Here is a 144,179-nt window from a genome sequence, read left to right on the forward strand (position 1 = left end):
ACTGAACAGATTTTGGTTTTAAAGAGAGCCTGTTTATCTCCATGAGTACAACAATGACTAAAATGGTATGAAACATGACATGGTAAGAGAAAGACACAGCAATAAAGCATTTGACGTGTTGGTACTTAATAGATTACCCACATACAGTGGCCTTGTGAACCATTTTATTAGTACTGTGAAAGAAAACTTTCATACAAAGTTATTCAAAGGTTCCCTTAGCCAACTGGTTGTAAAGGTTTTAACAGAAGCAAGAGCACTTCCACACACTTGTCTGGGCGACTGGTTTTGTGAACTATGGTGGCATTGTGTACTGCAGAACTGTGAACCTACCCTGGCTACAGGTAGCTGTGGGTGAATGTTCAGGGTTACGATTCCTATACACATGGGATGGGTAAAGGGGGAATTTTTTTTTTTTTTTTTTTTTAAATCCCGGGTGCCTCCTGTGGTGTTGGAGTTAACAGTTTATGTGGTGTGTCTTACTGCTCCTCAACAAGTCTGTGAACCTGCTGATGCTTTCTGGAAACTTGCTGTGCCTCTAAAAGCCAGTGATGGGTAGGCATTGCAGTTGAACTGGGGCAACGTTGCTTTGCTTTGGAAAGGGCCACCTGTGTCAGCATCACCACGCTGACATTGCACAAATTTAGAACCCCTGGTTTGTGCATGTCAGAGGAAAAATGTCTCAACGGAGAGTCGGTGCTGTGAAGAAAATCTTCAGAACAAATCCTGGTTTCCAGAGTCAAGTTCAACCTGACTTACCTGACTCAGCGGCTGCTCCATCCAGTTTTTCTTGTATCAGTAACAACTTGCATCTTCCTGCATGTTCATGTGCAGTTTAAAAGATTTTTCCCATTAACTTCCTATGTGAAGTATACTTGATTTCTTTGTTCATTGCGTTATAGAGACGTAGTCCTAATGATGTGACAGGTAACAAAAGCTTCATAGATTTTAACATATAAAATACGCCTGTGAAAATTAGGCTCTCTGCCAGAAGTTTGAAAATTTGCTACATTAAATCTAGGCACACCCTTCTAAATTAGTACTGGTCACAGAACTTACACTTGGATTGCAGAAAATAATCCCCCCCCCCTTTTTTTTTCCTACTTAAAACACAGGTCTTTTTACCATATGAATCTGAAATTCCATTGAGTGTTAAATGAGTGTACCAGAGATTACCGTTTTTCTGTCTGGTAATTCTGAGGTTATTTTGTGTACTCCACTAAAGGTCATTGAAAGATGAGACCTTGATTGAACACTTAAGTCTCATAAAGATTAATCAAAAATCTTTAGTGTCAACGAAAATAGAGGTCTGTATTGTAGGTTTAAAAACTCACTTTAAAAAGTAATTCTTTGGTAATAATTCATTATACTAAACTTCTCAGTTTCTTTTTATTACTTCAGGCTCCTTCCTCAGAGAAGCTTCCCGTTATGTACCTAATGGATTCTATCGTGAAAAACGTTGGAAGAGAGTATCTCACTGCCTTTACTAAAAATCTAGTTGCAACATTTATTTGTGTGTTTGAAAAGGTATATATGCATTTAGAAATATTTTGAATTTTTAAAAAAATGTGTTCCTGACTAAATAAATATTTGTCTTTGTGTTGGGTTTTCTTGGGTGGTGAAAATCAAGTGCCATGTTTAAGTTAGTGGTTTATGTTAAGATTTTTGAAACAGATTCTAAGGGTTTAAACGATATCCAGAAAGAGGTGTTTGCTTTTAGGTTAATTCAGTTAGTTTGTATATTAGAAGAGCTGTTCCATTACTAGAACGAGGTGTGACAAGATTTGAAACTTACCAAGAATGCTTCAAATTTCAGTGTTTAGGTTTCTGATGTTAGGATGTTGACTCTTGGGTGGTTGGGGGGGGGGTAGCTCTATCCTCTGTTGTTTCTCAACCCAATGATTGATACCTGAGGCTTTTGTGCGTTTGTTTTCCCCTGGAAATGTCTCGTTACTTTGTTCATTTGTGTATTTTATGTGAACATTCTAGGCTTGTGTGAATGGTGAACTAGTTAATTGCTTAAGGTTACTTTGAATATACTTCCTTACTCTAGGTATTTGGGAGAAAGCCTTGTTTGTTTCTATACCTGGAGATTGTAATTCCTTGCATACATTGTATCTGGTAGTTTGGCTAATACAGTGTGATGTTGAGGAAGATAAGGGATTTGCTGAAGTCATTTTTTTCCTGTTAGACTTTTCCATAACCAAACAAAAAGGCATTTGTAAGATATTTAGGTTTAAAGATTTTTTCCCTAACATGAAAATTTGCTGGTAGCTTTATATTTTAGTGGGTGCACCTGTTGTATCTGGAGATACCACAGTGGTCAGACTTGGAGAATTGGGAATATTTTGAAAGAACATACAGTATCAGATTTTACTTGTTTATTAGAACAGAAAATGTATAGTTACCGTTTTATTTTTTCCCCATTTAGTTCTTAAGAAATACTGCTAAGTAAGTATATCCAGAAGAAATTTGGAAAGTTGTTTTTTAAAATTGTATTAAGGAGTTTGTTAATAGTGTATATTGTAGATCTTTGCTAAATACTTCTTAAGGCTATAGTCGGGGGGGAAAGTCTTCATTCTACAAGTTGAGGAGTTAAACCAACTTCTTAGTTTCAGTATGTTCAAATTCAGTTGGTTGGGTGTTTGGTTGATTAACTTTCTGAATCTGACTGAGTCTAAACATAGTTGATGAAAATGACTTTGTATTAAATTATTGCACAAAGACCTGAACATAATCAAGGCTTTACTATTCTGAAGTTAAAATCTAATTCAGTTTCCCAAGTACTTGGTTTCTCTGGTGGCTAATTAAAAAAAACAGCCTGTCCTTAGTGGATAAGTTACATAAAACTAATGCTCACCAGTGGGGTAAGAGCTTGTGAATTTCAGTTATTAAGGTGACTTCCATGCCACAGAAAACAGCAGGTTGATTAGTGAGATAAGTTTGTACTACCATGTAAGTAAATTAGAACATTCTAGCCACCAGGTTAACTAATTTCTAGTAGTTTTACATTTTTGTCCCGAGTAAGTAACATTTGAAGCCCTAAAATTGGGAAACATTTTATGCCTTTAAAAATACAGACTTGTTTGTTTTGATGGCTAGGTTATGGTTTTTCTAATTTTTTGATGGTGAAATTAATTTTTATATTTGTAAACCAAATATACTTTCAAATTATTACTGTTGTATGCATGTAAACTGAGTGATGTACTGCTGTATGTGAAGAACAGATTTATACGGCTATGTATTTGATATATAAAACATTTTATAGTAACATAACAAGCCATAGAATTGTTCTGTTGTTCTAGGTGGATGAAAATACTAGAAAAAGTTTATTTAAATTACGTTCCACATGGGATGAAATATTCCCTTTGAAGAAACTTTATGCCCTGGATGTCAGAGTCAATTCGTTAGATCCTGCTTGGCCTATTAAACCTCTGCCCCCCAATGTGAATACTTCTAGTATCCATGTGAATCCTAAGTTTTTAAATAAATCGGTAAGTTTTAATCTGAATGGTATTTAATTATTTAAGTGTCAAATTTTGACTTCTCTAAAATTTCTGCCTGAAAGAAATACTGGGTAACTTATGTTGAATCGTTGTAGCTAAAACATTTTTTTCCCCCCCACATCTCAGATTGCTAGTATGTTTAAAAATGTGCTCTTATTTTTGCATTACACAATGCATTGATTTTGGTTTTATAAATTTCTGAACATTTTTCTCTGTGCCTTTAATCTGACTGACCATTTAAGATCATGGATAGTGTGTTTCGAAAGATAAGCTGATGATTTTAGTTCCTCCTCAGTTTCCTTTGTAGCTATATTATCTTTAACAAAGTACTTTTTCTTATAGCCTGAAGAGCCTTCAACACCTGGCACAGTGGTCAGTTCCCCTAGCATCTCTACTCCTCCAATTGTTCCTGATATACAAAAAAATCTTACCCAAGAACAACTAATAAGGCAGCAGTTGCTGGCCAAACAAAAGCAGTTGTTAGAACTTCAGCAGAAAAAGCTGGAGCTGGAGCTAGAGCAAGCGAAGGCACAACTGGTAAGTAGAGTTACCAGCTAAATGTATTTGAAACATTTTAATTTTGTGTTCTGATACAGAAGTAATTGTTTAGTATTTGAAATTTATTAATATTTTAATGTTATCCCTTTTTTTTTGCAAATTATGGCATATTAGACCAATTTTTCTATCTGTTGTAAAGCTCCGTTTATTATTAATTGTACGGCATTTCCTTTCAAATCGTTTTCTAAATTGCGGTAAGATAGCACCTTAGCTTTGTTAATGATTTTATCCTGTGCACTTAATACTCAGGATGGCAGGTATGTTGTGAATGAGTTTGCATTTTCTCGATTGTTTTGCAAACTTACACTTCATAAACAGAAATCGGTTCCTAGAAGTCTACAAAAAAAGTTACCACAAAATTTTAGGAGGCCAGGAAGATTACATATTTCTTCTATGCATGGATGACCTTGGGTACTGAGTTATTTAACTTAGCATAGAGCTTATCTGTTAACCAATGCTGCTTAGGGAGGTGCTAAATTTTATGACAGTTTAGTTGGAATGACTCTGACTCTTGTGTAGATAGTGTATTAGCAGTTTCTTAGTAGCAATCTGGCTTACAATTTTGAATAATTAGTATGAAGGAGGATTTTTTTTCCCCCGTTCTACCTAGAGGTTATGTTATAAAACCCCAAATTAAAGGATAAGTATGAAGTAACAGGCCACATAAGTACAGACTTTTTCATTTTAATCACCACTTAAACATTAGAAGCATATAATGTAAAGTACTGAATAAATGAATTTATTGACAAATTATTCGGTTTATTTATTTTATTTATTTTTTTTTTACAAATAGTCTGTGTTTTTCAATATTAACTTGAACATTTACTTTGTATTTCAGGCGGTTTCACTTAGTGTTCAGCAAGAGACAGCCAGCTTAGGTCCTGGATCTGCACCATCTAAATTACATGTTCCACAAATTCCCCCTATGGCAGTTAAAACTCCCCATCAGGTTCCTGTGCAACCTGAGAAAAGCCGTCCAGGCCCATCCTTACAAATTCAGGATCTGAAAGGAACTAACCGGGATCCCCGTCTTAATAGAATGAGTCAACATTCTTCTCATGGAAAAGATCAAAGTCACAGGAAAGATTTCCTAATGAACACAGTGAACCAGTCTGATATTAAGACAAGTAAAACTGTACCGTCTGAAAAATTAAATTCATCCAAGCAAGAAAAAAGTAAATCAGGTGAAAAAATAACCAAGAAAGAACTTGACCAGTTAGATTCTAAATCTAAGTCTAAATCTAAATCACCATCACCCTTGAAAAACAAATTATCCCACACAAAAGACTTGAAAAATCAAGAATCTGAAAGTGCAAGGGTATCTGATATGAGCAAAAGAGATCCAAGATTAAAAAAACATCTGCAGGATAAGACTGATAACAAAGACGATGATGTAAAAGAGAAGAGAAAAACTGCAGAAAAAAAGGATAAAGATGAACACATGAAATCATCTGAACACAGACTAATTGGAAGTAGAAATAAAATCATCAATGGCATTGTACAAAAACAGGACACGGTAACAGAAGAATCTGAAAAACAGGGCACGAAACCAGGGAGATCGAGTACGAGAAAGCGATCAAGATCGAGATCACCCAAGTCTCGATCACCAATTATACATTCTCCAAAGAGGAGAGACAGGCGGTCACCTAAACGAAGGCAAAGGAGTATGTCTCCAACTTTAACACCCAAAGCTGGAAAGATTCGCCAGTCAGGAGTTAAGCAGTCACACATGGAAGAGTTTCCATTACCTTCTAGGGAGGAAAGAAATACTAAGAGAAGCACGAAGCAGGATGTTCGCGATCCAAGGCGAATAAAGAAGGCGGAAGAGGAACGGCCACAGGAAACTGCAAATCAGCATTCGACAAAGTCAGGCCCTGAACCAAAGGAAAATGTAGAAAACTGGCAAAGTTCCAAGTCGGCCAAAAGATGGAAATCTGGTTGGGAAGAAAATAAAAGGTAGGCTGTTAATTTTATTCATAATCAAGTAAGAGAATAAGTACACTTAGGAATACAATGTTCATTATAAAATGTTTGAAAGTGTTTATGAGGTGCTATAATTAGTGCTTTATGTTCCCATTTGAGTCTTATGGCCCTGTGGGTTTAAGTACAATTATTATTCCTATTTTACAGATAAGGAAACTGAAGTTTAGAAAGGTTAACTAAGCTACCTAAGGCTGTACATCCAGGACATGCAAGAATCAGAATTCATATTTGATTTTCCTGACTTCAGATCTTAGGCTCTTAACGATTTAATTACTTTTATGGTTATATATTCATTTAAACTATCCTTTTAAAGGGATTTTTAAATACAGTCCTGAGTATGTAAAACATTTTAGGGAGTAACATACTGCTTTTATGGTTTCAGCTTACAACAAGGTGATGAACATAGTAAATCTCCTCATCTAAGGCACAGGGAAAGCTGGTCAAGTGCAAAAGGAATCTTGTCACCTCGAGCCCCAAAGCAGCAGCATCGATTAAGTGTAGATGCCAATCTTCAGATTCCTAAAGAATTAACTCTTGCAAGCAAGAGAGAATTACTTCAAAAGGTAGTTACAATGATCCCATTTAATCATTACTTTCCTTTGTCAAAGTTTTTTTGTTAAGTACTTTTTATATTTAAAATACTTGATTTCCTTTTATCACCCCTATGCAGACGAGTGAACGTTTAGCATCTGGTGAAATTACACAGGATGAGTTCCTTGTTGTTGTGCATCAAATTCGACAGCTATTTCAGTATCAAGAAGGTAAACATAGATGCAATGTACGGGATAGTCCTACAGAAGAAAATAAAGGTGGATTAAAAAAGAAACCTCTCTTATCTGATGCTGAATTAACCTACTATGAACATAAAGCAAAACTGAAAAGGACACAGGTTCAGCATTCATTTCCAAGACTTGATCTCTTAGATCCTGATATTTTTGACTACCCTTTGACTGATGCCTTGTTGTCTGGAATAGAATGTGAGCCATCCAAAAGTAAACATGCAAGTAGGAATAGTGGAGCACAGTTTGACAGAAAAGAACAATTTAGTGAAAGAGCAAGACGTCTTTCTCCTATTTCTGGGAGTCGTACTTATGCTGAGAATCTTTCACCCCATGAGGGCCGGAGAAGACATGACGAGCAAGTCTCTGCTAAAGGTAGAAAAAGTTAAATCAGATTGTACCTATTGAATCACAGCAGTGAAGGGAAAATGAACCAGCTAAGTGGGGATGGATTTTTGTTCACACTTCCGGTTTTTTTTTTTTTGTTGTTGTTTGGTTTCATTGTTTTTCCCTCACAGGGAAGGGAAGGGAGCTAATATTTCTAAGGCTAACTCTATGTTAGGTACTTGACTAGGTTCTTTAAGTATGTAATCAGATTTAATCATCACAAAATATACATTATATCCCCACTTTGTAGATAGGAATCGAGACCAGGGAGGTTAAATAACTTGCTCTCAAAATAGTAAGTTGACAGAATGGGTTTTTTTTTTTGCCCAGGTGTTTTTGACTATTGTGGGCATCCTCTTTGCTGCTGCTGTCTGTCTCTTCCCTCCCCTCTAATAAAATGAAATAGTTACGTATATTTTTCGATAAATATTTACATGAATATAGAAAGACGTTTTAAAGTAATTGTTACAAATTTAGATTTAGGAAAAATAACTTTTTTTTTTCTTTTTAAAAGGTGTACGAGAAGAGCAGAGATCACCATTCAATGATCGTTTTCCACTTAAGCGTCCTAGATACGAAGATTCAGATAAACCATTTGTAGACAGTCCAGCACCAAGATTTGCCGGCCGTGATACAAATCAGCGACTTACGGCTTTAGCTGAAGACAGACCGTTATTTGATGGACCCGGTAGGCCATCAGTCACAAGAGATGGCCCAGCCAAGATGATTTTTGAAGGACCTAATAAATTAAGCCCTAGAATTGATGGACCTCCTGCACCAGGTTCTCTTCGGTTTGATGGGTCACCAGGACAAATGGGGGGAGGTGGCCCTTTGAGATTTGAAGGACCACAAGGTCAGTTAGGAGGTGGGTGTCCTTTGAGATTTGAAGGTCCTCCAGGACCAGTAGGGGCACCTCTGCGGTTTGAGGGACCAATTGGTCAAGGAGGAGGAGGAGGTTTTCGGTTTGAAGGTTCACCTGGTCTGAGGTTTGAGGGATCTGCAGGTGGTTTGCGATTCGAAGGACCAGGGGGCCAGCCTGTGGGTGGGCTCAGATTTGAGGGACACCGGGGTCAACCTGTGGGTAGTCTAAGGTTTGAGGGACCGCATGGTCAACCTGTGAGTGGACTTAGATTTGATAATCCCCGAGGTCAACCTGTAGGTGGACTTAGATTTGAGGGGGGTCATGGTCCATCAGGGGCTGCAATTAGGTTTGATGGACCTCATGGTCAGCCAGCAGGTGGAATCAGATTTGAGGGTCCTTTGCTCCAGCAGGGTGTCGGAATGAGGTTTGAGGGTCCTCATGGTCAGTCAGTCGCTGGCATGAGGTTTGAAGGACAACATAATCAACTTAGGTTTGAGGGGCCACATGGTCAACCAGGGGTTGGTATCAGGTTTGAAGGACCTTTAGTCCAACAAGGAGGTGGAATGAGGTTTGAGGGCCCATCTGTACCAGGAGGCCTGAGAATTGAAGGACCTCTGGGTCAAGGTGGTCCAAGATTTGAAGGTTGTCATGCTTTAAGGTTTGATGGGCAGCCAGGTCAGCCATCACTTTTGCCAAGATTTGATGGATTACACGGTCAGCCAGGTCCTAGATTTGAAAGAACTGGTCAGCCAGGCCCTCAGAGATTTGATGGACCTCCTGGACAGCAGGTTCAACCAAGATTTGATGGTGTGCCTCAAAGATTTGATGGTCCACAACACCAGCAAGCATCAAGATTTGATATTCCTCTTGGTCTCCAAGGCTCACGATTTGACAATCATCCTTCACAAAGGCTTGAGTCGGTGTCTTTCAATCAGACTGGGCCGTATAACGATCCGCCTGGTAATGCTTTTAATGCCCCATCCCAAGGAATACAGTTCCAAAGACCTGAACAATTATTTGATTCACCTCAAGGACCAAATTTTAATGGGCCACATGGTCCTGGAAACCAGAGTTTCTCAAATCCCCTTAACAGAGCTTCTGGACATTATTTTGATGAAAAGAATCTTCAGAGTTCTCAGTTTGGAAACTTTGGCAATTTACCTGCTCCAATAACAGTAGGAAATCTTCAGACATCACAACAGGTATGTCTGTTGTAGTTATTCTAATAATAATGTACATAGATAGGAACTATTTTTTTAATGTTTCTAGGGTTTGAGAAAGGTTTCCGGGGAATAGCTTACTTACTGTCTAGATTGGGAAGTTTTTAATATACTCCAAAACCCGTGTGCTAGCCATGTGGGATGAAAATTGCAATTTAAATCCAAAATCAGTTTCAGCTCTTCCAGGATCCAGAGAGATCTCTCACTCTCAGTCTCGTTTCTTTCTATCATGGGCATTCACGCTTTTTAAATGTTTTTGGCTTTTAAATAGACTATTTTTTAGAGTATTTCGGTTCACAACAAAATTGAGTTGTAAGACAGATTTCCTCTATACTCGCTTTCCCCGTTCTGTTTTGCTTTTGTTTTTGGCGTCAAAGCCAGTAATGTTTATATAACAGTTGCGTTTCATAGACTTCTGCAACATTATGGAAGTATTGCGCCCCAATAAGCTGTAATAAACCCAGAGAATTTTTTAGATTGTTTTTTAAGAGCTTCCTTCGCCTCAGTTAAATAAGAATGTCAGCCTTTCCATACTACACAGTCTCTTCCTCTTTTCCTACTCTTCACTTTTCTAGTCATTCCAGTCACATTCAGTTTTTTGACATTAACGTCAACACAGCAACCTTGCACCTTGCTCCCCAAATATTTATTACATCATCTCAACATGTACAGTCAATTTGTTGATAAATTTTTTTGTACTTGTTCTGCATACATTTTAAAATGCATGTTGAAATAATTTTAAAGTAATGTGCTTACAATTTGGGATTAATTCAGTTGACATTTACTGATGACCTTTGCTTGCCTGTTGAAATTCTAGGTTGTGTTTACTTTTTAAATTTAGATGCTGACACTTTCTTACTAAGACGCACTCATTTCATACTAGTAACATTGCATGTAAAAAAAAAATAAGAACAAGATGAAAGAATTTTAAAGCGTGTAGTAAGCATTGTTGAAAGAATTTTAAAGCCTGTAGTAAGCATTGTTGTTAGAAAGCAGTCTTCTGTTCCTATCCAGTGGCTTGAAAAACTAATTGACCTGTCTAGATTTACTTTATTGTTTGTTCTTAAGTGATAATATTGATTGACAGATATACTAGAATAGGACTTACTTGGTCTTGTTCCTACATTATAAAGAATTGGTCTCATTTTTTATTACGTAAACATACTACTGAAAGTTCCTGTGGATAGTGACTTAAGGCTAATGGTATTTACTCACATGACAGCAACATGTAGAAGTCCTACCTCTCTCTGGACTACAAATACAGTATTTATATTTGGTAATTCCTCTGTTGTACTTGTTTCATGATTGTTTTGCTTTTTTAACATTCCCTTTGATGTCTTGTCTAATCTTTATAACCCAAAGTATGATGGTCAAGCAGGATAATCACAGAGGAGTTCAGATTGCTAGTTAAACCAGATTTTTGACATCTGTGGATAGGAGTTTGGTCAGGTGATCTGGTCTCAGCTTTGCTTTTCATACATTCTTGTGTCTTGTACAGGATGTCATTTCTTCTGCTTGTAAAATTAGGGAAAGCTCCAGCAAGGTGAAGTGATTTGTGTAAGGTCATGTAGCTAATTGGCTACCAAGAAGCTTCACACCCATTTATCAGTTCCTTATAACTCTGTGAAACAGATAAGGGAAGATATTGTTCCTGTTTGTAGAAAGCCTAGTCGTGAACTACCCAGTCAAGTTACATTAGAAAATGCTATCATAGGAACTGGCCTTGTGATATCTATGAATATTTTCATGGATATGAAAATGTTTAATTTTCTCTTAAATTATTGGAAGGATAGTCTTAAAACCATGCTTTTTCTTATTAAAGGTTTTGACTGGTGTTGCTCAGCCAGTAGCATTTGGCCAAGGACAACAGTTTTTACCAGTTCATCCACAAAATCCTGGGGCATTTGTTCAGAATCCTTCAGGTATGTACTTTCTCAACTTTGTGTTTTTCAGAAGACAATTACTCTTTTGTTGAATCTTGTCAATTTTATAGAATGAGGACTTTGAGAGGGCCTGTACAATTTGAGAAATTTAATCTGGCTGCAGTGTTTTTGTTCCCTTTCTGAGTTACTTACATTGTTGATGTGAATTCATATTGGTCCTCTTTACAACTAGAGATCGGTAGCTAGGATTTGTGGACTATAAAAAAGAGGGAAGGAAGCCTTCCTCTGTGACAATTGTGTGAAAATAGAATGAAACGAGAAACATCACAAATATTAGGGTTTTTGTTTCGTGTGTATGTATATGTGGTGATTCAGTAAACATTAGTTAAATCCAGAAAGAGTGCTTTATAAAGTTGATTTCTTTATATGTCTTTATGAACAAATAACAATTGTACAGAATGTGTTAAAAGAGAAGTGGAAAAAAAAAAAAACTGTTGACCCCCAAGCCAGGTCTCTGGAGAAGAGCCTTGTTACTGTGGGGCGAGGCATACCTGTGTCGTTACAGATAGCAATATTAGATACGAGGGCTTTAAAAATGAATTTTAGCTTTATGAAATACAGGAAAAATGGGAACAGAATAAATTATGGTCATTTATAAAATAACTTAATGAGTTCCTAATTCATCCTCTTGATTGTTGAACTTGACTGCCGCAAAGTTATAGCCCAATCAACCAAAATCATACTGGACTTTATTTTTTTCTTAAAACATCCATTTTCAGACATATGGTCTAGTGTGATGTTACTCAGTTTACACATTTGGGGGGTTTTCCAAAGCTTATAAACTAGGAAAGTCCTCGCTGAGCTCTAGTTTATGCTTTATCTGCCCATTAGCACAAGAAATTTATTCAGTTAATTTGAAAACTTCTTGAGATCTAAAGTCAGAAGGCCAGGGTTGGAATCTACACTCAGCTACTTTATTGGTTAGTTTTAGTTGGGTGGGCAGGGCAAATACTGTCTTTGGGATTTAGTTTATTGACAGAAGAAGAGGGAAGGGAACCTTCCCTTATGACAAGATAGTATGTGTAGAAGCACTGTGCATCTCGTAAATGCTGTATTTGTGTATGTTCCTTTAGAAATCAGTTTTCTTATTTAGTAGAGGAGTTGTTATATTGAGCTTGGTGGCATGATAAGGTGTAAAAATTGCAGATTTCCCTTTTTGTGTTAGATAATATTAAAAAATCTGCATATTTTGTTTTACAACCTTAAGTTGCTTGTCGTTGCTTGTATTTACAGGACATAGTATTGTCCCAGAGGAAATCACATCTTACTCCCCTGGGGTGGATATTTATTAATGGATTTGGTGGGGAGGAGTATTGAATGTATGTTAGGTATGCATACCTTCTTCAAGTTATACTTGTTTTTAAGTGATTTGCAAAGTATTCAGTGTCTGTATTCGGCTGATCTCAAGGTTTCTTCTCTGAAAGTAAAAGCACCCATTTACTAATAGTAAAAATGCTTTTTAGTCAGGCGTATGTTGATCATTTGCTGTATGGTAGGTGTTGTGTTTGGGTGAATTTAATAAAGTTCATCCTTCCTAAGAGCAGGATCTATTGACTTTTTTTCCACAAACAAATGCTTCAGTGCCTTAAAAATATAACAACCTTAACTAGGAACAATTATTATTATCCTTCTCCATATAAAGGAAACTGAGGCACAGATACTAACTTGATCATTTTGGACACCTTGAAAGTGGAATTTCTAGTTATAGCCCAGGACTCTGATCCCACAGTTCATGCTCTTGATTGCTAAACTTGATTGCCTGAAACAATGGGAATAGCTAGTTATGACTCTTAGACATACAGTTAATTCTAATGAAATATAAACGTTAAACTAGCGTGAATATTACTATAATTAGCGATTGAGGGTGATTTATTCAGACATCTTTTCTAGACACATTAATTGTATACAAGGCGCTGTTTAGATTGTGTGGAGTATATAGTGTTTAAGGGCAGGGATTGTGTGTATTGTAGATGCAAATTGAATTTATGTCATGAAGAGGAATTTTTATTGATTCAGAACTTTTCTAGAGGTATACTGAGATGCATAGTAGGGACATGAACATGTATTAAAATATTGTTTTTATAGCTGAATTAGGAAATTGTACTCATTAGAATAGTGCTTAGCAAAATATGTAATTGAGTCTTCACCGATGAAATTGTTATCTCATGTATTCAAATCTTTGAAGCTTTAGTCAGTCTTGACATTTGCTCAACAAAATCTGAGCTGCTTACCAAGGGAGTAATGCAGCAAAGGTCAGAGAGGTGATCATACTTGAGTCACATGACTCATCTCCCTGCATTAGTTCACTTGTGGTAGGTGATTATCAGGGGACAGGAGGACTTTTACATAGGCTTTCAGGATTTTTTTTTTTTCCCTAGAAATCTCTGCTAAGAAATATTTCCCTTCCCCAATACGGTTAGAAGGTGAGGCATAGAAAATTAGAAGTTAGTGCTAGAGGTGGTGACGCATTGTAGAGGGGAGAGGATGTGAGGCTTTCTGCTTCTCTTTAGCAAGGATTTAATTAGGCAGAAGCGGGTAATACTGACTTATTTTAGATAATGCCTGTATCTTTGTAAAATACTAGTGCTTTTTAGCATTTGTTTTCAGTATTTGTCCTAGAATATATTTTTATCAGTTGGTAACTTGCTGACTTAAATGAAAACTTACAGGAACTATCAAGATAGTTACACTCATTCTTAATATTTTGTCAAATTCATTGTTTGATGAGTCTTGCAGAAAACTTTGGAAAATGCTTAGTCTATTTTGCATTGTTAAGTTTTACTTTCAATTTAAGAGTGATATTTTTTCCCAAGGAGCCCTTCCCAAGGCATATCCTGATAATCATCTCAGTCAGGTGGATGTAAATGAATTATTTTCAAAACTGCTGAAAACAGGAATTCTCAAATTGTCCCAGCCTGATTCAGCTACAACACGTAAGTAGGGTTCTATACTTCATCTAACAGTACTTAGTTATGAAGATGTATGATGATATAATGATATGATAAAAGTTCATATAATTGAATTCTTAGGTATACTTTTTGTTTATTGAAAATAAAATAACAGGTTTATAATGAAATTATTTTAAATTTTCTCAGATGAAACTATTACTTTTATAGAGAACATTGTTCCAATTAATCATATTCCTGCAAGTATCATATCATGGCAGATCTTTGCTAGTTGTTCTATGAATGTTGATGAAGTAAAATTTCATTAAGATCAACTTTTGAGAGATCAGGTCTATCATTTATCAAGGTAAAAACTGTATTAGATTCCTTTGCCATTAAATGTAAGATCAGAAGCACTGAATAGAGAAGGTACTCTATATGCTTATAACACTCTAGTGTTCTGATATAAAGAATACATGGTATTGAGAAATTTGTATTTCTTTTCATTTGAAGAAGTAAATGAAGTTGCTGCTCAGCCTCCCCCTGAAGAGGAGGAGGATCAAAATGAAGATCAAGATGTTCCAGATCTTACCAATTTTACAATAGAAGAATTGAAACAGTATGTAATTTAATTTTCTTCATAATTTTTCTAAGGTTAACGGGGCAATAACTAATACTGGACATTATTGTCAATACTATTCATCTTATCTTCACTGTTTCAATATTTAGTGTATCTGCTTTTAAATCCCTTTTTAAATTATGCCGGCTACACAAGAATTTAGGCCAGAAGGCCACCCTGAATTTGTATTTTTTAAAATAAATATTTGGCTTTTCAAGTAAAGGGACTTTAAATATTAGGTGTTGATAATCACCCATCTTCCTTTTTAATTTTCATTTCCTCTTCATTTTTTTCTCTATGGATAGTCTTAGGCTTTTGAAGAAATGAGATTTTTGTTGTAGTCCTGGGTTAAAAAATTTTTTAAATCTATTTTGTTTTATAAATAATGCATAATCATTGGAAAATACAAATAAAATCAAGAAAATTAACTATAATTCTCACTTTACTGATAACTACTATTGACGTGGTACATATCACTTCATAATTTTCTATTGCTTATGTAAAAACCACTTAAAGCTACTTGATGGATTTGTTATATTCTTATGGGTACTTTTACTTTTAAAGTCACAATTTTTTCAGAGAATTAAATCATTAAGCATTAATATGACTAAATATTTTTTTTCAAGTATTGATTATGAAATGGACTTTTTTAAAAAAACTATAACAAGAGCTGGGGTACAGGCCAGAGGTATTGGGGAGGGGGTGAGAGGATTCACCAGAGACAGAGTAGGGAACAGAACAGGCAGAAGGACCGAAATATACTGCTGAGGGGAGCAGTGGGCGAGACAGGCAAGGTCTGCTGCGCCATGTGGGTCACCTCCCTGGCCGGGGATCAAACTTGTGTTGCAGTGGCTGCTGCCGAAAGCTTTATAGTACTGCACCTTAACCCCTTGCGCCACCAGGGAAGGCCCTAAGTATTTATTTTGTTTGTTGGTGTTCAGAGTACTAGTACAGTGTGCTTTATTTTACAGTTCTTAATTTATCTTGGAATTAGTAACTGCTCTGTTCGTTAACTTGGTCTGTATATGTATTTCTTTTTAAATAGGGAGAGCAGTGTTTCTCATTAACCTTCTAGTTTTTATCTTCTCAGTTATCCATAGTACCGGTATTTCTTCTATACTTCTTTCTCTGTTCTTTAGGACCAGAGTTGGGCAGTTGAGTTATTCAGAACTCCACAAATCTGGAAAGGTTAAAATCTAATTTTTCTGCCATATCTTCAGAGTCCATCTTGATAGTGATTCTAAGAATAGGCCAACTATTGTTAACTAGTAGATCATTCCATTTTTAGCTAGTCCTATCAGTGCAAGGATAAAGCTCTATGTTCCAACATTCACCAAAGTTAAGAAAAACTGGTCAGTGATGTACTATTAGAGAATAATGTTGATCTTTGGCTTGTTAGCCACTGTAACCAATTTTTGACTGAAACATTATTTTGTCACATAATTGTGAAAAGCTGGAATATTTGTAATTGCCTTTTTTGAAAAGACCATAAAACCTCTTTATTTCAAAACTAAAGATTATTTCTTTGTTTTTCAAAATAGACGTTATGATAGTGTTATAAATCGACTCTACACTGGTATTCAGTGTTATTCTTGTGGAATGAGGTTTACCACATCACAGACAGATGTATACGCAGATCACTTGGATTGGCATTATCGGCAAAATAGAACCGAAAAAGATGTTAGCAGAAAAGTCACTCACAGACGTTGGTATTACAGTCTAACAGTAAGTAATCAATTGAACTATCTTTTAGTCTGTAAGTTATCTCATTCTAAATGTATATTACTTTAAATAATTGCTGAGCTAACTTGTGACCATTCTGAATGAAATTTGACTTTATACAATTTAAAAAGATTTTAAAATAAATTTGAATGTTATGTATTTGCTTTCTATTGAGATTAGAATAGGACACAAGTTTCTTCTAGCTCTGAATTTCCAAGGTTCTATGACTTTTTTAGTAAAAAATTGTGTATGTGAAATTTAAATTTGTAGTCGTAACTCTAGTGTAATAGCAAATTAACAATAGGATAGGATCTTAATTATTCATTATGTTGAACAGTTGCTTTATGCTTGTTAATAATGGCACTTGAAGAGTGAAAGTATGATTTTTACATGATAAAACATTGTGGAAGAATGCACTCATAACCTTTAAATGTGGATGTGCAGTAAAAGTTGAGAAACAGATGAAAAATAACATGTTTAAATAAACTCCTTTTAAGGACTGGATAGAATTTGAGGAAATAGCTGATCTGGAAGAACGTGCAAAGAGCCAGTTTTTTGAAAAGGTGCATGAGGAAGTTGTGCTTAAAACTCAGGAGGCTGCTAAAGAAAAGGAGTTCCAAAGTGTACCTGCTGGGCCGGCTGGGTCAGTTGAGGTAAGAAAGAATGTAAATTTTGTGCCTCTACTCTACCCCTACCTGTAAGTGAATAATCATGAACATACGAGTTCATTTACATCCCTTTTTAAGTGATTTTAAGTTTCACTCTTCAATTTTGTAGTTACATAATATAAATGACTAAAAACAGGAGCCCTTAATTATTTTTGCATGGAAGATTGCAAAATCCTTAGCATTTATTTTGTATCTGTATTATATATTAAACATTGTTTAAACTTTCAGAAAACCTTAAATTCCTTTCTCCACTTAAAATGTTTGTCTATTTTTAATGGGATACACTGTGTTCTGTTATGTGAATTTCATGTTATGCGGTTCTATTTTAGAGTTGTGAAATCTGTCAAGAACAATTTGAACAATACTGGGACGAAGAGGAGGAGGAGTGGCATTTGAAAAACGCTATTAGAGTAGATGGAAAGGTAACTGGCAATTCTTTACAAGCGTTAAGGTTTTTTAAAAATATTTTTTGGTAGGGATAGCTTACCCACCGAAAGGAAATGTTATTTTTGTTTTTTGGTGTTAGGAAGAAAGGCATTGGACTTTAGAGTCACACAGTATGTGAGTCGGCAAGGACCTTAGCAATCGTGTGTCCATGCTCATACACGAGCTTGTGTAAGTGGTTCATGATAACCCATGATTAGGTCTCATGAATCTAGTTGTCTCTCTGCCTAACCGTGGGATTTTTATTATGAATTCTGATTCTGAATTTATATTTTATCATCAAGAACTGTCTTGAAAACATATTAAACTAACAGTATAAAAGTTCAGAGAGAAATCAGGATGAATATTTTTTATTTATTTTTGTAACCAAGTAATTTTTGTTACCTTTCCAAAGATAGCGGTATTTTCTAGTTTATATTTAAAAACTGTATCAGAATAGCCCTTTAGAAATGAAAATGCATGTGAAACCCTATTTTTTTTCCTTCAGATTTATCATCCATCATGTTATGAAGATTATCAAAATGTAAGTTTTTTGTTCTCATTTACATTAATCTTGTTTTCTTTTCAGCACTATTGTCATTTTAATGATACACTTTTGTTTTGACAGACTAGTTCACCATTGCTAATACTGTATTGATAGGATCTGATACTATGGCCTCTGTGTTATGGAAAGATGTAAAAAATACGAATTTGAAATTTCTGTGTCATTCCTGCTTCTGTCTACTTGAGGGTTGTGTCTTTTACTAGAGGACTGGACATAAGAGAATGTGAGGGAAACTGAATTTAGGGTCACAACGGGAATAGGTTTCTAGCACTGACTGCTTATTTTTCCTTTATACACTCAACTCAGCCATTTAATATGGGAATAAGCTGTAAATGAGTGCATGTGGGATCTGAAAAAGGCATCAGTCATTCTGCAGAGCAATCACTTTTCAAAGAATGGGACACATTCACTTTCAGAGATTCGTTTCCTGGGCTCAAGGGGCAATTTGGAGGAGCTGAGTAAGATTAGACTTGGATGTTTGGATGGTTTGTGGGAGTTTAAAAAATTCTCATAGGGTTAGGTTAGCTACCAAAACCCCAGTTTTATGTAGGGTCACCATCTATGTGGAGTTTAATATAGAAGCATGTCTAACCACCTTCTTTTGGCTTTATATTGGTTACTGCTTTTCTTGGCTCAGCCCATTGCTGAGAATCTATTAAATGAGCAATATACATTTTATTTGGCTGTTTTTTTTTTATGGCATGTTTCGTTAGGAAGTATAGGCTGTTTTAATTGCTTTTGTTCTGTTTCTTTGCCCAGATAGTTCTTACAAAACTGAATGTCATTTAATGTGGTATTTTTGTACTTTAACGAGTACTTACTATAGGGCTTTTAATTTTGTAGACATCTTCATTTGATTGTACGCCATCTCCCAGCAAGACACCAGTTGAAAACCCCTTGAACATTATGTTGAACATTGTCAAAAACGAATTGCAGGAACCCTGTGAAAGTCTCCAAGTTAAGGAAGAACAGATTGATACCCCACCAGCTTGTATAGAGGAAAGCATAGCAACACCCACTGAAATTAAAACAGAAAATGATACAGTCGAGTCAGTTTAAATAAAATGACAAAGGTATGTTTTTCTTTTTTAAAAAAGCTGCTGTTGGATCTAGAAGGTGAAGAATTTTTTTTATGTATATATAGACATATCTCTATATAAATTGTCTAGCTGAGGCAGGGCCTTCAGCTATCATTTGGTTAATAAATACATTTTAGTATTTGCATTTCCTACTGCCTGCAGAGTTTCAGGTGCTTGTTGTGTGAAAGTTCTGTAGATGTGTGCAAATTTAACGAAATGAAATTGTATGTGTAAAAATGTACGATTTTCACTTGTGAAACTGTAAATTATAAATAAAAAATATTTTTGCTATCCATGGAGTGTAATATTTATGCACACCATCAAATAAAGACAGTGTTTCTGTACTTTTTATTGGGTGAAAATGGAATTAAACAACCAAGAATTTTTTTTTTTTCCTAGTAGATTCCCATGATTAAAGAAACAAAGTCTGAAGTTAGTTTTATCCTTCAAAAGGGAGTTGTGAGAGCACTGCAGGACTTTTCTCAATAGAAAAGCCAAATTTGACGTTTTTAAAAACGAAATAGGACATATTTGCATTTATATATACATAATATATATATATATATCTATCTATCTCCAGCTATAGAAAACCATCCAGATGTTCATTTTTGAAAAGTATCTAATGAAGCAACTTTTATTCTTGGACACTGATGCCATCAAACGATTAACAAATATATTTAAGTACTAAAGGTGATTTTTTTTTTTTTAATGACATTTTTCAAATTGTCAAATGATTTAATGCAGTTACAGGGGAATCTGTAAGAATGTTCATTTGAAACATGGTTTAATCTTTTTTCTTTGGTTTTGATTGAATTAGATGGATACCATGAGATGTTAATATTCATACATGTAATAAACAGAATGAAGAAACTGTGCTTGTTTCTCTTTATTTCTTGAGTGGCTTTAGAGTGCAAATGTTTTCCATGTCCTTTTATAACTTTGTTCTTTAAAACATGTACTTGGCACCTTCTATGAGCCAGGTACATGGGATGCAATCTTTGCTACTGGAAGAGGGGGGTAGGCATATAAAATAGTAAAAGTCATACTTTGTTGAGTGTTTAGTATGTAGTAGGCATTGGGTAGCTTTTCACACATTTTCTTCTGGTACTTAACAAAAGTAATGCTTGTATGTCTAGTTTAGATGAAAATTTGAACTTAAATCCACTTAAAAAGTTGTCAAACGAGAATTAAACTTGGCTTTGCTTCATATTCATACTTTTTCTACAATTAAAGGCTTGAAAACTTGTTTTCAAAAATTAATTTTGGCCAGTTTGGTCATGCTAAGGAGCTTTGTATTACACTGATGACCAGAGTGCCACTAGAAATTGTAAACAGAAGTGACATCCCATCTGCATCTAAGAGGTTTTTTTTTTAATATCACATGAATAAAATTTAGAGATTATCAAATGCTACTGAGGTTCAGGAAAAGTGGTTATCTTCCGCATTTAAATCATTCAACACCATTATGTAATAGCTAAAATTAACATGTGGACACTGTCATGGAAGAAATGCTAGGGTTGGCGTCCAAAAATGTAGGCGAAATTTTCCTCTTGTGCCTTTTTCTGGGGAGGCCATCCATAGCTTTTATAAAATGCTTAAAGGTGACAAATGAAAAGGCAGCATACAAAACTACAAGTGTACCAAATACAGAGCGAGAAGGGAGGGTCAAAGGGAAAGAGTTGTAGGTGGGCAGGCGAGAAAGTAGCACTATTGAAATAAGAAAACCTGCCATGGGAAATATCCCCGAACTACTTACTGACTGAAGAACAGTTGAATCTGAGTGCTGGTGTCAGTTGTAACAGGTTGTACAGGTGAGAGAACAACAGTAAGAGCTATTCGTTACACTTAAACGTAGAGATTAAATTGTAGTTAGAACAGGACAAATAGGAAAGACACTACCACGTAAGTGAAAAGCTCACCAGAGACAGGTTGAAGTCTTAAGAGCTGGAAAGATTATCCGTAACACAATTCACTTGGGAATGGGGGAAGAGCATTTTGGTCTGTCTCCCGCCTGAGGCGAACAGTTGGAATGAAGGGGGGGAAGGGGAAGACAGGAAAAGGATAGGTAGTGATCTAGGCCACCGCCCTCATTTTCCTTTGGTTGGAATCACAGCAAATGTTAAGAGCAGACTATCTCTAGTCTCATCCAGCATTTGTTACTCATGGACACCTCCAATGGTTAAGGAGCCCCACAGCAGGTTCTAGTGAACAGCCAGATTGATCTGTTCAACAATGACATTGAAGTTCAGCCCCCAAAAGATGAACAGGTTAACAGTCACCCATAGAACACTGGGAATGAGAACTAGTTATGTACATAGGGTAGTGCAGCAAAGAAAGCCAAAGTTGTTTCAGAAAAGATGGAACCCTGACTTCAACAGTTGAAATTTGTGAAAATGAAATGAACACTGTAGATTTCCTAAGTTCAGAAACTTCGCTGCTCATACTTTACTATGTCCTGATTTCAACATCAATTCACTTACTTAAAACTTCCAACTTTCATGTTCTGGAAAATATCAATATTAAAGCAATCTGTTACTCAGCTAAAAGTAAGTTTTGAGGAAAATAACCTAATTATATATATAAAAAATTAAAATTCTCATGTAATAGCTTAACCTATGCCAGAATTCCAGATTCTAGTCTTCTCCTTTTTTTTTCTCCCCCAGCACCCCATCACTTCATTAAAATAGAGCAAACTAAGAAGAAAACTTCCGTATTAGTAAAGAATACTCAGGGCCTCCCCAGTGGCGCAGCGGTTTCGCGGTGGGTTGCAAAGCTGCCCGCAGCCTCTGCAGCGCCAGTTCGATCCCCAGCTGCTCCCTGGCCACTGGAGGAGGGTCCCACATGGCGCGCAGACCTCTCCTGCTGCCCGCTGCTCCCCTCAGCAGTGTACTTCGTCAGTCTGCCTGCTCTGCTCTGCTCTCTGCTCTGGTGAATTCTCTCGCCATCCCGTGCTTCTGACTGTACCCAGTGCTTGTATAAATAAATAAATAAATCTTTAAAAAAAAAGAAAAAAAAAAGAATACTCAGCAAGATTCTATAACAAACACTGAATACCGAAACCGCAAAAGTCCTCAGAACTTTCAGCCCTAGGAATAAAGGAGTGTTTCTCCACTCAAACTTTGCACAACACAAACTGGGCCCACTACGTTTTCCTTGACTGCTGCTTTCTCCATTAATAATTTCACTTAAGCTGAGGGGACCAATCATTTCAGAGATAATAACCACAAAACAAAATGTGGACTCTGGTTAACATCCAGATGGGGCTTACTCATCTAACATACAAGTAAGAGTTCCAGAAGGCTGTATTATGGGGTTAATTAGCTTTCCTGTGGAAAGCAGAAGACAGAGGTGGTTAGGAGTATCTTTTTCTCTTAATGGATTGCTGCAAGATGTGGTTGTCCTGGGGAAATTTTCTAGACAGTTCCAAATTAGGAATGAGCAGCCCTCAGAATAACTGGTTGGTTTTCTTTATGGACTAGTTAGTGCTTAAAATGCTCTGAGAGGCTTATAATTTCAGGAAAATATAAGCAGACCTCGAATCATGTCTACAAGTGGAAAGATTTAGCTGACTATATTCTAGTAGAAATGGAAAATAAGGATGCTGTTAACAAAGGCTAACCATTGTAGGAACAGGAAGTTTTCTAATCTCATAGAGTCAACTCCCTGAAAACAAAGGGCAGATAGGAAAGAGCAAGTTTTGAGTCAAAAACACCTTTGGCGATGCCATAGTGAGGATTCGGAAGTGTACCTTGAAGCAGGGGTAGCGGAAGGGGGAGGCAAGAACACCTAGTAAGAAGTTCATAGGCAAAAAATAGTAATGGTTACTGAAATCCACTTAATCCAGTTTTTGGCCTGGTGTTGGCCCTGCTCCCTCCTGAAGAACTAGGTGCAAAATGCTGGTTTATCACTCCTCTTTGGTAGGAATGTAGAAGAGGACTAGTTTAATTAATCGGAACCTTAGGCCTTCTATCTATAGGGGTGCAGATACTCTGAAATGCTGAGATGCCCACTTCAGTCTATGTTCTGAAACTTCTCATTTGAGAAACTTCCTTCATAGTCTCTCACTTACCTTGTAATCCTGTGCAACCTAGTTTTTACACGTTGACAATTTCATTAAAATTGCTCTCCTGAGTATTATCCATGACTCCTTGCCAAAACCAGTGTGCTTTTCTTAGCCTCTGAATCTTTCCTGGCTCATACTCTCTTAAAATTATCTTGCTTTGTCACTGTGTGTTTTCCTGTGCTGCTATATTTTTATTTAGGGTAGAATTTAAAAAAGTTTAAAAATCGAAAGTATAGAAAATAGTCTTTTATCTTCTCTTTCATGTAACCACCGAATTAACACTTTGGTGATCCGTCCCAAATTTTGAAAAAAATTCTTGCAGAAAATAATTGAGAAATTGAGATCACACCTATCACGTTGCCTTTTTTCCTTCACTATACCTTACATTCTCCACATTGACACATGCATGCTGGCATTTCCACTGTGTAACAGTTCATGTCACACCTTTCTTTCACTGATGACTATTCAAGTTTCTAATTATTTACAAAATGTTGCAGTAACTATCCCATTACATACAACTGAGCAAATTACTGATGATTTTGCAACTGGATAGTTGCTTGGTCCAAGGTAACGTACATTAAGATTTCAAAACTACCATATTGTCCTTCAAGGATCATATCAATTTCGTCTCTCACCAGCACGGTCTTCAGAGTGCTTTGTTTACCTAACCTCTTCCAACATGTATTACCTATAAACTTTCAGTTGATTTTATCAATGTGAAGTGCAAATAGCACTCTCTCAACTGTAAGTATCCTTATTTTGCTCTTACTATTTAAAACATTTTTGTTCATTTTCCTATTCAATTACTTTCTAACTGAAAAATTTAAAATAATAAAACATTAAGTCTATCTCTGGTCTCACTTTATGGTAACATATCTTGTTGCCTTTTAAATGTTTATAAAGCTTTTGCACAGCAGCCTCTGGGGTCTGTCTTGCTGAGGAAGGCCTTTCTAAGATTTGTAAAACAATTTTACTCTATTTTCTTCTATTTGAAAGACCTCCTGTACGATAAACGTATTCATGGAGTTACTTCTGGATTCCAGTTTGTTCCACTGGTATGTCTAATACCAACCTGTTTTAAAAACTTAAGAGCTTTACAGTCCCCACGGTACTGTGATAAATCCTCCTTAGTTGTTTTAATGCGTTGGTTAATCTTACATTTTTTTTTTTTAGATAAACTTTAAAATCACCTTGATAAATCTCCACTAAAAATTGAGAATTTTTACTTGAAATGCAACGAATTTATAGCCTGAGGAGAATCATTTCTCTAAAAAACTGATCCTACACACATAAGGACACAATGTGTCTTTCCACTTATTTGAATCTTCATCCATAAATGAAGTTTTATGGCCTTTTCTTACAGTTTTGTCCATTTTTTGAAAGTGTTATCACTACAACAGCTCACTGTTGCAGCTAATAAGTTTCCTTTAAATTATTAAGTTTATAACATCTAAATTTTGTACATTGCTCTGACAGCTATTATCTTAACTCTTTATTCTAGTATTTTAAAATATTTCCCTTAGATTAGTTCTCTTAGATTTTCTAGGCAAATGATAACACTGTCTGTCTTAATCTCACTTCAATCTCACATCTTTCTTGTCTTGCTTATAATTACACCGATACAAAATTATCAGAACAATGCTCATTTTAGGAACAATACCTGGATGACACTAAGTATGTTATTCTTGGTCAGTCGGTATCTTTTATCTAGTTAAGAAAGCTTCCTTTCACTACTAGCTTACCACCAATTTTATTTTATCAGTAACGTTAATTTTTAAGTGCTTTTAAAGTAGCAATTAAGATCATAATTTTTTCCCTTTTAGTAATGTACCAATTTCATTACTATGTTGTCATATACTGACCCAACTTAACTACAACACTATTCTCTTAATGAATTTTGGCTTTATAGTTTATTTCTGACCTTTGCATATATATTCATAAATGAGACCAATCTATAAGTTTTATTTTCACTATCCTTATTTCCATTCTGTAGGGATTATGCTACTTTTACAGTCGGGAAGCCCTAGATCTTTCTGTTTTATTCCTGCTGAATTTTGTGAAGTATAAACAGGGTATCCTTTAATGATTATTAATTTAGTAAAGTTTTCTAACTTTTTAAAATACGTATTTTCCAAGAAAACTATTCAAGTTTTCAAGAGTTTGTTTGCACTAAATAATTCAGAGGATTTTCAAAGTCCCTCATATCTATAATATGTCCTTCCTTGTTTCCAATGTTATTTTTTCTACTTCTGATTTGCAAAGTGTCTTTGTTGTTTCTTCTCAAACACCAACTATTAATAGAATTAATTTTATTTCCTAGCTCACTAATTTCTGCTTTTATTTTGGAGAAATTTTACCTTTTCTACTTCTTCACAGTTTGTTTCCTTTTCTGATCTTTCTTGCCATGTGTATATTCTTTAAGGGCTTATTATATGCTGACTTACTCTCTAAGTTTATCCATTCCATACAAATAGCGAAAAATAAAGCCTTTACCATAATTATGTAACTGATTATAAGCACTCTATTAATTTGGAGTCAGTCATGGTGGGTTCCAAATTCCCACCTCCTAATTATGGGATCTTGGCCAAATCTGAGCCGTTTCTTCATCTGTGAAAATATAACAACAACAGAGATTAGGTTTGACATAATTTGCAAATCATTTAGCATAGAAAAACTGGCTCTTGATAACTCAGTATCTGCTTGGTAAGACAACAGGTTTCAGCTGCTCCATTTCTAAAAATGAGGTTTGAGATGATTAATCCCCAAATCCCTTCCACCTCTGATAAACTACTTTCAGCCTATTCATCCATTAGATATTCAAACTACCAATCTACCTACACAGTAAAGCCCCCACCCACAGAACTAAGCATTTTAGATGTTAGCAAAGCCAAGAATAATGATAGGGTTTCTAGTTCCCACAGGTTCAGCGTCCTGGAGGGTAGGGGTGAGGATAAGCTCTTAAATAGGTACTTATGATGAAGTGTGATAAGTCTTTTAACGAAGTCTGTGGAAAGCTGGAGATTTTGAGGAATGTGGGCATGCAAAATCAAAGATCTAAGTTGAAAACCTAATTGAGGTTCTCACTAATCGCTTCTCACTAACCTCTTATCAGGATGTTCATTTTTATGTCTTATTTATCTGTAAAGAGAAAAAATAATACCCTACCCTGGTTATATTAAAATTTAAATAAGAAAACTAATCTAAAGCACTTGTAGAGTGCCAGACTCATTATACAAATTCAACATATGGCATTTTTAACATTATTAACATTACAAGAGGCTTTGGAAGTTAAAGGCAGGCGATTTACTCTACCTCAAAAGGTAAAGGTAGAGTCAGGCGAGTTTACCAAATGCATTCATAGAAATTGGGGTAGGCAGCTTCGTCCTCAGAGCAATAAGGTACCCAAGGGCACAGAGACTCAGAATTCTAGCACTGCGGTTCATTATTCCTGGAGGGACACCTGTGCCAAGCAATTAGGATGAAAGAAAGGTTGAGTGGGGGAATCAAGGTTGCCGACATTCACTGAGGGCAGAGAATGCACATGTGTTCTCAGTTGCAAGCACCAAACCTGACCCATAAATTTGCAGCACACCGTGACTGTAGGAATCCATGTGAAGTAACTGGGTTGCAGAAAAATTCCGGCTAGCTTGCTGAGAGCAGCCACTGCAGCGCAGGCAGCCGTGCATGTGCGGTCCAGAGAAAGGGAGCAGCTCCTGCCCGTGGCCTGTGTCTTCCTGCGAGCTCCACGACTTACCTGCCGTCTGGCCTTAGCCCCTTCCTAACACCTGGATCCTGGGGTCCCGGGGCTGTGCGTGAACACCTACCTTCCAACATGTTTGTGAGCATTAAGAACCGAGCGGTTACCCGAGCCCGGAGCTAGCCCGCCTCCGGGGGCGCGCTCGGCGGCCGGCTCCCCGCACGCCTGGTCCGCGCCCGTGCAGCCCCGAGCGCGGCCTCCTCCGGCGACCCCGGCCCGGGACCTCCTCGCCGGCCGCCAAGGACGCAGGGCCCGCCGGGCCGCGGGCACGGCCGCCCGCGCAGACCGCAGGCCCGAGGCTCCGGCCGCGCCGCCGGGCCGCGGGGGGCGCGAGGGAGCCGGGGCGCCGGGGGCAGGCACGGGGGCCCGGCGGGGGAAGCGCGACCCCCCGGCACACCGGCCGTAGCTCACCGCCGCGTTCCGCAGGACGAGCCTGGAAAAGGTGAGGGAGCCGGAAGTGACGCGACCGTGCGGAACAGGAAGTGACGGCAGCGCGCCGGAAGCGCGCGTTTCCACGGCGACCGCGCCGCCGCCGCTTTTCCCCGCGGGCCGGACTCGGAACGCGGGACAGCGCCTCGGAGGGGCCCAGCCGCCGACACCCCGCGACCGCGCCCCCGCCGCGGCCGGGCGCCGGGAGCCGTGAGAGGAGCCGCGGGGCGGGCGGACGCCGCCCGGGGCCGTGCGGAGTGAGTGGGGCGCCGGCGCCCGCGGCGGCTCGGGGAGGCTCGAGGGCTTGGGGGGACCCTAGGGGGGCCTTGAGAGGGGGCTCGGGGAAGCCGGCGGCGGGGCGGGCTCGGCCCAGCCCTGGGGCAGCGGGCGCGGGACGCGGCGGCGGCGGGAGCCCCAGGGCCCGGCGTGAGGGCCGGGACGGCGGCGGCCGCGCTCGGGGCGCCTGAGGGGGTCGGGGGGACAGTCGGGGAGAGCGCGACCTCCTCAGGCGTCCCTGGGAGCGCGGAGGGCCCGGGGCTCGGGACGGCGACGGCCCTGACCCCGAGGGGCGGCGCGCGGGGCCGCGCCAGGGCCTGGACGCCACAGCTCTCGGGGCTCCGGGGCGCCGGCGCGCACCCCCCAGCCGGACCGCGACCCCCCGGAGCCTGGGCCCAGCTGGCCCCCGCCTTAGCTCGGACCCGCCTTCTCCCTCCCGGCGCGTCTCCCTTGGCGACCTCTCTGCACCCCGATCGCTCGCTTTGTACCCCGATCGCTCGCTCTGCACCCGGGATCACTCGCTCTGCATCTGGATTGATCGCTCTGCACCCCGATCGGTCGCTCTGCACGCCTGATCCATCGCTGTGCACCCCGATCGCTCGCTCTGCACTCCCCCCCCCCCCCCCCCCCCGCGGTCACTGGTAACCCCCTCTCTCCGCAACTAGCCGCGCGGCTCCTGAGGCTTCCTACTCTTGCTGACATCAAGTCTTGCTACATCTTCGGAATCCTTTTAAATCTTGGCGTGTCTGCAGCTTTGGACACCTTGCAGCTTAGACGTACCTAGTTTTCTTCCTTCCACCTCATTAACTCTCCTTTTCCTTGACTGGCGTATTTTTTCCCCATTTTCTCCTTAAATATTGCCTTTCCCCCGGATGCTGCCTGTGCCGGTGCTCAGATGTGCTCGGCATGTGTATGAGCTCAAACCCACTGATGACCCCAGATTTATGTTATTCATTTAACGTCCCCTGAGTGTCTATTGCTGTGCCTGAGGAGATGTCAGTGACGAAGACAGGCATAGTCTTTGCCTGCTAGCAGGGAAGATAGAACTGGGCAAGTAATGCCTAGTGTGATGTATGTTAAAATGGTGAAGTGCCGTTGGCTCCAGTGTGCGGTGAGATGGGGTTAGGGAAAGCGACCTCAGAGTGAGACGTGGCTAAGGCTGACAGCTGAACTCCACATCTGCCCTCTGAGCTGCAGACGCGTGTTCAGCTCCCTCCTGGAAGATTTCCTTAAGGACTACGAGATCACTTTTACCAAAATGCAGTGCTGTGCCCATAGCCAGACCTTTCCGAGTTAATGCATTACTTTTCCTCTGTGTCACCGGTTATATCCATCCAAGTTCAGCTCATCCGATTTCCCTAATGTTTATAGAATCTGTCTCCTTTTCTGTTTCTACTGCCCCTCTCTCTCTTGAGGGCTAACTCAGCATTCCACTCTGATCCTTGGTACTCTTCTGTTTAGAGCCCTTTAGTGACTGCATTTTCTGTTCAGGTTCAGCAAGTTAAACCACAGGCTGTCCAACTCCAGTCTCTTTTCCTTGGTCTTTATGCTTTAGGTTTCTCCACACATCCTGCTGTTCATGTGATCAAAGATGCTTTTCCCTGCCCTTATTTTAAACTCCTGCTAATCCTTGAAGACGTCTTCATTGTTGCCTTCCACAGGAATCTTCTTACTCCCTATTATTCCTACTTGAGTTAGAAGTCTTCGGTGCTTGTGAATAGTTCTTGTGAAATATTTGTCATTGCTCTCACCTCATTATTTTATAATTTGTGTTTGTATCTTTCTGTGAGTTCCTTGGGACAGAGACCATGTTTTAATTGTTCTTCAGGGTTTTACTCAAATGTTTCATCCTCCTCCTCTTACTCCTTGATTTTCCCTCTCAAGTCATAACTGAAATGTTTTTGGTTTCATCATATTTATCCAAATAGATTTTAAAGTGTTGGTGGAAAGAAAATTAAATCTGTCTGTTTTCCATCTATGTGTGGCACATGTTAGATGCTTAGAAGGGGTTTTGTGTAAAATGTTTAGTATTTTCTAAGGATTGGTGAAAGATATGATGCCAACTCTCAAGATATTAATGTTCTGGGCCTCCCCGGTGGCGCAGAGGTTGAGCGCTGGGTTGAGAAGCTGCCCGCAGCCTCTGCGGCACTGGTTCGATCCCCAGCTGCTCCCCGGCCACCGAAGGAGGGTCCCGCATGGCGTGCAGACCTCTCCTGCCGCCCGCTGCTCCCCTCAGCAGTGTACTTCGGTCCTTCTGCCTGCTCTGCTCCCCGCTCTGGCTCTGGTAAATTCTCTCACCCTCCCGCGCTTCTGACTGTACCCGGTGCTTGTATAACTAACTAAATAAATAAATCTTAAAAAAAAAAGATATTAATGTTCTAATTGTGGAAGAGGGCATACACATAGATAAACAGAGGAAGGTTTATAGATTATCAAAATCTTTGGTGAGTTGTTTTCAAAACAACTGTATATGAGGAATTGTACCGTTTTTGTGTGTGTTTGTTTTGTTTAGGAGACACTTTGACTGAATTTCTTCCTCTTCCAACAAATGTCTCCTTATTCTTAAAAACCATTATTTTCTCTGGCTCACATTTAAAATATTACACAGGACAGTAAGCCTGATAATCACTTTTTTTCCCCCAAGATTTATTTATTTATACAAGAACTGGGGCACACACAGGTCAGCTATGCGGGAGTGAGAGAATTCACCAGAGACAGTGCGGGGAACAGAACAGGCAGATTAACTGAAATACACTGCTGAGGGGAGCAGCGGGCGAGACAGGAGAGGTCTGCTGCACCATGCAGGCATCTCAGTGGCTGGTGGGGATCGAACTGGCACTGCAGAAGGCTGCAGACAGCCTCACAGTACTGTGCTCAACCACCTGTGCCACCAGGAAGGCCCCTGATAATTACTTTTGATGTTTGGGACATTAGGCTTTAAAATATAAAACACTGAAGTGTATGAAGTAAAAATTGTGACTTGCCAAGTTTGTAGGACAAATGAGAAAGGTAAGAAAATATTGATAAAATATATCTGCCTCTCTGAGGTAAGTTTTTTCCACTGGAGAGCAGGCCTTTGAGGATGCAGTAGGCATATTTCAGAATGGTTACTTTCCCCCTCCCCCTGCCAAAGATAGGAGGTTTTTCTTGGCTTTTCACATTGATAACCTGGCAGGTTTCTGAAGGTAAAATCTATGACTCTCCTGTGACCTGGAGGAGTTTCTCATTCTTAGGCCAGTTTAATACCCAAATTCTGGCAATGTATCAAACTTGCCACGTAAGTACTTCTATCAATTTATGATTCCAGTGTTATCTGCTCCAGGTAAACTGAACTTTACGAGATTTCTATTTGCTTATCTTTCCAGATTTCAGGGTTACAGTCTGCCCTGAGATTTCAATTCTCTGAGCCCAAGAAAATTTGTTGATTTTCTGTTTGTTGAACTTTCCTCCTGTACGTACTTGAGTGATAGCTTCCATGTTCTTTATATGTTAAAACTGGCGTGGGAATCTGGTTAAGATGTTAATCATAAACATCTTTGTAGTAAATTATTTCAAAAGCCAAAGTGATTTTTTACTTTCCGTTGCATCATTTCTTAAGTTTTTTTTTTTTTTTTTAGCTTTATAATATATTTTAAGCAATTTGATATTTCAATAGGTGCCAGAAGGAAGGTGCATTTCGGGAGCATGCATGATGCAGTACGAGCTGGCGATGTAAAGCAGCTTTCAGAAATAGTAGAACGTGGAGCCAACATTAATGAAGTGGATATTCTCCATAAATTTACTCCTTTACATTGGGCTGCACATTCTGGAAGTTTGGAGGTAAGGAGCTATATTAATTATTAGATTGAGGCAAGTTTACAGTTATTAGCACTTTTGTAAATTTAGCAAACAGGACTGAAACCTTATGCTAGGCACTATAAATATTTTTTAATTCAGTCTAATATTTAGTTGTTCTGGTCACTATAACTTTATAACAAATGGTTCCAAAATGTCATGGTATAAAATAACCATTTGTTTATACTCAGAAGCCAATCGATTTCAGGGGCAATTTGTGTCTGGACCATGCTATCTGGGGCTTCATGAAGCTAGAAGGTTCAAAAGCTGGACTGGAATCATCTGAAGGCTTGTTCACCAGGATGTCTTGTGCTTGATGCTAACTGCAGGCAGGCACCTTAATTCCTCTCCATGTGCGCCCTTTGTGAATCCTCTCCATGTGGACTAGTTTATGCTTCCTTGCAAAGTGGTAACTAGTTTCCAAGGGAAAGCATAGAGGATAACTTAAAGAGGATAACATAATGAATCCCTAGCCTCTTATCAAATCCTAACATTTTTGCGATATTGCTTCAGATTTTTGGAAAAGATGGACTGTGCAGATATTTGAAGTCCCTGAGCACCCTCCCAGGGGCCTGTCCTCTCCTTCCCGCTTCCGGGATAACTGTTGCCCTGAGTATAGTATTTGATTTTCTCACCTATGTTTTATGTCATTATTAAATGGTCCTATCATTATTTTGAATGACATCGTGGTTTTCATATATGTGGTTCCATATGTGTATCCTAGTTCATTTTTTGCAGCCGTGTTGTAATAATCTTTTCTTATAGTAATGCCAGAATTCATCTATTTGTTGACTTTTTTGTTGTTTTCAATTTTTAGCTAGTCCAAGCAGTGCTTAGTGAATATTTTTATGCATGACTTCTTATCCTTGGCTGTCTACTAAGCAAACTGGAATTTTTCTCATGATTCAAAGTTGTGTGTGGGAGGGCTTATTTTAGCTACTACATTTTGCCTGTGGGTTGGTAGGTTGCAGTAGATCTGTTTACAGTGTGGTCTCTTTTTTCCCTGCCACACATTCAGTGGCTGCTTTCTATGAATAAGTCTTCTTTGTGTGATTTCTTGTTTTCTTTGCACTCTACTGTTTCTTGGCACCAACTCTGGTGTAGAGAATCTCCCTCCACTGGCTTGTGTGTTCCGCTTGACTTGTTATAAACAAGGAGTTGTACTCTGGCCTTTTAGTGGCTTCCTCTTCCCTTGGAAGAAATCTGCCTTGACAGGTCTTTCTGCACTTGCCACCCTGGGTGGGTATATTCTCTGCCGTTTTTCTCCTACGTTTCTTTTTTTTTTTTTAAAGATTTATTTATGCATGCAAGAACTGGGGTACAGGCCAGACATGTGAGGGGTGAGAGGATTCACCAGAGACAGAGTGGAGAGCAGAACAGGCAGACTGACTGAAACACACTGCTGAGGGGAGCAGTGGGTGAGACAGGAGAGGTCTATTGCGCCATGTGGGTAGCTCCCTGGCTGGCCGGGGATCGAACTCGTGCTGCAGTGGCTGCGAATAGCCTCATAGCTTGCGTCTTAAGGCCCCTCTTCTACATTTCTGTTTGATCTACATGCTGGAAGCTTTTTCATTTGTTTTTGTGGTGTGGTTTCAGGTGTCTCCTAGTTTCATCAATAGTGGAGTTTTCTTTCTGCTTTTCTCAGTTTTTGTTTTTATTTTGGGGGGACAGTGATTTGAATGGAGAAAATACAGATTTTACTCTATATTCAAATAGTATAAGACTTCTTAAGGATTCATCACTTCCTGGTATTCTTTCAACCTCTGTGATTAATCCTAGTATTCTTTGTTTAACCTACTCTGTCTTTTCTGTTAATATAGGTACTTTTTATGCTTTTTCCATGACCTCTCTTTCCTTTGTCTTTCTCTCTAGGTAGTCTTTCACACGTCCTCAACTTTATCACTTGTGCATAATAATTCAATTGTTTACTTTCTTCCATGAATTTTGACTTATATATCTGGTGCTTGTTCAGCAGTTCATGCGTGTCTGACTGATATTGCAAACTTTAATATTCTAACACTAAACCTTTGAATTTTTCCCTTCCTTTCTTAGCTTTGCACACTAATGGCTTTTGAATCATTATTGAGTTGTTTTCATCTTTCATAGCAGCAAAACACATTATCAACATTTGTCTAAATAAAGGTGTGCTTCCTGAGGCATATTCATGCAGTGAGAACTGATCTGTTCCATCTTTTCCTCTGTCCTCATAATAACTGCATTAGACCTCATTGATTTCTTTCTTTTCTGTCTTACCCACCTCTAGTCCAGATTCTATATACAAATTTATCACTCCCAAAATTACGTTTGATATTACTTAAAACCCTTAACGTCTCTGCATTGACTCTCTCCCATAGGATAAAGTTCAGTTTATTTAATATGGTATACTTCTATCTCCAACCTTATTTTCCTTAATACTCGTTTTATGGGCAGAACTGGTGACTGTTGTCATTTCCCAAACTTGTCTGCAATTTCATATTATCAGAGACTTTGCTGTTGGATGTCCTGGGTCTTGTTTCTTTCCACTGGTTACCTGGTTGAAATCAAAGTCAGGCAGTATTTGCTGTGTTACTTCTCTCAGTCTCCCCAGCTAGCTACTCTCTCCTTAGTGCTACCCATACAGAGACACACACACACACACACATACCTTGAATTGTTAAATCTTTGTTATTTTGAGCTCTTTGAAGATACCATTTTGTTCTTCTTTATCTGTGTTCCTGCAATTTCTAGCATAGTTGCTGGTGTACTGGAGGAACATCATAGGTTCTCAGTAAGTGTTTGTTGTATTGCTAAATTTGGTGAATTAAATTTTTATTTATTTTTAGAAATATTCGTTGAATTTTAACAAAAATAAATCTAAACCAAAGTGTTTTAATGCCTTTCCCCCTTCTCATTTCAAGGTCATCTCCCATTTCTCTATGTGAATACTGCATTAATGTCTTTATATTATGTTATACTTTCTGAAATTTCTTAAAACTTACTGTACTTATATGTTGGTAGTATGAAGTAATTACTAAATTAATAATTGGTGAAACCATAATTTCTTAGACTTCATTTTTTTCCTGATGAAATCAGCTATCAAGTCCCTAAAGTAAACTTTTATTTTCAGATATATTTTACATGGGTTACACATCTTTGTTTTCTTTGTGTGTATTATAGTTTTTTAGTTTGACTAATATTTTCAAATTGGCGCATTTTATATTCAACCAACTCTAGATTTTGATCCTTCTAGTTCAACCCCTCCTAGCAGTAGTTGTTACTACGTGTTTGTTTGTTTGTTTGCTGATTTACACTGGACTAATTTTATGGAATCTATTTCCCTCACAATGTGTGACCACTGCTTAATTTTTTTTAATCCTTGTTTTTAAGCCTATCTTCCTAGGGGCCACCCCAAGATCATCATAGATTAGTGGCCAGCCAATGATTGAGCAAAGGTTGCACTTAAATACCTTAAACTGGTAAGGGGTCTATCTGTTGTTGATGGTTCTGTGTATGACATGGGGATTATTTTCAGATTCCAAGTAGTTTACAAGTCAGCCTGAGATTTTTTTTTCCTTAATATGTTTGCAATGTCTCATGGTTAGCCAGTGATGTCCAGCAAATGTTGTTCATCTTCTTGAGTATGAGCAACCTTATATATGCACAAAATTTTTTAACATAACAAAGGATAAATGGAATCTTAGCATGACCCACTTTGTTTCAATTTTTGGATTTTTGTGGTGATCTTTAGTTTATCCCAGCCAGTATTATGTCTTTAGGCTAGCTTCAGTGGTCCTTTTCAAGATTTTTGGCAAGTGGCGCATTTTTGATAATGTGTCTGAGAAGAAATATTCCATATTCACTCTAAATAAAGGCAATTCCTCTAGTTGGATAATGGAACTGTCCACTCAGGTAGACATTCAGCACCATCCGTTTGCGGGTAGGGATCATTGTGGTACCAAGCTTACAGACCATACACTCTTCTCATTCTCATCAAGATTCAGTAGATTTTCTTGAATGCATAGTTGGTGTTTTTTTTTTTTAATATCCCTTTGGTCAACTTCCAGAGTCTTTAAATGGTTATTTTTTGGTAACCTTGTCAAGTTTTATCATTGCTTCTTGGGGAGGATTTCCCAAGCCCCTCATTTAGCCATTTCTGAAGTCCTGCTGATTGGTCCATTGATTTTTGACAGAGATACAAATGCAACCCAATAGAGTACAGATAGTATTTTTATTAAATGGTTCTGGCATAATTGGACATATATATGTAAGAAAATGAACCTCAACCCATACATAGAACCATATGCAAAAATGTACTCAAAACAGATCATTAAAAAAATTGAAATTTAAGCTTATGTAAATTTCCAGAAGAAAACATATGAAAAAAATCTTTGCAAATCATCTGTCCAAATAAGAACTTTAACCAGAATGTATAAGAGACTCTCATAACTGAATGGTAAGAAAACAAAAATCTCAATTGAAAAGTGATTTCAGGAGAAATTTTCTCAAAGAGAGCATGTGGATGGTCACTGAATACCTGAAAAGATGTTCAACATCATTAACCATTAGGGAAATACAAATTAAAATACAATGAGATGCTACTACGAACTACTAGAATGGCAACAGGAAACCAAAAAGATGACAATGCCAAGTATTGGCAAGGACATGAAGCAGTTGGAACTCTCAAATATTGCTGGTAGGACTGTAATATAGTATAGCCATTTTAGAAAATAGTTTGGCAGTTTTTTATAAAGTTAAACACATACTTCCCTATGTCTCAAGAATCTTACTTCTACGCATTTACCCAGGAGAAATAAAGAGCCTATACATGAATGTTTATAGTGGTTTTATTCTCCAGCAGTTGAAATCATAATCCTTCTATAAATATTTGTTGAATAAATTAATGACTTACTCTGATTGTAAGGTTGAACCTTCCCCTTCCTCCATGTTGTATATAAGTCATTAATTTCCATGACACCTAAATTTTAATCCTTTTCAAAAATGATATGACTCTGACTGATAATATCAGGGTATTCCAATGATACAACTGATTCTCTTAAAAAGGGAGAAACTTCTTGAAAGTAGAATCTATAAACGTGAACATATAAAGACAGTAACAACACCATATGTGCTAGAGACCTCTTAGTACTGTGTTATACTGAAACTTAGGTTAATTTTTTTAAATCTTAGGATAGATTTTATTCCCATACTCTCATTTTTCTTTTAAAGCTACTACTTTTTAAAAGAGTATCAATACTCTGAAAGAGTGTCAAGTAACAATACTTGATATGAAAGCTTCTGGGCCCATTTAAAGATCTGTTGTAGAAGGTTGTCAACTGTTCCTTGAGTGGTGTTGGCTCACTGGTGTTTTATTCGGGTTGCACAGTATTGGCCAAACTAAGATTTGCATGAGCATTTCACTCGCAGTAACAACTGATGGCATCATGGCATTTCATGATAAGCTAAATTAAAAAGTTATAAAAATGTGAAAAAAACATGTGTTTTATCACTTGTTAACATGGTTATTTTCTTAATTTAGTGTCTTCATTGGCTCCTCTGGCATGGAGCTGATATCACACAAGTAACCACGAGAGGTTGGACAGCAGCTCATATAGCTGCAATCAGGGGTCAGGATGCTTGTATGCAGGTAATAACAACTGGTTACTTTTAAAAAATTGGGCTATGATTTTTATTCTAATAATTTGATCCCATAGAGTTAGTTCTGTCTTCTAAACAAGACCTTAGTAGATTCCATGACTTAGATAACTTGGTGCTAATGATCCACTTTCACAAGTGGTGTAAGAGAAGAGGTCCTTTTATTTCTGAAGTAGCTGGCTATCTGGGTTATTTTGGGATATCACAGTAATGCACAGATTATTTCCTTCATTGTTTGCCATGCCAAAGATTCCTTTTTAAATACTTTTCATGACAAGAGTAACACATTAATATGTTGCAGGGTCTACTTTATTGTAAAGCAACTAAGTTAAATCAATGGTACAGAAATAGACTGGAATTTGGAGACTAGACTGAAATTTGGAGGAATGTAAAAGCAGCTCCTGCCTCTGAAAAGTTTAAGATCTCTTTGGAGTGACAGGAGCTCTACTCAGTGAGTTACAAAAGAATACAAAGCAGTTTCTTATTAAGGCTTTAATGGAAAGTATAGGTAAGAAGAACTGTAGAATTTAAGATGAGATGGAGGAATCATAAATGGAAGAAATAAGATTTTCAGCCAAGTCTAAGAGAATGGGTTGATTTCAAAGAGGCATATGGTGACGTAGCCTAATAGGTAAGAAATATGTTAGGATCAAATACAAATAATGATTATCATTTATTGAACATGTTTTTATATGTCAATCATAATCTTCCTTGTACCACTTCATTTAAACAATAAAGTAATCAATTCCTCTTTTTTATATATTAGGCAACAGATTCAGAGTTAAGTACCATGGTTTAAGTAAGTGAAAGGCAGAATTTGAGCCTAGACTTTGCCCTATTAACTTTTATGGTCTAATTATGTGTGGAGTCTGAAATGGAAAAATGAATTGTGTTCAGGGATGTATCATTGTATTAGTTTGATAGAGTGTAGATGGTTTGTTGTACAGACTGTTATGAACTAAATTTGAATAAGCCAGACTTTCAAAATGTGTTAGAAGTAGGGTAAAGATTTTATATTCATTTGTATAAAAAGAATTTTTATATGATTTATAGATATATATTTATATATGTTTATGTTTGTGTGTATGTATATGTATACACATGCGTACACAGAACATGGATATTAACTGAGGAATGAGATAATGAAAGCGGTATTTCAGGGAATAATCCTAGCAAGATATATCCAAGATGAGAATTGAAGTTAAGACGTGGCAGTTGAAGTTAGAGACTTTTGGTGTAATAACTAGCCATAAAGTGTGAAATTAGGTGGTGGTAGTGGGAAACCAAGAAGATGATTCAAGACATCTTGCAAAGCAGGCAATGTACATTGCAGTTTTTAGAATTTCAAGGTTTAGTCTGAATGACAAATACGTATGACACTATAAATAGGAAAATCTGAAAGGCAGGGGAAATTCAGGAAAAAAATATCTTGAGTTTAAAGTGTCTGTTGGTCATTCAGGTACCTAGGCCCTGGCGTTTGTAAGGGGATTGGACATAAGCATTTCAGGAGTGTTTAAGTGTGCAGAAGAGTATAAAGTATTGAGAACTAAATGTTGAAAATTATTATTAGTAAGTGTGAGAGGAAGCAGAGATGTAAGTAAAGAATTTAGAGAAGAATTCAGAGGGATAGGAAAGCCAGGCTCCACTGGGGCTGTAAAAGTGAAGGTAGAGGTTAGGCAAAGTATCAGTTACAGTATAAAACTAAGGGAAGTATAAATGAATGTAAATATTAATATTTTCTTACACTGTTGTTAATTTTTGGACAGCATTTGATTTCTCCAAAATTATGTATTTTAATCCCCCATTTTATAGATCATAAAATTGAGGCTCAAAAAAAAAAAAACAGCTAAGGAGGATAAAGCTTAAGGAAATGCCATTGACCTTGAGCTCACTATAGGGGGAGAGTGACTGTATAAATGAAATAGAAAACTACTGAGGTATAAAATGGCATCTGTTATTTACTCCAAGGCAGAGGGGAGAAAAGGATAACAAGAGGGAGGGAATGAGAGACAGAGAAACAAGGCGAGGGAAGGATAAAGCAAGTGGTGGGTTCAAATATTAACACTTAGGAAATCTGAATGAAGGATAGAAGGGAATTCTTTGTACTGTTTTTGCAACTCTCCTGTAAGTCTGAAATTATATAAGAATAAAAATTGAAGAGAAAAAAATTGCTTGCACTTATAATTTAACATCTATATGTAAACTGATTCTTACCTCTGTTTTAGGCTCTTATAATTAATGGAGCAAATCTTTCAGCTCAGGATGATCGTGGATGTACCCCTTTACACCTTGCTGCAACACACGGACATTCTTTCACTCTACAAGTGATGCTCCGAAGTGGAGTGGTGAGAGATTCCTGTTAATATGTGAGAATTTATAATCACCAATGAATTGCATTTATTTGTCTTCAATCCTATAGGTGATTTGGGGGAAGTAATTTAATCTCTCTTAGTTTTTCTGTCATTAAGTTTGGAAGCAATAATTTAGATAAATCTTCAGAAACCATTTAATATTTAGTAGTACAAACTATTTCAGAAGCTTTGGGTCCTTCCTACTAGTTCAGAATTTAACTGGGAAAAATATCCAAGTTTCCAGATCACATCTTAACTAGTGGTTGTAAATATTTGTGAATTTTTGTGTTTGCCTGTGTTTCTTTTGTATCTCTTTACTTCATATACTCATTTATAAAATGATTTATATGTCCAGAAATTTATTCATTGCAATGTTTATTTTTAATATTACCTAGTGACTATAAAAAACAGCTCTGATAGCAACAGAAGTACCTATGTTGAAGACTTTATGGTAAGACTTGGTATTTCTATAGGTAGAGAGAAAGTGAAAGCCTATTAAATATTTTATCATTAAGTGTTTATGATCTAAAAATTATGATTTGATCATTTGAGTTCATGCCATCACTTCCATTTTATTCTTTTTCCTATGAACAATAAAGTTACTGGTTACTTTTAAAAAACTATTTTATGTAATAAGTTATGTTCTTTTTAAAAAGGCTATTTTATAAAATTTCATTATATCTTATTTGCTCATGTTCAAATGAGTTGTTGCAGCAAATTTTTCTATTTAATATTTTCTTTGTAATGTTAAGAACCAGCCTCCAACTCTCATTTGCAGAAGCACGTTGCTAGACTTAGTTTTTTCCCTACAAATACTTATAAATGTTACATCTAGGATCCCAGTGTGACTGATAAGAGAGAATGGAAACCTGTACATTATGCAGCTTTTCATGGGCGGCTTGGCTGTTTGCAACTTCTCGTTAAATGGGGATGTGGCGTAGAAGATGTGGACTCTAATGGAAATCTTCCAGGTAACCAACAAATGCAATTTTGTTTTTCATTAATAAAAACTTTATTTATTTATCTATTTATTTATTTATTTATTTATTTATACATACAAGCACTGGGTACAGTCAGAAGCGCGGGAGGGTGAGAGAGTTCACCAGAGCCAGAGGGGAGAGCAGAGCAGGCAGACTGACGAAGTACACTGCTGAGGGGAGCAGCAGGCGGCAGGTGAGGTCTGCGCACCATGTGGGACCCTCACCTGGTGGCCGGGGATTGAACCTGTGCTGTAGAGGCTGCGGCAGCTTTGCAGCCCAGCACTCAACCGCTACGCCACGGGGGAAACCCTGTAATCTAGTTTAATAAGCTCTTCCTTTATGGTTAGTGTTTTCTGTGATGTCAAAAAAGAAAATCTGTATAGTGATGAGGATATTATTTTATATTAACTTCTTTTTTTTTAATTTTTTATTTATTTATTTATTTATTTTAATTTTCTAGAGGCATGTCTTATTTATTTATTTATTTATTATTTGTTTGTTTGTTTGGTTTATACATGCACTGGGTACAGTCAGAAGCGCGGGAGGGTGAGAGAATTCACCAGAGCCAGAGCGGGGAGCAGAGCAGGCAGAAGGACCGAAGTACACTGCTGAGGGGAGCAGCGGGCGGCAGGAGAGGTCTGCTCGCCATGTGGGACCCTCCTCCGGTGGCCGGGGAGCAGCCGGGGATCGAACCGGCTGCAGAGGCCGCAGGCAGCTTCGCAACCCAGCGCTCAACCGCTGCGCCACCGGGGAGGCCCTTCTTTTTTTTTTTTTAAAGGTTTTTATTTATTTATGCATACAAGAACTGGGGAACAGGCCAGAGGTGTGGGGGGTGAGAGGATTCACAGAGATGGAATTGGGAGCAGATCAGGCAGATTAATGGAAAGACACTGCTGAAGGGAGCAGCAGGTGTGACAGGAGAGGTCTGTTGTGCCATGTGGATATCTCCCTGGCTGGGGATTGAACTCATGCCGCAGTAGCTGCGGATTACTTCATAGTGCTGCGTGTTAACCCCTTGAGCCACCAGGGAGGCAATTTTATATTAACTTCTAGAAGTTTTATTATTTTGCTTTCACATTTAGATCCCCAGCCTACCTAGGACTGATATGTGTGTGTGTGTGTGTGTGTGTGTGTGTGTGTGTGTGTGTGTAAAAAAAGTAGGGGGCTGTTTCTTTTTCATTTGCTTCTTTATCAAATATTCCTGATCATTTTTGTTAGTTTCTCCTTGCCTGCTTGGTTAAAAAAAACCTTTTATTTCTTTAAATATATATAATTATCTTAAACGTGTGTAGTTTATTTTATGATAGTAGAATGTAAAGTTTAAGAATGTGGTCTCGGCTGTGATGGGGGATCATTGGAGCTTTGGTGGTGGGAACCTGTGCCCTTAAAACACACACTCTGGATCCTTTCCCAGTTTATAAGCATGATTTTGGGGGTTCACGCCTTTGTGTTTGATCGGCCTCCCTTAAGCCTTGTTTGGATACCCGCACATTACCCTTCTGATGTGAGAAAACAAAGAAACCAACCACCCTATCTGACCTGATCATTTTTTACTTACTCCCTTCTCTTCTGTACTTATGTGACCCTGTACCCCTGAAATAATGTACATTGTTGTAAATCAACATTACCTCAATAGAAATAATTAAAAAACACACAAACCCCCCAAAATGCATAAAATAAATGTACTATTTCAAAATTTAAAATGTAGGCTGCTTGTATTCAGACCTTTCTCTTAATTTTTTTTTTTAATTTGATGTTTATTTTCTGAGCAACTACTGTGTTTCAATCACAGTTCTAGATGCTGGGGATGTCACAAGAAAATAAAGTGGACAAAAGGCCCTATTTTCATGTGGTGGTGAGATGAGAGAGAGATAAGAAAATAAATGAGCAAGACATGTTACATTAAATGGAAAAATATTTTTGGACAAAGTAAAGTAGGAAGGGGTACTAGAGAGGATTAGGGTGTGAAGTTTTAAAAAAGGTGGTTAGGGAAGCCCTCATTGAGGAGGTGACAATTGCAGAAAGACCTGAAGGGCTGGAGAGAGTAATTGCAGGTATTCTGGTGGATATCCTGGGGAGAAACATTTCAGGGAGAGGAAGAGCAGGTGTAAAGCCCTTAGGCAGATGGGTGCCTGGAGTGTTTGAATAACAGCGAGTAATAAACAGCAGTTCAGTGTGGCTGAAACAGAAGTGGGGTGAGTAAAAGACAGTGAGGTCAGAGAGAGAATCTGAGTCATTAGAGAGTTTTGAGCAGAAGGTGACACAATCGCACTGTTTAAGAAGATTGTTTTGGCTATTATGTTTATTGTAGGCTGTAGTAAGGATCAGAAGGTCGCAAGGCAGAAATAGAGCAGTTAGAAGCCTGATGAAATAATAAACTACCTTTTGGGTTGGGCCCCTGTAGAAAAAGCAGAGATAGTAAGAACTAATGTGATCTGTATGTATTTTGAAGATAGAACTTGAGGGCTATGCTAAAGGATCTATGCCAAAGAGAGACAAATGCTGCTTGGTATCACTTAGATGTGGAACAAGAAAACAATTTAAGTCAAATCCATAGAAACAAAAAACATGATTACCAGGAGCCTGAAGAGTAGAGAAAGTCGGGATAGGTTGGTGAAGCATAAAAAAAAGATAAAGCCAGTAAGATTTGCTGACTGATAGATGTAGGTGTGACAGAAAGGGGAGTCAAGGATGGTTTCAAGGTTTTTGTTTTTGTTTTTCCAAAGATTTATTTATTTTATACAAGCACTGGGTATAGTCAGAAGCGTGGGAGGGTGAGAGAATTCACCAGAGCCAGAGCGGGGAGCAGAGCAGGCCGAAGGACCGAAGCACACTGCTGAGGGGAACAGTGGGCGGCAGGAGAGGTCTGCGCGCCATGTGGGACCCTCCTCTGGTGGCCGGGGAGCAGCCGGGGATCCAACCATCTAATGAAATGTATGCAAGGTGAATAAGAAGTTCAGTTTTTCACATGTTCAGGTAGAAATTTCTGTAAGATGTGTGTACAAAGAGTAAGCTGTTAGAGGAGTCTGAAGTTTCAGGGGAGTTTTGTAATAGGAGATTCGGTGTGGAGTATGGAGAGGTATGTGCTAGTGACTTATCTTTTGGACATTGTAACTTGTTTCTCTTGAGTTATGTTGGCCATCTGGGCACGGTTCTGCTTCTACAAAGTTAAAACTTACATATGGTTTGGCTTATTTTCCAAATACTCACTTCTCAAGGGGTGTAAAGTCTCTCTCTCTCTCACTCTCTCTCTCTCTCTCTCTACCTATAGGCTTGAAACACCCCAAACCATTCCTAATTTTTTGCAGATTTTGAGTTGTGGCTCTCCCTCAGTGTGACTCAATATATTTTCTTCCTGGAATTCCTTAACATTTCTTGTCTGTTCTTGTTTTTTTTATCCCTTTATAACTTTAAAAAAATATTCTTTCTATTATTTCCAAGGACTTATGGTAGGAATGATGAGATAGGTGTGCGTGTGCTTAGTGTATAGTTTTGTTCTAGCTTACTGCTTATAATGAAAATAACAAATATTATGTAAAAACAAATATATAAATTTAGATAAACAATTTACATAGTGAGAAAAATAACATCACCATTTTGGAGTATTTCTTCCACTTTTCTAAAAAATATTAAAAATTTCCTGCCTCCCTCCCCTTCTTAATCTATCTTACATGTTAAACATTTTCTCATGTAACTATAAATTGCATAATTGTGATTTCACTTCCCAAGATAATTTTCTGGGGCCTGTTCTTTGGCCTCAGAAACTGGCTTTTGTACACTCATGACAAATGTCACTATTCAAGCATGTAGTTTACTTCTTTGGCACGACTAGAAGGCTGACTGAATAGGGAATTGTTATCCTTGCTCTGAATAAGTCCCTGTTACATAGGACAGGTGTAGTGATCTCCCAGTGAGGATTCAAACCAGCGTATTACTTTTTTCAAGTTATCTTACTGTCGGTTTAAAAATTAATCTTCTTTTCTCTCACCTACAGTTCACTTAGCAGCCATGGAAGGCCACCTTCACTGTTTCAAATTCTTACTCAGTAGAATGAGTTGTGCAACAGAAGCTTTAAAAGCCTTCAATGATAACGGAGAAAATGTGTTGGACTTGGCCCAGAGGTTCTTTAAACAGAACATTTTACAGTTTATCCAGGGGGCTGACTATGAAGAAAGTGATCCAAAGTGTCAGGAAAGTAAGTTATAACCCAAAATATTTTAACATGTAAAAAGTAGATTAAGTGGAAAAGTAAATGAAAGAAGTTAAAGGACAAATGTTTATAGTAAAATATGTCCACATACTGATCCAGATTCTCTTCTGTATTATGAAATATTTTAGGCAGAGATATATAGAGAATAATGCAGTGACACTGTTTATGCCACTGGATATAAGACTAAAGTATTAGAGGTAGCGTTGAGGACCCTTGGAGCTCTCCCCAATACCATTCATTCCCTTTCTTCCCCAAAGGTGGCTGTTATTTTGGATTTATAATGGCTGCACTTAGTAGTATATATTTACCCACAAAAATATGAGGTATTGTTTTGTGTAATTTTTGAGTAAGAAGCTATTATAATTCTGAACTTCAGTGATCTAAATGATGTAGAAATTTCTTTCTTGTATATGGTAGCCTGGGTTCAAGAATGAATCTTTTCCATGCAAGCATCAGGACCTGTTACCTTTCCAGCTTTCTCCAGTTGTTGCTAATCCATTAGGAGGTGTGTGCGGGGCAACAAGAGTCTAAGCATAGCACAGAGATTTTCAAGGTGGAATTTGCGCTCAACAGCTTGCTAGCATTCTCTGGCACGCACGTGTTTAGTCACATTGTCATACTTGGTTTCAAAGAAACCTGGAGGAATCAGTACCCAGCTAAAGCCTTAACTCAGCTGCAGCTGTTACCATTGAAAGAATTTTAGTGGATAGCAGTCTTTGAAACAAGTTGTAAAGCTTCATAAAAATGGCACAAAGGCAGTATATCTCCTTTATGATTGGCTTTGTTCACAGGATGATTTTTTGAGATTTATTCAGTTGATAAATAGATCCTGCTTGGTTCTTTTAAAGTGTTCATACAGTATTGCAGTTTAAAAAGCCATTATTTATACATTCTCCAATTTAATAAATTATTTATAATTTTTCATTATTTATAATCAATGTGATGATGAATATTCTTTTACATGTCTTCTTATATGCATGTATAAGTTTCTTTCAAGAAGTACTTCCTGACTTTTTCTTAGCCCACATAGAAAATATTTGTGTGGCATGGGGGAGTGGGGTCGGTGATTGAATGAGACTTGTTTAGGTATTTGTCTTCTGTGAAGTCTGAATATTAAGAGTTCTGCTTTGGTAAATAGTTGGGAAAGCCTGCTTTAGGTTTTGCTTTATGGAGTATGCCCATCTCCAATATAAATGGGTATTGCTACATTCTTCATCAAAGTGATTGCAGAAGTTTACATTTTCACAACAGTGTTTGTTGAAAATATATATAGGGCCTCCCCGGTGGCGCAGCGGTTGAGCGCTGGGTTGCGAAGCTGCCCGCGGCCTCTGCGCCGCCGGTTCAATCCCCGGCTTCTCCCCGGCCACCGGAGGAGGGTCCCACATGGCGCGCAGACCTCTCCTGCCGCCCGCTGCTCCCCTCAGCAGTGTACTTCGGTCCTTCTGCCTGCTCTGCTCCCCGCTCTGGCTCTGGTGAATTCTCTCACCCTCCCGCGCTTCTGACTGTACCCAGTGCATGTATAAACAAAACAAACAAACAAACCAGCAAACAAATAAATAAAGCATGCCTCTATTAAAAAAAAAAAATTAAAAAAAAAAAAAAGAAAATATATATAAACAATTTTCAGTATTATCAGACTTTTTCCTCTGATAATTTTTTGCTAATTGGTTTGGAATGAAATGTTTAATTTATGTTTTGTTTTTCATTTTCTTGATGGCTAATAAGGTTGAGCATCCCTTTATAAAGTTATTCTAGTTTCCTTTCTAATGAATTGGCTGCCTATATTTTCTCCCCCTTTAAAAACTATTTTTTTTCTAGATGAGTTCTTTATATAGTCTTGGTACCAATCCTTTGTTAATTTTATCTGCTATATCTTCTCTTATACTGGACTTGTTTATACTAGTTCATTCCTTTTCATTGCTGAGTAGTGCTCCATTGTCTGTATGTAGCTTTTTAATCCATTCACCTGCAAAGGAACACTGATAAGGGACTATGATGAATAATGCTGCTCTCTACATTTTTGTAAACATGTTTGCATTTCTCCTGGTTAAACTTAGCAGTAGGGTGTATGGTAGGTACATGATTAACTTGTTACACTGTTTCCAAAGTTAGCTCTCATTTATATCTGAACCAGATATATTTGAGAATTCATGGAATTGACAACACTTGATATAGTCAGTTTCATTTTAGCCATTTTAATGTATACAGTATGTCTTATTGTGGTTTCTAGCTACATTTTCCTGATAGTTAATTATAAAGATCATCTTTTCATATGAGCCTTCATATATTTTCTCTTACCAAGTGTCTGTTCATTTTGCCCATTTTTAAGTTGAGCTGTTTGTCTTCTAATTATTAAATTTTAATAGTTCTTTGTCAGTATGTGTGTTGCATATGTTTTCTTCAATTCTAAATCTTACCTTTTTGTTTTCTTAGTGTCTTTTAAAAGTGAAAGTCTTAAATTTTGATAAAGTATCAACTATTTCACAAGGCAATTTTTGTGACTTATTTTTGAAATACTTGCCCTCAAGGTCAGCAAGATATTCACTCTTCTATGTTTTCTAGAAGTGTTATGGTTTTAGCTTATCAGTTCAAATCTTTGATCTACATCATGTTAACTTTTATGTATGGAGTAAAATAACATGTTGATTTAGATTTATTTTTGTTTCTTTTTCATATATAGCCAGTAGTTTAGCACCATTTTTTGTAATGTTTTCTCTCTTCCCGTTGAAATATCTTGGCACTTTATCAAAAAATCAGTTGCCTGTATATGTATGGATGTATTTTGGCCTCTGCATTCTTATTAATGTGTATGTCTGTTATTACTACATTGTCTTGATTTCCCTAGCCTTTTAATAAGACTTAGAATCAGTCAGTGTAAGTCTCCAACTTTGTTCTTTTTAAAATACCATTTCCCTATTCTAGGTTCTTTCCATATGTAAAGGTAAGAAAGCTGTATCTCAGCACTGCTAACAGATTTAAATGAGGTAATACTTACAAGTGCTAACAATCAAGCTTAGCATTCAGTAAGGCCTCAATATGTGTGGTCATTATCATTTGAAACATTTTATCAAGTCTCTTATGTACTAGATCAGGTACATTCACACATGTATATACACACACACACAATTTCTTATCTGCTTTCAGTTAACTTCCTTGCAAAGAGAGAGGAAGTGGTATCTACAAATGTGGGATTTGAAACCAAGTATATGGTAATACAGAGGGATGGAAGGACCTTCTTGTCATTCCATCCACAAAGGAAAAAGGGAATTCAGCAGAGAGTAGTTCTGGTACAATACTTCTTGGACATTTGATGTCCTCAGAGGTGGAAGGACTGCACAGTTATCGATATTCCCATTTTATGTCTCTTTTTATTAGTCATTATTGTAAAAGTGAACTAATTCTAATATAACAGTTTCATATTTGCGATAATATGAAACCTGAAATGTGTGATTTCTTAACGCAGGGAGTAGGAAAGAATTCATGTGTTTACTAAAATGCTGAATTTTTTATCCATAGCTTTAGCATTTCCAGGTCATGTGGCTGCCTTTAAAGGTGATTTGGAAATGCTTAAAAAATTAATAGAAGATGGAGTCATCAATATTAATGAGCGTGATAATAATGGATCCACTCCAATGCATAAAGGTGAGTTGTAAGTCTTGCTTCCTTTTCTGTTATCATTACACAATTGCTGTTCATTTATTTTCTGTTTAAAATAATTATCAAAAATAATGAAAAATGTTTACATTTTTCCTGTCTGTCTTATATAGCATACAAAGTGCTTGATTTTTAATTAACTGTGATATTCCTTTTCTGATGCCAAATATCCACATATATCTGTATGTGGGATATTGTTTAGACAAATAATAAAAGATAGGCTCTTTAGGCATCAACTCTGAGTTTGACAAATGGTTAAGTCAAGTAGAGAAGTTGAGGCAGAATAAGAGCTCTTACAGACCTTACACAGGCTAGGTGGCAGGGCTATAGTGCTGAAGTTGCTTTATCAATGGATCTGTCTTTGTATCTTCTTAGGTCTGTTGCCAGAATTAGAAGTAGATTCACTTTTTAAGGCTCCAAAGTCATACCAAAAGTTCCTATTCTTTGCTTCATTTTGCAGAGAAACATAAATAGTTAGCCTTAACTGTGTGCCCAGTGCCCACACTGCGGAGACAGCATGAGATCTAGACTTTACTGTTAAGGAGCTACATACTTTTACATACTCCATGAACAAGAAGATAATTTATGAATCAGGATGTAATTAATGGCAATAAGTATTTGATAGTTAAAATATATGCAACAGGAATTCTGTACTAGAAATTGAGGGACAAATCTTTTAAATCTATGAAGTTTTTCCCCCCAAAGTTTTCTAAGTGTTGAGGTGGACTTAGGATGGACTAATTCAAGCTGAATTGACATTCAACATTTGAAGTTAGATGAATGTATTGTTGAATGGTGGGCAGTAGGTGAGAGACACACAGATGTGCAGGTGAAAATTTATATTGAGCATGTATGTTTTGAGGGCTAGATCTGGACAGGGTGGTAAATAGCTTAGGTAATGAAGTGTAGCTTGAATAAATTTTGAGTTGTGAGGGTCAGAGAAAGAAGCTATTTTTGTAAGAGTTCAAGACTTTCTAGGTCAATATAGGTTCCTATGACTGGATTGTGTTCACATTCTGGTCTGATACAAGATTGGTCATAAACTATGGACAGCAGTGGATGAACACCGGCTAAGGATTAGAAAATCCTAGATTCTAGTTTCAAATCCACTATCTGCTATTTGTGTAATGTTAATAACCTTTCTGACCTTTAATTTTTATATTTGTATGTTCCCTGTATAGCACTATGACCAAATGATCACATTTGATTAGATGTTTATATAATGAATGAATAAATGACAGAGAACATATTATCCACCCAGTCATATTTTTGTTGGTTATTGCAAGGATGAGTATTATAAAACTACTCTTTCATGGTATTATTCAGAATTTTAGAAAATTGTTACTACTACTAATTATTTTTTGTATATCTTCTGTTTTGTTGTTTGAATAGCTGCTGGACAAGGCCACATAGAGTGCTTGCAGTGGATAATTAAAATGGGAGCAGATTGTAATATTACCAACAAAGCAGGGGAGAAACCCTGTGATGTGGCTAAGAGGTATCCCTATCTGCTTTGTGCTGTTCTTTTGTTATACATTTTGTATAGACTCTCTTGTATTCAGAAATCGCTGAAGACAATGGAATTATAGAACTCAGGTCAAATGCTGGTGGACATTTGACAGTATATTAACTCTGCTCTCTAAAGCAGTGATTCTCAACCGAGAGGAAGTATTGTCCCCTTTCCTGGGGGAAGGGGCATTTTGGAATGTTTTGAGGTGTATGTCAGGGGGATTGTAATAATGACTGGAGACAATCACTAGTATTTAGCAAGATCAATTCCAGAAATGCTAAACATTTTACAGTGTTCAGAACAGTTGTGTACAATGGAATTTTGTCCTACTCAAATGTTGGTACTTATTGAGAAATACTGTGTGATAAAAGGGAGTAATCAAAAGGAATCCCATGGGTTTTGAAAATTTTGGAATTTACATTTGAATTAAAAGTAATACCTATTACCAAATACTTAGAGCTCATTTAAGTCTTATCCCTAAGGAATATTTAGTTCATCTGTTAACTTGGTAGTTTCTTCATTCAACTTCTTGAATAAATACTATGTTCCAAGTATTATTGTTAGCATTAGAATTACAAAGATAAAAAACACAATCTATGCCCTCAAGGAGCTTGCATTCTTATGGAGAGATAGATGTGTACATATAATTATTACTAACTGGATCATAATATCTGTTATATGTAAGGCCAGTAAAAACATAGGAGAAAAGATGCAATTCTTTCAATTTAAAACTTTGGGGGGAGAAACTTTAATACCATTATGGTAAGAATTTCAAAGGAAAATGTAGAATTTACATAGAGACCAGGGTAAACTTATTTTTGAGGAAGCAACATTTATACTGCACTTGAAGAAGGAAGAGCTGTAAGATAACACCTTGTGTGTTTGAGGACTATGTGTGGTTCAGAACTGCTTGAATCCAAAGTAGGAGCGTGAGCTAAAAGTTGCAAATGAGGCTTAATGGGACAAGAGGGCCTAATTCAATAAATTGTCATCTAATTTTTCTTTGTGAGTTCATGATCTTTAAAGTTTTGCCTGTGGGATATCTTTGAAGCCTTGGGGTGTGGTTTTGGTGTATCATGTGCCCAAGGATCAATTGTAATTCAGACTCACTTTATTTTTCAAAGTTGCCTTATCAAGGTATACTTGTATAAGTAAAATACTAATATTTATATAGTACAGATGTAACTGATGAATTCTGACATGTGTGTAGTGAAACTATCACCATAATCAGGATAGTGAACATGTCCACACACCTAAAAGTCTCCTTGTGCCACTTCGTAATTTATATGCTTCCTACTGCTCCTGTAGTCCCTTCCCTGAGCAAATGCTATTATTATATATTAGTTTTCCATTTTCTAGAGTTTTATATAAATGGAATCATACGGTATGTGACAAAAAGTCACAAAGATTTTCCCCTGTGTTTTCTTTTAGAATTTTTTGCATATGGATATTGAATTGTTCTAGCATCATTTGTTGAAAGGATTGTCCTTTCTCTATTGCATTGTCTTTGTCCAAGTCAGTTATCTATATTCATATGGACTTATTTCATTTGTCTATCTTTATACCACTATCACATGGGTAATTAAACATCATGGATGTATTATTATTAATAAATTCTGACCCACATTTCTTTGTCATTTGAGCACAAAAATGCTAGTTGTGAATGTAATGTTACAGAAATAACCTTCAATGTGACATAAAGCAAGTACTTGATGGCTATTAAATTATGACCTAGTAAGATGGAGAATGAATTCTGTTAGCTTTCTTACAGCTTCCTTAATAATTTATGACTGTATTTTTAATGATTTGCAGTACATGGTGAAAGGTAAGGATATTTATGTGTCTGTGTGTGGTTATGTATGTTAAAAAAATAGTATTTGAGCGTTTTGTGTTTAGAGAGTAATTCTGCATGTTCTAAGAGAAAGAATTAAACACAAGCAAAAGTATGTGTAAAATATGCAGATTAGATGCAAACACAGTAACAATGCTAAAACCAGGTGATTATTACTGAAAACTTCGTAGAAATATGAGAAAGAGCAAAGAGGTTACAAAACATGGATAGAAAAGTAATTATTATGCACAATGGAATATTACTCAGCAATCAAAAAAGATACACTCATGCCATTTACAGCAACTTGGATGGAGCTAGAAGGGATCATGCTCAATGAAATAAGCCAGAAAGAAAGAAAAATACTGGAAGGTTTCACTTTTAGGAGGAATGTGGAGGATCCAAATAAGGGATCAGGAAAAAAAATAATTAAAATAAAGTAAAAAATCAAAATCAACAGGCAACTATAAACCAGAGACACTCTGCAATGGTGGGGAGAGGAGGAGCAGGATCAAAACAGGGGTGGGAAGAGCACAAGCACAAGGGACTATGGTGATGGTACATGGGTGAATTGGTGGTGGGCATTTCACAGGGATTATAACCGAGATGAGAAATCATACATTGTACAAAAATGAAGAATGATATAAAAAATATATTAAATAAATAAATAACAATAATAAAAGAAAAATAATAATTATTTTTCCATTAAATTTCAAAATCCATACCAAAGGTTTTGTTTATTTGTTTTTTACATCATTGTTCATTTTTAAGCAGTATTTGCTCCCCGCTACCCTCAGATGTAGTCCCCATAGAGTTTCCTTCACCAATGCACTCGTGCACCATCACCTCAGTCCCCTGTGTTCCTCCCTCCCTCCCTCTCATCCCTCCCTCCTCCTCCCCTGCAGGATGTCTCTGATTTATAATTGTCTGGGTTTGTTGTATTTTGTATTGTTATTTTTTTACGCTGATTTGGTTCCCCTATATTCCTGCTATAAGTGAAACAATCCAATATTTTTCTTTTTCCTTTTGGCTTATTTCACTGAGCATAATTCCTTCTAGCTCCATCCACATTGCTGCGAATGGCATGAGTTTGTCTTTTTTGATTGCTAAATAATATTCCATTGTGTATATGTACCATATGTTCTTGACCCAGTCATCTATTTTTGGGCATTTGGGTTGTTTCCAGATTTTACCTATTGTAAATAGTACTGCAATAAATATAGGGGACAGGTGTTCTTTTGAATCAAATCAATGTTTTTGTGTCCTTTGGGTAGATCCCTAGGAGTGGAATTGCTGGGTCACGTGGTAGCTCCATTTTTAGTAGACTGAGGAACCTCCAGACAGCTTTCCATAGTGGTTGGACCAGTTTGCACTCCCACCAGCAATGCAGGAGAGTTCCATTTTCACCACATTCTGCCAACATTTCTTGTTGCTTGTTTTTTTGATATGTGCCATTCTCACTGGTGAAAGCTGGTATCTCATTGTGGTTTTGATTTGCATTTCCCTGATTATAAGGGATGTTGAACATTTTTTCATATGCCTGTTGGCCATTTGCATTTCCTCTTTCATGTCAAAGGTTTTGGATTGAAGATCAGAATGAAAATTATAGAATTATAATTAGCCTTAAAAACAAGAACCAGAACTAATTCTATAGTCTAAGTGAGGTCATTAAAACAAGGTAATAAATACTAATCAAGTAAGGTGGTTCTGGACTTTCTACCAGTGAGCAGCTCTGTTTGGAGGTACACCAAATAATTTTTGATATTGGGTCTTCTCTCCCAATTGGAGAGACTTTATCCCAATAAAATTTATGGAATCAGCCTTTAATATGACTGCCTGTCCATAGTGTTCAGTAACTGTTTGAGTGTCCTACACAGCCAGCTATATGCTGAATTGTCACTGACTTTTAGTTATAGTTTTGCTCCTTTTCTGCTGGGTGGGTGGCACAGTATACAGAGTGTAATTCCTAAATTAAGCGCAAACTGCTGTTTCCTTTTGGAAGAGTATTGCAGACCTTGTTAATTATTGATTTTTTCCCCCATAGGTTTGCTCATTTAGCAGCAGTAAAGCTACTAGAAGGACTACAAAAGTATGACATAGATGATGAAAATGATATTGATAAAAATGATGTGAATTTTTTCATAAGACATGGTGTTGAGGGAAGCACTGATGTGAAGGATGACTTATGTCTCAATGAGTCAGATAAAACAGATGCAAGAAGTAAGTGTGCACCTCTGTTGCATTTTGTCCTTTAAGAAATGTCATAACTATCTATTTTTCCACAAATTTGGATATTATTCTAAAGACAATTTCTTTAAAAATTTTTTTTTAAATTTTATATATTTTTTTACATCATTTTTCATTTTTGCACAATGTATGTATTTTCATCTTGGTTATAGTCCCCATATAATTCCCACTCTCCTTCTTTTGAGCCTACTCCCTCCCCTACCCCCATAGTGTGTCTCTTATTTATAGTTGCTTGTTGATTTTGATTTTTACTTTATTGCAATTAGTCTGTTTCCTGGGCCCTTATTTAGGTTTTCTAAATTCCTGCAATGAGTGAGACCACCCGGTATTTTTCTTTTTCTGTCTTATTTCGCTGAGCATGATCCCTTCTAGCTCCATCCATGTTGCTGCAAATGGCATGAGTTTATCTTTTTTGATTGCTGAGTAATATTCCATTGTGTATATTTACCACATCTTCTTGATCTAGTCATCTTTTTTTGAGCATTTGGGTTGTTTCCATAGCTTAGCTATTGTAAACAGTGCTGCTATAAACATAGGGGTGCAGGTGCCCTTTTGAATTAATGGTTCTGTGTCCTTTGGGTAAATACCTAGGAGTGGAATTGCTGGATCATATGGAAGCTCCATCTTTAGCAGGTTGAGGAATCTCCACACAGCTCTCCATAGTGACTGGACCAGTTTGCACTCCCACTAGCAGTGCAGGAGAGTTCCTTTTTCTGTGCATTCTCACCAATTGTTGTTGCTAGTTTTTTTTTTCTTTTTTAAGATTTATTTTATTTATACAAGAACAGGGATACAGGCCAGATGCGCAGAAGGGTGAGAGGATTCACCAGAGACAGAGCAGGGAACAGAACAGGCAGACTGACAAACTACACTGCTGAGGGGAGCAGCGGGTGAGACAGGAGAGGTCTGTCTCGCCATGTGGGTTGCTCCGAGGTTGGCAGGGTTGGAACCAGCACTGCAAAGGCTGCGGGCAGCCTCATAGTACAGCGCTCAACCTCCTGCGCCACCAGGGAGGCCCCCCATTCATACTTTAACTATGGCAAGAATTGTTCATGAGCAAATGTAGGGCTTTGAGAGTCCCTGATGTAAGCCTGCGACTGCCAGTGTTACTGGCAGCTCCATTCTTGTTTTGCTTCAGCTTTTTAATTCTGAAGACTTTGATAACCATTCCATATGGGTTTACATAAATTATCTCTTAATTTCCCTTTCAGGTACTATTTATACCTTCACTCTTGGTTCTTGAACCAAACACCATTAGGAAGATCATGCTTTATCTGGGGGTAGGAGAGGAAGCTGAATCTGATTGAGCTGACCTTGACTGTTTTTACCTCCACAACACCAGTGTTGTGGAAAACCCTTTACAGAGTAAAAACGGAAGCAGGGAGGTTGCTTACGGTACTGGGACTTTGGTTCAAAGAATGTTGATAATGGCTTGGACTGGAAGAGAGATGGTGACAATAGAGATGGTGAGCAATGGTCAGATTTGGATGTACTTAGAAGGTAGAGTTGATAGTATTCGCTGAGAGTCTTGGATGAGCTATCAGAGAGAAATGAAGGCTGACTCTTAGAGTGCAGAGTAGCAGAAAGACTTCTCAGAAGAGGAATTTGGACTTTTCCTTGGCGCAGGGTCACTGTTTACAGCGGCAGAAGTGATGAGGGATAGGTACTGCTTTTGTAGCCTTACGCTAAGGGCATTAGCAGCTCATCAGAAACAGCCCTGCTTCCTGAGATTTAGGAAACATTCTTCTGCGTCTGCTAAGTATAGTATTAAAAGAAATGACTTGAATAGTGCTTTGTCAGTTCTTTCTCTTCCCAGCATTCAGTATATATTTATCGAATACCTGTTACGGGCCAAACACTGTTTCAGGTGCTAGAAGTTACATTGATGAACAGAAAAATAATTTCTCCATATTTGCTTCTTTCCTAAACTGACCTGATTTTTTATTTTTTAAAATTGCGAGAGTCTTGAACAGCTGTTCTTTGATTCCCACAATACCAAGATTAAAACCTACCATATTTGTTAGTGTGATTTCCTGAAATAGTTTTCTAATTTTGCACCTGTTTTCTTTTATACTAATTGCATTTTGGAGACATAAGCCAAAGATTTAATTTTTCATAATTACTGACTGAAGGATGGTCTTATTTCATTAAATGATATCTTAGTATACTTGGGCCGCTACAATAAAATGCCATTGACTGGGTGGCTTAAAAACAACAATTTAATTTCTCACAAATTTGGAGGTTGGAAGTCCCAGATCTAAGTCTAGCAGGGTCTGTTTCTGCTAAGAACTCTCTTTCTGACTTGGGGACAGTCACCTTTTCACTGTATAGAAAGTGAAATGGTGTCTTTTTTTTTTTTTTTTTTTAAAGATTTGTTTATTTATATAAGAGCTGGGGTATAGGTCAGAGGAGCCGGAGGGTGAGAGGATTCCCCAGAGACAGAGCCGGGAAGAGGACAGGCAGACGGACCGAAAGCACTGCTGAGGGGAGCAGCAGGTGAAACAGGAGAGGTCTGCCAAGCCATGTGGGTCTCTCCCTGGCCTGCTGGGAATCGAACCCACGCTGCGGGGGCTGAGGACAGCTTCACAGCACGACACTCAACCACTGCGCCACCAGGGAGACCCAATGGTGTCTCTTTTAAGGGTACTAATCTCACCAGACCAGGGCCTCATTCTCATAACCTCATCATAACCCCAATCACTTCCAAAGATCCCTTCTTCAAATACCATTACAAAACTCAACATATAAGTTTTAGGAGATACATTGAGTCCATAACAAATGTTTAAGTAAAGTACTCCAAATCAGTGAGTAAACAAGGGACTGCTCTGTCTCTCAAGGGGATAGGACACTAGTTTGATGCAAATGTATACCTATTGTAAATAAAACTCAAGTAAACATTGTGGTGCATATAACTCTTGAGTTGATGATTCAACATTTGCATGGTTACCCAGAAGTGGGATTGCTAGATCATGTGCAAGTTTTTAGTTTTTTTTTTTTTTTTTTTAGTTTTTTGAGGAAGCTCCAGATCCTTTTTCAAAATGACTGCACCAATTTACATTCCCACCAACAGTGCACCAGGGTTCCTTTCTCTTCACATACTCATCAGCATTTGTTTGAGGTCTTTTTGATGTAAATCATTCCCATAGGTATGAGGTGATATCTCATTGTGGTATTTATTTGTATCTCCCTAATAAGAAAGGATAAATCATTTTTTCATGAGTGTGTTGGTCACCTGTATATCCTCTTCAGAAAAGTGTCTATTCACATCTATTAATAATTAACTTTTCCTCTTAGTATTATTGTTTCTGCTCCCATATGTTCTAATTACTTGTATCTTCATTTTCATTTGTCACCGAGTATTTTTATTTATTTATTTAATTGATTTAAAGATCTTGTTTTATTTATGCATACAAGAACTGGGGTGTAGACCAGCCATGTGGGGGGTGAGAGGATTCACCAGAGGCAGAGTGGGGAGCAGAACAGGCAGATCTACTGAAATACACTGCTGCGGGGAGCAGCGGGCGAGACAGGAGAGGTCTGCTGTGCCATATGTGGGTTAGCTCCCTGGCCAGGGATCGAACTCAGGCCACAGAGTGCCACCAGGTATTTTTAAATTTCTGCTTTAGTTTGCTCCTAGACTTAGTGGTTATTGAGAAGCATGTATCTTCACATGTTTGAGGTTACCCCAGTTTTCTCTTTGTGGTTGATTTCTAGTTTTACAGTCTTCTGATCAGAAAAAAGTGCTTGTTATGATTTTAATTTTCATAAGTTTATTGATACTTGATTTGTGTCCCAGCAATTACTCTGTCCTTAAGAATGTTCAGTGTGCATTTGAAAAAGTGTAAGATCTGCTCTTTGGGGTGGAATGTTTTCTAAATATCTGTTAGCCCCATCTGATCTAACCTGTCATTTAAGGCTATTGTTTCCCTTTTTTTTCCTGTCTTGCTCTGTTCATAGTTGTAAGTGGGGTGTTAAAATCCCTACTACCATTATGTTGTCAATGTCACTCTTTAGTTCTATTGGTAATTGCTTTATGTATTTTGATACATACATTCATTTATTCTGTATACGTTAATAATTGTCATATGTTTTTGGTGTTTTAAGATCTTAATCATTTTTCTTTTTTTTAAAGATTTATTTATTTATGCATACAAGAACTGGGGTACAGGCCAGAGTTGTGGGGGGTGAGAGGATTCACCAGAGACAGAGTGGGAAACAGATTAGGCAGACTGACTGAAATACACTGCTGAGGGGAGCAGCGGGCAAGTCAGGAGAGGTCTGCTGTGCCGTGTGGGTAGCTCCCTGGCCGAGGATCGAACTCATGCTGCAGTGGCTGCAGATAGCCTCATAGGTTGCGTCTTAACCCCTTGCACCACCAGGGAGGCCGTCTTAATCATTATTTTTCATGTGTCTGTTGGTCATCTTATATCCTCTTTGAAAAGTGTCTATTCATATTTTCTGCCCTTGTCATGCAGTGAGAATCATCTAGGGTGCCTGTAGCTAGTGAAGGTGCTATTTTTTTGAAGTTGTGTGCTATTTTGTTGTCTTAATTTTATGCCAGGGGAAAATCCAAAGAACTTGACAATGGCTTCTTAGGACACTAGGTTTTGCCAGTGCACCTACAGGGAACTGGTTGGATTACTTGTTGTCCCAGAGTTCCTAGAACCTGGTCTCAATTTAACATTCTTTAGTGAATTTTGTTTAGGGCCATGGCATTATAGAACCCTATAACCATTTGAGCTTTGACTGTTGGTTCAATATTCCCGTCATAGGTCATCCAGCATTCACTCAGTTACCTCAGTAACAAGGCACTCACTATTACTCTGGAGTCCATTTCCATCTTTTGCCAGGGTTCTTGTGAGAATTAAAATACATAATGTACTTAGTGAGTGAATGCAGATTGCAAGAACTCTGCAGATTTATGATAGTTTTTGTTGTTGTTGGACAGTTTCTCTTATTACACTAAAATCTCTCTTTCTGGAACTAATCCAGTTAATCCCAGCTCTTACCATTGATGATCTCATAGAAAAGATCTTTTAAAAGATAGCCTTTGTGACACTAAAGAAATTATTTTAAAAGCTGAATGGCCACAGTTCTTTCAATATTTTCTTATGTAATTTTTAAAAACAAAAGTCTCCTCCACCATGTTGCTTGTTAGCTGTTATGGTGCTTCCCAAATCTTTCTCCCCAGTAGAATTGTTTGAGGAGCTTTTATTAAGAACTGATACCTGAATTGGGAGAGAGATGAAATGTGTAGAATTTTAAAAAGTACCCCTGGTTGATTTTGATGTGTGCAATGTGCAACCTGTAGCTCTAACCAACTATAGATAAATTCAACTGTTAAGTATTAGGGAGAAGAGGCTGTGATTTGCCAAACTGATTCCATGCAATAGTTTCTCAATGTTTGCACTGTTGAAATTTTGGGCCAGATAATTACATGTTGAGAGGGGCTCTCCTCTGCATTGTAGTATGTGTAGTAGCATTCTGGGCCTCTACCCCCTAGATGCCAGTAGCTAGCTTTCCTGCCCCACAGTTGTGACAAGCAAAAATGTCTCCAGGTGTTGACAGATATCCTTTGGTGGGAATAAAATCATCCCAGGTTGAGAACCACTGCCACAAAGGATGGAAAAATCATACTTTAGCTGGTTGGAGATTAGCTAAAAACAACTTTTAGCATAATTCCTTCTCTCAGTATCTCTTGCATAGATATTGCAAGTGCCTAATCCCCAAATTTGGGAATTCAATTATTTCTGGTTTATTTATTTAAAGATTTATTTATTTACGTATGCAAGACCAGGGGTACAGGCCAGAGATGTGGGGGGTGAGAGGATTCACCAGAGACAGAGTGGGGAACAGAACAGGCAGACTGACTGAAATACACTGCTGAGGGGAGCAGCGGGCGCGGCAGGAGAGGTCTGCCATGCCATGTGGGTTGTCCCTGGCTGGCCGGGAATCAAACTCTTGCAGCAGACACTGCAGATAGCTTCATAGTGCTGTGTCTTAACCCTTGTGCCACCAGAGAGGCCCCTATTTCTGGTTTATTTTAAATAAACCAAGCACATTTTAACTTTTCTAATTTTCTGATATATAGTAGATGATGCATGGTCCTGTATTATGTTATCAGTTCTAAAACACTCTTAGTCTTCTTTTTAATCTTTTTTTCCCCATAGTATTGATAGTCATAACAATAGATACATACTCCAAAAGCAGGAAAGAATCCTCCAGATAGGTATTTCATTGCTTATTCACCCTAGTATTCTATTACTGATTTTTGTCTTTCTATGTATTTGCCACCCTCCTGTTAGTTCCCTTCCTAAATCTCCAGACCAACCTGCTGAGCTATCTGTCTAAACTATGTACCTATTCAACTGTCTTGCAGTGAGAGCTTATAAGAAAATTGTAGAATTGAGACAACACCTGGAAATTGCTGAGAGCAACTATAAACACTTGGGAGGGATAACAGAAGAAGATCTAAAGCAGAAGAAAGAACAGCTTGAGTCTGAAAAGTAATGTCCTCAAAACTTTAATAATGATTTTGTGGTTTTTTTTACCTCTAAATGGCATATGGGGATTTGTTTATCAGCAACTAGTTCTTTCCTCACCACCAGGGATTTTAAGTTTCCTGACAGAAGTCCTCAGATGGAGAACATTAAGATTTTTGTGTGTGTATGTGTGTGTGGGAATATGCGTAATATAAAACTTATTATCTTAACCATTTTTCAGTGTGCAATACAGTAGTGTTAAGGACATTTACATTTTTGTGCAACCGATCTCTAGAACCTTCCATCTCTTGAAAGCTGAAACTCTGTAAGGATTTAAGATTTTTTTTTTTTGAGGTTCTAGCTGCTTTGAGTTTTTCAGTCAACACAGTCTTTAACGTTGCTCCCACACTAGACTGCTTACTCATGAATCTGAGACCTAGTCTGGTGGGCGCTGACTACAGTGCCCCCATCAGAGATTGTTTGGGTACAGTGATCAGCTGTATAGCTGCCCTTACCTTTCACATCCTATACATTAACTTGATGGCACACACTTGAATCCTCGCTAATTAGTGGCTGCTAGAATGAGGATGCCCAGTGTTTATTTCCTCCCCTCCTCTCTGCTTTCCAGAGAGAAAGGGAGACAGGTTTAACCAAAACAACCTCTGTAAAGAGCAGCACCCCTGGTTTCTCTTACCCCCCCTTTCCCATCCTTCCTTTGTTGGGGTCTCTTTCCCTCGGACTTTCACAACCTCCTGTCTGCTTCTCCCTGTTTGGAATCCACCTCAGTGAGAGATCTGGTAAATGTATTCAGAGTCTCATCTGAATCTTTGGCCGGAGTACATGTGTTATCCCTCTATGGATACTCAGGAATTTGAACAGAAGACAAAGTCTTAAGCTGAAGTACTCTCTGTTGGTGGTATTATTATTTTTTTTTAGATACAAGGAAGGTTTGGCAGACCGGTTATATATATATTAAACTGGAAAGGTCTTCTTGCTTTGTCACAAATCACATCATCTGGATAGCTGCTCACTTCCTCTATACTGATCAGAGTGCTTTGAGAGTGTGAATATTGTTAGTAATTGTATTAGTAATTAGACTTTATATAAGAGCCTCGCTCAAAGTACATATGACCCTTTGTGCTCTAGAAAAGTAAAGCACTTTTCACAGTGAAACACTTACTTGCTAACTGAACTTTAAGACTTGCTTTATTATTTTTTCTTCTCCTCTAGGGCAGATTATTGCACCACTGCTTCTGCTGCTTGTATTACTTCTGAGAACTGCTGTCTATCAAGCACTAACAATAAGCCTTTTACATCCTTACCCATACAATCTTCACAGCTTAAAGGAGGTTAAATAACATGCACAAAGTCACAAAAGGAGTAACAAAGGTTGCAAGCCAGAATTTGAGCCTGAACCTGTATGACTCCAAACTTGTTATCTAAGACCATTATGGTTTTCATAGCTCTTATGGAAACTCTATTGTTCATATTTCATTGTGCAGTGGCTGTACTATTGGTATAAGTGATTTTGAACATTTTTTTTTTAAAGATTTATATATTTATTTATACAAGCACTGGATACAGTCAGAAGCGCAGGAGGGTGAGAGAATTCACTACAGCCAGAGCGGGGAACAGAACAGGCAGACTGACCAAGTACACTGCTGAGGGGAGCAGCGGGTGCGGCAGGAGAGACTGTCGCGCGCCATGTGGGATCCTCACCTGCAGCCAGGGATCGAACTGGCGCTGCAGAGGCTGCGGGCAGCTTCGCGGCCCAGCACTTAACCACTGCGCCACCAGGGGAGGCCCAATTTTGAACATATTTTAAAAAAGATTGCTTTAGTTTTTGTGTCAGAAGCTATTGTCAAATCGGTTAAGACTGTGGTGTTTCTTCTGAGTAAATTTCAGTTCTTTCCTAGCATTTGCTCTTCATGTGTGTAGATTGTATCTCCTAATCTTAGATCTAATTGTAAAGAAAACTTGGGTAAGTATTTGAGGAACATCCTTGTCCATTAGTTAGGTCCAATCCAAGTACAAGACATAGTTGTATTATTCTCTAGGGAGTGGTTTTCCTGTCTTAGTTGCTGAATTCTAAGCTTTCACAGTGGACTTTCCTCTTTCCTGTCTCCAGTCTTAACTCAGATTATGCTCTCTCTCTGCTCGGACACGCCAGTGGCTTCCCATTGGAGTGCAGAGTAAAAACCTAACTCTTTACTGTGACTTAAAAGACCCTTCTTGTTACGCCTTTCTTTTACCTGTCTGGCCCACTACTCTATTTTCAAGCCACCCCAGCCACACTGGCCTTTGGTTTTCTCCCGGTTCACCCCGTATGCTTCTGTGGTAGGGCCTTTGCGCTTGCTTTTCTCTGTCTGGATGGCTGCTAGGTTCTCTCTCTCATTTCCTTTAGGATTTTGCTCAGAAGCACTTCTCATGAAGGCCTACCCTGGCCACTGTGTTTGGAGTATTAAACCTTCCTCAACAACATCTTATATTTACTTATTTTCTGTCCTGTCTGTGTTACTGCACTGCTAAGTGCTAGCAAGGTGAATTTTGTCCTGCTTTGTTCACTATCTTGCCGCACCTAGATCAGTGCTGGCTCAACGTAGATTCTCAGTACGTATTTGTCGAATACATGATTTGTTTTATCTGCCTTATATAGAAGACATGGATTCTCTTCATTATTATTATTATAATTGTTAGTTGATATTGGAGAGTGATTGAAAATTTTTTTTGACAGAACAATCAAAGAGCTGCAGGGCCAGCTGGAGTACGAACGACTACGTAGAGAAAAATTAGAATATCAGCTGGATGAGTATCGAGCAGAAATGGATCAACTCAGGGAGACACTGGAAAAAACTCAGGTCCCCAACTTTGTGGCTGTGGTTGGTATCCTTCTTAGCATATTTATCTTTCTCAAGTAGTACACAAAAGTAGCTAAGAGTACAAGATTTGGACTGGGGTGCTATTTGGGTTTGAATTCTGGTTAACAACCCTTTTTGGTTCAGATAAATCCTTTAATCTCCGTGTCTCAGTTGTAAACTGGTAAGGCCAATTTATACTTTCTGGAGTGTAAGGTTAAAGGAATAGTGTTATAACTACATAATGATATAAAACTACATTTATGCTATATATATGTAACTGTCCATGTACACATATGTGTTAGTATTCTTGTTCATAATGCCCCTTGTTATTATTTTATTATTGTATTACATAAGGAGGATTTTTTTTTATAAACAGAATAAGCAATAAGAATTTTTAAGACAGCTGTGAAGTATTTATATTTTAACATTCTAAATAACCAAAATAAAGTCCTTTGAATTGGACTCCATTTTAGGACTCTTTATAGCTTCTCAAACTGCATGCTTAAGAGTGGAAATGAACCAGCTTGGAAGTTGTTATAACATCTCCTGGTTCAGATTACAGAGTGACTAAAAACTAGCATTTGTGACACTTAACCTTTATAAAGTTCTCTTATGCGTTTTCTAATTGTGTGGCCCTTGACTTGCCCACATTTTCCCTGTGAGGAAACCGAGGCTCAGAGAGAGGTCAGCTACCTTGTCTAAATTCACACACAACTGATTATGCTGGGATCCATGTCTCACTATTCAGTCTCCTGTTTCTGACTCCATTGTCTTGCTCTTCTCGCAATTCCTGGCTGGCATTATGAATTTGGAATTCAGAATATATTGAGCTGTCATAAAAGTCATGACGTATTTTTTCTGTTTTTCACGTAAAAACACGTCATGACTTTTCCGGCAACCCAGCAGCTCTAGCACATAGAACAATGCTTAGAGAGACAAATAGAAAGGAAGAGGCTAACAAGGAAGTCAATATGAAAAACACATATTAATAATAAGCACACAAAAGCAGGTTGGAGTATCGGAAATAGCAAGTGACATTTAGAAACCCCTGGTAGTCCTTTTATTTCAGGCCATCTCGTCTCAGAGTAGAGCAGTCAGGAAGTGCACGGGAAATTTTGACCCCCACTTTGTTTTGCAAGTAAAGACAGAGGATGTGGCCCGTGTGGACAGCTCATGTGACTCGGTGTAGGGACTCAAGTACATTTCGTGCTTTCCTTCCATAGGAAAATGTTTGTTCAGTCACTATGGATGAATTAATTCTGTTTCAGACCTATATCATCTTAAACCTGACCTATAATAAAAACTTCCTTGTTTCTTCAGAATTTTCACAAACTAATCATTAGACTCTTTAATAACTATGTAAAAATATTACAACACTATATGAACTTTTCATAAAATGTTAAAAATATACAGACATTGCTTCCCACATTAAATTCTCTCCAGAGGAAGCTACTACTTTTAATGGTTTGGTATGTATCATATTAGACAACATTCTACTCATTTACGAAAGTGTTTGTGTATTTTTATGCATATGCAAATTCAAACATTCTCTGGGTTTTGGTATCTGCCAGTACTTAATTTTCCAAGAGATGAAATTATAAAAATTAATTTAGTCTCTCATTCTTGCAATGTTGTTCTAGTACCACCTTTAGCCCCTGGAGATACAGAGAGGCCAGCTGCGCTCCCATAGCATTGGCCAGCCGAGTAGAGGGATGCAGAAGCTGCCACTCCAGGTCCCTTCCCTCTCTCTGGTGGCAGGAACTCTTCTGACTGCTCCAGTCTCTTCAAAGGCAGGGACATGTGTTGTTCTTCTCCAGCTGTCTGGAGCTTGTGGACACGGCCCAAGCCTCATACCTTCTTTTGAGTCATTCCAAGTGGACTGTCTGCTTAGAAAACTTGTTTTCTAGCTATTTAAAATTATTCTTTTCTTGTTCAGAAGCATCTGTTCTCAAGGTGGGGCTTTATTTCATTCTTCACAGCATAGCCGTAAAGCCTTGTTCTCTACCAGCACAGGGTTTCAGGAGCACTAGCTCAAGGTCCCTGGCTCTGGGCACACTGACTCTTGAAGTCCTGCTTTTGGTTCTACCAATTGTTGTGTAAATGAGTTAATGTCACTGACCTCACATGGCAGCTGTGACCTGGTGCACAGTTTCTCTCTTCTGCAGAAACTTCTGAGACTCAATTTCCTCATCTTTGAAGTGGGGAGAACACCCCCACGGGATTATATTGATGGTAAAAGAAATGTGTAGAAATCCTGGGGCATCTCTGTTTAATCTTACTGACAGTATTGTATATACTCCTTAAAATCACTGTCTCTTTTTTTCCATCCTTTCTGCTTTTTATATTTGAGTAAACATAGTAGGTAAGTAAATGTGTAGAACATCTGAGAGCTCAAGGAGTAAGTTTATTTTGCAGTCTAAATATATAAAGTGTAAATGAAATTAACTTTACATTCAGTGATCATTTATATGGATTCTTCATGCAGCTCTGACAAAAATCTTTCTCCTGCCACCTTCTGGTCGGGACCTGTGGTTGCATGCTGACGTGTTAATGCACTTAACATTTTTATGACTTTTCTAGTGCTTTCTCACATAGGCTCTCATCTTGGCCTGCATTCTCCTGCTTGACCAGCCCTTTCTCCCCTGTCCTCCTCCTTGTGGCGTGTCTTTTCTGAACTTGCTCCACGCCAACCCTTTGTTTAGTTTGTTCATATGTATTGAAAGTTTGTTCATATATATTGTTTAGTTTGTTCATGTATATCTTTCTCAACTTTCCTTCTCAGAATCCCTTAGGAACCATGTTATTCTTCAACCCTTTCCAAATCCTGCTGACCACACATGAGCTCTCCTTTCACTGAGTCCTTTGACGTGCTCTGAGTGTACCCCATCATTTGCATTACTGTTTAATTGGGCATTTGCTTTACCCACAGTCCTGAAAATTTAAGTTCTATGAGATCATCTAACTTACCTTAATAAGAATATCTTTGTCATCATCATCAACAGTTACTGAGTACCTTTATGTTAGATTCAGTACCAAGTGCTTTATATTCAGCAGGTATTAGCTTCATTTTATAAATAAGATCTAAATTTATATTATTAGTATATTGCAGTATAATTGTATAAATAAGTTATAATTTATAAGTAGATCTCAGAAAATACTTTGTGTAAAGTCCCAGGGCTTGTTACATGGGTGGCCACTTTCTGAACCTAACTGCCTTAGCCCCATGTCCATGATTTTAGCACCACTTTCTACTGCAATTATAACCCCTTGTCTTTCCTGCTCACTCACTGGGCTTATCAGAAGATGTATTTTGAAATATTTTCAAACTTTTGATGATAGTTCTTTAATAGAGCTAATTTAGTTTTGAAATTTTAAATATAAAATTTATAGTACATACATTAAGATGTTACTTATATTGGAATTATGTTTATTAACTCAACCATTTATTTCAAGATGTGTCTTAAAGTTAAAGTTAAGTGGATAAAACAAGTCAAAGGGAACACTGTAGGGTTTCTTTCTGACATGGGATTAAAAAAAGTTGATAGACTGAACTAAAATAAGACTTCAGTTCATTAAAAACAACATTAAATGGGTTGAAAAGGCAAGCCAGAAAGTAGAAAAGTTTCCATTCTTCCGTTTTCTTTTTCCTTCCCCTTCTTCTCCCTTCCCTGTCTTTCCTTGTTCCAGAATGTGTAAAGAACGTACAGAAATCATTATGAAAAATACAATTCAGTAAAAAACAAGTAAAACAAACAAAAATCCACTGAGCAAGCCTTGCACAGACATTTCACAAAATGGGGAAGATTTTTGGTTAATAAACATGAAAATGTATTCAGAATCATTAGTTTTCAGACATGTAAATTAAAACACAAATGGGATGCCCATATAGATTACCAGAGTGACTAAAATGAAAACAAAACAAGACAAAATGGACATTATCAAATGTTGGTGAGGATGTGGAGCTATTGGAATCTCTTATCTGCTACTTGTGGGAATGTAAATTGGCTTAATCACTTTAGAAAATGTCACTGTCTACTAAGGCAGTGTATCCACTTAGCTACAACTCATTAATTCCTAGTGGAATTAGTATATGTCTCTTGATGTACACAAATGGGCATTAAAAGACATGTGCAAGGATGTTTGCTATTAGTATTATTAAATGTAGAAATTTACTCATTTATGAATAACATTCAGCAAATTTTCCCCTCTTTGTTCTTTTTAGTATGCATATTGTACTTAAATAAAAGCATTTACCTTAGAAATTCTATACTAGACAGGAACTATAATCATTCTGGCAGAGATGTCTGCGCATAGACTTCTATAGCACTGAACTTCTCACGGCTTCCATCCCCCAAATCAGCGTCAGTCAGGAAGTTGGTGGGCTAAAGATTTGGTCCTGCTGATCAACATGCTTGCTAATCAACATGCTTGCTAATCCACCTCATCCAAGATTACTTCCCTGTTAAACTTACCCTTGCTTTCTCCTGATAAAGAAGCTGGGTTGGACTTTGTCATGGTCACAGTTCAGTGGGCTTATGTCAGTCCTTGGACATCTTAGCCCATGAGCCTGTATGATCCCTGGAGCAACTTGAAGGCTTAAGTGAGTTTTCCCAAACTGGGCTTTTAATCTAGTACTAGAAATTGCGATTTCTCTTTCTCTTTCTGTTATACTGTATTGACACTGTTAAGAGTCAGTACTAGGAATCAAGAAGGTGAAAGTATCTCCTTTTTAGTTTTATATACTTCTCATAGTGCATGGCATTTTAAAAAATAAGAATTCTATATAACTAAGTAATGATTTGTAGATGTATATACCCTATCAATACTTTCATGTGTGGTACTGTTAATCTTTTCCACAAAAACTTGTAAAGTCAGAGCAAAACAATACTGGTTTATACTCAAAAAATATATGTATGCCTAAGCACCATGATTCATATATTCATTATCTCAATATTATCATTCAATTCCTGAATTTAGGAAAAGACACATATTAGGGGAAAACATTTTTCTGGCTATAATTTATGATGAGAAAATGAGTAACTTAGTGAAGCTGGTAACCAAATGTAGAAACTTTTAGAATTTGAAAATTTGGAACTTTCAACTCTAAACAGAGGCCTGTTGAGGCCAATCACATATTTCATTTTGAGCTAGTTATACAGTAAGATGCAAGTTATATTTTTTGTGTTAGTAGAGGCTTTAATATTTAACCATTATTTCTAGAATATCTGGAATATTTAAAACCTTTAGAAGTCTGTATATGAGAGAGGTAAAGGAAAATAAATATATCTGTTTATGGAGGTCTAGTAACTGTTAAGCACTAGAAAATTGGCTATACTTCTGACAAATAGCTCTACTCTTTTCCAACATCTTTCATGCTCTTTCTCTAATTCCATCTCGTTGTATGACGTTAAAATCTTGCCCTACCTTATTGTCTTTCTTTCATGGACATATTTGCATCCATTCCCAAATACTCTTGGGGACTTTCTGAAACCTGGGCAGTGAATTGAGCACTTTATTTTATATCTGCTGCTTCCACCACAGATTCCTGAGTGGGAACCAGGTCTTACTTATTTATTTGCATACTTACCATATAGTATATATAGTAAACAGTATAATTATAGGAAATGAAAGATTGAGTAAACCCCGTTACATATTTGGTGTTGGTAGAAGCGTTGGTATTTGCTGGAAGATAGGATTGAAGAATGGTTAGGAGAACATGAACTTTTTTGTTATACAAAATCCAAATTTGAATCCTGCCACTCATTTAGGTTTGTAAACATGGGGCAGCTTGTTTAACCTTTTTGACTTCTGTTCCCGCATCTATAAAATGTTGGTAGTACCATCTGCATCACCTTGTATATATGTAAAATATGAAATGTAGTGGCACCAGGTGCTAAGTCTCAATAAAAGTTTGTTGCTATTAGGTGTCAGACCAGCTTTTTAAAGGAGGAGAGTGTATATATTACCTTTTGCAAATTCTCCATCTCTTTAAATTTGCAACTGAGAGAGGGGGAGGGAACAGGTCTGTAGTCTGTCTTTTCCAGGTGGTGTTGAGATCATGGCAATGGACGTCCATGTTCACACACAGCTGTATGACTTAAACTGACTGACCTCACGAGCAAAGATGTGGGCTGGAGAGCATTGGGAATCACCCGCTCAGCCGTGGGTTGGCTGTGGACAAGTGCTCTGGCTGTTCTTGGAGGCCCTGCTTTCAGGCTGTCTTGCCTAATGGCAGCAGAGCATTTTTGACTGGAAGAATTACGTAAAGATGATAAACATCTTGTGAGCACCCAGGGTATTTCTAGCCCTCTCTTGCTCCTTCCCATGAATTCTCTGTGCCAGGTCGTACAAAATGGATGGTGGGCAAACATGAGTACTACGATGGATGAGAAATAGAAACAGTGGATAGCGGACAAAGATGAGACAAGAGCTGGAGAGGGATGTTGTGTGAACACAGGAGGGAATGAAGGAGCCAGGAAGTGTGTTTCCTAATACCAGTGGGGCTTATAAATCCAGAAGCTGACATACTAACCCTTTGTATATTTCATTTAGCAATATATGGTGAATTATTGTAAGATAGACACAGAAATGAGCTGTTCTCTCTGGGGGCTATGTTAGGTAGAGAAAGGACTGGATGATTTCTTGGCCTCATAGTTTATGATTCAACCCAGTATTGTTACTTAAACTTTGAGAGTTTATTTATACAAAATCCCCAGAGAAAATTAATTCAGAGTTGTACATATTAGCATGGTTAATTCCTTTCTTCTGGAATGGACAAAACAAAAGATGAAAATGTTCTTCCAGCATTGAGATCTTATTTGGCTCTTTTCCTTTGTAGGAAGAGGACTCTTCTTGTGAGTCAAGCAAAGAGAAGCGGCGAGTGAAGAAAAAAGTAACTTCTGGGGGAGTTTTTGTAAGAAGATATTAATCAGTGTAATAAACTTTAAATAAACTTGCTTAATTTGTCTCTTCTTTTTAAAATTGATATAAATGTAAATCTACATAAGCTCTTTTCAGAAGTTATGATGTTATTCCAATTCTGAAAACAGACAAGTGTTACCATAACAAAGGAATTGTTAAAGTTATGTGGAGTTAGTTGTATTCCCTCTCCCAATAATTTTTTTACATATTTACATAGGCAAGTCAAAAACTAGATTTATGGATAATTGATTTTGCAAGTATTTCCATAAATTTTAAAATACATGATGTTGCAGTCCAGTCCTACATGCTAAAAATTATTCTAGACATTTAAACTTATTAGAAAAATCTATTATGGCTTTATAATAGAATTATAAAACTTTCTAGATAATACCACTTACTACTACTATAGAGGATATGATTTTTAATAACTTTTCTAATGAATTGAATTTTAAAAAGCATCTGATCTTGGGTCATTGCCAACGACCAGCCTTGGCAAAGTGTCGTGTCAGGAGTCCCTGAAAGGAGGAGACAGCCTAGGCGAAACTTTAAGGGCTAAAGGGAAGGGGATGAGGTAGTGAGGAGACACTGACACTGGATGAGGTGCAAGTATCTTCTACTGAGGGGCTCAGCAGGTCTTTATTTATTCATTTTTTGCAAGCAGTGAGATGACATCATCATGTGCATGGAAGCAAAGCAGAAACAATCAGTGCATTCTTTTCCCATAGACTTTTGGCTGCTACGTGCTCTCAGCAAGAAGGCAACCAACCTTCAAGGTTAATGGATAAAAAACTAAGCCTTACACTAAAACTCATTATTTTAGCTAGCCAATTACCTAAGACAGTTGATAGCCGCCAGTACACCCCTATCAGCGAAAGCCTAAGCATCCAAAGACTCTTCTATTCACATGGCCTTCAGCCGGAGACCAGCTGCTTTTCGGTTTCTACCAAGAAACTTCTTTTTTTTTTTTTTTTTAAATAAGGAGACCTATATATATATATATTTTTTTTTTTTTTTAAAGATTTATTTATTTATTTATACAAGCACTGGGTACAGTCAGAAGCATGAGAGGGTGAGAGAATTCACCAGAGTCAGAGCAGGGAACAGAACAGGCAGACCATCGAAACACACTGCTGGGGGGAGCAGTGGGCGGTCTGCGCGCCATGTGGGACCCTCGCCCGGTGGCCGGGGATCGAACCGGCGCTGCAGAGGCTGCGGGCAGCCTCGCAGCCCAGCGCTCAACCGCTGCGCCACCGGGGAGGCCCCCCAAGAAACTTCTTAATACAGTTAACTTCATTTAAAAATTTTTCTAAGAAACTTCTTTAAAAAAAGCAAAAGAAGGATTACTATAATCGTTGTGCTGGATGGCTTGTCATGCGTGCTCATGTACAACAAACTTTCCCTTTGTCAGGCAGGCCAAATTTACAGTGTTTGATTTTTAAGCAGGTAATTCTCCGTGCCATGTGCTTATAATATTCTTATACATATACTTTATTGCCCAATGTATTTTCCGAGTTTTTCTTATATGACCAAGAACAAAAAACAAAGGGATGTATATAGATTATAGATTAATCTTCAGCTTCATGGTGTGAGGCTCTTTGGAAATCTTTGGCCCCACCGTGTGAGGCCCTTTTTCTTCAGCCCCACGGTGTGAAGCCCTTTTCTTAGCTGCTTGCCAGTGTCTTACCTGGCTGGGGCAGCAAGGCCCCCTGCAACAGGTCATAAATACATTATCAGAAAGTAAGTTTTAGAAAAGGACAACTTTACAACAGCCAAGTATCTTACTCAGGAAAGTTTTACAGAAATGAAAATATACTCTTGTAAGAGGAAGTAAAAATCCCTTAAGATGTCTTTGCTAAGAATATGCATGTAAATGATCTGCTTTAGAATTTTATCATTGGTTTTCCATGCTTTATAAGAAAGGAATACAGAGGTGGCCAGAATGAAAAGACACTGCTTTATTCTTTTCCTTTCCCCTACTTTGCTGATCAGAAACAGCCATGGCTGGACCTCCCTGGTGGCACAAGGGTTACGACGCAACCTATGAAGCTGTCTGCAGCCACTGCAGCATGAGTTCGATCCCTGGCCAGGAAGCTGCCCACATGGTGCAGCAGACCTCTCCTGTCTCACCTGCTGCTCCCCTCAGCAGTGCGTTTCAGTTGAACTGCCTGTTCTGTTACCCCTCTGTCTCTGGTGAATCCTCTCACCCCTTACACCTCTGGCCTGTAGCCAGTTCTTGTATGCATAAATCTTAAAAAAAGAGAAAAGAAAAGAAACCACCGTGGCATTTCTCAGTTCAGTTCTCACTTCAATTCCCTCACATTCCCTACCCACCCACCCTTACCCCACTTAAGCTAGAAATTTTTTCAACTCTCTTGGAGCAGTTGTCTAGATCCTGGGTCACCTGTAGATCTGACTGCTAGCTTTGGGCACTGCTAGCCATAGCCTTGTCACTATATACCAGGCTGCCCACACGCTAGGCCCTGGTGTGCACTTCAAATGATCACAAAGGTCACCTTGACCCAGAATCACCAACAGCAGCTTGTCCTGACAGGAGTGCATTTGGTTAAGACCAGGTCAGGCTAGTCAAAGGTCTGTAAGCGAATGCCAAGGAAATTGGCTTAGCTATCATTATGATAACCTTTATGTTACTAGTTTAAGTTTTCGATCTATGGAAACAATAGTTGTTAACATTTGTTGGGCATTTAAATATGTGAGAGATATGTGCTATAGGATTCTAATCGGGAAGTTCACGGTCTTTTTTTTTTTTTTAAGATTTATTTATGCATACGAGAACTGGGGTACAGGCCAGAGGTGTGGGGAGTGAGAAGATTCACCAGAGACAGAGTGGGGAACAGAACAGGCAGATTGTGAAATACACTGATGAGGGGAACAGTGGGTGAGACAGGAGAGGTCTGCTGCGCCATTTGGGTAGCTCCCTGGCCTGGGATTGAAATCTTGCTGCAGTGGCTGTGGACAGCTTCATAGGTTGCGTCTTAACCCCTTGCTCCACCAGGGAGGCCCCCAGAGTCTGTTTTCTTAAAAGACTCTTGGAATCCCCACATTCGACATTTCCCTTGGCCTTCTAGGACTATTTACCTTCTAGCTTAGTTACCCTAAAGTTAATCTTAGTGCTGGAAATACTTTGTTATACTTATTCCAGTTATTTTTTTAAATATTTATTTTACTTATTTATGCATACAAGAGCTGGGGTGTAGGCCAGAGGTGTGGGGGGGAGGTGTAAGGGGTGGGGCGGTGAGAGGAGTCACCAGAGACAGAGTGGGGAGAACAGGTGGATCTACTGAAATACACTGCTGAGGGGAGCAGCGGGGAGACAGGAGAGGTCTGCTGTGCCATGTGGGTTAGCTCCTTGGCCTGGGATCAGACACATGCTGCAGTGGGTGGCAATAGCGTGATAGTGCAGAGACTTAACCTCTGCACCACCAGGAAGGCCCTGCTTCCCTCTATACTAGTGACACAGGAAAATAAATGACAATATTAATTTTTACACTTTATTTTGAAGAATACACAAGAAGTGCCTTTGTAAAAATGGGCACATGCCACGTGTTAAAAGGATAACTTTAAAAGCATAGTTTAATGAAGATCATTTTTAAACAATTCACAACTTTTTCGATCCAGTGCAAATTTATTGCATTAACAAAGCATTTCAAGTCTAGTGAATTGTCATCCATGCTTTTGTTGTTTTTACATTCTGAAAAGGAGTTAACTTTACCTCTTTAAGAGAGAATGTAATTGTTCTAACGTACCATATATAGTTTCTAGAGTGATTTTACTTAGTTACTAACCTTACATCTGAACATTTATCAAAAACTGAGAGCATCTTAAGAAGATGGCAGGTTAGGCTTTAAAGAATGGTACAAAAGGAGCTGTTTATTTGCTGGAGTATATGTTTTTACCACAAAGGAGTAAAATTTTCAGATAGAAAAAAAGAAATAGTAGCAGAGTATTGTAATAGGAGAACACACTTGGTGGGGAGGCTCTCTGGAGGTCACCAGTTACCTGTTTTTCCCTTTTTCCATAGTGTTAGGATTTACCTGGGCTGTGGCTGCTTAGGGTAAGTAAGGACTAACTTCCAAACAGTTCCTTTGTTGACAAGATGCTCTTACCACTCTGGAGAGTCCAAGGGTCTTAGAAGCTGTATGCCTAGGAAACAAAGGAAACTCCTAACCACCCCCAGCACTCAGAAAAGTATGAGTTTTAGGAGCTCTGTTCCAGAAATTGGGATCAAGCATCAAATATATATTTTGCTACATTATGTTAATGAAACACAAAAAAAGAAGTGAAAAGGTATAAAAGAGAAACCAGTAGAAATTCTGATATTTTGCTTCCAAGCTTCAGTAGCTTTTCCAGCTCTTGGGACAGCGGATCACTAGGGTATTAAGAGCGTGAGATTTTGAATTGAAGTCTGTGTGACTTTCCAAATGCATGGCCTTGGCTAGTTACTTGACTTAGTTTGTTTCTTTGTCTGTGAAGTGATTATCCCACCTCCCTAAGAGGACTGCAGTGAGAAATAGATGAGTTCATACTTGTTATTTAGCTGTTGTTTATAGTCAGTCAATGGGCGCTATTATTCTACAAAATGACCACCACTAATTTCAGCATAACCTGCCAATTTTTTCTTTATATTAAAAAATATTTAAAATGCTATCACAAGTCTAAATTGTTAAAGTATAACAAAATGGGTATTATAAATTTGGATTGTTTTTCGAAATGGTTAAAAATTTTCATTGACTTTTAATTAGTCCTTATATAATCTTGCCTCATTTATTTTATCGCACTAGCAAGTAGCGTGAATGAGTAAATTAGGATCTGAGGCCATAAGCAAGGAGAAAAGGTAGCTAGTCCTCTTGGAGGCTTCTTACTACTTGCAGAAAATGCCCCCCAAAGTTTAGTGTTCTCAGAAACGCAGTAAAAATGAAATGTCCTCAACATAACCATAATAAAATATTTAAAATTTTGGATTAAGGTGAATTGGGTGTATTTATATCATTTATTCTGGACACATTTACCAAGCACCTTCATAAATGCCAGGAGACCTCCTGGGGACTCAGTTTAGCATATGAAACAGATGTAAACAACAAAAGCAAGTCTACAGAGTGGTGCAGGAGCTGGAGCCCAGGTAGTTTTGAGGTATGTGGGAACACACTTTCCCCGCACCCCCCCTCCCCCAGATATTTCCATTCCTTAAACAAAAGTCTAACTATCTAAAATCTAAAACTACCACCAAAATGAAGTCTTTAAGGAAAAAAATACAGGTTCTGGCAGTAATGGGAAGAGGGTATGGTGTGTGTAGATTTCTATTTCATTATTGGAAGCACTTCACTTGCTAAGTCCCTGAAAGAATGAACAAAATCTGTTTCATGATACATGCCCATGACGGGATACATGCATCTTTATTCACTGAGGTTTGAAGAGATCCAGTCAGTGGCGCCCCTGCCTCTGGGTTATGAACCTGAGATAAGAACAAGTGGCCTCAATAGCACCTTTATTTACTAATAAAACTGGTAAAAGTGTGGATGAAGGTGGAAAATATGGTTAATAATTTCAGTTTAGCCAACTTCTTATCACTGACCTCAGAGCTGGAGCGACTGACTCTCTCCCTAAGCATCACTAGACGAGGGGCAGGCTTAGCAGCAGAGGCGAAACTGATCCCCACGGAGCAAAGCATCGTGTTCTCTGCAGACAGTCTGGTGCCACACCAGTGGGGAAAGTGGTGGCTGGGCTGCTTGGGATTTGTCACTCCTTTCACTTCACTTCACGCTGGGGTCAGTGAATGCGAGAAGTGCCAAAAAAAATATGCTATGAAGCTTCCTTCATATAGAGGGAAGTATTTCCCCTCAATATTTTGGCATAACTTATAACAAACCAATCATTTATTTGTTTATTGTCTGTCTTCACTAAAATCATCAGTTTCATGAGCGTGAAACAATGTCCACCTCTGTGACACGGGGACCAGCATGTTGTCTGGCACACAGCAGGCAGTGTTATTCATGCAGCAAGCAGAGACACTGTAGGTTTTGTTACAAAGGGACTGTATGGTCTTTATTGGTAAAACCAATAAAAATTTATCCACAAGGTATGATCTTTGAAGAAAATTCAGTTGGAAAGCCTCTGATTCAACCATAAGGACTAGTCTCTTAACTGCCCTGTACCTCAGTTTCCCTATTTATAAGTCAACAAGCAATGAGATTATGTTGAATACTGAATTATGAAATCTTTAAAGTTATTGTCAAAGTATTATGAAATCTTTTGAAATGTTTAGCACTTACTAACCCTGGTTTCTTTATCTGGGTAAAACTAAGGACCTAAGATAAAAATGGTATTTTGTACTTCTCTTTAAACTGCAAATATATTATTAATAGGTACTATTACTTAAGCAAATAATATAGTAGGCCCAATACAAGGTAAAAACATGAAATTCTCCATAAATTTCAGGAGATTAGAGATTACGTAATACAGATTTTATACCTAGTACCATACACTTGTACTAGTGAATACATTATTTTAAAACATTTCACTACCAAAAAAAAAAAAAATCTAAAACACAGAAGTAACTTTTAAAACAAACTTTGTTATGTTAGCATTTTATTTTATATGAAAAGATAATAGTTTTCAGCAAAGTTCAATACAGTAAAACAAGTATGTTGGCTTGAGAATACTTTTCAAATCTGCAAAGGATACCAAGTAAATTCTTTAAGATTTACATGGTCCAAGTAAACAAGAAGAATCTAGCTGGCTTTTTAGACTTATCAAAATGATAAGTCAAAAGTCCTTTCGATCTCAATCAGGTTTTTTCTGGCAGCTTTCAACATAATAAAGATACAAACACAAAACAAAGACAAAATACATCTTCCCATTTTACAACATTTCTTTGTAGCCCATAGGTACTTTGAATAATCTTGTATAAAGATTCTGCTGCAACTTTTCAGTATTTGAAAAAGTAAACCTTTCTTGGCGTAGTGTTCTAAGAAGTCAATAGCGGCAACAGGCGGAGTTTAATGCACTAGTTTCACTGCTATTTCCAGACTCTGTAAAACCCCAATGCTATTGCCAGGCAGGTAAACACCGAGGCTGTGAAAAGAAAAGATGGACATTTGTGATTATTTTACAAAGACAAACAGAAATGATGTCATCTTTAATTTGAATGAAGAACAAGAAGTAAAGGAAAGTGAATCCATTTCTACCTTAAGTTTTGCATTTCCTAGAAAATTAAGCTTAAGAACAGAGTATCCTTTAGGGCAGGATTAATACCAATTCTTAAAATCTTCCTAAAAGACAGAATAGGGACGGCAGTAATTTTAAAATGTAGATTATATGTTACTTAGAATCCATCATGTTTTAAGTCATTAACATTACCATTACTATTATTATTGTTTTTTTGTGGGACCCTCGCCGGCGGCCAGGGAACGAACCGGTGCTGCAGAGGCAGCGGGGAGCCTTGCAGCCCAGTGCTCAACCATTGCGCCACCAGGGGAGGCCCAACATTACCATTATTAACAAAGATTATGGAAATTTAATTTCAGATCTTGTAATAAGTGAAAAACTTTATTAGTAGGGCCTTTTTTATTGATGTAACATTACATAAGCTTTAGGTACATGATATTATAATTCAGCATCTTTATGTTACAGCATGCTTGCTGTCATAACTCTTTTTTGTCATCATAGAGTTTCCTCTTTACCTGTTTCCTCCTCTTTCCCTCTGGTAATCAACCTGTTCATAAATTTTAGTATTTTTTCTATTTTTGTGAAAAAATGCCACTGGGATTTTGATGTGAATTGCACTGAATTTTAAGTTATTTTGGGTAAAATGGACATTTTTATCAATGTTAATTCTTTCAATCCATGCACACGGGATATTTTTCCGTTTTCTTGAATCTTCAATTTCTTTATCTGGGTAAAACAATGTCTTATAGTTTTCTGTGTATCAGTCTTTCACCTTCTTGGTACTTTTTTTTTTTTTTTTTTTAAGATTTATTTGTTTTTGCATATAGGCCAGCAGTGTGGGAGGGTGAGAGGATTCACCAGAGACAGAGTGCGGAGCACAACAGGCAGACTGACGAAATACACTGCCGAGGGGAGCAGCAGGTGAGACAGGAGAGGTCTGCTGCGCCATGTGGGTAGCTCCCTGGCCGGGTATTGAACTCATTCTGCAATGGCTGTGGACAGCTTCATAGGTTGCATCAAAACCCCACTTTTGTCTTTTTGATGTGATTGTAAGTGGGAGTGTTTTATTAATTTCTCTGATAGCTCATTTAGTGTATGGAAATGCAACTGATTTTTGCGTATTGGCTTTGTACCCTGTAACTTTACTGTATTCACTTATTATTATTTTTTCCTTTCCAATATGGATGCATTTTCTTTTTCTCCCCTAATTGCTCTGGTTGGCGCTTCCTATACTACATTGAATAAAAGTGCTTAGAGTGGGAATACTTACCTTGTTCCTGATTTTAGAGGAAAAGTTTTCAGTTTCTAACCATTATGCTGATAGCTGTTGAACTGTCATTCAAAGCCTGTATTTTTTAAGGTACGTGTCTTCTTTACCCATTTTATTGAGACTTTAAAATCAATCTTGTCAAATGCTTTTCCTTCAATTACTGATCTGTTTTTTTTAATCCTTCATTTTATTAATGCAGTGTATCACACTGATTGATTTGCAGATGTTGACCTTTTTGCATTCCTGGATGGTAAATCCCACTTTACCATGGTGTATAGTCCTTTTGGTGTGATTGGCTGGCTAATATTTTGTTGAGGAGTTTTGTATCTATGCTCATCAGATATTGTCCTATACTTTTCTTTTTTCTTTCCCTGTTGACATTTTCTGGTTTTGGTATCAATCTTATGTTTGCCTCATAAAACAAGTTAGGGAGCATTTATTCCTCTTTAATTTTCTAGAAGATTTTGAGAAGGATAGATTGTTTTATCTCTGGAGTTAAGTGAGTCTATGAAAGGCAGCATTTATAGTTGGGTTTTGTTTTTAATCCATGCAGCAACCACTCTGTGCTTTTTGATTGTGAATTCAATCCATTTACATTTAGGGTGATTTCTGACATAGGAGGACTTACTACTGCCATTTTATTTTTTGCTTCCTGATTGTTCTGTATCTCTATTTTTTCTTTTTCATTGTGTTTCTACCTGCCACTAATTCCAAGTGAAACTCCCACTCTCATGTTCATTACAGCATTATTTACAATAACCAAATTATATAAACAAACCTAAGTGACCCCTAACAGATAAGTGGATCAGGAAGATGGGGTATATAATATATATACAGTGGAGTACTATTCGGCAATCAAAAAAAAGATAAACTCAGGCCATTTGCAACAATGTGGATGGAGCTGGAAGGCATTATGCTCAGTGACATATGTCAGAAGGAAAAAGACAAGAAAATGGATGGTGTCACTTATATGTGGAATACAGAGAAACCAGACAAAAGGTCAGATAAAGCCAAACCCCAAAACTAGATTTTTAAGCAAGACTACAGAACTGAGACGTCCAGAGGGGAAGGGAGGGGACTGAGCAAAAAGTAGGGAAGAAGCACAATGGACGATGGTGGTGGACTTTAGCTACTTTGGAGATGTGGGGATCTTATACTTTCAGAATACAAACAACAATGAAAACTGCTACCTAAACATAAATTAAAAAAAAAAAAATAGAACTATCACTATTTGTAGATGACATAATATGTAGAGAAAACCCTGAAGATGCCACTAAAAAGCTATTAGAAACAATAAATGAATACAATAAAGTAGCAGGATACAAAATCAATCTACAACTATCTGTTTTTATATGCAACAATGAATTAGAGGTAAGAAAAATTAAGAGAACAATTCCATTCATAATTGCATTGAAAAGGATAAAATACTGAGAAAAAACTTAATGAAGTGAAAGGCATTTGCACTGAAAATTATAAGCTATTATGAAAAGAGACAAAGAAATAGACATTTCTTGTTCATAATTGAAAGATATAATATTGCCAAAATTAGTATTTTACTGAAGGCAATACATATATTTAAAGCAATTTCTATCAAAAAGCAAATGGCATTATTCAAGGAAACAGAAAAAAATACTAAAATTTGTAAGGAACTTTAAAAGACCCTAACAGCCAAAACAATCCTGAGAAAAAAGAAAAGTAGAGGTATTTTTTTTTAATTTCTTTTTTCTTTTTTAAATATTTATTTATTTATTTATACAAGCACTGGGTACAGTCAGAAGCACGGGAGGGTGAGTGAATTCACCAGAGCCAGAGCAGGGAACAGATCAGGCAGACGGACAAAGTACACTGCTGAGGGGAGCAGCGGGCAGCAGGAGAGGTCTGCGCACCATGTGGGGCCCTCGCCGGTGGCCGGGGATCGAACCGGCCCTGCAGCAGGCAGCTTCGCAGCCCAGCGCTCAACCACTGTGCCACCAGGGGAGGCCCCAAAAGTAGAAGTATTAACCTGTTTCCCTGACTTCAAACTATACTATAAAGCAATAGTAATGAGAATATTATGGTTGGAGTAAGAAAGGGCAGAGGTTCATGGAACAGAAATAACAGCCCAGACATAAACTGACAGGACAACGATTTTACATCAAAGAAGCCAGTAACAGACAATGGAGAAAGGAAAGTCTCTTTAATAAATAGTGTTGGGAGAATTGGATGACCACATTCAAAGGAGTGAAACTAGATCACTATCTTATACCAATACACCAAATTTAAATCAAAATGGAATAAATGCTTAGATGTAAGACCTGAAAACACAAACTACATAGAAGAAAACACAGGTGACACTTCCTCTGACATCAGTCTTAGTGATGTCTTTGGGATCCTGACCCCAATGTCAAGGGAAACAGGGAAAAATAAACAAGTGGGACTACACTGAACTAAAATGTTTCTGTGCAGTGAAACCACTACAAAAATGAAAAGATGATCTATTGATTGGTAGAAGATATTTCCAGGTAATATATCTGAAAGAGGTTATCATGGAAATCAGAACTCATATAGCTCAACAACAAAACCCCACACAATCAAATAAAAAAAATAGGCAGAAGAATGACTACTTTTCTAAAGACATACAGGTGGTCAACAGGGATATGAAAAATGCTCAGCAACACCTAATAATAAGGAAGATGCACCGCAAAACCACAATAAGATGCCATTTAACATCTATTAGAATGGCTATTATTGAAAAGACTATAAACAAAAAGTGTTGATGGATATGTACAGGAAACAGAAACTTATACATTATTTTTAGGAATATAAACTGATGTAGCCACCATGGAAAACATTAAGGACATTTTTCAAAGAATTAAAAATAGTGACACCACATGACCCAGTTATTGCACTTCTAGGCATTTCATGCAGCAGTCACATATATTTGGAGAGGGTAAGGAAAGAGAGGAAAAAAATGCCTACAGCCCACTTGTTGCAAATCCTCAGTGAAAAAAAGGAGGGAAAATAACTTAGAAAGGTATTTATCCAAACAATATGTTGCTAATTTCCTTTGCCACAGCCACTAACTGGTCTATTAGAATCAACCTGTGTGTGTGCATACACATATATACACACTACTGAATGAAACTTTCTTGAAAGCATCACCATTTTCAAACTGAGAGTGAAAAGGATTTTATTTTTAAGTAAAATATTGACTCTTCAGGTAAATACTTAAACTACGCTGAATGGAATTTGAAGCTATTCTAAGCTGGGTTGAACTGCGATCCAATTTGAAAGCAGGGACAAACATTCCAAACAGTGCTGTTTCAAAATTTCCCCTGAGCACTCGTATTGAACTAAAGATCTCTGATTCCAGAGACTTTGCTAGGAGAGGGGTTTCAAATAGTCTCAGAACCCTTTCTTTTAAGTGAGTCTTTAGTAAAAGTCCAAAATTTAAGAATCATTGCACTGGTATGTGGAGTAAAGATGGAGCCACCAGCGCAACAAAACTAGTGGCTATACAGAACACAACTGATGGTATAAATAAGCAATTTTATTTTTTTAAATATACTTAAAAATGTGTGTCTTTTTGATCCAAAATTTTAGAAGTATATAGCAATATATTATACAGGAAGACCAATATAAAGGCATAGAGATCTGTGTGTTTGTGTTTATTTATTCAAACACACACAAACAAGGCTGTTTGGTTCAATATAATTCTTAATAAAAAGCTGGAAGCAGAATGTTTGTCAGTGTTGGTTGGATAAAGGATGGCATTTTCATATAATGCTACAGTAGGCTACCATAAGCCTTCTTGCCATTTATGACAACATGGATGGACTTGAGAGTATTTTAAGTGAAATAAGAAAGAAAAAGACAAGTATCATATGATTTCATTTCACATGGAATATACAAAGAAATCAAGCAAACAAAACAGAAACAAACATAGTCATGTGTTGCTTAATGACGATTCAGTCAACTATAGACTGCACGTATGATGGTGGTCCCAACAGGTTGTATGTAGCTTGTAGTTGAGGTGTCTAGTAGGTTTCTGTATGTACTTTCTGTGATGATAAAATTGTCTAGTGATGCCTTTCTCTGAATATACCCCCATTGTTAAGTAATATGTGACTGACCATACAGAGAACAGACTGGTGGTTATCTGGGGGAGAAGCATGGGGGGGGGGTAGGTAAAGTGGTGAAGGGAATCAACTGTATGGCAGCAGATGGAAAGCAGACTTTTGTGGTGATCATGATATTACAGACACAGCATGCTGAATTATATACCTGATAATTATATGTTATAAACCAATGTTGCCTCAGTTTAAAAAAAAAAATCTGTAAATTACTGTGAACTAATACACTAGCAGAAAACCACCATAGAATAAACCTTCACTGACTTAAAAAAGTTAGTCTCTATAATATGATCTAGTTATTATTTAAAAAAATCTGTTATGGTTACATACAGAGGAAAAAGCCTAGAAAGATATATACTGCTAACCGTGAACACATATGGGGAGGGTGTAAAAAATGTTCACTTTATTATACTGCTTCCGAATTATATGAACAATTTATATGGAAAGTATTTTACTTATAAAAAGTAAGAAAAAGGAAAAACAGCACTTGACTCTAGCATTCCTCTGAACTCCTTGGGTATCTGAGTCAGCTCAGAGTATGACAACCTAATTTTGGGATGGTATCTGTGTTTAAATCAGTGGGACTCACTGATTTAAGGTAGGAGATAATACCTTCCCTTTTGCTTGCTATGGTTTTTTAATATCATATATCTATTTTAGTGACCTTTCTCCATTAAGTCCATTCAAGTCCTTTGACAGAGTGCCGCAATAAAATTTTCTTTTCATTGCAGATTATATATTTTATCTTTGTATCATTTTAAAATACTGTGTTTATGTATTTTTTTAATATTCATATTTTTTCCTATTAAGAAGCTGCAGGGTTTCTTGTTAAACTTATATCCTAAACATATAGTCTATTAATCTTACGTCTACAAACACTGCAGGGGACCAACCAATAAAAGAAATCTGTTCTATTTTCCCTTCTGTGCTGGTTGTGGTTATGTTAGGAGGCAGGAGCTAACATGTCTAAAAATTCCTTTCTGACAAACACAGCCTTACCTGCAAGATAACGAATTGTCTCAAGTTTGTTAGATTCCATCAATGTTTTTAAAGAAGCAATTTCAGTATCAATTTTATTACAGGTCTCTGAAACAATACTTTTGGTTTTGGTATCCTACAGTAAATAAGAATAAGACAATTAAGTTTTGTCACTATATGCAAAAAGTAGATACAAAAGTTTTTACATTAGAAACCCTACTTATGGGCTAACTGTATATTAGAAAAATCTTGATTAGGGAAACAGCAAAAGCACAGTAATATAAAAAACTAACAATACATGAATATTACAAACTGACAAAAAATACTCCCTTTATTTTGATATTTGGAGACTACTACTTATTTGAGACATAAATATGTTATATGATAAAGACAAAAATTTAGTCCTAGAAGGACTTTCCTAAGTCTGCAGGAAAGCATAGATAACACTTTAAACAGATTTTGCAAAAGAAAAAACCCAACGAGGTTTACAATATGAATTGGCACCTATCTTGTAAGGAAACGACAGAAATTCTTGCCATGTGACACTGAATGCTATTTGGATAGGGAGTAAGGAGCTGGAGGAGACAAGGTGATACTTAGAGATTAGAAATAAGCAGTGAATTGGGCGACTTCCTTGCTTATATCCTTTTAATGGCTAAGAGGAGAATAGGAAGCTTCAAAGTGGGACCACCCTTGACAAATGGGACCACCCTTTCTGTCAAATTACAGCACTCACAGATGGGTTCTTAGAAACGGAAAGCAGGTCCTCAAAGCTGTTTCACTCACTGTTTACAGGGACGGTACTTCTCCTCATCAAAGTTAAAGCTAAATGACACTGTTATCCTAGGACCTGCGGTATAAACAAGATTCACGCCTCCTCTGTTAGAATACAGACCAAATGGTTTTTAACTTTTAAGTAAGGACTAAGCTGAGTCAGAAAGCTGGGTTTTACTGAAATCATAGATATTAAGTCATTTTTTTAGTTTATAATTACTGAGAAAAGTAAAGAGTAGCTATAAGTATGGGGTTTAGAGTCCAGATTCATATCCCAGCTTTCCCAATTCACTAGCTCTGGGACCTTAGCCCCCCTGTGCTTGATGTTCCAAATTGATAAAAGGAGAATAAAAATGCCTCCTTACCTCACAGAAGTTCATATGAAGATAAATAAATTAATAGAAGTAAAACAGTATTTGATACTCGATAAAAAATATTTACTATTATTTTAAAAATGATTCTTCAATTGGACCTATGTCCTCATTTGAATACTGATTGTGCATCTTCATTAAAAAAAAAACCAAACAGTTCCTTTCTATATAATGATGATTCGACTTTTTGGAAAGCTTGAGTGTGACTCAGAAGTCACAGCTCAGGGGCGGCCATCCACAGTATTGGTTAACTATAATATTTAAGTGAATGATGGGTCCTGTAGGGCTACATTTTTAAATTCCAAACTTATAAAATGAAACACATAAAAGCGGTTACATATGCAGGATAGCAGTACACCAGAAATTTTTACATGTTATCTTACTTTATGGGTAAATTCTGTGGTTGCTTCCATAAGTTTCTTTTCTTGATCTGTAAACTAAAGGATATGATATATCAGAAGATTTTTAAAAAAGACTAAAAGGTATTAAAAAGGAACACTGTTTAGAAGCACACTACCATATCGGTTACTCTGCTCCTTTCTAGGTTTATGTCCAGTTTATTATCTGCTCTGATTCGACTGGTTTCATTCTTTAAAGAAAACAAAAACATTAAAAAAGCAAGCTTGTAATATCTATTTGTTCTGAAACTAGTAAAATATTCTGAAGAGGGCAAAAAGTCTCACTTACTATCAGTTGTTGCTTAACTTGTTCTAATTCAATTTTCATTTTCTAGGTGTAAGAAAGATTGTGTGCAATTAGCATTAAAACCAAAAAGCCTGTATTATGATTCATTTAAAAAACCCTGAAACCCCAGATTAGTACAAATTGGAATCTACAGATTTCTAATACAAAATTTGATTAAAAATAAATACAAAAAGAAACAATTTCATATGATGCAAAAATTCTTATGAGCACACCAGAAAATATATGTTTTAAAATCTACTTTGTAAAAATGATACTCTAAATTGAAAAATAATTAAGTTATCTACAACAAAATCTAACTGAATTACTTTTTCTTAAGTCACAAAAATAATCAGTATTGAATCAAATAAAATAGAAAAGGTCATATTACTTTCAGTGGAGAACATTATATAAGTTATACTAAAAATTTTATAAAGTTATGCAATTTTTCTCGTGACTTTTACATGTAGAAGATACAGCTTTTATTCTTTACTATGCAAGAAATTATGATTTATACATAGATCTGGTACGATTAAACAGAGAGTAACTTTTATCAAAAGCCTGTTTGTAACTATTTAATAACCACATAAAGATTTATTTGGTCTTATTAGTCATCAAGTTAAGATCTGTATGAGATCAGTAATTTTACGAGCAATAAAGCAAAATTTGTATCACCTGGTTCTCTGCTCTCAGATTTGCAAATTCACTTTTCTCTAGGATAACCATGTCTTTCCTGATGGAGTCCAAATGAGCCATTAATTGTTGTACTGTTATTTCCTAGAAAGCAACATTAAAATAACCCATGACCGATGGAATGCCATGCCTTGACTTGAAACTGTTTTCATGAAACGTTTTGAATTGAATTTGTTAAGCTACAAGCTATAATGTTGGCTAAGTAAAAACAAAACAAAAACATGAAACTTATTTTTTTTTTTTTTTTTTTTTATCTGTTTCCAGTGTCTTTATTTTTCAACCAGATGTACAACATTAAACAAACATGTCTTTGTCATATTCCAGCACCTTCATATTCCAGCTTCTACGCTTTCAATTTCTTTTCTTTTTTTTTTTTTTTTTTTAATCACATATGCTTATTTTTTATTTTTTTTTTTTTAAATAAATTTTATTGTTATATTCCCCATACAATTGCAGCCCCCCCATTCTGACCCCAATCCCTCCCCTCCCGCCCCCCTAAAAGTGTCTCTGGTTCATAGTTTTTTGTTGATTTTGATTTTCACTATCTTATAGTTATTCATTTTCCTGGTCCCTTATTTAAGTTTTCTAGATTCCTGCTATGAGTGAGACCATCCGGTATTTTTCTTTTTCTTTTTGGCTTATTTCGCTGAGCATGATCCCTTCCAGCGCCATCCATGTTGCTGCAAATTGCATGTGTTTATCTTTTTTGAATGCTGAGTAATATTCCATGGTATATATGTACCACATCTTCTTGATCCAGTCATCTATTTTTGGGCATTTGGGTTGTTTCCAAAGCTTAGCTATTGTAAACAGTGCTGCTATAAACATAGGGGTGCAGGTGCTCTTTGGAATTGATGTTTCTGTGTCCTTTGGGTAAATACCTAGGAGTGGAATTGCTGGATCATATGGAAGCTCTATGTTTAGTAGGTCCAGAAATCTCCACACAGCTTTCCACAGTGGTTGGACCAGTTTGCACTCCCACCAACAGTGCAGAAGAGTTCCTTTTTCTCCACACCCTCGCCAACATTTGTTGTTGCTAAAAAACATGAAACTTATATATCTGAAATATCAAAATAAAAAGAGTAGGCGATTCAAGGAAGAAAAAATATTTGAGAAATAAATGTGGAGATCTTTTTATTGAAAGAATCCTAATAAAACAGTAGTTAACCTCTAAAGAGTTCCTCAATAAATAATGTTTTAAAAAATATCTAATAGAAAGAGTTTTTTTTTATTGCTTTGATTTTGATTTCTGTAACCAGAAAATTACAGGGTACTAGATAAGACTCAGAAGTCAGGTAGAAACAAAACAGGCAAAATTATTGTTAAAATAATGATCCCGGAATCTCCCTGGTGATGCTGGGGTTGAAGTCTCAGCACTATTAAGTTATCACCAGCCACTGCAGCTTGAGTTCCATCCCTGGCTCCCTAGCAGGGGCTAACCCACACGCCCAAGCAGGCCTCTCCTGTCTTGCCTGCTGCTCCCCTCGCAGTATATTTCAGTATATCTGCCCGTTCTACCTCCCACTCTGTCTCTGGTGAATCCTCTCACCCCCCACAACTCTGGCCTTACACATCAGTTATTGTATGCATAAATTAATAAAATCTTTAACAAAAAAATAAATTAAATAACGATCCCTTATCAGCATAATATGATTAATTTTGTCTAAGCTTCTGAGAATTTCTCCTATATTTTTGGCACTACATAGAATATGTGAAAGAAAAGATGGCCTCTGGAGGCAGATCAAAATGGTAGAGAAAGTTCCTGCACTCACCTTTTCTCACAGACACATCAAATAAGCATATGTGGACAAATTCTTTCTGAAAAAGATCTAAGAATAACATGAACAGCTCTTCCAGAACAAGAGCCAAAAGGACCACACCAAAATGGGTAGAAGAGGTAGAGACTTGGTTTTGCAAAAAAACTCCACCTCCAGGGGCCTCCTACTTGCGCAAGGGGTTAAGCACTGCACTATGAAGCTATCCGCGGCCTCTGTAGCACAAGTTCGATCCCCAGCCGGCCAGGGAGGTACCAATATGGCGCAGCAGACCTCTCCTGTCTTGCCTGCTGCTCCGCTCAGCAGGGTATTTCAGTCAATCCTCCTGTTCTGTTCCTCATTCTGTCTCCGGTGAATCCTATCACCCTCCCACACCTGAAGTCTGTACCCCAGTTCTTGTATGCATAAATTAAAAAAAAAAAAAACTCCACCTCCAGTTGCAGCAACCCACAGAATGGGAGGGATCTCATAAATAAGGACCTTCCTTCTGAACAGTGAGGATCTTGTTCCCACGCCAGGCACCACAACACTTTGGGACCCTCACTGAAAAGAAAAGCCCCCCAAATAACTAACTTTGAATATCAAAGAGGCTTGAAACCAGGAGACCCAAGTGGGAGGAAGGTAATGGGAGAGTCTAAAAGGCCAAGTGCAGAATTATCTTGGGGACCAACGCAAAAGAGACTATTTGAAAAGTACTTAAGTCATACAAGAAGATGATTCATTAGCTACTCTTAAAGGATCTGTTCGGGGGGCAAGAGTCTGCAGGAGCTCATTACAGGAAGGGAGACCCTGACAGACCCCATCTCTGTTCTTATACTCAACCATATTGGAGCTGGATATAGCTGGTACCATTTTAGCACTACCCCTATTTTGCTAGAGACGGTAGACTTGCCATATAGGCTTAACATATATAGATATATATACACACATAGACATTTAAAAAAATTTTATATACATTTTACATCATTCTTCCTTTTTGTACAATGTATGCTTTCTCCTCTCAGGTGTAATCCTATATAATTCCCACCACCAATTCACCGGTGCACCATCACTGTAATCCCTTGTGCTCTTCCCTCCCCAGTTTTGATCCCTCTCCCTCCCCCTCCCCTGCACAGTGTCTCTGATTTATAGTTTAGGCTTAACAGATATTTATAGAAAACTCTACCCAAAACCCTCATTGCTTCAAGTGTACATGAAACATTTGCAAGAACAGATCACATGATTGAACAGTTGATTGTGAGTAAAACCACAAATGTCAAATTCATATCAAATATTCTTTCTCACTGTAATGCCATTAACCTAGAAATCAACTTAAAAAAAAGAAAGAAAATATAAATACATGGAGCCTGAACAATATGCTGTTGAACAGTTACTGACTAAAAGAGGAAATTAAAACAAATAAAAAATACCTTGAGACTAATTAAGATACAAGCTACCAGAATCTATGGGATGCACCAAAAGGGGTGTCAAGAAAAGATAACAGGAATAAAACATCACATTAAGAAACTAGAAAAATTCCAAATAAACAATTTAATGCTACACCTATGCTGACTTGAAAGAGGGGAACAAAGATCACCTAAAGTTGGAAGGGAAGAAATAAAAACAGGGCCTCCCGGCCGGTTGAGCACTGCCTTGCGAAGCTGCCTGGCAGCGCCAGTTCAATCCCTGGCCGCGGGGCGAGGTTCCCACAAGGCGTGCAGACCTCTCCTGCCGCCCACTGCTCCCCTCAGCAGTGTACTTCGTCAGTCTGTCTGCTCTTCTCTCCCCTCTGGCTCTGGTGAATTCTCTCACCCTCCCATGCTTCTGACTGTACCCAGTGCTTGTATAAATAAATAAATCTTAAAAATAAATAAATAGAAGACTCTATTACTGACTTCACCCTTATTAAAAAAAATAATAAAAACACTGAGTAGAAATAAATAGAGATTAAAAAAAGACTAAAGAAAAGATCAATTAAAGGGTTGATTGTTTGAGACACTAAACAAAATAGACAAATCTCTAGCTAGGCGTGGCTAACTAAGAAGACAAAACATTACTAGACAGAATCATAAATGAAACAGGAGAAATTACCACAGGTGGCACAGAAATATAAAGGATCCTAAGAGATTATAATGAAGAGATGGAAAGACATCCCTGGTGTCTTGGGGAAAATTGACATAATAAAAATGAACTACAGTACCTAACGTGATACATAAATTTAACACAACCCTCACCAAAGCACCAGCACCATTCTTCAAAGAAATTAAATAAAACATATAGAAATTTTCATGAAATCATGAAAGGCCTCCAATAGCAAGAGCAATCCTGAGGATAAAGAAATGCAGGTATCATGTTACCTGACTTTAAACTACACTATAAAAAAGCAGTACTAAAAACAATATGGTCTTGACATAAAAACTCTAAGTAGAAAAATATTATTCAGTATTAAGTAATGAAATCTATTAAAAGTATAATCATCAAAACTACTGTGGTGGGACTCCCTGGTGGTGCAGCGGTTGAGCACTGGGCTGCGAAGCTGTCCACAGCCTCTGCAGCGCCGGTTCAATACCCAGCCGCCAGTGAGGGTCCCACATGGCGCACAGACCTCTCCTGCCGCTTGCTGCTCCCCTCAGCAGTGTACTTCGTCAGTCTGCCTGCTCTGCTCCCCACTCTGGCTCTGGTGAATTCTCCACCCTCCTGAGCTTCTGAGTGCTTGTATAAATAAATAAATCTTTAAAACAAACAAAAAAAACTACTGTGGTACCTTCACAGAACACAAATTCAGAATATAATTGAATATAAGTAAATTCAGAATATAGTTGAATTTGTGGATCAAGCAAACTTGACTTAGGGTGGCTCTCACTGAAATATGAAGCACATCTGCCTGGGAGCCTGGAGTTGGAGCCCCACATTCCATGATATTTTTCTGTCTTATTCTATCTTAGAGTGGAGTGGCAATGGAATTAGACTCAAGGATTGAATGGAATTTTAATTTTGCCACCACTAATAAGAAAGCTTAGTAGTAATATTCCCACATCAAATTCTACATTTTGAATCTAAGATTTGATGGTCCTGATAGCATAAAAATCCCTCAAATCATTGTTTTAATTCACTGATTATATTATAGGTAAACTTAGAAATCTGATGTAGGAATAAATTACTTTATTAAAAATGTCAATAGTTCCAATTAGCTCTTTTAGGATGGCATTGAGATTTGGGGGAATTAAGTGCTTAGCTTTTTCTTTAGTGGATTTACTACTCTGTTATGATCCTGAATAGATTAAGCTATATAATACTTATGCAAATATTAAGGTAAACTAAATCTAGGAGTTGAATGCCTTTAATTCTAAATGTCCAGTTAATTGGAGATTACAGTAAAAATCTTTACAAGCCATCAATCCTTCATAACTTTCAAAATAATGAAATTTTATGAATGTGATAATATTTAAGAAAGAAATCCTAATTTCTCTTTGCTGTGAAACAGATATCTGAGGAAGGAAGCTTAAATTTTAAAAGATAAAAAAATTAAGAAAGTATAACCACAGGAAGAAAAGATTCTTAAACATAGTGAATTAATTCATAATTGACAGACTATTAATTATTAGTCCAGTAAAACTCATTTAGCTTATTCCATACTTGGTATAAAATTAATGATTGGGGAAATCTGGCAAACCAGTGTTTGCCAGAGTGGAAGGGGTTGAGGGCTGGCAAAATACGTGAAAGGGATCAAGAGGTACAAACTGGGCTTCCCCAGTGGTGCAGCAGGTTGAGTGCAGCGCTGTGAAGCTGTCCTCAGCCTCTACAGTGCGGGTTCGATTCCCGGCCCACCAGCGAGATTCCCACATGGCAAAGCAGACCTCTCCTGTCTCGCCCGCTGCTCCCCTCAGCAGTGTATTTGTCAGTCTGCCTGTTCTGCTCCCCACTCTGTCTCTGGTGAATCCTCTCACCCTCCTGCGCCTCTGGCTTGTATCCCAGCACTTGTATAAAAATAAATAAATCTTAAAAAAAAAAAAAAAGAGATACAAACTCCCAGTTTCAAAATAAGTCGTGGGACTACAGTCAGTAATATTGTGAAAAAAAATTTTAAAACCTCACTTAGGATAATGATGTTTATACAACAATGCAAATATACTTAATGTTACATACTGTACAATCAAAAATAGTTAAAATGGTAAATTTTATATATTTTTTCACAATTTAACAGAAAAAGATGTTGCTTTTTGTCTGTAACACTACAATGGATCACTGAATCTCTTTGATCCTCTCTTCAGTGGCAAAATGGATTAATTATACCCATGTCTCTTACTTCATAAGTTCTTAGTGAAGGACATTATTTGAATTAAAGAAATTTGCATATGTAGTCATATTAAGGCATTTTAGGTGATTTATGAAGTCCTTCCCAGATATAAGTCTATTCCAGATTTGAAAGTTTGTGAAAATTAAACAATTTGCATGACTGGAAATAGTTTGTTTTATATAAAAAGGTAAGTGGGCCTCCCCAGAGGCGCAGCAGTTGAGTGCTGGGCTGCGAAGCTGCCCACAGCCTCTGCAGCGCCAGTTTGATCCCCAGCTGGTGGCGAGGGTCTCACATGGTATCCAGGCCTCTCCTGCCACGCCCGCTGCTCCCCTCAGCAGTGTATTTCATCAGTCTGCCTGTTCTGCTCCCCGCTCTGGCTCTGGTGAATCCTCTCACCCTCCCGTGCTTCTGACTGTACCCAGTGCTTGTATAAAATAAATAAATCTTTAAAAAAAAAAAAAAAAAGGTAAGCTCTTCTATTCTGGTGGACTTCCTATGTAGAAAATCTTGTTTTACTAATGATTTACCACCACCTCAAGATTCAAATAATATATCTCACACAATGCAAGATTTGATAAAATGTTATTCTCTGTTATTATTTTGCTATTAGTATTTTAACTCCTCAATCTCTAGGTACTGATATTTTCAAGGTTGGTTTGTTTTTTTTTCAGTCCCATTAGAACAGCAAGGAAGATGAGGTATTTACTGAAGGTGGATGGCAGACAGAGACAGGTTATGAAAAAGACTGTTTAATGAAACTGCCAAAAGTGATAAAAAAAATGAAACATTACCTGCTGTGCTTGAGTGACCATTTCCTTATAGATAGTATCCAGGCTCAAATTGGATAAAGTGGTTAAAGCTGATACAATTGTTTCAGCCTGTGTTTTGTCAAATCCTGTGGGTAGCATATAGGTATTTATGTATTTTTAAAAAGTGCACACCCTTATCAGAATAGACAGGATAACTTTCTTCAAGATTTAAGTAACACTTTTAAATATATACATGATTACAATAAAAACTACTTTCTAAATTTTAATTCCCTCTGACCTATTTTCCTACATATCTATCAATCTTGGATATTACTAGTCTTTCTCATTTTTGAATGAATAATTGGCATATGAATGACACTGCATGGTATTATAATTTGGACCTAAAATTTGCATTTCTTTGGTTGTAGTGTGGGCAGGTATCACTGCATGTATTTACTGGTTCTATTTATTTTTCTGTGAGTTGCTTGTTTATAGATTTTGCTTATTTTTCTGTAAAACTGCCAAACTTCTTACTGATTCATATCAAATTTTTGTATATTGAAGCAGTAAGCCCGCTGTCAGATGTGTTGCTAACATTTAACTTTATGGATGATATGCTTTGATATACAGTAAATTTAAATATTTCTGCAGTTAATATCTGTCAGATTTTACTTTCATTACTTTTGAGTTTTATGTCTTATTCCTCACTCTAAATGTTTTAAAATAGTCTATAGTCTAGTGTTTTTCAGTTTCTTTTTCTTTTTACTTAGCTTTTAATCTAGAATCTATTTTCAGTACGGTATCCATTTTTTTCATGGCTAGTCATTTCTCACTTGAAGTACTTCCTTTCCCTGATTTGTAATGGCTTATTGCTTGCTACACACACACACACACACAAACTTTTGAATGCACTCCTATTAATCAATGTTTCTATTTCTATAGCATCACATAATTGAAATTACTTTTTGATATCTGGTAGCTCTTGTGTTTGTTCTTTGATTTCTTATTTTGCTACTCTTGTTATTCCATGTTCTAGTTATTGCACAAGAACTTTAGAATCAGTGTAGAAACTAGAGTTTTGGATTTTTAACATAATTGCAATCATTGTGCATATGCAATTTTATAATGTTTTTTTAATTTAATTTCTTGAACATCTTCATAGCATGTTCTTCAAGAATACCATTTTTATGACTGTTAAATATTTCATCATATGACTAGCACTAGTGATTAATAACTGTTCATAATAGTGGTATTATCTTGACTAGGTAATTTATTGAGTGCTGCTAATTTACTTCTTTCATGAAGTACTTCTCTTTCTCACCGTGAGTTTCCAAGTCTTGAACCAAGGCATGGGTATCGAAAGTCAACTTCCTTTGTTCTAAAGGAATTATGTCCACCGGCCTCATATCATATCCTTCCTTGGCTGTGGTGGTTAAGAAATCTGAAAAGATAAGAAAATATTTTTCTTTAGTACTTAGCATTTCCCCCATATTTTATAGCAGAGTTCCAGCTCTTCCACTTATAATCCTATAATCTCAAGAAAGCTACTTGACTCCTCTGAGTCCCTGATTCATCTGATATGTTTCCATTATTCTGTACATGGCAAAATATAATAAATATTTCCTTTCTTCTTTTTAGTATTTTTTAAGTCAATCTAAACTTGTAATATATAATATGCAATATATAATATACAACTATTGCTAATAGTATTAATAATTATATACAATATATAATATACAACATATAAACTATTATTTATAACATAATGTAATACTATTGCTGCCACATCTCTTACTACTACAGAGCAGAAACTGTCCAGTTCTCAATGCTCAGAAGTCTTTCACAGAGCTATGATGGTTTTTCATACCTATATCCCCATCTAATACTGTTCTCTGTATTCTATCCAGTTTATTGCTTACCTAGTTCTCATTTCTTATCCTGATAACTGTTTGTCTCACTAAACCAGGAGGTAAATTCCACAAGGCCTTGCCTGTTTTCACAACTGTGACTTCAGTACCTACAATAATGCTTGAAAATAGCTGGGTCACAATATTTTATTGTTAAATCAATTGATGAATTTTAATTTCTGGAGTATGTACTTATGTCAATAAAGAGCCCTACGAAATGACTGTCATTTTTGAAATAAATGTCCTGTTTCGATAAATCCCAGTTTTTAACCTAGACACTGTAAAATCCTTTTCCATATATATATTGCTGATGAATTTATTAGAAGTTATTCTTTTTCCAAGGGAGAACTCTGCCCATATTAAATTATTTTACTAATATTACTTGGTGTGGAATAAAATAACTTAATTAGCATAACTACTAATTAAACACGATGTACTATAGTAGATGCTTGATGTATTACCAGGGCAATGTTACATGATACACATTTTCAGATAATAACATCCAGCCTAGGGAAGTTGAAGGGTTTTGCCTGACAGAATCAAGATGCAGACTCACGGTCTTCTCCAAATCTCATGTTCTTTCCATCACCCCATGCTGTCTTTCTTAATTTATTCAAAGCTACTCACGATATTTAGGTACTTAAAAGACAGAGTTATAACCTCAGGATGTGCTAGGTTAATATGATTAATGTGATTCCTTCCTATGTCTTTCCAACAAACACCGGCACATTAGGCCCTATGTTAGGCATAGGGACAATGAGTAAAACCAGATATAATCGATGTCTTCACTGATTTTTCTACAGGCAGGAAACAAACATTTAAAAAAAAATCTAAACATAAATTCTAAATTCAAATGATAAGATTACTGTCAAGTCTTTTAGATTAATTCATTGAAATACTTAGATAAATTCTGTTTAATCAGGTAAGAGGAAGCAGATACAAAGGTGGATCAATTTTGAAACGCATATTTAATAGCACAGTGGTCAGCACTGAGTGCCATCTAGAAAGGTTAAGCACTGCACCTGTGTGTCAGTGTTAGACCTAAGGAAGAAGGGAAAAGGAAAAGTCAGAAAAAGAAGAGCAGTGTTTCAATAATAGTTCTAATAATAATTGCATTATTGATAAAGACTCCTTAGTCCCTTTTCTTTGACACAAGGTAGTCTTTTACCCGGCATTTAGAAGTCAGTAATAGTGATTATATAACATCATACTGTTTTCATACTTATTTCTTATCCTTGAAATTCTCATGTTCTGGATGAGGAAAACTGATGCTCAGAAGAGTTAAGTAAATCATGCGAGATCTTTTTTTTTTTTTTTAAATATTTATTTATTTATTTATACAAGTACTGGGTACAGTCAGAAGCGCGGGAGGGTGAGAGAATTCACCAGAGCCAGAGCAGGGAGCAGAACAGGCAGAAGGACCGAAGTACACTGCTGAGGGGAGCAGCGGGCGGCAGGAGAGGTCTGCTCGCCATGTGGGACGCTGTCCCAGTGGCCAGGGATCGAACCGGCGCGGCAGAGGCTGCGGGCAGCTTCGCAGCCCAGCGCTCAACCGCTGCGCCACCAGGGAGGCCCTCATGCGAGATCTTATGGTTTGAACACTAGCGAGGTCAGTAGTTTGTCTGATTTCAGTCAACAAACATTTGAATGACTTCCATGAAGAGAAGCTTCTTGCTGCGTGTGGGTAGTCAGATGCCCGATCCTTGACAACAAATCTATGCAGGGTGCAGCTCTAGTCTCATACCCCACCATGTTCTATCTGGTCTTCTGGTCTCAAGGGCTTTTTCATTTTAGTTCCACAAAAATGCCACATGCCTCCATTTCAGGGCTCTCCTAAGGAGTCTCTGCTCTGAACAGCCTCTGTTCAGAAAGCTCCACTTTTCTTTCGCTACTCCCGTTTATCCTTCAGAGCTCAGTACAAGTGTCTCCTCTTCTAGAAGACCTGCCCAGACTCCTCGAGGTCAGGTCTTGCTTGTTAGGGTCTTTCACAGTACTCCGTAATATTCCTTCACTACATCTCTCACAATATAAACCTTTATGATTGTTAATCACTTACTTCCCACTATGCTGGGGTCACGTCAGCAAACCACAGTCCCATCCGTTTTTCTAAAAGGTTTATTGCAACACAGCCACACTTATTCATTTATGCATTCTCTAGAGTTGAGTATTTGCAATTGAATGCGTAGCCCATTAGGCCTAACACAGTCACCATCTTCATCTTTAAAGAAGTTTGCTGACTCCTGCATTAGACTATAAAGTCCTTGTCATCAGGAACCATACCTGTTCTTACCTACCATTGGATCCCCAATGCCTAACATAATTCTGGGCCCATCATAGGTATTAGCTGTAAGCACTGTGGTAGGTGTTGTGGGTAAATGATGAACAGCTGTGGGTTTTTTTTTTGAGTTGTGATGATCAAGGTATAACCATAAGGGAATACAGAGGAGATACAGTTGGCCCGCGCTTAGAGAACTTATTCACACAGAAGGAAGAGAATGAACGAAATTCATGAAGGCACGGGTTGCTTATCCACTTCCACCTTGGGCTCTGTGGAGATGGTGAAGGCTAAGAAGGCTAAGAATGCAGAAGGGTGTGTGCAACATTACTTCTATGTGCTCAAATATTCCAGTCATCTTGTGCTCAGCTCTAGTAGGGAGACATTTACACCCACTCGAAGTTGGACTTTGGGGGCATTCCTCTTCAGAGGCACTAAGGAACTGGAAAAGCCATCTGATGTTCATAGCAGAGCATCATGCTCACTCATCTGATAACATCTGAGCACTTCAACTCGCAAGCACTGCTTAAGAGTAAGAATCATTAAGAATAAGAATAAGGTAGAAGAGAATCAATGTTTCCAGCACAGGGTGGAATAACAGGCCCTTAATACTGTAAAAGTTTCTAGAACCAACAAGACTGTACAAAACCCTCAAGCCCTTCATTTCATTTTTCTTTCTTTTGATTATTTCATACGTGTGGTTTTTACAGTGGGAAGAAAACACACAATGAGAGTCACAAGTTACTCACTTGTGTATCTCAGACTGGAACTCTGACTACACCTTGAACCATCCTGCCTCTTCGCTGAAGAAAGCCAGATTTTATTTTTGATAAAATTGGTAAATACAATGTCTCATTAAACCTAAACTGCAACTTTTATATTAATTTGCTGTTAAGTTTAGAGCAGAAACACTTAAGTGATATGGTCGTTAATATATATCTCTACCTGCTGGTTTGTTGCTATATGCTCTGCTAGTTGTATCCAGATACCAAGATTAATTAATTAAAAATTAACACATCCTTGGGCCTCCCTGGTGGCACAGGGGTTAGAGTCTCAGTGTTCTGAAGCTATCGCCAGTCACTATGGCATGAGTTCGATCCCCAGCAGGGAGTTAATACACATGGTGCAGGAGACCTGTCTCACCTGCCACTCCCCTCAGCAGTATTTCAGTTGAGCCTACAGTTCTGCAACCTACCCTCTCTGGTAAATCCTATTACTTCCCCTTCCCCCTCCCACATATCTGGCCTGCACCCCAGCTCTTGTATGCAAAAATAAATAAATATTTTAAAAACAGTTTAAGAGATCCTTGGGCTTACCCCTGGAGACTGACTCAGTAATTCTGGCACAGTCTCTAGTAATCTTTGTTTTTAAAAACATCCCAGTGTTTCTGATGTTTTGCTAAGTTTGGGACGTTAGTAATGGATTAGGAATCTAGAAGTACTAGTCACAAAACTAAGACAAGTCACATCACCTTCTCGTGTCTTCCCTTATTCATCTTTAACAGGGAATTGGGTTAGATGATGACTAAGACCCTCCCACAGGTTAGAGGTGAATGTTTCAAATTTCTTGATTACTAACACTATTAGGAAAGTTTAGGCAACTTGTACACAGTAAATTTCCAATAAATATTTTAGTGACAAGTGACACAAATCATAGTAGGTTTAAGAGGCCCAGAACACTCATATTCAAGTGGGGTATTCAACAAATATGTCACAAAATGAACATCTATTGTATTTTCCAGATGATCTATACTTCAAAATTCATTCTCTAAAAATGTTTAATTCTGTGTTTTCATTTGGGTAAACATACTCAGTTTACAAAAACAGGATTAAGATGGGGGGAACTTCCCAGGGTTGAAAAAATGCTACCACTTTTTGTAAAGCTCATCATAAGCGTGTGTAGGCGAAACACCTAGACATGTGTAACTGGAGGCCTTGCGAAGAGCCCTGACGGCTAAACAGCAGTCTGAGCTCCACAACTGCAGTCTTGCTATGAGAGTAAAATGCAACCATGAGCTAATAATCAGCACAAAGAACAACGTGCTGTGGGGGAGATGTGCTTGGGTATTGAGTGGCTCCCTTCAGCTGACAATGCAGATTAAAGAAGTGCATTATGTCAGGGAATGCCAAAACTGGTATAAAGTGCCAACTCTGTGGATTATTTTTTAAGAGTTTGATATGGGGGGTGGGGAAGATTCTGAAAAAGTGCTTCCGAGTAAAGTCTGGTGTTCTTCAAGATGCCAAAAGGGGAGCGGGTGGCTTGAACACCCGAAGGCTCCAGTTCATGTTCTGTGTTCTGAACGACCGTTCCGTGACTGCAGAGAACTGGAAATCACTTCGAGATGACAGAGGCCTGACCTGAAACGTGTGCCATGTAGTCTGTCAAATACCTGGCCTTGGGGTCAGCATTTAAACAACGCCGACCAAGTGTGAAGAGGCCGGGGAAGGGGAGAGAGGTCCCGACACAGAGTAAAGCGGCTCCTCAAAGAGCTACAGCGGCGGGGACAGGTGGCTTCACTGGACACAGAGAAGGAACACCATCTGGGAAAAGAGGGGCTGGCGGAGTGGAGGAGCAGCCGAGCGGGCCCGGGCCTAGACAAGCCCGCTCCCGGGAGCACAGCAGGCGAGGCTCCGGCCTCTCCTCAGGGCCGTCCAGTGGGTGGGGCGCTCGGAGGAGGGTGCAGGGAGGAGAAGGAGGGTGCCGGGAGAAGGAAGAGGGCCCGGGGATGAGGAGGAGGGTGTGGGGAGGAGGGCACGGGGAGGAGGAGGAGGAAGGCGCCGGGAGTACGGTGCAGGGATGAGAAGGAGGGCGTCGGGAGGAGGGCGTGGGGAGGAGGAGGAGGGCGCAAGGAGGAGGGCGCCGGGAGGAGGAGGGTGCAATGAGGAGGAGGAGGGTGTAAGGAAGAGGGTGCTGGGAGGAGGAGTAGGGCGCCGGGAGGAGGAAGAGGGCTGGGGAGGAGGAGGGCTGGGGAGGAGTAGGGCGCGGGGAGGAGGAGTAGGGCGCTGGGAGGAGGGGGGTGCCAGGAGGAGGAAGAGGGCTGGGGAGGAGGAAGAGGGCTGGGGAAGAGGAGGGTGCAGGGAGGAGGAAGAGGGTGCTGGGAGGGGGAGGAGGGCGCCGGGAGAAGGAACAGGGCCCGGGGAAGAGGAGGAGGGCGGTGTGGGGAGGAGGGCACGGGGAGGAGGAGGAGGGCGCAAGGAGGAGGGCGCCCGGGGGAGGAACAGGGCACCAGGAGGAGGAGGAGGGCGCAAGGAAGAGGAGGGCGCAGGGAGGAGGGCGCGGGGAGGAAGAGGGCACCGGAGGAGGAAGTGGGGGAGGAGGGCGCCAAGAGAAGGAAAAGGGCCCCGGGGAAGAGGAGGAGGGCGGCGTGGGGAGGAATAGGAGGGCGCGAGGAGGGCGCTGGGAGGAGGAGGAGGGCGCCGGGAGGAGGAGGGCGCCGGGAGGGGGAGGAGGGCGCCGGGAGCGGGAGGAGGGCGCCGGCAGGAGGGCGCGGCCCCGCCTCCTCCTCGGCTCCCGGGACAGGCGCGCCGCAGCGCCAGCTCCCCCAGCGCAGCCCAGCAGCCGTGACACGGCGCCTCTCTCACCTCTCCGCAGCGCCGGCGACGGGCGCCCGCGGGGGGCTGACAGCCGGCGGGCCCAGCCGCCTCCGGGGCGCGGGCGTCTCCACACGCAGCGGCTCCACATGTCCCAGCTGGTCCGCGGGCGGGCGGAGCTCAGGTTGAGGGTCGAGCGCGGGCGCTCGGGCGCGGGAGTTCCGGCCCCGCGAGCATGCTGGGAAATGTAGTTTCGGGCCCGCGGCCGCTCGGCCCCGGCGCAGCGTCGGGGGGCGCGTCACGCAGATGGGCCTGCGGACGGGCGCACGCTCAGACGTACCTCGGCGCGACTCCGCTTGTCCCAGCGCTTCTTCCCGCCGGGGGTTGCCGCCGCCGACCTAGGAAAGCGGGGTTCTGTCGGGGAACCTTCCGGCGCCTCATTCCTGGTAACCACGTACCGCTGAAGAGCTGAGACGCCCCGAGTGCGAGCGCCCCTTACGCGCCGGGGGCGGAGCCCGAGCCACAGTCGCCCACAGCGCCGCGGAGCCCGATGTCCCGCCGCGGCGCGGCCGGGGGGCGCGTACACCCCTGGAAAGCCGGGGCGGGCGCGCTCGTGCCTGCTGCTTCGCGCTCTGGTACGCGGGGGACAAACTGTCAGTTCCCCTCGGAACCCCGAGTTCCCCTTGCGGTAGGCGGTGTCTGGTATTCGCCACTCCCCCGCTCAGTCTCGGCGACTCCAGGCTCTGCTCCCTGCGGTCAAGTGCTGCTCCCCTCAGCAGGGTGTTCCAGGTGGTCTGCTCTTCTGCTCCCCGCTCTGTCTCTGGTGGATCCTCTCACCCCCGCACCTCTGGCCTGTACCCCAACTCTTGTATGCATAAATAAATAAATAAATATTTTTAAGAAAAATTCTATCCTAAGATAAAATAATCACATTTCTAGTTAAGACTTTCAAAACTTACTAACCTTGCAATGTTGTTTATAATATGAAACATTGAAAGTAATCTAAATAGTCAAAGTGATTCATTAACTTGCAGAAAGGTCCCAAATTAGAATATTATTAAGTATTGAAAAAAATCCCAAATTAGAATATTATTAAGTATTAAAAAAAAATCCGAGTTACAGGAAATCTACCCCCCCCCCCCGCAGTGTGTGTGTGTCCAATAGAACAATAGATCCCTGTTCTTCAGGACCGCACAGTCTAGAAAAAGATACACAGTAGTAAGTGGAGCCACAATATTTTAACTACTTGTGGTTGTTTAAATTTATATTATTTGATATTATATTTTTATCTTTTCTGACACAAATACAATGTTGATGAGTCACATAACTAAATCTGGGCCAATCATGTTCTCTTTTGTGAAACTGGTTACTGAATTTGGGGATTCTTAACCATTTTCAGAAGTTAGCTGAAGCTATAACCAGTTGGGCACTGGACAAGGATATTCTGCCAAGTAGGCCAGAGCAGTACAGAGACGCAAACATAGGAATAGTGGATAAAGAGTCCAGATGGTATTCACCTAATAGATTTAGACGCTCTTTGACATCTCTCTACTGCTCCTGTGACCTTCCAAGTGCTCCATCGTTGCGGTTATTGGTATGCTGACAACCTGAATTTATAAAATTGTCGCCCTCAATTTATAAATTTAATATTTTCTCAAATTTATTGAAAGTGTTATAGGACAGCCCCGATATTGAACGGGTTCCTGGCTGTGGGTCCTCACCCGCGCCCTTAAAAGGGACTTATTAATACTCCACTACAGACACACGCAAGAAGTTAATAAAAGGTTTATTTACAAGGGAAAAGGAAATAAGGAAAATGTACAACTCAGGGAGAAAAGAGGGAAATAAAGTCTTTAATGCGTCCTACCCGATCCGCCGACCTGGAAACCCAAAGTCACTCTCAGAGCTGGCCTGAGCTGCTAGCTGGGGGAGAGCCAAAATGGGGAACCCCCCCCAAAGCCCACGTGTCTGTCTTTATACTCACTTGGCTGCTTAACCCCACTCTCAGGTCCCAGCCACCTTCCCTTTGGTGGTGATGGGATTTGGAGTTCCCAGTGTCTTTAGCTTTGGCCTGGGGTGGGGGTGGAGTCCACAAAACCTGTATGGAATTAGCTTTAGGACATCCTTTTCCCCCTAACAAAAGGAACAATGGAAATCATACATATAATATACTCAGCACAGTACATGACACTTAAACATCCAATAAACAGTAGCTGTTGTAACGCCTGTTGACTTTGCTCAGTGTTGGTAGATTATTCTCCATGAGTTTCTCCATGAGTTTCTGTTTCACTTCTCTGCCTCCTGTTATGCACACTCTTTTAAAGGAAGTTTGTATAATGAACAGACTTGGGATATATTATGTCTTCTTCCTGAGCAAAAGGCCTCAAGCTTACTGCCTTTATGAAAGATTTGGGGTTTCTATCTCAGGGTCCTCTCGTTAATACAATCTACTACATGCTGGCATATCTACATCACCACAGGGGACAGAGAGCTGAAGGGGGGTTACATAAATATGCTGATGCTCATGCTGCCTGCTGCATCATAAGTTATTGCATCATTTGACTTTGGCCAAGGAGTCTTGAACCTTTTGCTGCCATCCATGTAGTTGTGGCAGACAAACTTAGTTTACAGAGTAAGATCTCAGAACTTCACAATTCTTTGTTTTTTTTTTTGTTGTTGTTGTTCTATTTTTATTTTATTTATATATATTTTACATCATTTTTTTTTTATACAATGTTTGCTCTCTCAGGTCTAGTCCCTATAAAATTCCCACCACCAATTCACATGTGCACCATCACCATAGTCCCTTGTGCTCTTCCCTGTTTTGATCCCTCTCCCTCCCCCTCTCATGCAGAATGTCTCTGATTTATTGTTGCCTATTAATTTTGTTTTTTTATTTACTGTTTTTTTTCTGATTGCTTATTTGCTTCCCCTGTATTCCTCCTATAAGTGAAACCATCTGATATTTTTCTTTTTCATTCTGGCTTATTTCACTGAGCATAAGCTCCATGCATGTTGTTGCAAAAGGCATGAGTTCATCTTTTTGATTGCTGAGTAGTATTCCATTGCATATATAGACCACATCTTCTTGATCCAGTCATCTTTTTTTGGTATTTGGGTAGGTAATAGGCAATATTTTACCTATTATAAATAGTGCTTCAATAAACATAGGAGTGCAGGTATCCTTCTGAATTAAAGTTTTTGTGTCATTTGGGTAGATCCCTAGGAGTGGAATTGTTGGGTCATATGGTAGCTCCATTTTTAGTAGTTTGAGGAATCTCCACACAGCTTTCCACAGTGGTTCCTTCACAATTCTTGGCCATTGTGGAGTTGCCTTTTCTTGGACATAAAAAAAAAAAAACTAAAACAAAAAACATAAACAACCACATCCTTTTAATTTCACTGACAGGAATATCTGAGAGCCAATTAGGTTAAAGACTAGATTTTGTGAGTAACGTAAAGAAACGTAATTTGTTTTAACAGCTACTAGAGTGCCTACTTAATGCAAAGATTTCTATTCCCCAAGACTTGTAATATAACAGGAAGAATAGAATAAATGTACCAATAGCTGCCACACAGTAATAGGTTAATCTCATCTAAATGTTTCAGAAAATAAGCCCTTTACTTCAGTTGAGGATGATAATTTTTGGTCATGGTTATCAAAGAGAGAAAAAAATTGAGCCCCATTTTAAAAATTGAGCCCCATTTTGGTTAGGTGGGGATTGTAGGAAAGAGGCTTAGGAGAGAGGATTGAAATAATCAGGAACTCTTCAATAATCTTGATTCACATTCCTTCCCACTTCCCAGACTTTGCACATGGTGTTCTCGAAACCTGGAGCACTTTCTCCTCCCCTTTACCTGATTAATTCCATTCTCTCCTTCAGATCTCAGTTTAAATGCCACCTCTTTATGAGGCTGCACTTTCCCTACACATAGATTTGTGTTTTTGTTATAGGCTCTCATAGCAACCCAGCCTTCCCTTGCTATTGCTCCTATCTGTTTTCCCCTCCACGATGAGAACATGTCTATCACTGTTTTCTCAACATTTGTGCAGAATCCCTGGCCTATATTGAGCCTCTGGTAAATAGGTGGTCAATGAATGAATGAATTGTTCAAAATATAGTCATTGGTGAAGAGACCTGATAGACTGAGTGTAGGAGTCATTTGGAAGTTTAGGAGGAATTGGGGGTGATAAAACTGAAAAGAAGAAAAAAGTTCTCAGAGTAGATTCTCAAAGGATTTTGACATTTTTTGAGCTCCAACTGATAAAAACCAGTTTGAAGCCTTTGCAAAAAATAACTATTTGCCATTCACTAGTGCAGGGTAATGAGTCACTTCTCCCAAAGTCTGATAAGGTGGCCTGCTCAGAAGAAAGCAGCTCAGTTTCTCCGAACATCAGAAGTCACAAGGTGTTAGGGAAATGCATCCTGTTTTATTCATTGCAAAGGACCATTTATATTATTTTTAAATTTTTGAGTCCTGTGTCTAAATATATCTTACACTCTTTTACCAACCCCATGTATGAAAATCTAACTTATTTTCCTATTTTCTTCCTTTTTTAAAAATTATTTTTTAATTTATTTTTTACATCATTGTTCATTTTTAAACAATATTTGCTTCCCTCCCCCCCAACCCAGGTGTAGTCCCCATAGAAGTTCTTCAGCCAGTGCACCTGTGCGTTGTCCTATTTTCAATGAAGACACAGATGACAACTGGTTAGAGAGTGGGAGATTACCATTGCCACCCTAGCTCTAAGCTGATAAAATTCCAGCTGAAGGCAAAGATTCTTCCCAGTTTCTCTGGGTTTTTTTCCAGTTTCATCTTCAGTGATGGTACAATTTCCTTAGGCATTTTGAATTGTCAGAAACCCTTTCGGGGATCTTCTGATGTCTAGCGGCCTGGGAAGGTAGGTTGGACACAGCCGCATCACTCTCCCATTACAATTGCTGTGACATCACGGATGCAGCCTGGATTTCTCATTTTCCCTCAGAAAAGGTGATGTAAAGGAATTTTAAGGCACTTTTTCCAAGGCAGATGAATAAGACTTTGAGAAGGAGACAGCAGAGGACTCGATGGGTTTTCTTCCTTAGCTTATTTGGAGTTCTTGACACTAGAGGGAGTCTATGAACAGAGTAGAGAACAATCCTTTGCCCTCATTTCTGCAGCGAATTTTAGAGATTTTGTTAATCCTTGAGTCAGAGGAAACCATTGTCACAAAAGTTTTGTGTTACTTTATGTTAATAGCACTTTTTGTCATGACTTGAAAGGGACCAGCAACTCTTATCCCCCCTCCACTCCAAATCTGGGGAAAATTTTATTCTTGAATTGTGCCAGGGGGCTGGCAGTGACACCTAATTACAAGTTGCTGATCACAAAGAATGAAACCAAAGAACGATTATAGGAAAATTTTTAGAAACAACTATTAAAACATACACTTTGCAATGTTACTGATACAGGGATATTACAATGTCTCTAGCTTCAAAGGACAGTGGCAGATAGAGGACTGGTCATTGTCTATGAGTTCTCACCCATGCACGCAATTGCAAGACCACTCAGGTTCAGGGAACGACAACAAAGGGGTTTATTTAATAAACAAGGAACAAAGAGTTTCTAAGGCCATAAGTGGCCAGCTATCTCACCCAAGATAATGTCCCCAAACAAAAGTCTGCTTGTTCAAGATGGCACTGTCCTGTCAACTAGGCCCTGGAGCTTGTGGCAAGCAGGAGGTCAGTGCTCACAGGTGAGGCCACTGAGATGACACTGCAGCAGCTCATAGCAGCAGTTTGATGGCTGGACTAGAGAGTACTAGGTGCTGGACTGGTCAGTAATGCTGACAGTAACACTGGGAGGCAGTGCCAGACTATCAGAAATAGTGGACCGCTCTCAGAGGTGACCCAGACACAGATGCTGGTCACCTGCCAACAGTGCTGGACAGTACTTGCCATAGTACTGATCACCATCAGTCACCAGAAGGCAGAGCCACCAGGGTTGACAGCTCCTTGTTAATTGTTGGCCCACACCAACAATAAACAGTTCTTTGAGACACCAGGCCAAGGCCAGTGGTGCTCCTTTCAGGCGATGTCAGAGTAGGGCAGGAGGCAGGTGCTGCAGTCAGGTCTCTGCAAAGGTCTTCAGCTTCACTTCTTTCTTTGGAGGTTGGCTCCTACCCTGCTTATATCTTCTTATAGGGTTCCTCACCCTACAAGACTGATTGGACTATTCAATTCTAAGGGAACGATGGGACCATTTAGCATAAATCAGCTCATTATTGATTTTCAATCTGAATAATTAACTAATGAGATGATTGAACCAGATTGGCTCATTTAGCTTGCACCTGGTTGGTCCATTCTACTATCCGGGCACCAGAAATTAAAAGGAAATCTTTGGTGCCTGTACAGACCCAAACTGGGCTCTGAAAAACTATAGCCAGAGCTGGCTTCAGTGGGGCTGGACACACTCTGAACCCAGTAGCCCTTCAGAGGGGCCGGGTGTAACAATGTAATGGGGGGGGGGTGCTGTAGCAGCACTGGGACAAGGGTCCTAATTTCTGCAGGGTGGGGTCTGCTGAGAGCCCACCATGTTGCCTTGCGACTCTAATGGTCTCTCTACTCCCTGTGCTGGTGCACTGGGGCCCCATGTTCCTCCCTGCAGCCTTGAACCAAGGGCCATGGGGCTAGCTGTTGCCCCCTCTGCCAGAGCTTCCTCCAATACCTTGCCATTGCAGCCCCAGTGGGGTTGCATGCCCTGGGGTGGCATGGCAGGAGAACCACCGCCACTCACCATCACTACTGGCTTCCGCTGGCAGCATGAGCTCTATGGGGGCTACAGTCACTCACTGCCACTTGCACTGCCCACACTCAGTGTGCTTTTGGGGTTGGACACTGGGCCAAGCTCTGGCCCTTAATCCCAGTTAGTGCCAGGGCAGCCATCAAGCCTGTCCCACTGAGGTGGGCCTCTGTGTAGCTGTCCTGCAGTCTCCCACTTCAGGGCACCCGGGGTGCTGCAGAGGCATGGCTCTGGGCAGACGGTGGGAAACTCCTGCTGCTACCGCTAGAGACTTGGCTTCAACACTCAATCCTGGTGTGTGCCTGAGGAGGGGCTGCCCACAGGCAGGAACTCCTGCTGTTTCTGCTGCTTTTAGAGCAGCCCGTGCTGGCTGTTGGAGCAGCAGGGCAAGGAAACCTCGCTGCTGATGCCCGCAGCTCCCACTGCTTATGTGGGGTGGGAAAAAGCCAAACTTGTCCTTCCCTACCCACCCCCCCACCCCCCAATCCCCCGCAATGGCTTGTGCTATGGGGCTCCTGTATCATTGCTTCATAACGGGCAATGTCTCTTGTTGATTACTCAAGTATTCCTTCAACTAATCCTTACGGAGCACTATCTATGGTGCCAGGCACTGTCTTTATCAGTGAGGGTCTGGACATAAGACATAGGCCCGTCCTTAAAGGGTTGCTATCACTTAATCATAATAAATATAATGATAAAGGGAAGTAAAAACTGCCATGGGAATGAGTAAGAGACTTATTCTAACCAAAGCAGGCTAGGCTTTAGTTTGGAAAGATGCTTTAAAAAGCAGTTTAGTTAAAAGGGTTTGGTGGACGATGGGTGTGTGTGTGTGGTTATGTAGTGTGGAAAAGTCATCAGTACTAACTGAGCCGGGAAGCATATGTGAGAGGAGAGAGCCTGGCTCATTGGGAAATTTGAGAAGGGTTGGAGCAGTGGGTTTTAGGAGAGAGACTCAGAAGTAAGATTAGATACCTCCTCAGTGCTATGTAAAAATAAATAAAATCCAAAAAAAAAAGAAAAGAAAAAGTGCAGCTGGCCTCCAAGCGCTCTCTGATTTCAACTGTGGTGAGAGAATTGCTGAAGGGCATGAAGCAGGAGATTGGCATCTGAAGATAAGAAACTAATGACTCTGCTCAGTGCTCTTGTCTGGATGTTTAGGAGTCCAGGCCATGTATTTCGTGCTGGTCCCCAGGCCTGCATGATTGACCTGGGAGATCTTTGACAGCCCCTCTCTCTTGGCTAGGGGTGATCTCCTTTTTGGGAGAGTTGCAGTTCCATTTTCAAGCCACACGGTCAGAGAAGCCTTTCTCATTGGCTGACTTGGCTGCCTAGGTAGCAGGATTCTGGGGTCTCTTCTCCTTCGGGGACCAATCTCTGCATCAGATACAAGAGAATGACATATCTCACCAAACCCTTGCCTTGTCCCATGTCCTCCTCTCCTCAACCACAGATGGGGCATTCTTTCCTGAAGAATTCATGGCGGATGCTGTTTTTCCTCTTTTGGAGCTTGATCATATACATTAGTTCATTTGGACTCAGTGGCAATGCCACGAGCTTTTGGGATTACTGCTCCTACTAACAGATGGGAAAATTGAGGCTGAAGTGACTTGACTCAGGACACATAACAAGGAAATAATGGTTCTCAGAAATGAACACACTGCATACAATACGGAGACGTCACCCCTGCCACTCTCCTACCCATCATCTGTTTTCATTGGGCACTTGGCACATAATGTGAGATCATGGTTACCCTTAGGGACACGTGACATCTCTTCCTTCAAGAGACTATTCCTACATCATTTTTCATTTTTCAAGAAAACAAGGTATCTAGTACAGAGGGGGCAGATAGGTTTCATTTTCATAAATACCTATTGTTAATTTTGAAAAACAGTTTTTTGGAAGTGTTTGGAACAAAACATTGAGCTGGGTGAGACCTCATCTTGGCACAGCAGGAAAAGAACACCTCTATTGATTAGAAATGTCTGCTCTGGGTGCAGGGAAGGGGCTGCACACTTGCCATTTTTAGTACACTGTAACTATGTGTTTCTGTTGGGCTTCCACAATCCTGTGCTAATCATGATTATTTCTGCTGACACCCAGCTTGACCTCCAATACCCTCTTGCCCATTTTCATTCCTTCGTTCTATAGGGACTGGCTTTGCCCTTTTAATAATAACTTCAATTTACTGAGCCTGTAGTTGTTGCTAGGCACTTCATGTATTACGGCCAGTCCTCATAACCATCCTGCAAGGTAGATAGAGATAACAAGGGTTAGGAAAGTTCAGTAACTTGTCAAAGGTCATACTACAAGTAAGCTGGAATTTGAACGCAGAACTTCAGAGAAAACCTTGGATGTTCATGAGGGCATAGAGTACTTTCATATTTGTTGTCTCCTTTAAGCCTTACAACAACTCTGTGAGCCAGACTGTTTGGCTCCATGGTGGCAGAACCCCAATTCCTGACTCCTGCTTGCCGCAGGCTTTTCCTGCAGGTACTTTAGACTATAGAGAAGAGCTCTGGATTGCACAGATAGCTTTGGGAACAATTCTGGAAGCCCTTGATTCATTTCACCATTGACATCCTTAACCTGTTTTCAGGTGCTATCATCAGGAAGGTCTTTCTATTATTGGGAACTCCTTCTATAATTTAGCCTCTTTCTTTAAAAAAAAAAATTAAGGTGAGATTCACATAACGTAAAGCTAGCCATTTATTTATTTACTATTTTTAATTGACATATGATTAACATATAACATTACATTAAGTATATAATCAAATGATTAGACATAGGTATCTAAAATTAACCATTGTAAAGTGAACTATTCAGTAGCATTAGTACATTTCAATGCCATATGACCACTACCTCTACCTGTATATTCCATAGGTTGAGTTTGTTTATTTTCACCTTTTTGTAGTCATTATAAGCTTGCAGACCTTGAACCATGCTATAAGATTCTGATGTCCAGAAGAGGCAGACCTATTAAGCAGCCTATAGATACAAAATGTAATCAGATACAGTTTATGCAGCTAAAAATGAGATCAGAAAATAGCTATTTGTCTGTTATTCAAGGCCTTAATAGAGATACTATTTATGTTGTTACTTTGGTCAAATGGATGCCAACATGTCAATATGGTTTCTGATAAGGCTGTCAACTCTTAAGGGCACACCAAAGGGTCTGGTCCCATTGGCTTAACTTATCCACATAATTACCTTGGCTCATTTCTAAATTTAGCAGCATAGCACAAAAGAGAAACATAAACACTTATGTCCTTTTGTCAGCAATTTGCCAGACACTGGACAAGAAGTACAGAAATATTGCCAAGGCATTCATGCCTGGATCTGAAATATGAAGTGTGTGGTCCCGGAACACAAGCAGTTTCTTCAGAAATACTTCCAGCTAGCAGGAGAAAATCTTGGAACCAATCTCCCTTTTGTCTCCAAATGATCAAACTATAATTATCCCATTTAAGGGGTAATTGTTCCAATTGTTCTAGAATGGGATGCTCCAACCTACCTTCTTTTGCTGACACAAATAGAATCACTATGAAGTGGAAAAGTGCTTCTAGAACAGTTTGCTACAAGCTTGTTCATTTTATAGTGAGTGTAGAGTCATGGAAAGGTGCTGTGTGGGTAAGCCCTGTAATGTCTGCTGGACTGTCAGACTTGGAAGCTCTTTCCTCTTCATGGCTGGGCCCATTTGATCCCCACCTCTAGTCACAAACCCAGACCCTCAAGAAGTGTCCACTATGATAAGGTGTTAGGATTTGAGCCAACCTTGTAGGATTCCAGTACTTGGACAGGAGGCCTGAATATTCTCAAAACTACCTCAGGGCAGATGAAGTAGGGACTCTGGTCTGAGAAGTTTTATGGGGTTAGGTGAGAACATTAAATAGCACTTCAACAATAGACGAGTGCTGTAGCCACCGTGCAGGGAAACTTCTCATATGGCATTTTGTTACAGGAAGGGAGAGGGGCAGCCCAGACCCTGCAAACCTGCCTGCTCTAAATAGGTTCTGCCATCCGCCGCATTAACACAAAACATGAGACTTTAATGGGAAGGAACTTTAATACAATTAGGAAACGATACAGGAAAGGCAAAGAATCTAGTTTCTAAATCAAGCACCCAAAGTTACCCGTCCCCTCGTGGGTAAAACTCCATCCAAATGGGATTGGCCCAGAGCAAGGCCCCAAAGCCTGCCCCAAGTCTAAAGCATCTTCCAGTGGGGACCCACAGAAAAGGGTCAGAAACAACCAGACAAGCCCGGAAGGAAAAGAGCAAAATCAAAATCAAGACAAAAGCTGCCATTGTCACCCTCACCACGGGTCTCACCCACATCTGTGTCACCCCGTCCACGACCAAAAGACAAGCGTAGTTTCTTCACGTGTCTCTAGGACCCATGTGCCTCCTCCAGGTCTCCTTCTTGCTCTTCATTCTGCTTCCTTCCTTCCTCAGTCTCCTCTGCAGCTTCTTCTCTCCCTGCTCAGCTCCACCCTCCTTTAGAGTGGGGCAGAGAACCTGGAATCTCCCCCTTTCCACTCTGTTACACTTTCAGCTAGCTGGCAGACTCCCAGGTAGTTGGAGCCCAGTGGACAGATGTGGTGAGGTTGGGTGCAGTGTTGGAGAGTCAGCCAGGTGAGCTGTCCTGATCTGGGTGTGCTGAGATCTGCCAGCTTTGGCTTTCTGTCTTTGGAGCAGGGAGTAGCAAAAACCAGTCAAGGGAGCAGGATCCAAAGCAGGCCCAATCCTAAGAACTACTTGAGAGCAATGAGGGTCAAGTTAGATAAAATGGTGGCTGGGTTAGGGGAGGAGAGACATGGGAACCAGGAATTCATTGTTACTTGTAGAGTGGTGGAGTGTCATAGGAAGGTGGCAGGGCAGAGGAATGGTGCAGAATGGGCCAGGAGCAAGACCCTTGTATGCTACATAGAGAGGTTTCAGCTTTTTCCCTAGGGCCCTCGGAGATATTGGAGGGTTTTAAGGTTTTCATTCTTGTTGGCATTCGAATCTCTCTTAGGCTTCCCTGTTGGGATGGGAAAAGTAAAATGCCAAGTAAAAAGGTCCAGCATCTAGAATGGGGGTTCTGAACAGGATGAAGTTTTAATATAGTAAACTGAGCTGTGATGAAGAGTGTGGGAGTTTGAGTTTGGGGAATATTCCTCAGCCCCACTTGCTCTGGGGATTTTGCTTGGCGGTCTAAGTTGCTGCTGGTCAAGCTAAAATGTAGAGTCAGGCAGGAGGCCTCTCACCGGGACAGAAGTCTTGGTATGAGGATATCTGCTGAAAACAGCAGGCAGACATATGGCCAGATTAGCATAACCAGCTAGATCACCCTGACAGGGAGGTAAGTGTGAACAAGGGACTAGAGACAGGATATTTTGATCAGCAGCAACAACAGAGCCCCCCAGGAAACAGCTCCTATTCACTCCCTTCTAGCTTGTGCCAGACTGTTATGCATCCCCAATCCACATCCCCACCATGCACATCCCTCCACACATTCCTCCACATGCTTGCCCACCTTCCCTGAATCTGATCTCCTGAATCTGATCTCAATATCTCCAGAGATAGAGTCCCTGTAGGTCTCTCTCTCTCTCTCTCTCTCTCTCTCTCTTACTACTTGGAGTTTGAATTGTCTTTCCTCCGTCACACTGCCGCCCCGCAAGGTGACAGGGAATGACTTTGGGAGGTGGAAAGCCATGTGGAGGATGTGAGAGATCAGCCAGAGTTCATCCTTAGAATTAGCAGAATTTGCTCTACCTGGCTAAGTAGACATGGGTCTGTGAAAAAGCACTTATGGCTTCCAGAATTGCTAGACTGGCCCAAGAAAAAGGACTTAAATTGAGCTTCTAGGAATGACTTCTCAAAATCACAGGACAGAATTGTTGCCTTTGCCACCATCAGAAATGGCACACAGGTTGATGCCTCCTGTTTGGTCCTATTCCCCAGGCAGCTTTCTTCTGCACTTGTGTCTCCAGTGCATCTGAGTAGAGACACGAAATCACTCATGACCTCAGTGAAAAGAAGTTTGTGAAACTGTGTTTGGAGTTTCTCAGTCTCTGCTGAGAATACATTAGAGGAACCTGAACAAGCCAGTCCACCAAGTCTGCCGCAGGGGGCTGCTGGGAAGGCCAGGATGGCGGGCAGCATGCAGAAGCCATACTCCATCTTACAGGTATTGAACATCAAATCCAACCCTCACCTGTGCCTCTGGACAGGATGAGCTCCAGAGACTGGGTGCTACGGGTAGGAGTCAAGCATCTCCAGACCCCACCACCAGGTGACAAGGGCGCAGATCCTGCAGTGCATGAGGCTGAGCCTAACCTGCACAAGGTTTAAACTTTCAGGCAAAAGGCACTTTGGCAAAAATTCCTGGAGCTGGAAGGGCCCTGGAAGTTGGCTAGCACAGCTGTGGTGTCGGCACCGCCTTCCTGCTCAGCATCTCTGAAGAGTGATTGAAGCTATTTTTAGTTTCAGTCACACTCTTGGTTTATTTTTTAATTTTCAGGTTCTCATTTTATGGGTCAATATGCGGCATGTTGCCGCCCGGAAAAAATATGTGAACAGGTATAAGAATAGAAAATCAAGAAACAGTGAGTTTTCAAATGTTAATGAAATCGGGACACAAAGGAATCTTAGTGCTTGGTCCCCACTATAATTTGGTTTTCGAGGCTGTGAACACATGTGAGGCTGCACTCTAGATCCTCTCTGGAGGACATGGATGGGAAAACAGCCATTGTGAAAGAAGAGTCTGTTGAGAATACCACTTAAATATGAAGAAAGTGTGTATATTCCTTTGAGGATGTGGAGAAAAAGGGACCTTCGTGTACTGTTGGAGGGAATGTAAATTGGTGTTGTCATCGTGGAAAACAGTGACAAACCTGCCTGCTGTAAATGGGTTCTGCCATCCGCCGCATCAACACAAAACATATGAGACTTTAACGGGAAGGAACTTTAATACAATTAGGAAACAATACAGGAAAGGCAAAGAATCTAGTTTCTAAATCAAGCACCCAAAGTTACCCGTCCCCTCGTGGGTAAAAGTCCATCCAAATGGATTGGCCAAACGGATTGGCCCAGAGCAAGGCCCCAAAGCCTGCCCCAAGTCTAAAGCACCTTCCAGTGGGGACCCACAGAAAAGGATCAGAAACAACCACACAAGTCTGGAAGGAAAAGAGCAAAATCAAAATCAAGACAAAACCCGCCATTGTCACCTCCCCACGGGTCTCACCTACATCTGTGTCACCCAGTCCACTGCCAAAAGGCGAGTGCAGTTTCTTCACATGTCTCTCCATTCCATGTGCCTCCTCCAGGTCTCCTCCTGGCTCCATCCTGCTTCCTTCCTTTTTCAGTCTCCTCTGTAGCTTCCTCTCTCTCTGCTCAGCTCCACCCTCCATTTGGGTGGGGCAGGGAACCTGAAACCTCCCCCTTTTCTGGGGACCACCCTGTTACAGTATGAGGGAGCAACTCCAATTTGGGGTATTTACCTGAAGAAAATGAAAAAACTACTCTAGCAAAGATAAGGAAACAACCTAGTGTACATGACAGATGATTGGATAAAGAAAATGTGACATCTCTCTCTCTCTTTATATATCTATATCTATATCTTTGTGTGTATTATATATAATATATATTTATACATAATACATGTGTGTATGTGTATGTGTGTGTGTATGTATATAAAACTCGGTCACAAAAAGATGAAACTTGACATTAGCAACTGCATGGATGAACCTGGAGGATATTACAAAAGGGAAGTGAATCAGACAGAAAAAGAGACAAATGCTGTATGATTTCACTTAGATACAGAATCTAAACACCAGACAAACAAAACTGAATTAGAATTGCTGAGATACAAAAACGGGTGAAGGGAATCATGAAGTACAAACTTTCAGTATAAAAAAATCAAGTCCAGGGTGGTGTAGTATACTCCCTGGAGACTGTAGTCCATGATATGACATTGCAGATTTGAAAGTCACTAAGAAAAGATGATAGAATTATTATGATGGTCATTTCACAAAATATAGAAAGGTTGAATCATTATTTGTACACCTAAAACATAATAACGTTTCATACCCATTATACTTCAATTAAAAAAAGAAAGAAAAAATAAACATCCTTTGTAACAACAGGGCCTACATTGTCCCTACTTCATTTACGATGTCTCATTGACAGCAGTGTGGGGTCAGTTCACATTCTGTCTTTGGGCAAGTTTCCTTGTGTTGGTGTCAAACCTAAGCTAATGGCAGCTGTATCAAAATGGATCTTCCCCAAATGCTCTGCTAGTTCTGCAGGCCACCTGCAGAGTGTGGGGGCCTGTGCCACAGCCTTCTCGGCATTGAAGGTGATGTGAGAACAAGAGAAAGGGGCATTTATTGAAGAGACATGTGGTGATCAGGAAGGTAGACATGGGATCCCAGTCCTTGGGAATGTGACAGACGAGGCCTTATCTCAGGGGAAGACAGAGTTCTTCGGCAGAGTCAAACATAATGAAGCCAAACCAGATATGCATTCAGAATCTGGGGTCTCAGAAGCAGGATTTTATAGCCACTCACTCTCTTGCTATGCCACTGAGGTGACTTTTCTTGTTTCTTTTTATAAGTTTTTTTTTTACTAGTTTAAGTCCCAGGAGGAAATGACTGATATTCCTCAACTGGAATATTTAGAGCAACTTTTAAATTTTTATTTGCAACTTTTTACTTGCAACAGTATGGGCAGAGACCAGGAACCCATGAGGGGACCCCAACAACTAACAAGATCAGGAAGTCTTTAGACTTACAAGAGTCAAGAGAAGAGATGGGGGTCTTGGAGAGCGGTGGGAAGTTGGAGCTGTTTCAGGACTGATTGACAGGAACTGTGGCCTCAGGGGAGGTCAGACATTGCAGAGCTGGGGTATGAAAGGGAGGGAGTGGGAGGAATAAATACCTTGGCCTTTCTCTCCTCCAATCTTCAATCTCCTGACAGTCACCTCACTGGCTGGATTTGACTCCACAGGATATCAGAGGGCAAAGGCCCTGACGATGCATTCATAGAGGCCAGCCCCTAACACCCAGGGCAGAGAACAGTGGAGAGTGGATTGGGGGTGGGAATGAAGGCGGAGAAGACCAGCATACCACTGCTGGCTTTTCTCTCTCTACCTAATGTCTGGTTTTCCCTTACTCTCCAACCATGTGAACACGGCAGTTTCCTTCAGAATCAGCTGCAGTAAACTGGACTTGTCCAAGCACTGAGCCAATGGCAGAGTCACCATCCAGGCCACACTGAGACCACAGAGCCCTCCCAGATGGTTCCAAGTTTCTGTGGTCACATTCAGCTTCATTTTTAGCTTGTGGAATATGAGAGCATTGGGCTTCTGTGGAAACACCAGAGCCTGGGCTGGATGGGCCGATTAGGTGTGTGACCCAGGTGGGTAGTCTTGACTTCAGGATTGTACCTCATCCCATAACTCCCTTGGTGCTCTTCCATGTCCGGCTCAATCTGTGGACTGTTTGGGATTAGTCAATAAGTGCATACACGCCTCTATTTGAAGAAATCAACCTGTCCTGCTTTTTCTCTTAAAATACCTTGCCTAGTATTGACTGTATGATACTCCCATTGTCATTTCAGTACAACAAGAATATGGGGACTGCCTGTTCTGTGTTGTTTATGCAGCAGGGGATGGCAATCGAAAGATAAATAAGACTTCGTCTCTGCCTTTGAGGAGCACCCCAGTCTGCGGAAGGAGAAAGATCCTAGATAAGTATGGTGTGCTGAGTACAGTGGGAGTGCAAAGAAGTGAACTGTGCACCACAGGAAAAGGTGACCCTGTGTATCCTGGGGATTCAGAGCAGGCTTTCTGGGAAGGTGCCGCAACAGGAACTTTGTGGTCGCTTTGAGCAGGTTTGCAAGGCAAGACTCTGCCACTAGAGCAGACGTTCTTGTGCCATTTATTTTTTTTATGAATTATTTTATTTTATATAATTCTTACATTATTTTTCATTTTTGCACAATGTATGCATTTTCATCTTGGTTATATCCCCCATGCAATTCCCACCCCCCTTGTTTTGATCCTACTCCCTCCTCCCCACCCTATAGTGTGTCTCTGGTTTATAGTTGCTTGTTGATTTTGATTTTTACTTTATTATAATTAGTCTTTTTCCTGGTCCCTTATTTAAGTTTTCTAAATTCCTGCTATGAGTGAGACCATCGGTATTTTTCTTTTTCTTTCTGGCTTATTTTGCTGAGCATGATCCTGTCCAGCTCCATCCATGTTGCTGCCATTTATTGAAAGCATACAGGCTTGTGACAAAGGTATGAAGAACAAGGTCTGGAGGGTGGGATTGGAATAGGGGACAAAGTTTTAAGAGGAACAGAGAAAGGGACATGGCGACCATATGTCAGAAGACATTTGCGTCAGCAGAGTATTTGATCTCTTCACAGGCGGAGTTATCCTGAAACCACGATGGAGATAGTCACATAACCACCTAGGTGGCCTAGGTTTCCCCAGACCTGCCTTGTGATACGGGTCATTGTCCATGGGTACCATGCAAGAATGCTCTGCTGTAATTTGCAGATAGCAAATAGGTCACAGTTGCCCATGAATGGCCAGCAGATAGGAACCCACAGGAAGGCAACGTTGACTTGGATCTTGAAGAATGAATAGGAGCTGGCTAGTCTAAAAGATCAGGCAGATTGTTCTAGGTAAAGAGAACAGCATAAGCAGGAGTGTGGAGTAATAAACAGTGATGATGATGGTACAGCTAAAATGTCTTTAGTAATTCCTATGTACATGGCTCTGTTTAAGAACCACACATATATAGGTCATTTAATTTTTATAAAATCCCTATAAGATAGGACTATAATATTTAATATGACAAATGAGGATGCAAAACCAGAATAGTTAATGAATTCCCAGAAGGTAAAAGTGAGTAGCAGAGAGTGGAACAGTGTAGTATGTAAGTGGTAAAGCAGGAGACGCGGCTGACAGGAAGGGCAGGATCTCGAATGCCACATTGAACTTGAATCTGTGGGTGGTTGAGAACACTTTCAGCAGAGGAGTTGCATGAGCAGATGAGCAACATGAAAAGATCTCTGGTTTGCGGTGTAGACAGTGACGAGGAGGGGGGGCAAGACAGGAAGGTGTGCTGTGGTGTGCTCTGAGGCGGCTCCAGGTGAGGACTTCCACTGATCCCTGCTCAGCCCCTAATCAGCTGAAACTGACCCCTTTTTTTTAGAATAGAACTCCACCCCACGTGGGAAGAGCACTGATACAGAGCGCTCCTGCCTCAATGCCTTTGTTGGGCCAGGCAGATGAGCACCTACTGGGCTGAACCACTCAAAGGTCTCTGTAGGGCTGATCCTTTTCCTTCCAGAAGGGTTGTGTTTTGCCTGCTCTTTTGGCACTGTTGCTCTCTTGCACTCCTGTGCTCTTTTATTTTAAACTATTTTACATTTTATTAAATTTTTTTTTTTTAAGATTTATTTATTTATTTATACAAGTACTGGGTACAGTCAGAAGCATGGGAGGTGAGAGGATTCACCAGAGCCAGAGCAGGGAACAGAACAGGCAGACTGACGAAACACAGTGCAGAGGGGAGTAGAGGGCGCGGCAGAAGAGGTCTGTCGCACCATGTGGGACCCTCGCTGGTGGCCGGGATCGAACTAGCACTACAGAGGCTGCTGGCTGGCAGCTTCGCAGCCCAGCGCTCAACTGCTTCCCACTGGGGAGGCCCTAAATTTTTTTTATATGTATACTTTACACATTCTTCATTTTTAAACAATGTTTATTTTTTTTTTCCGAAGATTTATTTATGCATACAAGAACTGGGGGACAGGCCAGAAGTGTGGGGGATGAGAGGATTCACCAGAGACAGAGTGGGGAGCAGAACAGGCGGATCCACTGAGGTACACTGCTGAGGGGAAGCAGCGGGCGAGTCAAGAGGAGTCAGCTGCGCCATGTGGGTAACTCCCTGGCAGGGGATGGAACTCTTGCTGCAGTGGTGCAGGCAGCCTCATAAGTTGCATCTTAACTCTGTGTGCCACCAGGGAGACCCCGAATTTTAAACAATGTTTACCAGTACTGGACTTGGTGTGGTAAACAGTTTCCAACACCCCTGAAGGAGCACCCCAAAGAGATGCCCGCCAACACCAGTGGCACAATGTCCCAACGCATATATCTTTTAGCATCTTGTTCCTGGCTGTGTGAAGACGAGACAGGCCAGGAGCTGCTGCCTGCCTGAGCTGTGGGGTCTTGACAGCACAGCCCAGATCAGCTCTGCCATGAGCAGGTGGGCCTTTTCTCCTGCGAGCTCTTGTGTTTGCCTGTATGCTTCCTGCATCTGTCTTGGCCCCCTACCTGAGCTGCAGGATCTGGGATTCTCCAGTGGGTTTACAGGGAAGGGGCTGAGGAGGCCCTTGGTTTCATAACCACGACTGACATGAGGCAGTCTAGACAAATGAGTTTCACCTTTATCTAGTAGTTTGCATTGATGTTCTTGGCCTGATGGTAGCAAAGAGTGACCTTTTTCCAGGCCCTGCCCAGCACTTATATTTCCCCCGCAAAACTTGTTGTTTGCAGGGGAATTTGTCTTGTAACTGCTTTTATTCTCAATGATCTTTGATAGGTCTTTGAAAATACACACCTTTTTTTCATTTATTCCTTACAATGCCTCTGTAACTAAGTATTCTCATTCCCATTTTCCAGATGAGAAAACTGAGGCTTATAGAAGTTAAAGAACTTGCTCAAGGTCTCATAGCTAATAGCTGTCAGCTTCCCAGTGGGCATCAGCTGTTCTCTTAGTTCCTTTCCACTGTAGGCAGTAACTGAAATAAACAAAGCAAAATGTTCTCAAGGTGCTGTTTACAAAGATATTCCTAACAAGATATTACTCTGGCAGCCCTTTTAATATTTTTATCTTCTGGTAAAAACAGCACAGATTTGTAATTTCAACTGCGAGATCTGTTCCCAAGTGAAAATAGCCGTGACATCTTTTTACATAAATATATATATATATATATATACACGTCATGAACTGATATATTTTACCAGCCTTCAGCTACTGGAGTAAAGTGGTTTTAGGAAAACTGTTTTTGGCACTTCTTGCTGTCGAAATAAATGCATTATTATTATTATTTTTAAACCCTCTTGATAAAATTCCTTAGTGAAAGCAAAGATTATTTAACTGGATTTTCTGCAGAGGTGTTATATATTCTGCAGCTGTAGCCTTCCACAGTACACCAGAGTACAGTTACCAAGTGTTTTCCCAATGAAAGTGAAAGATAAGTAAAAATAATTCTGCTGTCCCTATATAAAACAATTACCTACATATTTGTATAACTAAAATCTTTTTTCTCATGAGCCCTTTTTTAACACATACATGTACTAATTACTGTATTCACAATTTTACAGTTTACTTTAAAAATCAATATTTAAGTGTTTGGTATAAATTTTACATTATTACCACTTATTCATGGATATAGATTTTTTTAAGTCCTTATACTCTGTGGATTGAATTTCTTAAGCCAAACTTTTGTTGGTTGTTTGCCCTTTTAACAATATTGTAAAATGTTTTCTTTCTTTTTTTTTTTTTTATAAAGATTTATTTATTTATTTATACAAGAAGAACCGGGGCACAGGCCAGATGCGCAGGAGGGTGAGAGGATTCACCAGAGACAGAGCGGGGAGCAGAACAGGCAGACTGACCAAAGACAATGCTGAGGGGAGCAGTGGGCAAGACAGGAGAGGTCTGTCGCGCCACGTGGGACCCTCGCTGGCCGGCTGGGATCCAACCGGCGCTGCAGAGGCTGCAGACAGCTTCACAGGGCGGCGCTGAATCCCCTGCGCCACCAGGGGAGGCCCAATGTTTTCATTTTTTAAAATAAACTTCCAAAATTGATTTTATTGGGTCAGAGTATAAATATTTATGACTGCTCTTTATATATATATCTCCAAATTGTTTTATAAATAAGTTATATAAATTTATCCTGGCATTTATACTTTTGAATATACAAGTTTCCCTGTTCTTTCACTAGCACTTGATATTATCATGACAAAAACCATCTTTTTTCTTTATTAACTTTACATTTAGAATGGTGTTTCATAATCCTCTTTAGTCTCTATTTCTTTGCTTGTTTATGTGTTTAATTATTTTTCTAGATGTTTGTTTACTAGCTATATATTCCTTCGTGTGATTCTGGGGTTCATACTCTTTGTTTAGTTATTGATTGGGTTCTGAAATTAAAATATATACATATGTAGTGTATAGTATAGATTTTTTTTCCCATTTATGTCTGAGAACAATACTTCCTCCACCATATCCTGAGACTGTTTTTTCATGATCTGTCATTTTATTCTTTCTATGATGACTTTTAGTAGTATGGAACTCTTCAACAAGGTCCATAAGGTGTCAAAAAATCATGTCACAAAAAAAAGGGTTGAAGGGACTGTGTAGTTTAATATGGATAAGTCATGAGGACAGGATTTCACTCTTCACTTAGATGAGAAATTGCTGTATTAAAAAGGAATAAAATACTCTACACAGCTTGGGAAGGCAAAACCAGAATAAATGACGGAAGTTGCAGGTATAGATAATAAGTGATATTTATTGATCATGGTCTTTATGTTAATCTTTGTGCTAGGTATTCATCAATCCTTGCCATTTTAGGGGAAGAATTATGATACCTTTTTTCCCAATGAGCTAAAGGGACTTTGCTAAGGTCACAGGCACAACCAATGGCAGAACTGGGCTCAAGTTCAGATCTGGGTGGACCTACCCCAGGGTCTGTGTCTCCTTGTAGTCTGTAGGCTACAGGATGGGGCTGGTCACTTCCTCCATCTGGGCCTGTTTCTCATTAAGTGGGAGGGTTGGAGCAGAGATTCTCTAGGATGCTTTCTAATTTGTGTGAGCAGAGGAGGAGGTGTTGAGGGAATATTCTCATAGACTCTTACTAATCCTGGTAGACCAAAGTGATCAGAACTAGAATTGAAACTGGAAATCAGGGTACTAGTCATGGGGCATGACTGACTTTTTCTGGCTGTCTGAGTGGCAGGGCATACCAGCTTTGCTGATGCCCCTGGCTGGAGTTTACAGCATGAGGGCCAGCCAGTGCAGGCCACTCTAAAAACTGCAGAAGCAGTAAGCATTCTACCACTCAATGCCCCCAGTGTAAGTGCCCAGGTAGGGCTCAAGTGGCAGGCAAAGGCAGGTGGCAGTGGTTCCCATGCCGTACAACCCCAGAGCATACAGCCCACTGGGGCTGCAGGTCAAGTTTGCCCTGCACCAAAGCAAACTCCCACAGCAGAGGCAAATCCCAAGCCCAGAGACCCCTCCTTCAGGGCTGCAGGGAAGACTGTTGAGTCTGGCTGGGCCTGCCCCCATGCTGTGGCTTCTTGGAGCCCTGGGCTCCAGGAGTGCTGGGGAGGTCCCGGGAGTGCTGGGCAAGCATGGTGGGCTCCTAGTAGATTCTGTCCTATAGCAGCTGGGACCTGTGTCCCAGTGCTGCTGCAGATTCCCCCATTTCTCCCCTCCACATTGTTACACCTGGCCCTGCTGAAGGGGTACGGGTTGTGTTGTGCCTCCAGCCTCACTATTGCTGGCTCTGACCACAGGGCAAATGGAATCTGTGTAGGCACAAGGCTTTTCCCTTTTGTATTTGGTGCCTGGATAGTAAATGGACCAATCAGGTTCCAGATCATTTGACCAGTCAGGCTGGAGCTAAGTTTCATTCATGGTGACAAGCTAATTCTTCAGATTGAAAAATGGAAGTGAACGGATTGGTACTGATGGGCACCAATCAGGATTGAAAATAGTCTACTCAGGCTTGCAGGGTAGTAGGCCCTGAAAGAGAATATAAGGCAGAGCAAGAGCCAGCTTTATTCATTCTGCTCTCAGCTTTCAAAGAAGGACTCAGCAGTTGACTCAGCAGATGGCCTGCAAAGAAACATCGAGCAGATGATCTCTGTTGAACTCAGCAGACCTATAGACCTCTGTAGACCTTCAAAGAGACTCAGCTGCTGCATCTGTCTCTGGTCCTACCTGCCTTCTAAAAGCACCACTGGGCCTCCCTGGTGGCGCAGGCAGTTGAGCGCAGCACTGTGAAGCTGTCTGCAGCCTCTGCAGTGCCGGTTTGATCCCTGTTGGCCATGGAGATACCCACATGGCGAGCAGAGCTGTCTGTCTCGCCCGCTGCTTCCCTCAGCAGTGTATTTCAGTCAGTCTGCCTGTTCTGCTCCCCACTCTGTCTCTGGTGAATCCTCTCACCCCCCACACCTCTGGCCTGTACCCCAGCTCTTGTATAAATAAATAAATCTTTAAAAAAAAAAAAAAGCACCACTGGCCTGGCCTGTTTATTGTGTTTGTTTTCTCCTTTTCTTTCTTTATTTATCTTTAAAGATTTATTTATTTATGCATACAAGAGCTGGGGTACAGGCCAGAGGTGTGGGGTGAGGGGGTGTGAGAGGATTTACCAGAGACAGAGCGGGAAACAGAACAGGCAGATCTACTGAAATACACTGCTGAGGGGAGCAGCAAGGGGAGACAGGAGAGTCTGTTGTGCCATGTGGGTTGCTCCCTGGCCAGCCTGGGGGATTGAACTTGTGCTGCAGAGGCTGTGGATTGCTTCATAGTGTGGTGCTTAACCCCTTGTGCCACCAGGGAGGCCCTAGACTTCGTTCTTGTTGAATTTAGTTCTGGTCCTCAAATGATGGTGATTCTTTTTTTTTAAGATTTTCTTTTTTTTTTTTATTCATACAAGACCTGGCGTGTAGGCAAGAGGTGTGAGGGGGTGAGAGGACTCATCAGAAATAGAGTGGGGAGCAGAACAGGGCAATTTATGAAACATACCGAGGGGAGCAGCGGGCAAGATAGGAGAGGTCTGCTCGCCATGTGGGTAGCTCCGTGGCTGGGAATTGAACTCAAGCCACAGTGGCTGGTGAAAACTTGATAGTGCTGAGACTTTAACCCCTCTGTCACCAGGGAGGCCCTGATGGTGATTCTTGATCTGTGCTCATTTTTATATGTGATAGCTTATGTTTGGGGGTCTCAATGCAGATTTTGTTTTCAGCATTTGTGATTGGCAGGAGGGAGGCAGGATGTGCTGGCCACAGGACGGTGTGATTGCTTGACTCCCAGTCAGTCTGTCCTGTCACATCACAGCTCTCACTCTCACTGGGCAAGCCCACTGTGTGCCTCCTAGAGGAGGCAGAGGGTATGGCAAGACCCACAGAACTGTGCTGTTGTCGAGGTCTTTTAAGTAAGCCCAGTGGTAAGGGCTTGGAATTCCTTTGAAATCTCCCCCAGCAGTTTTCTCTTGTCATGTTTGGGGCTATGGTTATATTCACTAATATGATGCCACTTGTTTTGTATATTTCAGGAGTTTCCCCCAACACCCTGACTTTCTCATGGGTAATATGTCTTATTTTCAGTCCTGTTATTAGTATCAAAGTCTGTATTTATAATGCAAATAATGTTCCCCCTCCCCCATATCCATAATCTAGTTTCCAGAACCTATGATTATGTTCCTTCACATGGAAAAAGAGACTTTGCTTGTGTGATCAAATGAAAGATCTCGAGATAGAGATTATCTTGGTAAAGGATCTATCAGCAGGGTCCTTCTAAAGGGATGAGGAAGGAAGAGTTGTTACAGGGCAGGGAGAGGGGCAGCCCAGACCCTGCAAACCTGCCTATTCTAAATGGGTTCTGCCACCCGCCGCAGCAACAGAAAACATATGAGACTTTAACGGGAAGGAACTTTAATACAATTAGGAAACAAGACAGGAAAGGCAAAGAATCTAGTTTCTAAATCAAGCACCCAAAGTTACCCGTTCCCTCATGGGTAAAAGTCCACCCAAGCATGATTGGCCCAGAGCAAGGCCCCAAAGTCTGCCCCAAGTCTAAAGCACCTTCCAGTGGGGACCCACAGAAAAGGGTCAGAAACAACCAGACAAGCCTGGAAGGAAAAGAAGCAAAATCAAAATCAAGATAAAAGCCGCGATTGTCACCTCCCCACGGGTCTCACCCACATCTGTGTCACCCCGTCCACGACCAAAAGACAAGAACAGTTTCTTCATGTGTCTCTTGGTTCCATGTGCCTCCTCCAGGTCTCCTTCTTGCTCTCCATCCTGCTTCCTTCCTTTTTCAGTTTCTTCTGTAGCTTCTTTGCTCCCTGCTCAGCTCTACCCTCCATTTGGTTGGGGCAGGGAAACTGGAACCTCCCCCTTTCCTGTTACAGAGTTAGAATCAGGAAAGGGATGTGACATTTTGCAGAAGCAAAAATGAAGGCAGAGATATGTGAAAACAAAAGCACAGGCTGGGGTTGTAGTTCTGGTTTTGAAGATGAAAGCACAGTATGAACCGTGGAATGTGAGTGGCCTCTAGAAACTGGAAGAGACAAGGAAAGTTTCTTCCCTGGAGACTTCAGAAGGAGCAAAGTCCTTGACTTAAGTCTACTTAGACCCGTTTTGAATGTCTGCTCTCTGGGACTATAAAACAATAAATGTGTATTGCCTGATGCCATTATGTTTGTGGTAATTTGTCACTGCAGCAATAGGAAACAAACAAATTTGCAACATTAACACTTTTAATCCTCAAAGCAACATCTTTTAAAACAAGGAAACTGGGCTCAGAGAAGTTAAAAAACCTGACCTAGTCTTGCAGCTGGTCAGTGGTAGAACTGAGATTTGAATCTACGTAGTCTAGTTACTTGTACTAAATTGTTCTATGTTTCCTCTTATTTCAGTTGGTTTGTTTTTCTCAAAATATCTTTTCTGCAATTTGATACGATTTTAAAAAGATTTATTTATTTATGCATACAAGAACTGGGGTGTAAGTCAGAGATGTGGGGGGTGAGAGGACTCACCAGAGAGAGTGGGGAGCAGAACAGGCAGATCTACTGAAATGTGCTGCTGAGGGGAGCAGCGGGTGAGTCAGGAGAGATCTGCTGTGCCATGTGGGTTGCTCTCTGACCAGCGGAGATGGAACTCATGCTGCAGTGGCTGGCAATAGCTTGATAGTGCTGTCTTTCACCCCTGCACCACCAGGGAGGCCCCTTTGATAGGATTTTGAAGGGAAGATAAATGTGTGTGCTCAGTTTAATATTTTAGTCTTATCTTAGTGTATCCTTCATGAATGCCAAAATTATACTGTGCAAACCACTGTAGTACAGTGGTTGAAGTTGGAGCTAAACCAGTCCCAGAGTGGCTACTTACCAGCTGAGTGATATCGTGAATGTTGTTTTCTACAAGTATCAGCGTTCTCATCTGTAAAATGCAGATGTTAATCGGGTTTACTATGGGATTGTTTCAAAGTGAGATTATGCATATGAAGTATTTACACACTGCTTGACACAGCAGGTAATAAATATAATATTTATTATATAGTTAATCATAATAGCATATTAGAACTTATACTAGAACATTGCTAGAATTATTTTTATTTTCTACTTACAGATATTTCAGGCCCTCCCAGTCCAGCTCAGATCCCAGAGTTTACATGGCGGGAGGGAAGGAAAGGCTCATTTGGATTAATGTCCTTTTCTAGGTTTCTGGAATACTGGTGACATGAGACCTGGGTCCTGACATTTAAATGAAAAGAAAGCTGGAGGCAGCCTCACCCATGTGTCCTTTGCCACCAGTTAAAGAAAACACAAAGGACACTGATCCAAAGAGCAAGGTTAAATTGAGCAACATACCAGTTCATGGAATTCACTCAGTTGTTTCTGTCCTTTTCCTTTTCAGTGATCTACGCCCCCGTCTGCCTTCTGCAGGGAGTTCCTGGGAGGGCCAGGCTCTGCATCTGCAGAGTTCTCTCTTGTGGGAGACCCTGTCCAGGACCAAGAATGCCACTCAGAAGTGAAGATGGAGGGCCGTTCTGCACTTTAATTGATATCTGCAGTTCATTTCTTCTTATTTGGGTCTCAGTGGGACATCCTTCTCAGGTAGGAGAGAGACAAACTCTTTTGACATCAGAGTTCTCTCACCTACCTGCTTCTGTCCCTACCTGTTTTGCTCCCAGTCTTCACTCCCCACCAAGCCACCACAACCCCAGCATCAGCAAAAGAGGGGGCATGATTGGCAGCTGGGAGGGAGCAGTAGTCAGAGCTGTGCCTCCCTGAGGAACACCTGCAGAGACAGGTTCTAGCTTTGCTAGTCTGTGAGCAGCCCTGGCGCACCTTCCATGTCACCCAGTCATGAAGTGGGAGAGCAGAGAGGAAGGCTTCTGCTTTTAGAAAATATTTTATTATCAATATGTTGCTTGCTTGAAAATAAATATCTGTGGAAATCAATCAAGTTCAGAATGAAATGATTCTCTAATATCGTCCTAAAAATAACTGCTGTTAACAGTTTGTTGTAGTCCTTTCCAGTGAGCTGCAATTCGCTTTTCTCAATTGTTGTTATATCTCAGATCTTGCCCAAAGGCAATACAGATAGGAGACTTCTTCTTCTTAGTAACTGAATAGCATTACATGGTATTAGTAAAAATAATCCGTTTAATTGGTGTTCCTACTAATGGATACTTAGGTTTTAACCAAATGTCTTTCTATTATTGAGTTGCACCAGACATGCAACTTAAAAGTTTTCACTAGTTTTCACACTCTTATGAACGTGTCCCTTAACTTTCAGTAGCTCTTACCAGCATCCAATGTGTGAATTGGCTGCATAAACAACTCTTGAATTCTCCGGAGACTTGGACAACACTTAATGGCTCTTTCAGTGCAGGTCAACAAGCTTCTGTGTGTCTGGTGTGTATATTATGGTAGCCAGGGAGTATTCAAGCATGGCTAAAGGTTGACTAATACTCCATCTTAGTGGAGTTTGCAAGTAGTAGAGGAGAAAAATAAATGAAAATTGAAAGATAGTATTCCAGGTAACTGGATATTAAATACTGTGGAAGAGAGGAGGAGAGAACTGTCTCTTTCTGGAATCCTTAGTGAAGGCTTCCCAGAGGAAGTGAGCCTTGGAAAATGAGTAGGCATTCTCCTGGTAAAGAACTAGAGAAGGCTACACTAGGCCGAGGGACTAGCAGGAGCAAAGGCCCAGAAGCAGGAAGTCCCTATGCTTCTTCCTGTGGTTCCACTGATCTGTAGGATGATTGGGGAGAGTGAGAAGATGTGAAACAAGAGATGAGGCTCATGTGGTAAAGGATCTTGACTCCCCCAGGAAGGGCGAATGCTAGGATCAGGTGGAGGGCAGAGAGCCTGAAACCAGTGAGTTATTAAGAGACTGGGGAAGTTCAGGTGGGGTGTGAACAGATAGGGTCAGGATGATGGGGCTCAGCACCGAGATGAAGTGGCTGGAGACCTGGAGAAGATGTGGACACCTTTCTTTGGGATCTTAAACTCAGCCTGGATTGCTCAGAATTGGGCCTAGAAGCTGTTGTCTGGGACACACTTCCTATACCGGATGGCTAATAAAACGGTATTCATTTTATTTGTTCTGTAGAAAGAAATATGTCTGCTGGGGGGAGGTGGGAAAGAGGTCAAATATGATGTGCCTTGGGCGATGAGCAATAGGACAGCTTAGCTCGGTACAACTGAAAACTGCTATCTCAGGGCCAGGGCTGCTGTGTTCAGGCCTGGACCAGGTGAGATCTTTATTAGGCTGTCATTCTCTTCTTAAATAGAAGCTCTGACAATGCTCCAAGATAGAGAGATTGGAGAGGATGCAGGGAAGAAAGCCAAAGGTCAGGGCAACGTGGACATCTTTCTTCATTTACTCACATACTAAACCTGTATGAGAATTTACTGAGTCAGCAGGGTGCCGGCCAATAGAAACACAAAGTTCCTGTTTTTTTTTTTTTATTTTAAAGATTTATTTTTATTTATACAAGAGCTGGGGTACAGGCCAGAGTTGTGGGAGGGTGAGAGGATTCACCAGAGACAGAACAGGAAGAAGAACAGGCAGACTGACTGAAAGCACTGTTGAGGGGAGCAGTGGGCAAGACAGGAGAGGTCTGCCTCACCGTGTGGGTATCTCCCTGGCTGGCCGGGAATCGAACCCACTCTGCAGAGGCTGCGGACAGCTTCATAGTGCTGCGCTCAACCCACTGCGCCACCAGGGAGGCCCAAAAGTTCCTGTCTTTAGAGACCTGGTCTATGACTTGAAAATGGGTTGGCTGGGCATGGTCAGATTTTTACCTTCAATAAATCAATGAAATTTGTGACATCTGTCCTGAAAACCCTTCTCTTCTCTCCTTTACTCCATCTGACCCAGTCTCAGGCTTCCCTTTGATAGAATTATGCACTATTCTCATTCCCAGCTCACCTCCAGTTCATCCCCATGAAACATCAACTGATGATCAGAGCATTTCCAATAATGGCTTCAGCCTTAATCCATCCTGGGCTTTCTTTCCCAATGTCTTTGAGAGAAAGTCTGGGGAAAAAATATCTGATCTGGACTTGATTCTTGAAATCCCAGCTTGACTGCTTGATAAATTTGTGACTTTGGAATAATCATTGAGCTTTTGTGAGCTTCATTTTACTCACCAGAAAGTGCAAGGCATCATAGCCCTGCTCTGCCTTTCTCATGGAGGTAGCTGGAAGGCTCAATGGCATGTGGATTTGGAAATTGTCAAGCACAATACAAAAGCAAGAGCCTGCAATTGCTCCCTGTGCTCTCTGTTGCTTGGAGACACACCTGGGTGGCTTTTGCAGGGTGCTCACAATGCACAGCCTGCCCCTTTCTTTACCCCGGCTCCCAAGGGAGTGAACACACCACCCTTTTGCTCACCTCCTCCCATTCAACGATGGTGGAAATGAGCTTATGGGAGTGAGCTCATTTCCCTCAAGAAGAGAGCTGCATGAAGAACAAGGTGTGTGAGACTTAAAAAAGAAACTGAAGATTTCTGTGTAGGTGGCAGGGTAAGGTTGGGAATATTACAGGAGAGATTTTGTCAACCAATGGGAGAATAAACTTGGTTTCAGGCTTAGGAGACACTGGACTGAGTATGTAAACTTGGAACTTTATAAGACCTGGGTCTGGGCCTCCCTGGTGGCACAGCGGGTTGACCGTAGCGCTGTGAAGCTGTCCGCAGCCTCTGCAGTGCTGGTTTGATTCCCGGCCGGTCAGGGAGATTCCCACATGGTGCGGCAGACCTCTCCTGTAGCGCCTGCTGCTCCCCTCAGCAGTGTATTTTGTCAGTCTGCCTGTTCTGCTCCCCACTCTGTCTCTGGTGAATCCTCTCACCCTCCTGCGCCCCTGGCCTGTACCCCAGCTCTTATATAAAAATAAATAAAATCTTTAAAAAGATAATAAAAAAATAAAACCTAGGTCTGTTCTTCCGACCAATTACGTGACTTCAGGCAAGTTACTCATTTATCATCAACTAAGTTATCAAGCCTCGCTGGATCTTGGTTACATAGGGATCATACCAAGTATCTTCTTTGACTGAATTAGAAATCAGCAGGAAAAAGAAAACAAAAAAATACTTTAATACATGGAGACTGAATGACCGCTGGGTTAATGAGGAAATCAAAGAAATAAAATACTTCAAGGCAAATGATAATGAGGACAAAACCCTTTCAAAATGTATGGAGCTGGGCCTCCCCGGTGGCGCAGCGGTTGAGCACTGGGTTGCAAAGCTGCCCGCAGCCTCTGCAGCACTGGTTCGATCCCCGGCTGCTCCCTGGCCACCAGAGGAGGGTCCCACATAGCATGCAGACCTCTCCTGCCACCCGCTGCTCCCCTCAGCAGTGTACTTCGGTCCTTCTGCTTGTTCTGCTCCCTGCTCTGGCTCTGGTGAATTCTCTCACCCTCCCGCGCTTCTGACAGTACCCAGTGCTTGTATAAATAAATAAATAAATCTTAAAAAAAAAATGTATGGAGCACAGCAAAGTAGTCCTCAAAGGACTAAAAATGGATTTACCATATTAGACAGTAATTCCACTCATAGGTGTCTATCCAAAGAGCACAAAAATACTAATTCAAGAGGAAACCTGTATACCTATATTTATAGCAGCACTAGTTACATGAGTCAAGATATGGAAACAACTTAAATGCTCCAGAAGAGGTGAGTGGATCAAGAAGATATGGCATATATACACAGTGGAACATTACTCAGGGATCAGAAAAGATAAACTCATGTTATTTGCAGCAATATGAATGGAACTGGAAGGGATTATTCTAAGTGAAATGTTCTAGAAGGGGAAAGATAAATTCTGGATGGTTTCACTTATGTGTGTAATCTAGGGAAACTGAACAAAGGATCAGACAAAGACAAACTGTCTCACTGACTTGTTGAAAGCAGATTGTAAATCTGAGACACTCAGGAGGCGAGGGGGAGGGTTAAGTGAAAGGGGAGACTAAAGAAGAAGAAGAAGGAGAGGGCATTGGAGGGTGATGGAGGACTGTGGGTACTTTGGTATTGGGAAAAGTATGGTGACCACACGTGAGGGGAGAAATCGTATACTGTGAAAAAATAAACAAGTATGCTTAAAAACAATACAACAATAACAACAACAAAAGATAGCACCTGTGGTATAGAATCTACCATATATGAGCTAGATGTCATTAAATCTGCTATAACCTATTAAGAAAGAGAGGATCAGAGAAATTAAGACGATTATTCAAGAAAACTTAGTTTGTGAATGGGATTCAAGTTCATATCTGATAACTCCAAAGCCCCTGATCTTTCCATTATAATAATATACTATATGCATATTATAATATAATTATAATAATATTTATATATAATATATATAATTATATACACATACATATACATACATATATAAATATAAATATATATATATATAAAAACCATATCCAAGAGAAGGGACAAGAGTCACATTGGAAAAGACATTTTTGTTTTCAGATCATGGAAATTCACCTTGGACCTAGAAACAGAAGGCAAAATGAGAAAGAATAGAGAAGTGGGGTGTAAATGTAAAAATGAAATATGGAATTCCAGGACTTGAATTGTGAATGTGACTAGGAGGCCCAGAACTCTGGTCAAAGATTCTTGATGTAAAAGACTTATCACTTTCCAGTGCTAATTGGTACAGGGTGAGTTGTTGCTTTTTGGCTATAGATGTAGCTGCAATTTCCCTTGACTTAATCAATTCTAGTTAACTCTGACTTCATTTTAATCATAAGGCACCTACATGGAGCTCTCTTCTTCAGCAGTGACTTTCCTCTCTTTTTACTCTTCTCAGGATGAAATATAAGCTTCTTGGAGAGTAGGGGTGTATGTCTCTGACAGGGAAGTCTCCATGAAAAAGAGAGTATTGCAGAACATTGAATGGGTGCCATTTTCCCCACCCCCACTTACATGCAACTGCCTTGGATTACAAGTCCCAGTCTGCCATGAACCAGACTTCCTAAATGTGGGGCAGCTGGGAAGGAGTGAGGTGGATATATAAATAGAGGAGGGACACATGTGAAGAGGAAGACTTGGAGGAGACATGTGGAGAAGAGACATGTAGAGACACTTGGAAGAGATACTTGGAAGAGACATGGGCGAGACATATGGGGAGGCTGCTCTTGGTCCTTGGGAGATGCAACGGCAATGACTGTCTTGACTTCATATGGGATTATGTGGCACATTTTGACTTTTGAGTTTCTCCTTCTGTGCCAGTTCTCTGAGACTGGCCTCACTCATTTCTTGCGATTTTCCTCCAGAAAATACCTGAGACATGTTGCATGCTCTCAGGCCTCAGCAGCCCCATTTTAGGCTCACTTTATTTCTGGGACATCTGTCTATGAGGGGATGGGTAATTTTTGGAAGTTTATTGGCAAATTATTATTTGAAATATTTTCTTCTCTTACTCTCTTTATGCACACCAATTCTCTTAAAATTCTATCACATGAAGAGGATGTTCCTTTTCCGTTGTGCATGTGGATGACTGGACACCTTTTAGATCATGAACCCCTTAACAGTTTAGGGAACCCCTTAACAGTTTGAGTATACAGGTTTCTCACAGGAGATTTGTGCTCTATCTTTTGCAAGCGTAATTGACCTTGTTGTATAGACTCACTCAGTATAATTTTCCATAGTTCACTACCACAAGGCTCTAATTCAAAGAAAAGTATAAACAGGTTTAAAACCTGTTCATAATTTAATCATTAAATAAACAAGTGTTGGTTGAATCCCTACTGTGTAACCTGGTACAGTACTAAAGCCCTAGCACAAAAATAAGAAACTTTTATACCTAGTTGAAGACTTCAGTACTAGAAATTTAAGAGAATATATGATGTTTAGATAACCAAATTAAAGACTAAGGTGCTCACACATTGAGCAAGGCTTTCTTCTCCCGAACCTATTTTTAATCCCCAAATCATACCATTTTGATTACTGTGGCCTTGTGATATAGCTAAAAGTGGGAGTGTAATACCTCTATTCCTCTCTTCTGTCAAAATTGCTTTGGCTATTCAGTGATGGAGAATTTTCTGTCCTTGTCAGTCCTTCCTTGTATTTTAGCAGCATCCTCAGTACTCTTAGCATACATTTCTGGGATGGAACAGTCAGATTTTATTCTGTAAATAAATAGCAATTTACATCCCTTTTTTGCATCCCTTGTTGCAAGGGCAGGGGCCATATTCACCATACTACCTGACAATGTAAGGCACAGTCCCTGGGACATTGTCTAAGGGAAGAATGCATAGATAAAAAGATGGATGAAAATCTGCAGTGAGTTATTATCAAGACTATGGGGTAAATATTACTTTCCATCACTTACTGTTCCCAGTTTTGTCTATGTGCCTCCCTAGTACTGCTGAGGGCATTTCCATCTGACTGTGAAATGTATGACATTTAAGAATTTTATAATTTCCATCCTCATGCTCTGCCCATCACAAACAGATTCTATAGGGCAACTTCTGTGTGCAAAAGTAAGATGAGGTAGGAATACTGTTAGTACAAATTATGATTAGTTTTTAATGAGGCTGACTCTTCTGAATATCAAGTTGGTTAGCATTCTCATTAGCGATTCCAAGAATTATTTCAAACGTTCATAAAGTCAGGATTGCAAGCTTAAAGATGAATCACTTATAGCCTGGCTTCCTGTTGAGTGGAGATTATTAATTGCATCCTTTCTCATCAGAGCTTCTCATACAACTGCAACCTTTATTTTTAGCCTGTCCCCTATTGCTAGCTCCTCTGAACCAACTCCACAATAGTCTAATCAGGGAATATGAAGTTAAATCTAGGACAAAGGGTAAGTAAAACCCATAAAATGAATCAACAGTCTTTTGGGAGAGTTTCTTTGCAGAGAAGCCCCATGGTAGGATCAGCCTCCCAATTTTTAGATCCCATCACCGCATCATACATCCCGACTGATTCTTCCCATCCTCTCCTTTGCCTCCGAGTTGGGGTAGGGGACATTGCCTGCAAAAACTGTAGCAAACCTTTGGAAGTGCTGCCAATGCATCTCCAACTCTGTCACATTTTTTTTTTTAAAGATTTATTTATTTATGCATACAGGAACTGGGGCACAGGCCAGAGGTGTGGGGGTGGGTGAGAGGAGTCACCAGAGACAGAGTGGGGAGCAGAACAGGCAGATCAACTGAAATACACTGCTGAGGGGAGCAGTGGGAGAATCAGGAGAGGTCTCCTGCGACATGTGGGTAGCTCCCTGGCTGGGGATGGAACTCATGCTGCAGTGGCTGTGGATAGCTGCATAGGTTGTGTCTTAACCCCTTGTGCCACCAGGGAGGGCCCCAACTCTGTCACCTTAAATGGTGAGTTCCTCGTCCTGTAAAGAGGAGCTATCATTATTTTGCTTTTAGTTACTGATCAAATAATGTGAATTCCTAAGTAATTTATGTTAAATCTCGTAGAAGTTGAACTTCATGTAACATGTATCATGCTGAATGTTTTCTTCTGTGATGTGCTTTCATACATGTGTTTGTGAATCATCGATATTGATGTTATATATACATATGTGTGTTATCTATCTATCATCTTTTTATATGTAACTTGTTGATTTTCATAGCTGTTGGAATCCTATATATATATATATATATATATATATATATATATATATATATATAGAATATAGGTCCTCAAGTCTTTAATCCAAACACCTGATGATAGATATGTTTTCAAATATATATCTGTTTGCTTGTTTTTATAAGATATTCACCAATTACATAATACTTCCAATTAAAGTCTTAAAAAGCAATTAATTAAGCAATGCATATTTCTGGTTAAAATGTAGGAAATACTCACACTAAGCTGAATAATAAAGAGAATAAATTACCTCATGTTAGCTCATGTTAGGCTTTACTGTCAAATGAGTCCATTTCCAGAATTTAGGGACTATATCTTACTCCACAGTTTTAAAAAAAAATTCTCTCTTTTTGATGGAGACATTTAGTTAATTTTTATTTTTTTGTTAGCATAAGTAATGCTATTAAAACCACATCTACATGACTGTCTCTGCCCACTGGTCTCTCTGAAGAGAGGGACTGGGTCTTGTTCATAATTGTATCTTCATGGCTTAGTAAATATCTCAATAGATGTGTTTTGAATGAATGTATAAGTGCTCAGACACGTTAGCTTTCTTTATAATTATGGAGCCAAATCAACACACCAATTATGAGTCTTTAGATAAGAGCAAAAATCTCCAATGCCATATAAAAAGAGTTTGCTGAAATCAAATAAGTTAAATCCCTAAGCAACTCTGAGCATTTTCTTCTATTGCTTTTAGAAAGTCTCATGTGTGAAACAACCCAAATGCCCAAAAATAGATGACTGGATCAAGAAGACGGGTACATATACACAATGGAATATTACTCAGCAATCAAAAAAGATATACATATGCAGTTTGCAGCAACATGGATGGAGCTAGAAAGGATCATGCTCAGCGAAATTAGTCAGAAAGAAAAAGAAAAATACCGGATGGTCTCACTCATAGCAGGAATTTAGAAAACCTAAATAAGGGATAAGGGACCAGGAAAAAGACTAATTAATACAAAGTGAAAATCAAAATTAACAAGCAACTACAAACCAGAGACACACTATGGGGGGGAGGGGCGGAGAGAGGAAGGACTAGGGTCAAAATAAGGGGGGTGGTGCAATTGTGTGGGGAATATAAGCAAAATGAAAATGCATACATTGTGCAAAAATGAAAAATGATGTAAGAATTATATAAAATAAAATATAAAAAAAATTTAAAAAATCATAAAAAAAAGTTCTCATATGTCTCTGTTATGATACCATTAACTGGCTTTTCAAGAACAGTCTATTCCTTTTAATTATAATATTAGTACAATTCATAGTGACACTGCTAACCTCCCTCTCTTTTCACCTTGGCTTCAGGAATCATAAATAAGTTTTGAAGAATCAAATGTGGAACAAAGGATGGGAAAGTGGGGAAGTGGCCTCTCTGAATTCATTGGGTAAAGCCCTGCATCCATCAGTTATAATCTCTATTTATGATTCATATTGCTTATGAGTAACAGGGACGCAAGAGAAGGTGCAGCCTGTACCTAGTATTCATTTAAAAGTTCTTATTGTTTGCATTTCCATTCCCACTCAGGGGCCCAGTGAAGGAGAGGGGTGATGTATTACATGTTCTCAGCTTTAGGGATGGGCATGACACATACATTTTCATCCCCAAGCATGTCATGTTGTTATAGGGCCCCACCCAGGACTGTTGGTGAAATGGTGAGACATGCTAGCTTTACTGAGCTGGCACCCAGGCTGGTCCACAGGAAGCGGCAGCAGCAGTGCAGCAGCTGAGGCAAGCCTGAAGCCCCACACTTCTTGGCCTGGAGCCACGTGGAGGAGCACAAGGCCCCAGTGGGGTAGCTCTTCTCTGATGTTACTCTCCAAAGCCCACCAGTCTATGAGCTTATTCTGACCTTAGTGCAGGTCACTCTGGACAGGCACTGGGGGTTCCCCTTTTGTATTTGGAATCAGGATCAAAAATAGATCAGTCAGGTTCAAGCTTGATGGACCAACTATTCGAGCTCTCCAGCTGTGATCCTAGGGCTTGAGCTACTACGAGGTTAGAAAATGGAAGCAAGCTGATTGGTGCTAACCAGACCAATCAGAGGCATAGGACTGAAAAATGGTCAAATCAGGCTCCTACAGTGGGGGACCCTGAAGAATATATAAGACAGAACAAGAGCAAGCTTGAGTCCATCAGCAGTCAGCCTCTGAAGAGAGATGAAGTATTCAGCAGATGACTTCCATGGGATTCAGTGCCTCCTCAAACCCTCATAGACTTTCAGACCTCCAGACCTCTGCATACATTTTCAGATACCTGGCTGCTGCACCTGCCTCTGATTTTGCCTGCAAGGAGCACTGTCAGCCTCAGCCTAATGTCTCAAAGAGCTGTTGGCTATTGGTTCATAACAATGCCACACAAAGAGCTGTAGCACTGGTGTCTCTGACACTGCCTCCTGGTGACTGGTGCTGACCAGCACTACTGAGTGGTGACTGGCACTCTGGCAACCTTTGAGAGCTATTCACCACTTTTGGTTCTCTGACACTGACTCCTGGTGCTGTTGAGTTCATTGTTGTCTGATCCAGTACCTGATGCTGTCCAGCCTGGTCTTCAGACTGTTGCTGTGGGCTGCTGCAGTGTCATTGCAGCTGCTCTATTTGTGAGCACCTCCAGCTGCTAGTGTGAGTTAGAACCTGGTTAGCACTGCTGACCTGTGTGCCACTAGTTCCAGGCCCTCCTTGACCAGATGACATCATGTGGCATGAGAGGACTCTGGGACTACTGGATGCTGTGGACACTATCTGTGGTGAGACAGCCAGCCACTCATGGCCTTGGAAACTCCTTTTCCCAAACTCCTATTTGTTAAATAAACACTGATGTTGTTGGACCCTGAGCCTGAGTGGTGCCTTGCAATTGAGCACACAGATGAGAATCCACAGATGGTTGTGGATTCCTCAGCCCCCCTTGTTCTCGGGATGTAGTCCTGGTGCCCAAGTTTGCTGCTGGTTAAGCTAAATGTAGAGTCAGAGACTGAGACTTTTACCAAGACAAATGTCTTGGTATGAGGATATCTGCTGAAAAGAGCAGGCAGACATGATGGCCAGATTAGCATAACAGCTAGACCACCTTGCCAGGAATTTAGTAAACAGGAACTAGAGATAGAATGTTTTGATCAGCAGCAACAATACAGCGCCCCAGGCAACAGCCCCTATTCACTCCCCCCAAGCTTGTACCAGACTATTATGCATCCCCAATCCACATCCCCACCATGCACATTCCTCCACATACTTGTCAACCTTCCCTGAATCTGATACCAAATCACTATGAGACTGGTTGAGGGAAAGGCGCTGCATCTCCAGAGATGCAGCCCCTCTAAGTCTCTCTCTCTCTCTCTCTCTCCTTGGACTTTGAGTTGTTATCCCTTTGTCCCGTGCAGCTCCCAAGGTTGCTGCCCCATGAGACAACAGATGGTGATCTGTCCCACAGCTTGGCACCGTTGTTAGCACTGCCCTTGATACTTTTAATATTTTACTCTTCACAGGATTTGTTTCTAACATTTTTGCCTATAAAGTTCAGATTATCCATCACTCTTAAAATAGAACACAGCTACTTTTAAAAGGATATTTTGTAATTATACTGATAGTCAAAAAGAAAATATCTGGGTCATACTGAAGTGGATGTTTCAAGTCTTTGGACATCATTCATTCAACAACACTCTGTATATTAAGCTTGGTGTAGACACCAAGGGCATCACAGATAAATGAGACAAAGTCCCTGTGATGGTTAATTTTATGTGTCAACTTGTTAGGACCTTAGTGCCAAGATATTTTGTTAAATATTATTCTGCATGTTTTTCTGAGAGTGCTTTTGGATAAGATTTGTATTCAAATCAATAGACTTTGCGTGAAGCATATTGCCCTCCACAGTTTGAGGGAGCCACAATCCAGTCAGTTGAAAACCTGAGTGGAACAAAAGACTCATTTCCTCCCCCACCTGCCCCAGAGAGGGGAATGCCTCAGCGGACTATCTTTAGACTTCTTCTCCATCACTGATTCTCCCTGGTTACAGGAAGTCTCTAACAGACTATGTTTGGGCTTGAACTGTAATTCTTTCTGAATTTTCAGCCTGTTGGCATCATTAGTAGATTTTGGACTTCTCAAACTGTTACAGGGCAGCCCCAATATATAACGGGTCGCCTGGCCATGAGTCCTCACCCACGTGCTTAAAAGGGACTTACTAATGCTCCACTGCAGGCACACACAAAAGGTTAATAAAAGGTTTATTTGCAAGGGAAGGGGAAAGGAGGAAATGTCCAACTCAGGGAGAAAAGAGGGAAATAAAGTCTTAAATGCGTCCTACCCGATCCGCTGACCTGGGAACCCAATGGCCCTCTGAGAGCTGGCCGAGAGCTGAGAGCTGGCGGAGAGCCAAAAAGGGACCCTCCCCCACCCCCAAAGCCCACGTGTCTGGTTTTTATACCAAACCTGGCTGCTTAACCCCACCCTCAGGTTCCAGCCACCTTCCCTTTGGTGGTGATGGGATTTGGAGTTCCCAGTGTCTTTGGCTTTGGTCTGGGGTGGGGGTGGAGTCCACAAAGCCTGTATGGAATTGGCTTTAGGACATCCTTTTCCCCCTAACAAAACCACCACAATCACATGTGCCAATTCCTTTAAATAAATCCCTTTCCTTAAATAAACATCTTATTAGTTCTCTTTATCTGCAGACCCTGACTAATACAGTCTCTGTTCCCAAGCGATAGTGTCTCTTAAAATTGACATGCAAACAAGCACTTGCTCTAAAGGAAGGTCACGTGTATAAAGTGAATAGAGCACAGACAAAGAAGGTTTGTATTCCTCTGGGGGTACTCAGGGAAGGATTTCCAGGGAATATTTTTGAGGAGAGCAATTTGCTAAGATGCAAAGTAGTGGGAAAACAATGTTTTCTGTGAACCACGATATAGGAGAAAGTGGTACAAAAGAAATTCAAGGTGAAGCAATTGAACAAAATACTCACTAGATAAGAAAAAGAAATAGAAAGAATTAAAAAAATAAAAGTAAATTAAAAAAAAAGCCTGTTCACAACTGTGGACAGATTGTCCTTGAGGATAAAGACTGGAAAAGAACCCATTTTGCACAAGAAATCAATGTATAAAACATGGCAAACAATGTCGAGACAGCACTGGTGTCAAATCCATTTGAAACCCCTGCCTTATAGAACTTGGGTACTGGAGGGAGCGCCTTCAAGTACATGTGGTGGCCTCTCCATAAGTCTATGACTCTGTGTGCTACTCCAAGGCAGAACTTCATGGTGAGTACTTGTTTAAAATCACTGACATTCACAGAAAGAAAAAGAAAAATGTTGGATGATCTCACAGCGAGAGTGAAGGGAAACCAAACAAAGGATCAGAAAAATAACAAAACTTGCAGACAAACAATAGATCTGAGGCATACAGCAGGGGAGGAGGAGAGAAAGGGGTCATATCAGGGGAGGGAAGTGCACAAGGGACTATGGTGATGGTCCTGGGTACCATGGTGGTGGGAGATTTATGGTGACTACACCTCACCTGAGAGGAGAAATCAAATATTATCCAAAAATGAATAGCAATGTGAAAAAAAATAATATGCACTGGTGCATGGTTAAGAGAAGCAAGTACTTATCCTTATAGCTCTGATTGCATAACCTAGATAAATAGGCTAAAAAAAGAAACAGTAGCCTGTTAAAATACAGCATCAGTTGAAAATTTTGCCCCATTTTCTGAGAAAGGTTGAGAAGAAAAAGTAAAAATAGATACTGAAAAAGAAATGATAGGTATATGAATCAAAACTCCACACCTCTAGGCTAGAGGTTGATTAATATCAAAAGTAGATACATTTAACCTAATTGTGATGAAGTAACTCTAATTAGGTTGAGGGAAATTCAGCCTTGGAATGTGAACATTTTGTGGCATCTGTCTCCCCAGTGGGTCAGGCTTTGCTCAATATATCCAGAGTAGGCCTTTTCCATTAAGCGTCACCTTGCTCTGTGGAACTAAGGTCAATGGAAGGATGCAGATTATTTTGTTTTTGTTGGTTTTTTGGTTCTAATTTATTTTATTTTATTTATTTATGTATATTTTACATCGTTGCTTTTTTTTCTTCTTCAATATTTGCTTTCTTTTCTCAGGTGTAGTCCCCATAGAATTCCCACCACCAATTCACCTGTGCACCATCAACGAAGACCCTTGTGCTCTTTCCTCCCTTGTTTTAATCCCTCTCCCTCCCCCTTCCCTGCAGAATGTCGCTGATCTATAGTTGTCTGTTCATTTTTGTTTTGACTTATGTGATTTTTATGGTTATTATTTTTTTACACTTATTTGTCTTATTTGGTTCCCCTATATTCCTGTCATAAGTGAGACCATCTGATATTTTTCTTTTTCCTTCTGGCTTATTTCACTGAGCATAATTCCTTCTAGCTCCATCCATGTTGCTGTGAATGGCATGAGTTTACCTTTTTTGATTGCTGAGTAGTATTCTATTGTGTGAATACACCACTTGCTTATTATTTTGAACTAAGAGGCCTTAGAGGCTGAGGAGAAGCTCTTGACTTGTTCTCTTGCCCTTCCCTCATCAGCATATAAATATATATATATAAATATCTCTATATCCAACAGAGATAATATTACCAAAATTACTCCAGCTGCAATTTCACTTCAGTTACTTTCTAAACTTTTGCCCACTTCCCTAAGTGAAGAAGCAATCACTGCACCCCCTCTTCATGACCTAGAAGAAGAATGTAGTTCATCGAGGTGTGGGCTCATCTGTAAATACATCCTCTCTCTCTCAGAATCTCATCTTTCCTCCCCTCCTTGTCTTGTGATCTTCCCCTCCCCTTGGTGCTTTAGGGACCCTTAATTGGAGACTGATACCCCTTTCTCCGTGGCCAACATCAGGAACTGCATAATCACCGTCAATTCCTCTTGCATATGCTATTAAATTGATTTTTCCTTCATTAACCCATCTGATGCTGTTTTGATGACTTCTCCAGTCTGAGAAGAAACCAGAGGGACAGGGAATTTTTCTCTGTGCCCTGACAATTTTGAGGATACCTAGACTTTTATCAGTTTTCCAAGTGGAGATGTCGGGTAGAGAGGGCTGAGAGGCTCAGTCATCAGAAGCACAGTTGAGAGTAGAGATGGGGGTGATTTTTGTCTTAGTTGGGCAATTCTGAGCACATTACCCACTGCTCCTGTGCCCATGAGTCCCCTCACATCTTTCTACATATCCCCTGTCCTCAACCGTCTGCCTTGCTTGCTTTTCTACCCTGGTCTACAGTAATGATTACCCACTAGCTCCAGCAACATCAGACCTTTCTCATTGCCAGGGCCTGCATTCTGAATGAAGCAATTTTTAATGCCATTTCAAAGTAAATTGAATAGGATTTGTAACAGCAACATGACAGGGGTGTACCTGTTATGTACCTGAGGGAAGATCAAAGTACAGGCCACTAAATATAAAACCTTATCTGTGTGAATATGTAGACTTGCTGACCAAAGGTTTTGCAACTAACTGGTTGTTTTGTTTTGGAGCCACTGACTCTCTTGGAGCATCTGAATCCTCATCTATAAATGGGAATACAGCAGTTACTTACTAATTAGAGTTTTAGCTAAAATGCAAAGATAATGTTTGTGATATTACCCAGTCTGACATTCAAAGTCCATCATAATCTGGCCACCAGTGCCCTCTCTCAGTCTTGCACTGTTCCATTCATGCTGGCATGCCCAGGAAAGCATGTCCATGCCCTGCAGTGCTCAGCTGGTGTCTCCCTCCTGCAATGCCAGCTCCAGCTTTTTATTTTTGTCCCAGGAATACACAGTTTTCAAAACACAGCATGAATCACTTCAGTTGCATGAAATTTTAAACTCTCTTAGTTTTGATGATTCCTTTTCCCTTGAACTCCTGTAGCATTTTATTTTATTTTTTTAAAGATTTATTCATTTATGCATATAAGAGCTGGGGTACAGAACAGATGCGCAGGAGGGTGAGAAGATTCACCAGAGACAGAGCGGGGAACAGAACAGGCAGACTGATGAAATACACTGCTGAGGGGAGCAGTGGGCGAGACAGGAGAGGTCTGCTGCACCATGTGGGTTTCTCCCTGGCCAGCCGGGGTTCAAACTTGTGCTGCAGAGGCTGTGGACCGCTGCATAGTGCAGTGCTTAACCCCTCGTGCCATCAGAGAGCCCCTCCTGTAGCATTTTAATAAGTGTTTAACACAATTCCTTTTGATAACTTAATGTTTTGTGCATGTAAAAGTGATAATATTGGGCCTCCCTGGTGGTGCAGGCAATTGAGCACAGCTCTGTGAAGCTGTCCGCAGCCTCTGCAGTGCCGGTTCGATTCCTGCCGGCCTCGGAGCTACCCATATGGAGCAGCAGACCTCTGCTATCTCGCCCACTGTTCCCTTCAGCAGTGTATTTCACCAGGTCTGCCTGTTCTGCTCCCCGCTCTGTCTCTGGTGAATCCTCTCACCCTCCCGTGCATCTGGTCTGCACTCCGGCTCTTGTATAAAAAAAAAAAAAAAAGAGTGATAATATTGTCAAAATAACTCTTGTGGCATTTTCAGAGCCTGTTAATTATGATTTTTTTTCTGTGATGTTTTCTATAACAGGATCAGACTGAAGAGCTGAAATGAGGAGTGGAGGAGGCAATACATACATAAGAAATGCCCCTTCCTGGAGGGAAAAGGAAACTGGAAAAGC

The 144,179-nt window shown here is 39.7% G+C and overlaps 3 protein-coding genes across 10 annotated transcripts in view; 2 read left to right on the forward strand and 1 right to left on the reverse strand.

Annotated features, from left to right (window-relative positions):
- PCF11 (PCF11 cleavage and polyadenylation factor subunit) overlaps window positions 1-19,230 on the forward strand; it is a gene marked incomplete at its 5' end in the record, with an annotated part of 21,615 nt that extends 2,385 nt beyond the window's left edge. Inside the window, 15 exons of one of the 4 annotated variants that reach the window (XM_084236891.1) lie at window positions 1,399-1,524; window positions 3,303-3,491; window positions 3,846-4,040; window positions 4,900-6,017; window positions 6,427-6,607; window positions 6,715-7,198; window positions 7,725-9,274; window positions 11,115-11,214; window positions 14,049-14,168; window positions 14,634-14,739; window positions 16,281-16,464; window positions 16,959-17,114; window positions 17,459-17,551; window positions 18,061-18,096; window positions 18,961-19,230. In XM_084236891.1, coding sequence (XP_084093017.1) covers window positions 1,399-1,524; window positions 3,303-3,491; window positions 3,846-4,040; window positions 4,900-6,017; window positions 6,427-6,607; window positions 6,715-7,198; window positions 7,725-9,274; window positions 11,115-11,214; window positions 14,049-14,168; window positions 14,634-14,739; window positions 16,281-16,464; window positions 16,959-17,114; window positions 17,459-17,551; window positions 18,061-18,096; window positions 18,961-19,176 — 4,854 coding nt within the window. In that variant the 3' untranslated portion in view covers window positions 19,177-19,230. The remainder of the gene's footprint in view (window positions 1-1,398; window positions 1,525-3,302; window positions 3,492-3,845; window positions 4,041-4,899; window positions 6,018-6,426; window positions 6,608-6,714; window positions 7,199-7,724; window positions 9,275-11,114; window positions 11,215-14,048; window positions 14,169-14,633; window positions 14,740-16,280; window positions 16,465-16,958; window positions 17,115-17,458; window positions 17,552-18,060; window positions 18,097-18,960) is intronic. The other 3 variants (XM_084236892.1, XM_084236893.1, XM_084236894.1) reach the window with 3 other exon arrangements.
- Window positions 19,231-31,327: 12,097 nt separating this feature from the next.
- Window positions 31,328-70,265, forward strand: ANKRD42 (ankyrin repeat domain 42; the record flags this gene model as incomplete). Of its 2 annotated transcripts, XM_084245218.1 has the most annotated exons (11): window positions 31,328-31,540; window positions 37,071-37,178; window positions 39,412-39,531; window positions 40,373-40,508; window positions 44,512-44,712; window positions 48,244-48,369; window positions 49,774-49,879; window positions 53,764-53,939; window positions 60,346-60,472; window positions 63,183-63,327; window positions 70,145-70,265. In XM_084245218.1, the coding sequence occupies 11 exons, from the start codon at window positions 31,406-31,408 to the stop codon at window positions 70,232-70,234; spliced, it is 1,470 nt and encodes a 489-aa protein (XP_084101344.1). The 2 variants fall into 2 exon arrangements, with proteins under 2 accessions (XP_084101344.1, XP_084101345.1); XM_084245219.1 differs by lacking the exons at window positions 31,328-31,540; window positions 37,071-37,178; window positions 39,412-39,531; window positions 40,373-40,508 and having other exon boundaries at window positions 44,526-44,712; window positions 63,183-63,324; window positions 70,145-70,234.
- Window positions 70,266-77,260: 6,995 nt separating this feature from the next.
- On the reverse strand, window positions 77,261-100,951 carry CCDC90B (coiled-coil domain containing 90B; the record flags this gene model as incomplete). 4 transcript variants are annotated; one of them, XM_084232099.1, is made up of 9 exons in its annotated part: window positions 77,261-77,316; window positions 83,791-83,905; window positions 85,298-85,351; window positions 85,432-85,503; window positions 85,602-85,643; window positions 86,271-86,372; window positions 93,131-93,234; window positions 94,410-94,529; window positions 100,852-100,951. In XM_084232099.1, the coding sequence occupies 9 exons, from the start codon at window positions 100,949-100,951 to the stop codon at window positions 77,261-77,263; spliced, it is 765 nt and encodes a 254-aa protein (XP_084088225.1). The 4 variants fall into 4 exon arrangements, with proteins under 4 accessions (XP_084088225.1, XP_084088226.1, XP_084088227.1 ...); XM_084232100.1 differs by lacking the exon at window positions 86,271-86,372; XM_084232101.1 differs by lacking the exon at window positions 100,852-100,951 and having other exon boundaries at window positions 94,401-94,494.
- Window positions 100,952-144,179: the final 43,228 nt, after the last annotated feature.

The sequence above is a fragment of the Talpa europaea genome, assembly GCF_964194135.1.
Source record: "Talpa europaea genome assembly, chromosome: 1".
In the NCBI taxonomy this organism is placed as follows: Eukaryota; Metazoa; Chordata; class Mammalia; order Eulipotyphla; family Talpidae; genus Talpa; species Talpa europaea.